At 37.5% G+C, this 101,469-nt stretch overlaps 2 protein-coding genes across 3 annotated transcripts; one reads left to right on the top strand and one right to left on the bottom strand.

Annotated features, from left to right (window-relative positions):
• Positions 1-13,522: 13,522 nt before the first annotated feature.
• On the bottom strand, positions 13,523-39,590 carry LOC146003631 (uncharacterized). 2 transcript variants are annotated; one of them, XM_083141952.1, is made up of 4 exons: positions 39,354-39,590; positions 32,385-33,193; positions 22,665-23,834; positions 13,523-21,306 (listed from the first exon to the last, which is right to left on the bottom strand). In XM_083141952.1, the coding sequence occupies exons 2-4, from the start codon at positions 33,113-33,115 to the stop codon at positions 20,346-20,348; spliced, it is 2,862 nt and encodes a 953-aa protein (XP_082998078.1). In that variant the 5' UTR covers positions 33,116-33,193; positions 39,354-39,590; the 3' UTR covers positions 13,523-20,345. The 2 variants fall into 2 exon arrangements, with proteins under 2 accessions (XP_082998078.1, XP_082998079.1); XM_083141953.1 differs by having other exon boundaries at positions 39,268-39,356.
• Positions 39,591-39,916: 326 nt separating this feature from the next.
• LOC146003629 (zinc finger protein 711-like) lies at positions 39,917-75,907 on the top strand. The gene is made up of 4 exons (XM_083141951.1): positions 39,917-40,222; positions 43,305-43,457; positions 47,377-47,591; positions 73,148-75,907. The coding sequence occupies exons 1-4, from the start codon at positions 40,094-40,096 to the stop codon at positions 74,289-74,291; spliced, it is 1,641 nt and encodes a 546-aa protein (XP_082998077.1). The 5' UTR covers positions 39,917-40,093; the 3' UTR covers positions 74,292-75,907.
• Positions 75,908-101,469: the final 25,562 nt, after the last annotated feature.

Genomic DNA, 101,469 nt, shown 5'->3' with positions numbered 1-101,469 from the left:
AAAAAGTATACATACCCCCCTTTCGAAAATTCTGGGCATGCCACTGATGCATACACATATATATTTGTGTGTGCGTGTATGCAATTCAACAACATTTAATTAATGTACTGCCACACTAAAGTAATTATCTGCACAAATACTACTTTTTTAGTATTGCATAATACATTATTTTCGATGGACTATTGAACAATTTTGAACACAAATGCACATTGTTGTAAGATCATAACAGCACTATATTTTAGAATTTTTGTATTCAGTTCAGTTGATTGTGGGCACACAGGAGCTCTCCCTGTAGGAGTTTTTGTTGTATGTTCAAATACTTCTAATTCTTTCTTGAGAAGGATATGTAAAAAATTTCCCTTCCATCAAGAGCCTAAAAAATGTCTAATAAACAGTTGTTGTCCTACTTTTTTGTTGTTATCAGTTCACATTTGAAAATAAGAATCACACCAAATGTGAAATGTGGGCTCTGATGCAGTTTCTCCAGGCAAAAGTGAATGTTGTCCAGTGGAATATGATTTTCAAACACTTCTTTCCAACTAATTATTTCTTTATTATGATAGGTGAAGTAACAATGCATTGCATGAAAGTATATAAAATAAGAAAAACGCATGAACAGGTGAATTGACATTATTCCTGTTTGCAGTTAAATGTTATAATGGAATGAAATGAAAAAAAAAAGTTGTTGCTGGCCTATGAGTAGACAATGGGGTAGTTTGTACTGCTTGGCAAAAGTATTCAGGGACCGATTGTGTTTTCTTCTTTAATTTTTAATAAGTCTTTCAATATCTTGTAGATATATATTTCGAGGTGTGACACCTTGGCTTGAGTTCACAATGTTGAACACTCCGACAATTAATATTGGAAGCCGTGCAGTCAGAATAAAGATGTTAATAATCAACATTTGTACAAAGTGAACCAAGGCAAGCATACGCAATTGTGCAAATTTGCTTCATTCTTACTATGCAAGGCATCAAACAGAGCGCCAGATTATTCATGCTAGCAAGAACAAAGCAAGCCCTTTATTAATAGGGACCGAACGGATATGCTCAAGAGCTCCGTAAAATTTTAATTGTAATTTTTGTATCCAAATTCCAACCAAAACACTGCCCCTTTTTTATTATGCTTGTACTCGAATCGTAGTTCAATTGCGCAATTCAAAATTTGCTTTGAAAATACCAATCAAAGAATCAAAAATACACACACTTTTATGCACACTAATAAACCTTATTACTAGCATCCAACATGCGCTACTTTTTACTAATTCAAGTTATGTAGTACCAATGCATTTAACAACGAACCTACTATTACAAATCTCAAAAGGACAAGGCCAGTCATTCAATAATCATCATGCATAATTTAATTAACAACGTGACCAATTTATTTGTATGGTTACTTTGAAGTACAATGCATTCAGTTAATTTTAATAAACGTTACATAATCTGCAACAAACGGATACTCAAAAATCCTATAAATATAGGTACCCTTTTGCAATAGTACAGTTTTCATGTTCATGACCGTACATCTCAAGCGAGGTAAAATTATTTGTAACAACCAACAATAAGAAACAAACGTGCTCAGCACGATGCAATTAAATACCCAAAATTTACACTTAATTGCTAATATGCTAAAATGTATGTATTACTATTGGTTTCATACTAATAATTATTTTAATCCTTTATATATGTTCATAACCTTCACCTTTCATTTATTCTTAATATCAAACCTTGATGCTACAAAAAGGAAAATTACGGAAAGCTAATATTCAGGTCAAATTCTGGATGGTTTAATTTGTGGTAATAGTGACAATTATCGCTTTCTAGTATTTCGCTCCATATTCCATATTGCGAGCAAGTTCACTATTAATGGGACTTATAAAAAATCAAGTTCGATCATTTTAGCGAATAGCCAAATGCATGCTTAATATTCACTTTGGTTCCGGTTTCTGTGCATGAGTAATTATCGTAATTCTTTGTTCATGTGACTACTAATTTCAAAAAATGAATCGCAAATTTAATGCACAAGTAAAGTACAATGTCTAGCATGCTCAATTAATGCTGTCGTGTCCTCAGGCATTTACGTCAAGGTCACATGGTATTTTAAGTTTAACGTCAACGAAAAAAAAAAGCACTGTTTTTAAACACTTATTAAATCGTTCTTGTGCCTTCGGTTAGTAACTATGTAACTTGCAACTCAAACTGCATTTGTAAGTAATAAATGTTATTATTACCCCTTTTGTTCCATGATATGGGGTCATTCCATACCATTTCAACGAGATCATGACACCCACCAACTCCGATTTCGATGAAATTTGGTATACACCTTTCCTTTATGGTTGAAAGAAACCTCCTAAATTTTTTTCACTCTATCTCAAACGGTTTTCATTTTACAGCACTTTCAAATGTCATCAAATCAGTGTTGTCTGTCACTCTTCAGACCCTCGACACAAGATACCCTTGCTTATATTTTATTTCTTTTCTGCTTAACCAATCATCAGATCTCTGAAATTTTACACAAGGTTCAATGAAATAATGAGGATTTCAGAAAAAAATACATAAGCACTCAAAAAATTTTACAAATGCCTATAAAAAGACTAATAATAGATTTGTAGCCTAATTTTTGTGGTGGGAAAACTAGGTTACAAAAATCTGAATTTTCATCATGTGGGTATGATGGAACCAAAAACTTTTATGGTGAAAATCATTGCAAAGACATGTTCTTTCTCTACAAAAATTTTTTTTTTTGTTTTTTTTATTCCTTCTAACGAAAAGTTTAAGTTTTTTGGAAATTGCCTAAAATTTCAGGGTCAATCTGTACCAAATGGTCCAGCACTGGTCGCTCGACCATTTTTTAAATTTTTCATTTGTCGTCGTAACCTGTACAAGGGTAGTTCAAAATAGGCATTATTTTTCTAAAACTAGACTTCGTTTTAAAATGGTGGCCATTTTTGTTTCATGACTTGCACCATTTTTGGCCTATGCAGACAGTTGTGACAATTATGATAGCTCTGCTAAGAAAAATTATAGAAATCTGGGGTAAAAAACATTGTTTTCAGTACATTTCAGGCTACATTTTATGTCCATATCTTTTTTCACCACATCTAATGCAAATGTCTGAAATTTAGGGTCAAAACTGACCCTATGGTGAAATACGCCCGATTCACAATGGCGTTCACTCCATGCAGAACAAGGCAAAGTTGCACGTAGCCAGACCTGGACAATACTTCTAATAACCTTGGACAATGCGATGCAGCTGATTGTACCAAACTGTTTTTCCCTGAGCTTCTATGCACGAACTGGTGCTGAGATATATGAGAATAACCTCGATACAAGCAATTATTGAAAGTGCCTCCAGATGCCAGGCGAGCTTGAGCTGTCAGGCGTAAGACACCTGGCAGCGGGAATGATAAATTGAAATATGCTAAAAGCGCAAGTTCATGAATTTTAATGTGAGGTAGCGTAATATTTATATAGCTACGTCATTTCCCACGCTGATTTCCCAGTTACCACACTTTGAAATTTGTTCTTCTATTTTTTTTAAAAAAAAGTTCCCGATTGACTTGAACGACCCTCGTATATGTTACTCTCGATTTGTAATATTATGAGAAAATAAAAAGCAATAGTAATGGTATTTCAAAGGTAATGGAATTTAGTATGAATAAGTTTTAGTATTTTCTTATCATTTACGATCACGTTGTTTTTTAAAATTTAAAAATTTATTTTTTAAAATTTTATATATACCATAATAAACTAACTTCACTTAACATGACTTAACCTTTAAAATAAATAAAATTTTATTTCTGTGACGTAAGTGTCCTAAAACATAGAAAATGATGCAGAGGTCTCGTAGACCGCTCCATAGTAGTTACGTAACTATTCACATCCGTAGTACCTAAGGGTTAATGTTCACGAACAAGTAAATTGAATGTAGGACAATCAAGGGGTCAGCACAATGTAGGTACCATCCTATGTAGTTTTACTTCCAATAAGCTAACCCGAGAGATGCATATGTGTGCACTGAGAAATCTAATGTCTAGTTTCCCCTCCTACTTCCACCCAACAGTGTCAACATTAAATTTAGAACCAATCTTTCTTGACATGATTCCTGGAATGAATTCTGATTGCCATTATTTAACCCCACAACAGCAAATTTGCTTGCATTGAAAATCAGGCAAGGGAAATGTAATCAATTATATGCAATTCCTGAACTGAAGTGTATCAGTTTCAAGAACAAGCAAATTGAGCACACGACAATGGATGAACACAGACTACTCGGACGCAACAAAGTGTGTCGAAATAAAAATTCGTGTGTATATGATAAGAAATATACTTCTAAGGAGCCCTCCTACATCCCTCCAACAGCTTATGCTAAATCACAAACATGTAAATGAAATGTGATTGTGTAATATAATTCAAGTAAACTGCCCCAATACATGCACATACATCCTACGAGAAGCTTACTTTCCATATGCCCTCCCTATATATACACATCATTTCAAGGACAACTGTTATGCAAAAAATAACCCAAGAAGTATCAAAATAGGTAAGCAAGTTACTTTCTACATAGACAAATTGAATGTAATGGGTTTATATCAATGGTTAATTAACAGTTGCCTGAAATACAGTATATCCAACCCTTAACTGATGGGGCCCAGTGGGATTTCGGGCCGACCTATCTTCCTGGTGCCTATCACTCAATTTTTTTAATGCTCACGAACAAGCAAATTGAATGTAGGACAACCGAGGGGTCGGCGAAATGTAGGTACCATCCTATGCAGTTTTACTTTCAATAAACTAACCCAAGAGATGTATATGTGTGCACTGAGAAATCTAATGTCTGGTTTCCCCTCCTACTTCCCACCAAGTGTGTCAACTGGTTGGTTTATACTTTGTACATGAATTCACATCTGAAGATTGAGTAAAATCACACCTACCACATCTCCTTCCATCACAATAACATTTAATAATTAGTTCACAAGGTAGTTATACATTTTTTTAAATTTGAAAATTGAGTTCCAACCAAACGCAAACATTGATTTCCTACATAAATTGCAAACATGTGACAATGAAGGAAGAGACAAAAATCTACTGTCAAATGTAAATTGGGTATTATTGCCAACCAGCAGGACTAGAAACAAATGGATTGCTGATATTACAAACTACTATTGCCATTAAATACATTACCTGATGATGATGCATACTATGAAAATGCATGCATATGTTGAATGTGCAAAAGTTTATACAATTGCCTTTCCACTTTTGCCCCTACCTACACCATGACCTCTTAATTCTAAACCCTTGTCTGCCAATAAAACATAAGCTTTCCTTAGCCCCACCAAATTTGTCACCCAATTGCTACCACCCTGCATGTATTTTTCTCATAGTAAACTGGTTAGCACTGTTGCCTTGAAGTCAAACATTTTGGTTTGATTACTTCCATATATAGCAGAGTTTTTGGGCCCATGTTTCTATTTAGATTGACCTTTAACTTAAGTAAACAAACCCACTCCATGGAAATATTATACATTGTTGTTTTGTTTGATATTAACTACGCACAACAATATTCCTCATTATTGCAGCAATTATGTTTTAAAGACAACTTTATGCACAAGGGGCAGGCTTGGCAAAATTTGTGTCTTTTAGGGGTGTGCGGGATTTCGAAAAGTCCCGATCCCAACTTCGGGAAATGAATTCCCGACTTTTCGGGATCCCAAGTAGTCAAGAAATACTGAATGGTCATTTTAAAAAGTCATTGATTCTCGACGTTTTCTGTATTGTAAATGTCTGGAACTTATCGAAAATTGTTAGTTTTTGTACCAGAAATGCAATAACAATAATTTAACGTGAAAATGACGTGTAGACTTCGATATTTGTAGAGCTTCTGAAAATTGTGCTAATTTTTCCCGTTCCGAATGTTGGGATTTAAAAAATTTCCCGTCCCGATCCCAAAACTTCTGTCCCGCACACCCCTAGTGTTTTTTTTAAAGAAACAAAACAAACAGTTTTTTGTTTTAAACCTGTTTTAAATAAGAACTGAAAAAACATGTTTTAAACAAATAAAACGTTTAAAACATGCCTGGTGTACATTGGTCTAGTAGACGGGAGAGTAGCTGGAGCGAGTAGGTTAAAGTAAGCTACTCTCCCCGTGTAAACAGTTGGGGTGAGCACTGGAGCCAGTACTCGCTCCAGTAGTCAGGAAATTTCTCACAAGAAACAGTAATAGCATTAATACTTCTGACTGGTAAGCACAATCTCTGATACTAAACATTTTCAAGATTATAGAGAATGTCAAAACACATTTCATCAATTTTAATGATTTGCTGTTATTGTTCAATTCTTATTTATATCGTTAGTTCCCAAAAATTGCCCAAATTTAGGTTGTCTCCATTTTGCTCTTCTTTCTTGTGAACTGATAGCTTTTCCAAGTTTTTATTTTTATTTTTTACTGATTCATTTAATAATAATAATAATAATAATCTATGTCTCCGCAGACCTTGATGTGGCAAGGTGTACTTAACGATTGTGGTCAATTTCTCCAATTATGTAAGTATGTAGGATATTCTTATCAAATGTATAGACTGCCAATTCAGGTAACTTGCATGTCACTCTGTATGATCTCCAGAAAGTTTCCAGTAAGGTATCCAGATGTTCCAGAATAATGCACAATGTTTCAGAATCTATATTATTAGAAGCTAAATGGTGTAAAGAATTTCCAATAGCTATGTACAAGGTGATGATAAATTACAAACATGGAAGTTTACAATTTAATTGTTACATTAATTACGAAGTCTTATTTGATATGATATGCTCAAGTTACCTGTTCATTCTTTTGTAATTATTATATAGAATATACCTTATTGTACCAGATTTTTCATTGTATAGTGACACAATGCACAAAGTAAATTTTAGTATTTAGTAAAATGTTTACATGCTTTCAGTCTTATCATCAATTGGTAAAGTGGGTGAAAAGTGACTGGAGCATGATGCTGATAACATCAATTCCAATCGAACCTTCTTCGTGACGTGGCACATCAAACCACAAAGACCTTTGTTATTACATGTAAGATTCTATTCCTTTGTAAACATTTGAAGGTATGTTAGGATTTAATGGTGAATACCAGTTGCATGTTTCATATTTTTTTTCGAGATGTCTGAAGGTTTTTTTTCTCTTTTTTTCTTTTTTTTTTTTTAGAGCTCTAACTGTTGTCTGACATGAATGAACACATAATCGGTAATTTTATGCACTTTTTCTCCTGACTAGATTAAAGAAAACTAGATTATGGAAAACTATCTTAGCAATCGTATGCAAATAGTTGAGATTATCCACAGAAAGGATGATGGTGTACAATCTTGTTTTGTCTCAAAACCCTGCACAATATCAAGTGGAGTTCCACAAGGATCTACTATTGGACCATTACTCTTCTTAATATATATTAATGATTTGCCAATAAATTTAAATTCAGCAAAAAACACTTTATGCAGATGATACAAGTGTAGCCATCACTGGTGGTAAGGAACAAACCCTTAACTCTTAATATCAAACATGTAACAATCAAACTCAGCGAATGGTTTTCTGACAATAATTTAGTATTAAACAGTAGCAAAACTGTGGCTGTCAATTTTCATCATACAAGGAACCCCTTATTTTCTTTAAAAAAATATATTTTTCAGGGGATTTCCCCCCCTTTCCCACTCCATATGTACACCGAATGTGCATAAATTATATATCATCTGAATCTGTAATTCATTCTGCGTACATACAACGGTATATCGTTCATATCTCCAGGGCAAATAGTCTCTGAGCTAAAGCCATTTCAAGGTACCACTGCATTTTGAAGCTTGAATCAGTGGCCATTCCTTTTGGGGGTACAACTCACGTTACATTGGTCATCAGGCCCATAGCTAGAGGGGGGCAGGGGGGGCAACTGCCACCCTGAGAGCCTGCTCTGCCCCCCCTGTGAAAATGAAGAACAAATTCCTACCTGGAATTCTCACTAATCTTTACAATTATATCATGTGTTACTCTAGCAAACAAAGACACTTATTGATTTTGTGATTTATTAGGGTGTATGGGATTCCGTATAATGTCGTATCAGGATTGGAGGGGGGGGGGGAATTCCCTTCCAGATTAGACTTCGGGAAATGATTTCACAATTTTCTGTATCTAGAACAGTTGTGACATTTTGAGTAGTATTGTATTAAAGGTGCCTAATTTTTGTTTCCCAAGTCTGTGTTTTGGTAATAGTGTGGTAGAGAGAGGGATGTATATTTGATTTTTGTTACTTTGCGTTGCTTTTCTGCCACTTCTAGCTAATCGTAACAATGAAGGATGACGTGAAATTGATGAAGAGACACTCATAAACAGTGCCGCAACTACAGGAGGGCAGGAGGCATTGTCCCCACCCCCTGACCTTGGACAGAAGTTCGTTCTAGGGGATGCAAACATTTATGTAAAAAACAAGACTATACGGCGCACGCTTTTAGAAGGAACATGAGTTCGACCAATACCCAGCCAGTGTTACTGCGCTGTTGCCAAACTAACTGCTAGCGCAAGGGAAGGACAGAAGATTCGCAATGTGTCCATTATTTTGATAATGCATGCACACTATATATGAGTACAGTGAAATAATATAGTGAATATTTCTACACAGGATTATAATATCATATCACTGTAGCATATACGACAAACCCGTACCTGAAAGAAGCTGGAAGGTATTTATTGTAGAGCAACTGCCAGGTCATCATCACCGCTCTTGTCGTCTTCCTCGGTCTCCGTGTCACTGATTTCACTCATTTTCGAGTCACTCTCCTGGAAGTTAATGATTAGATTTTGCACCCTTGGTGCCTGTACTACTGGTGCTAGGTTTTGGAGAGTGACATTATTTAAAATAAAAAGAACACACACTATCGCACGAAAGGGCTGTATTTAATCTTCTCACAAACTGTTCTTTGTGGCGCACGAGTGAAAGATAAGCGAATAATTTTACACCGGCCTTGCTATGAAAACGCTGAACTCAAACTGACCCAGACTTTCAATGTTCGAGAACGCCCAGAACAATGAAGGGTCATTGTTTATATCGAGACGAATTTAACACCCACAGTTTTCCCTAGACACAACAACTCAGCTGCGTCAACACGGTGGCAACGAAAAAAACAGGTGGAAGGAAATGAAAGGTGATGTTTCCCTTGTTTCTTCAAGGAACGATAACTCCGGCTGTATGCGACGGAAATTCATGGGACTTGGACAGTCAGGTTCAAAATGTCTTTCCCCATCTTACGATGAACCTTAAAGTGGCGAGTTTTATGAAAACTTCTTGCGCGCAAGAAAAATACAGAACACGGCTTTTAACTTCCACGCCGCAGTCTCCTCACTGTACAACGTTGCTCTCCTGCCATTGGCTGATCGCCACGCACACCCTCTGCGTGGCCCTGCCCGATATTGCTTCTAAAAGCGTGCGTTGTATAGGAGAATCTAAGAATAGCAGGACGATTGGATATTCATGATGGAATTAATTTTCACGTGTTCCTTGCATTTTTCTACCAGACGGCCAAGGGCACTTGCAAGGGGCACAGATGGGCAATTGCCCCCCCCCCCCCTCGATTTCAAATTTTATACAAATCAAAAACATTTCGTAAAATTTTCTTGCTCGCTTCGCTCGCAATGTCTGCTGTTCTTATAGTCGAAGTTCAGAGCCATAGCTATGGGGCAGCAGGAGTCGGCCCTCGGAGCCAGACAATCTATATGGGGGAAAAAAATGTTAAAGAGAATGCCATGGTGCCCCGTAAAATTATTACACCCTATTAAGAGCGGCCCCGGCACCCACCCAGCGTCGAATAACATGGGTACCTGGGGAAACCTGGGGGGTAAAGGCAGTCAGGGGCATGGTGCTGATCACATCACCCCCACTCACGACCGGATCAAGAAAGTGTGGGGCGTTACCCCCACACCCCCTATACACCTTCATGGCGTGGTGCTAAGCACAGGGGAACACTTTTTACTTTTATTAAAACAATTTCTTTCTATGAAACTTAATATGAAATATTAATGATGACACTGTAATCCAAGAAGTCATTGATCAATAAAGGGATTTCTATTTGTTTGTCAGGTGTCAAAACATGTATTTCAACTATAATATAATACAATTCACACAATATTTTGCAAAATGGTTAACGTAACCAGTAGGCAAACATTGTCTGTAGTGATGCAAGAGTCTCCCCTTTCAAGGAAAAAGTCTCTGTGGTTGACCAAGGGACCCATGTTTTAATGTTTCAGCAAGTACAAATAATGTACTATTATTATTTAATTAATTCGATTTTTCTTGCATAACACAACACAATGGTGTTGTTGGATTCTCATTAGATTCCTTTGTGCGTAAAAATCTTACATACTGGAAAGTAGAGGGAATCATTATGAAGCATGATTTATAAAGAGCTCCCTTAATCAGTTCTGCAGAGAGGCCCAAAGCTGTTGGTACATATTAATCGTCTATTAACATTATCAACCTGTAACTATCAAGTAGATACAGTCCCTATTAGCCTATTTATGTTAAAACTTCATATTCTTTGGCAATCTGGGAAGGTCATTATCAAAATATTGCTATTTGATGTTGCTCGAAGTTCTTTTGTTCGTTGCAGTTTCAAGATATCATCCCTTTTCTGTTACTTATATCTTTTGGGGGAGGGGGCAAGTGCCTCTGTGTACCCTGTTATATCTGCCAATGTGACACAATATATTAAAAATTTACCCCCTCTAGGATTGACTTCGGCCCCCCCCCCCTACAAAGAATTTCTGGCTACGGGCCTGTTGGTCATATGATAATAATGCAAATATTTGTGTTCCTTACATGTCAGCGATCATTTCCATGTGCATGTCGACACTGTCATCTATTTTTTTTGGGGGAGGGGGACCCCATTTTTCCCCCCGAAATTTTGGAATTTTGAGAGTTAGCCCCCTCTCCACCGCCACATATATGCCGAATTTGCTTAAATTTCATATAGTCTGAATCTCTGGTTCATTCCGCGTACAACGGTATATCACTCATCTCTCTAGGGCAATTAGCCTCCGATCTACTCATTTAATTGAAACTCTGCATTTTGCTCAAAATCAGCTCGGGACCAAGGGGGTTACATGTGAAAATGGCCTTGGGACTCAAAAGGTTAACTAAGATATTAAGGGCCGAAAACATGAAAATCTGAATTTTGGACCCTTTGTTGCCACATAACAATGGAAAGCAACAATGCCCCATCAAAACAAAAGTTTGGGGTGTTGTTGCTTTCCAAAGATACAGCACTCCAAACTTACTTATGTTTCACTTTTCATGACATATGGAGGGTATGACCTTGAACTTCAACATTTTGTACACAGGGAAAAAATTTTCAGAGCGTCAAAATTATACAATATTCACATCTCATGAGTCATGACTAGACCTTGGATTTTTATGTTCTAAAAAATGTACCAATGTTCCAAAAATAGGTCCTAAAAACCTAAAAAAGGTTCTAAAAATATTAAATTAGACTAAAAAATCCTGAAGTAGGTTCCAATAAACTTTAAATGGTTCAAAGATCCTGAAAAATACTAATTACGTACAATTGTTCAAAACAAAATTTCAAAGGAACCGTGAAAAATTTTAATAGAAATATGTAACCATCAAATATTAATTTTTTAACAAAATTTTAATTTCTATGCATCATTTTCAAAATGATCCACTAATTATTGTAATACTAATACTTGAATTGTTGGCAAAAGTTAGTTATCGATATAATAAATGAATTATGTATAATTTCTGGCACAATACATAATAATGTTCTTTCATCTTCAGATAATTATTGAGGATCATCTTATATGCTGAAAATGATCTTTAAACAGAAGCTTAGTCAATGGTGCAAATTTGAATGCTAGAAAGCACCAAAAGTAAGCAGATCAGAAGTTTGCACTTTGGACTGTGCAGGCAACAGTGGCGCCAGACAATTTGCTTTGATTAGTTTGAAAAAACATTAAGGACTTAGAGGGAGATAAATCGGTGGAGAGTATGTTTCAAACAAGTCAGTCGTCCAATTTTATCGTTACCAAACAGACGAATACCTCTGTGTGATGTCAAAATAATGTAAAACCTTAAAAATATACATAAAAACCTAAAAAAAGGTTTGATTTAGGCACAAAAACCTTAAATAAGTTCTAACAAGCAAAATAGATCATTTTAGGCACTATAAAACAGGTGTTGCATTTTTTGATTAAACGCTGACGTAACTTGTTATTTCTCAATTAGCTGCAAAGGAAGAATTAGTTAAAAACCTAAAATGCGACGTCTACTCATGACCTACTTCAACATATAAAATAAATTAAGCTAAACAAAAAATACAACTATCTCACTTTGTTCGAATTTCAAAATAATAGCTCTTAACTTCCAGTGAGGCAAAGTAGAAAAAGGGAGCAGAAAGACAAAAATACATTTTAGGCAAGATTATGAAAAAAAAAGAAGTATTTATAGACGCTACTGATGCATCTCAACCAGCATAGCCCTACATAGCACAACCCAATTTTTGAAAACCAAAAGAAAATAATGGTAGAAAAAACCTGAACATGCTAATGTTCTACTAACCTGTATAATTTAAAAATAATGTGAGAAACTGTTCTAGAATTTGTAATGATGATGCTTTAATTCTGTTTGTATGTCGAATTGTAACTCACTCTGAGGAAATTTGTAATAAATATTTAAAAATCTAACTTTTTCTAGGGTTGTCATTTATTCATGAGGTACCAGCATTATTCTGCATATCAATGTAATGGTTATATATATGTGTGTGTGTGTGCATAGCATATAAGCACTTACATTTCCTCCCTTGTATCGTGAACTTGTTAAAAAAATCTTACAAAAGATACATGTACCAAAGTTTTCATCCTAAAAGTTCAAATTTTCATCCACCTCCACTTGGTGCATAGAAAATATTTTGCAACTGTACTACATACATACATATGTATATGTGTATGTGTGTGTAGGGGTTGGTGGGTGTTATAACACTCCCTTTGGCCAAGTACTAAAAAAAAAAAAAGTTCAAAAGCAGGAAAGATGGCAAAATGAGGGGAGACTACTAAAAAAAAGTATACATACCCCCTCACTTTCGAAAATCCTGGGCATGCCACTGATGCATATACATATAAATTTGTGTGTGTGTGTATGCAATTCAGCAACATTTAATTGATGAATGTCCACTGGATGACATTCACCTTTTGCCTGGAGCAACTGCATCACAGCCCACACTTCGCATTTGGTGGGATTCTTTATCGTCGCAGCCATTTCCAGCACATGTGAATCGCAACGAGGATTAAGGTTACTGTCAGTGTTTTCAACTCACGCCTTACATGTTTTCCCTAACATAAATATCAATTGTATCTTTACTTTCCTGACATGCCTCTTACCACTAATTGATAAAGCTCAGTTGAACTTTGAGAAACCTGACTTTGCCTTTCACTATACTGAAAATACAGAACTCTAATAAAAACACAGCTTCTAATGTGTGAGATATTCCTTTACTGGTGTTTAAAAAAAAAACTATTGTACAAAATATCTCTGAAATATCACACAGCCACAATCGTTACAATGCTTATTTACATTTGTGCATGAAGATTAGTCAAACAAAGTTTCTGGTGCTGTATGTATTGTGTTTATAAACAAACTAACATGGTAAGTATCTCTAGAAAACACAGTGCACTAAGGTATATATATATATATATAAATCTAAATCACTCACAGCAACATATTGTTAGAATTCCTACTTAAAGTGATAAAATTTTAGGCATTGCAATAATTAACAGATATAAATCTAACTATACACACATAACTAACCATTATTTAGACTAACATTTCTTTGACTAGTTCAATATTGTAACAAATTGAAAAGGCACTTACATTTTTAAAAAAAACTAATAGTTAAAGGGGTGGACAAAATAATAGCTAGTTTTTTTTCCAATTCCTTCTGGAGAATTTATTCAAATGTAAATATACAAGCACAGTCTGCAGATGAATACACACGGGTCTAATCAATTCAGAATTGAAATATTTTTCTCAGGTGAATAGATAGGTGCTAACTACAATTTTGACCGATAAAGGTATATTGGAAAATCTATTCTTGCCTCTGGAGGATTTTGGTTTGATTCCTTAGGGACCGAAGCGACAAGATAGATCTGTTCAGTTTAAAGCAAAACATTCAGCATCCATGCATGAACAACAGACCGAAGAGAGACATTCAGCTTGTCGTGTTGCTTTGGGTCAAAAAATTAGATTTATTTCTGGAAGTTGGTTTCCAAGAGACATTTCGCTTCAGTCTGAATGTCCCTTACTTGAGCATGGGTGTTTCATTGCTTCTTCCTTCATGTAATCATCACTATTAATAGGAAGTGGCAGAAAAGTAACATTATATAATCAAAATACAGTGCTTACACTATTAAATACTTCTTATTGGGCGTGAGCTTTGCAGTTGAAGAATTATGTTAGTTTTCTGGAAATTGAAATGTCTTTTAAACTGAATTAGTTGGGAGGGGTGAGCCGATGTTTTGGTATTGGACAAATATAATAATGATTGGAATTTATTTATTGATACTTCTGGTCTTTCATGGGGTCCACAAAAATGGCACGTGACATGTCTAATCATTGTGAAAACTGCAAAATTCGATGTGTTCGAAAAACCTCGATTTTGTAATTATATAGTTATGTAACATGACTTCTATGTCGACCCAGTCAGAGGCAGGAAACGGTGAAGGATGATGATGTAACATCTATTTTAATATGATGTAATTGTTGAATATTTTGAAGCAAAACTCTTGGTAAATTGAAGCATATAATTTGGGCAGAATATTTTCACAATATTTTGAATAAATTTTGTTACAATTTTCAATCATTGGAACCAGTGGTATCGACTCAATCCCTACTAGTTCTGTATTTTTAAAATTCCAGTTTATGTTAAGGTAGGCTATGGTTTATAGTGGGATCTGAATATCCATGTACCCTCACCGAGATCCTTTTTGTTTCACTTCATCCAAGTGTCTAGTTGTAGTTTCAAAATGTAGGACCTCGTGTGTACTGCACTTGCACGTAAACTGACCCACTTATCGTGATAAATAATTGTCTTGGAAGACTGTTTTTGACAATCTAGTTGTAGGAAATATGGTGCTATAAAAATATGACAACACATCAGAATTACGCATACAATTTTGTCCATCCCCTTGCACATTAAAAAGTAAAACTAGACAATATTTACAAAAAAAATGTAAGGATACTTTTAGCAGTTGCCCCTAAACATCAGTGAGAGGACATACACTAGATGCTCCCATGTATGTTCTTACAATCGTAATGTAATCAATAATACCCATACTACATGGTTTTGTACACTCCTGTTCACGTAAAGTGGCACATTTTATAAGGTTGACAGTTAAATTACTGTATTTCATTGCATAATCGTCCACCCTTTTTTTTTCAGTCAAAAATTGGTTTATAACCTTTCATCATGTTGGCACGTCAGATAACGAACCTAATGCTACTGGTGCAGATTATTCGGACGCAGAAGATTAAATTTTTGTATGTCTGTACTTTGCAACACTAATAAGTTTTCTAAAGTGTAATATTTGGACTATAATGCACAAATCAATAACTAATGTAGTAACTTTTCATACTGGAAAAATGTTCCCTGAACTGCAATGAACAAATGATGTGCATCGATTTGGACTATTCAATTTTACCGTATATTCACAAGTATTCTGTGCATCCTAATCTTGCACCAAAAACAGTGTGCCTAGTAATAAATGTGTTTTTTTTTTTAAGTGCCGGTAATACCAGATTTTTCTTTTTAAAGCTTCACATAATTGTCATCCCATTTTTTTTTTTGCCATAAAATCTGTGATGATTATGTGGTGCAATATGGCATGTGCCACTTTGTATGAACAGGAGTGTACATAGTTGGACTTTTCACCAATTTGCAAACTATTTAGAGCTGTTATAATTTTAAAATATCTAAACATGTTTCATTGCACTATCAGAATTTACTTTCAAATATTCTCAAATCAAATCATTACAATTTATAAAAATATATTCAAAGAGGTGTCACAGTTACTGTAAAAATATACTGATCTTCTATAATGTCAACAGCAGATCCTTTTGCCCTATGATTGCAATTGTTAATTCACAACTAACATAAAAACACATTTAACATTGTTATGTATACATTTATATACATGACACACTGATTTGCAAACAATAGATTAACATTTTCAAAACAATCAAGTCATGAGGTGACGGAATGGAATGACAAAGTGCAGGGGTGGCAACTTTTGAAAAACGTTAGGTGGGCTCAAACACTTGAATTATAAGTTCACAAAAAATACAAATCCTCCCTTCCCCATATCATGCATCATCATTTATTTATTTTTTATATCCGTTATTTACTGATTTCAATAAGCACTCCACAAGGAATCATGGTAACAAATATAAATACTTGCAACTGGTAACCTTTAAGTACTGGCAGCATTCACTTATTGTAATTTTAGATTTTATAACTGAACTTTCTGCAAAGTAAATTATGCACTAAGACTATGTCCTAAAAAATTATGCAACCTGATAAGTTGAGCTGCACTGAACCTTTTTTTATTTAAGAAGTTCATTTTTATTCCACTGTGTTTTCCTGATATCTGTAATATGTCAAAAAATATAAGTGACATGTACAGCACAATATTTCTTTTAGTAAAGAGAGGCACTTGAGGACAGTATTTCCAAATATATTTGACTAACATGTGAAAATAAGTGATAAACACTTGGATAACATTGCATATGAACAAACAAATACAAATTTTACGATTGTATTTCCCTGTGACGTAGCAGCATGTGTTTTAATTTTTTTCTGCATTATATCCTTTATTGAGCTATACTAAAGCTGAACATGATTGTTTTAGCTTCTATCAGTCTTCCACATTGCAAGTTTTCAGTGTACACCACTTTTGTGCCCAAATTCAACAATTAAAATCATCAGGATTTACAAAATTATGGATTTTCATTACGATGAAAAGGCACTGTCATTTATATCCATTGTGTTATATCAAATATTTCAGCTTGAAAGGAGGATACAGCAAAATTAATGTTGGACCTTTCTTTGTTTATTCCCTATTTACATATAAAACAATGATTTAATGTTTGTAAAAAGTTCAGGTACAGCACTGAAAATTTCATGAAATAAAAGTTTTGTAGGCAATTACAAATATTGCAAGTTTTTTCTTTAAGAAAATATTAATTTGTCCTCTTGGTTTTAAGTTTAACTGAACATACAATATTATTATTATTATTATTTATTATCTCAATAGGGTTATAATTAAGCCATACAACATTTCATTTAGAATAATATTAATATAAATAATGACTTGATGCCCTTCCGTGTACAAACCGATCAAAAATTTTTAGAAAATCCTATGAATTATGTAAAAGCAGCGCATATTATTGTAACGTGCTGTACTTTCACACACAGTTTATAATGGATGTCTCAGTATTCTCCAGTGCTAGCGGATCACACATTTAGCACTGTTGCAAGGCAAGAAATTTAGTTTATTTGTGGCGTATTTAAGGTATCTACGTATAAAGGAGCACATTTTATTTAATGAATTATAACCATGCTTTGCACTGGTCATGCACCGGAAACTGTAAGCAGTAATGTTGTATACAAAAGCAAAAATGATTATCTAGTAAAGATTACACAATCTAATATATGGTACACACAACAGTCATTTAATACTACATATACACAATAAAAATACACATCAAGCACTGAAACGCCTTCTTAATGGTATGGAGATAAGACTAGGGCACTTGTTTCTCACTTCAACTCAAATTTGAACTTTCTGACTATGTCACAAGGCACAATTTCAATTGCACAAATCAGATTGCCTTTTAGAAGAGAATAAACAAAATATATTTTTCTGAACACCATTTCAGCTGCAGTCACTGAAATTGTGCAGATTGCAATCATTTGTAATTTCAACCTTAGAATATGATTTTCAAACACTCCTTTTCAACTAATTTATTTCTTTATTATGATAGGTGAAGTAACAATGAAAGTATACAAAATAACAAGCAAAATGCATGAACAGGTGAATTGACATTATTTCTGTTTGCAGTTAAATGTTATAATGGAATGAAATGAAATGAAAAAAAAGTTGTTACTGGCCTATGAGGAGAAAATGGGAGTTGGTACTGCTTGGTAAAAGTATTCAGGGACCGATTGTGTTTTATTTGATTGATAATAAGTATTTCAATATCTTGTAGATATATATTTCTAGGTTGAACTCTTATACTCATGAAGATTTAATGGTGAGAATTAAGAATGGATAGTATTCATTCTAATGAATTCACATTTCACTTTTTCCGCATAGTTTTTATTTGAGACCTGTCTGGTGGCTTTGTCAGGCGCATTGCTATTGGTACCCTGTACTCCAAAAGAACCCAGACAGCACAAGGAAATGCAGACATAAAGCAAAATTCCCCAACCCAATAGGCACAAACTTCTACTGCGCCAAAACGGCAAAAACAAGACTCCTGCCAGTTGAGTCTAAATAACACAATATTACTTTCTTCCCGAAAGAACAGATTATATAAAGCATTATATTCCACACAATATAATGCTTCGTACAGTGGAACCCAGATTTTACGTTCCCCAGTTTTAAATTTTCCTGCATTATGCATTCAATCTTGATGGCCCCAATATAAGATGTTATAAAATTTTCCTCAATTTTACACTTCCCTGCATTTTAAGTTTTGTTTAGTTTGGTCCCTAGGAAAACGTAAAATTGTGGTTCCACTGTATTTCTCAATTTCTTAGTGTTGAACACTTATTGATGGATTTTGGAGGGGAATAAGAAAACAAAACACTGGGCTGTTACAGAATTTTGAGAAGCACATTGCAATTTTATATCAGGCTTTCTCTATTGGAGCCAGCTTGCTGCTACTTCCTCACTTATAGAGTTTGCGCTTTAGTCTTATATTCTGTATAGATGGACCTTATTGGACCTGAATTTACAGGTCTGAAGTACTAAAATATGTAAATGGACCCCAAATCTTCTAGGTTCTAAGGCAACTGTGCAGTTATACTCATCATACTGGCAAAAAACATAGTTTGTTATAGGTGTGTACATAAAGCTCAATGCACTATAATCTTACGAAAACACAAACAGTTTCAAAACAAATATTCTAACTTGGAGCAACAAATTTTGAACCTGGCTCTTATGAAGTTAATTAATTCCAAATACAGTACATAGGAGTAGAGATATTAATGAAAAACTTAAATACACTTTTGAAACTGCCAAACTATTATTTGTTATGCTCACTTTTGAAAAGAAGAAGAAAACAGATTTACCCAGGGAGTGTTACATAGAGATTCCATAAAAATAACCATTCACCCTTTTAATGAAAGAACTTGTATATGATCAATAACCAGGAAAACATTTCGGAGAACTCCATGTGCGAACTAGTAACTAATCCGATATTAAACTTTTTCAACACATGTTGCCGTATATTAGCATAGCATAGTTAGTGTAAGGAAAGAGATATATCTGTGCAAACCACACATACAAAAAATATAACCAAATAATACATGATTTCTTCAATTACATAAACTCAAAACTGCTAGAATATATTACTTCTACACGATGTTGAACTTCTTTTCAACACTAGCCCTTATAAACTATTAACAAAAAGTAGCTCTGTCTATGAAATTCTCTTAATGCCCTAGTATTACTGCTAATAAAACAATCCTAAAAAAATACAGCACACTGCAGAAATAGTTCCAATGTGTATCTTTACATTGTTATTTCTTTTTACATGAACACAATACAATTCTGGTTTCCAGTATGAAGAGTTAGAAAGTCAAAAAGCTGTTGAAACAAATCACAACCTGTTCTTGCAAATAGGTTTTGCAAAATTTTTATTGTAACCTAAATTCATTTTCTCTCAAAGGCATTATTTATTCAGGACTACCTCATTTCCTAATAACATAAGCTTATATAAATATACATATCTAACCATATCATCTTGTAAGGCAATAATGCTATTAAAAGAACTAAAGTTCTCACAATATTGTCACCTGAGGTAAGTATACCTCATTTAGGCACTGTGCAACATATAATATGAAAAAAAAACAATTCTTTCTTTATATTTGTAGTTCATTTAACATACATCTGATAAATAAATAATTCATGCACAAAATTGTCAACAATTTGTATAAAAATAGATAAATTCAGTGTTAGCTAAATACAATATCAATATTTAATGTTAACATACTGAAAAGGAGGCACGTGAGAGATAACTTTGATTTATCTCAAGAGAAATGTCTGTGTTTCGAATGGACTCTCTGATGCAAAAGGTAAATTTGATAATAAAAGAAACTTTTCCTGCATTTTTTGCACTGGTATTTCTTGTTTTGCAAATGTTTCACTTCTAGCTGCCAAGGCTTACACTGTAACAACTTCTTTCTTAAAGCCTTGTACATTTCGATATGTGCCCTGTTAATGCAAGCTTGTATGGACGTATCACAGCTTATCTCGCCATCGTTATTATTCAAGACCTTTCGTTTGATTTGTACATGGGCGTTGCTTTGGCTTCCGTATGAGGAACTCCTATTTATTCTCTGAGAACTCCAACCAAATTGCACGTTTCTTGAACTACATTTCCCAGTAGAAACCCTACATTTGTTGGCTTCGCTGCACGTCTCGACATCTTTGGCATCTGGACAGTCTAAGCTACTGTCAGTCACTGGCAACAGGCTCTCGGAAAACCTTGCTTCAAAACTACACAACTCGCACCTTACTTTTTCGTTACCACCGGCAAAATTTGTACTGTCGTCTGTTACGGGTACTTTACTGCCGCAAACATCGCAGGTCTTAAAACCAGTCACTGCCTCCCCTCTCGCTTCAGCCTTCTGTTTTGAACACGACTCGCACAGTAATTCTGAACCGTCGCCACCAATTGCATCACTGACCTTCACACTACGTTTGCACTTGAAACACTGATCGGTTCTTTTCTTTAAACTCTGATCGACCCCATTTAGCCCTGGGATCTTAATTTTGTGTATGCCAGCAGGATAAAATAACCATTCATTATCTTTGGGTATCACATGGTGAAGTTTTTCTTCCGCAGAGTCCATGTTGACATCTTGAGAATCTTCGCTGTCATCTTCGAAAGCTCCACGATGATTTTCTTCGAGATCACTCCCAGAATTCTCTTTCTTCATCAGAAAATTTGACGGATCTTCAGTGTCCGCAAATAAATCGGAAGGCAGCCTGAAAACACAAGCAAAATAGATGAAGAACATGAAAATAATATTTGATAAGGTAAAGTTCCTCGTGCACACAGCACTGTGCCATGAAGGCACATATAGAGGGTGTTGGGGTAGGGCTCCATACATTTCAATTTTGCTTTATTAAAGGGCGAGGATCAGCCTGTGGCTATTCTCAATACCAGCCATTTTTTAGAGGTGATGTGATCAGCACCATGCTCCAGCTGCCTTAAAAGTATCGACAGCCCTAATAAATATTTACTATCAGTTTCATAAAGTTTGAGCTATTGTTTTACGTCCACTTTATGAACAGAAAGGTTAATTGGGACTGGACCTCCAGTTTAAAGTCTGATGTGAACCACTAAGTGCCTGCACCAGGTATCGAATTTGGGACTCTTTACAAGGTAATGACATTACTATAGTGGAACCACGAGCAAAACAACCTGCGCAGACCCGCGACTCCTGTGCACCGTACTCCTGCGAGGAGGTGAGGGGGGAGATTGGACCATACTTCCTTATGGCCCGAGGTGGAGGGAAGAAGGGAAAGCTGCACGGGGATGAAAAGTCCCAAGGTTTTTCCTTGTGGTCGATCTATACCACCACGCCATCGGGGAGTGTCATAAATTTCATGGAGAGCAACTCATGACCACATCCAGAAAATAAGAAACTAATAATGACAGAGTTAATTGTTCAGTACAGATCAGACTATAAAGTCACATGTGTTTGACTAACAGCAAGAAGATTTTTTTAAAAAAATTATTACTCATGAGAAATGAACCCCACCCCCAGAGAAAACCCTGAAATGAAATATTGGCTGATAATATATTCTTCACTCTATTACAAAGAAGTACAGATTTCTATTTCTTACTTTCCACTAAAAATACTTTTTGAATGATGTAAGGAAAGCATACCTCATACATAGCGAAACATTGGATGATTCAAAAGCTAAGTATCACAGAAACTAATGGTGGGTAGATGCTTCTTCCACCCTCTAGTATGCCATTGGTCATAATAGCAATCAAGTTAGGCCCAACACAGTTCAAAGCTCAAGCAACAATGCAAAAACGAAACTCTGAAACATTACCCAACATAAAGTATGTTCCCTAAGTTGCAAATTCACCTCATGGGACATATGCTGTTCAAGGCCGGGGTTTGAGGGTTAAGGGCATCAGAAGACATGAAATTAACCAACAACAAACATTTACAAAATACAACAACATGAGGGTATGCACAGGGAATAAAAGAGCTGCTAATGTTGTCACCTTGTAATCAAATCTGTGGACTTAAAACTAACAAACAATAAAAGAGCTGCGGCAAACAGAGAAAGTCAAAATAAGTTGGCATATACAAATGAAGACGTACCTCTTGGAATGTGGTGATCTTTCCCTCTGCCTCTTGTTCTTGAACCAGTTTGAGACTTGGATGAACGTGAGACCAGTTATCTCTGCCAAAATGCGTTTCTCTTCAGGAGACGGGTAATTATTGTTCTTGTATGCTTCCTTCAGGATGTTCCTAGACTTCTGCTTCAGAAAATAAACAATCTCCTCCCCGTCCCAGATGGTTTTCGGAAGCGGGTATTTCTTCCGGAGTCTGTATTTCTCGACGGCTCCCAGCGGCTGGCCTCGCAATGCCTCCACCTGCCTGTAGTGAGCCACGTACCACATTTTCTGCAACTCCTTGTGGTACTGAGGTGCAAACGTATGATGTTCTAAAATGGTGTAAAGGTCCCTGTATTCCCCAAAATGAAAAGCTACGGCTGCGCGTGCATGAAGTACGGAGTCGCTGTTCATTTCTTCGCTCGCAGGCAGGGAAAGGAGGAATAATGCTAGCCTGTCCATCTCTCCTGTGCCAAGAAGCACGTTACACATCTGTCCAACTTGTTCAAGATATTCGCGAGATTTAGGAGTGGCATTGCAAGAGTTATATCCTGATTTCTTATTGTTGTCTTCCTTCTTTAGGTTCAAAGGTTCTTCAGTTTGTTTACTAGCACTGGCGTTAATTGTTTCAATACTTTCTTCACCTCTCTGGCTCGTTATTTCTATTTCTTCGCTCACTGTCTGATCACTGCTTGTACTTTCAACCTGTTCTACTGGTACTATGTCAATATCGTCTGTTGCTTCTTTAATATCCTCTCTTAGCACCTTACTCTCCGACTTAACAATAGTTAAGTCAATTGCCATTTCTGATACATCATCATCATTCTTTGTATCATTTCCTTCCGTCTCTTCATTCTTCTCAAAAGCATTATCGAAAATATCTGACTTGGTCTCTTCATCATCAATCTCTAGGTTACTGTTGTCCAACTTAACGGATGATGTATGTGCCGTTCCCATTTCAGTCTTTCCTGTGAACCAGGGATAGTCTTCGTCTTCTTCCATACAATTACTCACGTACGTCTTCCCATTCTGTTTTAAGTATTCTATATCAAAAGCATTTGGACTGTAACTCGATGCCAAAAGAGATCCAAGGGTGATGGTGTTATCCACTGATTCTACTGAAAGCAGATTACTTTTTCCGTCCATCTCGTCCAACCTATAAAATAAAATATGCTCATAGTGTTCAAATGCATAACAATTTACATACTTTGTGGACATTGCTCAAAACTGTATCTTGGATGCTTTAGTTTGGTGCCTATCTGAATCTATTTGTCATCACTTACTGGTGTCCTCACTATTCTTATGCTTAAAACATGATGGAAAATGTACACTTTATACTATTTTTTTAAAAAAAATCAGGTATATCAAAAATTTAGTAAATCCAGATAATTTTATGATGGGTAATAAATACTACTTCATTTTTACATCCAAATAATTCATATTACACAGTATGCAATTTTCATTATTATTAATCCTATCATAAACCAATTTGAGCTGAATCACTACTGGAGCATCAAAGCAATTTAAAGCTACAAACAGTAATAATTATTAGGATGTAGGTAGGTAGGATTCAACTGTTATTAAACCTTATCAATCTAACAGAGATTTACGTTAACATGACCATTGCTGGTGGCACACATGTGCATCATTTGATTTTGAAGTGTGTGCTCTAACACATCCCAAAAAAATTGCTTTGTTTCACCTTTACATTTTCATTTTGCATCATTGACTCAAAATTACATTGTACTTATTTATTTTTGTACAGATGTCTAAATATATTGGTGACTTCAAAAGTTATCTTTCCTGTTTAGAGCATTGATTTATAAATTTGTAAAGTATAATTTGTAATGCACTATTTAGTTAGAATCTGATAATTTGGTTTATATTACTTCGCTTTTCTGCCACTATTGTGATGATGATGAAGAATGGTGATGAAATGAAAACACAATCACAAATATGCATGACAGCACACAAGTCCCCACAGAGGATTATACTACGTGGAATGTCTATCGGTGCAGGTATGAGTCTCGCAACTCAAATATGATGAGAAAGGAGTTTCTCAGGTAAATATTCAGTCACTTCCGGGGTGAACGGAATGCAATTGCGAAATACGAGGACAAAAAGGGCCAGCAGTGATCGGAAAGGGATCATATCGCTTTGAAAGGGAGTAGAGTTGAAGGTCTTGAGAGAGAGAGAGAGAGAGAGGAGTTCAAGACTCTTGCTTGTCCGAACAGAGTAAGTTTCATCTTCTCTTGTGTGTCTGCCATTCTCAATCACAACGTATATGGGTTCATAAACTGTCGTATGTGTGATGCTTATTGCATAAATAGTCTGTATAGTTTATAAGACCTTTGAAATTGTCGATATGTGAGTAAAAACAGATTGTGTTTTGTCTTGTATAAATGGAGTTCGTTATAGTTTGTTGAATGGTAATTTGTGGTCAATTAAATAATGTTGAATTATGCATGCATATAATTTATAATGTATTCTACACCTTGTGTGAGATCTGCATGTGTACCAAATACACAACAGATGTATTAAATGGCGACGAGAAAAATATTTAACGGCATAGTACAGATTTAGATGAGTTTTTTCTATGATTAATTGGATTTTAATCGTTGCTGTAGGCATCATGGCGTACATGCCAGGATTTGACAAATATGATCCAGAGGAAGGATCCATAAACTCTTATTTGGAAAGATATGATAATTACTGCTAAGTGTTCAACATATCTGAGGAAAGCAAAGTTCCTCGTAACATATCTGTAATTGGCCCCAAACTTTATGAAGTTTTACGCGAGTTATTCTCTCCAATATTACCAGAGAAGAAATCGTTCAAGGAAATCTCTGATTGGCTTATTTCTTATTACAACCCATGTAGTAATTAGGATTACAAACTCAATTACGCCATAGAATTAATGGTGAATTGAAAACAATAGAGTACGCATCTACTACTCTTTCAAAACATGAAATGGCTTATCCTCATCATGATAAGGAAGTGCTTTCAATTATATTATATTCGCCGTGAAGAGATTTAAAAAATATATCTATGGAAAGCAGTTTCCAAATTCAAATACTTAGGAGTAATATTAACAAATGAAAATTATATTAAAGAGGAAATAAAAAGTAGGCTTAATTCAGGAAATGCATGTTACTTTTCTCTTCATAAACATTTGTCTTCTCGTTTAATATCTAAGAAACTAAAAGTTAAAATATACAAAACAGGAATTTTGCCTGTAGTATTATATGGATGTGAAACTTGGTCCCTTACATTGAAAGAGGAACATAAATTGAGAGTATTTGAAAACAAGATCCTTAGGAAAATCTTTGAACCTAAAAGGGATGAGGAGACAGGTGAGTGGAGAAGGTTACATAATTTAGAACTACATAATTTGTATTCATGTCCAGATATTATTAGAATAATTAAATCAAGAAGACTTAGGTGGGCAGGCCATGTGGCACGAATGGGAGAGGAAAGAGGAGTTTACAGGATTCTTGTTGGGAAACCTGATGGTAAGAGACCTGTAGGAAGGCCAAGACGAAGATGGAGGGTCAACGTTGAGATGGACCTAAGGGAAATTGGTAGGGATGGAAAAGAGTATATAGATCTTGCTCAAGATAGGGAAAGATGGAAGGCCTGTGTTGCTGCAGCCATGAACCTTCGGGTTTAAGAAGGCTAGAGAGTTAGTTAGTTTTATCTATGGAAAGCACGGACTGATTCACTACCTGCCAAACAACTACTTCAATATGGAAAGGCTCAGGATTCAACGTTGGTGTTTGTTCTTGGCTAATTATGAATATGAAATTGTGTACAAGAAAAATGTTGAAGTAGCAGATTTGTTATCAAGGTTGCCGTTGCAAGGGGAAACAGTTGATATTGACGGGATTCAGTTTGTAAATACAATCAAGCTCGCGGATTGCCTGAAAGATGTCTTCCGAACTTTGCAAGAACAAGATGTGATGTTGAAACAGGTCAAAAGGTACGCTATGGAAGGTTGGCCAGATTCTAAGATTAAGGATCCAAATATAGATGAAAATGAGTTTGATGCGTTGAGAAGAAGAAGAAGAAATGAACTACAATGTGAAGAAGATATATTGCTGTGGAGTGGCAGAGTTATTGTACCTAATTCAATGAGGCAGCAAGTCTTGGAAAAAGCTCATGAAAATCACGATGGCATAGTTAAAATGAAGTTGCTATTGTGTGAAAGATATTGGTGGCCTGGTATAGACAAATGCATTGAGGATCACGTAAAATCATGCGACGTTTGTAATGCTGTGAAACCCAACACCAAAAAGAAAGAATTCAATGATTAGAAGGAAGTAACTAAGCCGTGGGAGAGAGCACACATGCATTTCTTCTATTTTCAAGGAAAAGTGTTGCTTCTCGTTGTTGACACATTTACTAAATGTCCAGAATGTGAAGTTGTATCTTCTACATCATTCAGGGATGTAAACGGATTTATGTCGAGACTAAGTTCAAGATATAATCAGCCATACACCTTAGTTACGGACAATGGTCCTCCCTTCCAATCTGCAGAATTCAAGAAATGTTGTAAAGATCAACGGATTGCTTTGATGCATTCACCGGCTTATCATCCGGCTAGTAATGGACAAGCTCAGAGACGCGTACAAATTATTAAAAGTGCTCCGAGATGTAAATTATACGAAACTAGAAGAGATGACAAGCATTTTGATTTAAATAAGTGCTTTGCTAGATGTGCTACATAGTATCTGAATGGCTCCAAACACCGTTAATTTAAAATCTTCTGCTGAAATGATGTATGCATTTGAGCCGAGACCGATAGATGATGTAGATCGGTTGCAGGGTATTCCTGATAAAAACAAACGCGAGGATACTAGAGGAGGTGTCGAAGTGTGGGTGAAACTTGCCAACCAAGATTCCTGTGGTGCATCCTATGTTCAAGGTGAAGTTGTCCCGAGAGCAGGGACATATACTTGGTATATTCAAGTTGGTAAAAATGTTAAGTTAGTGCATGGAAACCAGATAACATGGAGGAATGTGAGAGAAAATGATAGACGAAATCATCATGATAGTGATGAAACAGGCGATAAGAATAATGACGCATCTTCAGAAGTCTACGAAGGAAGATATTTAGATGAGAATGATATGTTTAAGGATGACGTGAGAGGAGACAATCACGAAGTGGTGGAACAAGCTGCAAGAGGGAACATAGATTTAAATAGACATGAAGAAGCAGAGTCAAGAGTGTTAAGGAGAAGTCAGAGGCAAAGAAAACCACCTGACAGATTGGATTTGTGATTATGGTAAAAAGAAGTTAAAAAAAACAACGTGGGGGAATGTTGTATGTGTGACACTTATTGTGTAAATAGTCTGTATGGTTTATAAGATCTTTGAAATTGTCGATGTGTGAGTAAAAACAGATTGTGTTTTGTCTTGTATAAATGGAGTTTGTTATAGTTTGTTGAATGGTAATTTGTGGTCAATTAAATAATGTTGAATTATGCCTGCAAATCATTTATAATGTATTCAACACCTTGTGCGAGATCTGCATGTGTACCAATTCATTTTCGAATAGAGTAAGTTCCATCTTCTCTTGTGTGTGTGCCATTCTCAATCACAATGTATATGGGTTCATAAACATATTTCATTTCGTGTATTTAATCTGGTCAGGTGTGTACCTCTATGCAGTCCTTTTGGGGGACATGTGCCAAGCGAGTGGCGTACCTGAGGGTTACGTTACGACTGGCCATGGGTCCACATGCCAGAGCCTTCTTAGTCAATGAATGCAATCCAAGATGCACTACGTAGAATAGAGGCTGAAATTTGGGTGAAAACGTCACCCATTACGCACTATATAGTTGGAACATGCAAAGGTAAAAGAAGCAATATTCTGTCAAAAGAGAATCTGCATCAGTAACACTTGTGCACCAAAGTGGCAACTGGTGCACACACGCAAAGCGTGTCATTGCAAAACATGGACAGAATTTTTGTGTATAGAGGAGATCAAGGCAAAGAAAAATTCCTCAGTAATGTTTTCATTAAGGCCCCATTTTCATGCTACAAACCCTCAAGAAACAAAAATTTCTCATGTCTTTACAAAACAATAAACAACTGACAGATAAGAAAAGTTGTTCATCTCACGTACTCTACATGCTGGGAAAGTTTGTTGATGTTTTATGACAACACCTTGCTTCATGCCAGTGACGCACATGTTATTTGATGTAAACATTACAGTTTTATCAAAATGCATTTCCTGCTACTACTAAAAAGAATGAACCAACAGTCATCCAAATCCAAGATGATTCTGTTAATGATGTCAAAATATTGTTCACCCTGCACATATCCCAAACACCATAACAGTATCTTTAAACAAAAATTTCTTGGCCGTTAACTCACTGTATTCCCTCGAGAATTATGTTGAATTCTTTCTTTTTGTATCTACTTATTTAAATGTTTTACGTAATATAAAGTTAGTTACACAAATAACAAGAAAAATTTGATCTCAAAGTATGGTCCACGTAAGCAAATACCTGTCATCTCCAAGTACTTTCACAGCTTTTTATTAGTAAAACTGTTTGTATGAACATTAAAATAGTGAAAGAACACTTCAGAAATTGCTATCAACTCCAAACCTAACAATGTAAAAATTAGCTGTTGTGAAATGTCATGTTGGTTGCTATCTTCACTTGCTTTTGGTTATTTTGCTTCATGGTAAGATATTGGATGAGCTATACTTCACAATAACATATCTCCACGAGCTAAAAATACTGGAAAATATTCATTAACAACCAGGCACGTCGCCTGAGAATGTTCGCATGAGCATGTGAACACTCATGTATATGTTCTAAATTACGTACATATTAAATGCACACACATATATTTCTTCGAAATAATACTTTTTTGATGTTCGAGTATACACACACAATTTAGTCTGATACGACGTCTGATAACGTTTTTAGATAGTTGGTAACACTGACTCCCATTGTGTTCCACGGTTGTGATGAACACAATGGCTGTGTTGTGTGTTGTGAACTGGCAGCTAAGGGGCTGTTGACCACTATACCCCGAAAATGTTCACTGCCCTGTGCGAACATTGTGGTGCGAACCCTGATCCAAGCGGCAATACTTCTTACATTCGGCACCAGGGTGCAGCATATACATACAAGGCACGTCTAGGAAGACTCGAAAAGATCGGCGCTACATAGTTGCAATCTTTAGTGAGAAGTCGCTAAACCTGGCAGATTTTAAATTCCAGTGGGCGCTAAAATTCACGGAATAGTGATGAGCGACTTTTCTTTAGAAACTAGTCTGCAGGAGTTATAAACTTTGAAAGATATTATGTATGATTTGCGCATGTGCGTCTAAGGGCAATTCAGACTGTGCAACTTCCTTTAGTAATCAACGTTTTTCATGCCAAGAAAATAACTCTCACCAACCTAAATTGCAAAGGAAAGTGCTGACTACATTTACATCAATTCAACGTGCATTTTTTTGGTAACTATACTCAGAATAGTTTGGGGTCGTATGTTACCGAAAAAACTTATCAATTGATATTAGTAAATCATTTTTACTATTCTCTACGTTATTAGAAAATGCTTATTGTAAAGAATAAAATATAACTTTCAGAAAACTAGAGCTGTATTTTTGCTACACATATATTTTTCTTTTTTGAAGTTAGAAAGTTGAAATAATATATGCATTTAAATTATCACAATTGAAATTAAATGCATTTTTAATGTGCATATAAACACACATATATTCAATAAACCTGGTGTAAGTTGTTCTGCACAGCATTTTTTTAAATTACATTTTGTATTTTTCACCAGGAAATTTGATTCAGCGATTTTTAATTAGCACATGTTGAAGATTTAGAAACTTCTACGTTTCAATTGTTAGCAACACTGCTGCTGTGGAAGAACTGCAAGGGAGCACGTTTGTTTTGGAAAGATCAAGTACCGTTAGTTTTTCGGGGCAACAAAAAAGCCTATGCTCTTTGGCGGCAACGGGTAAAAGGCGGTTAGTGTCAATGTCGAGAGCAAGATATCTATTGATAAGGTGGATTTATGTGCACTGGCTTTCAGACGTGCGTGTGTGTGTAGTGTAGTGTTGTGTTTTGTACACTATGACTACTGTTAGGAGTTTGAAAGAAAAGTAATTTTCGCGATTGAGCGAAGCAGAACGAACTCAAGTAAAAAGGATGGGCCCTCACCAGCCGACCTCTACATTGTACAAGAGGTAAGTACTCCCAAATGCGTTATTAAAAGAACATTAAAAAATTACTGGTACACGGAGTACAATTGGTTATGTGGGTGCAATGTTGTGAACACGCAATTTTGTTTTCCTTGCTTATTGTTTGCAGGCGGCAATTCATGGACAAACACAGCACACATCCTGGGCGTTTGTTACCATTTGCACATGCGACTCGCTTAAAAAGAGACTGCATCTGGATTGGAACGATTCGTTTCGTGCAATGTATAAGATCAAGGATGGTAAATATGTTTGATTGATTGATTTGGTGTTTTCAGTCCACTTTATGCAAAGTAAGGCTAATCGGGACTGGACCTACAGTTTTAAGTGGGATCCGAACCACTGTGTGCCTCCACCAGGTTTCGAACCGGAACCCATCGATTACAAGGTGACGACGAGTAAATATGTTAATGACAACGATGAACAGATGTTACTATATGCTTTAAATCGGTGGTTCCCAAAGCGTGTGCCGTGGCGCCCTGGGGCACTGTGATTAGCTTACAGGGGCGTTACGAAATGTTCCGATATTTTCACTGAATCGTTAGTCAATGCTATGAATGTTTCAAATATCTGCTTATTTAGTACTTTTTTTTACATACAAAATGTTTCTGAATTTGAAATACGTGTTTAATTTTTAACTTAAGACAAGCAATCTTACAAGTAACTGAGCGTTGCAAGTGATAGAGAGGGCTACATTCTGGGCGCCGCGGTAAAATCTTGACTAAGGGAGCCGTAAAGCAAACAAGTTTGGGAATCCTTTCTTTAAATGGTCGAAAATCAATCTCTCTCTGAACCATGGCTAGGAGGAAAAATACGAAACACTAGGAAAGAAGGAATACAAGCAATGTCACATTGACTGATACTTCAATCACAAGCATCACAACCGAGTTATTGTGGGCGGGGTGAGGGGACATTCTGTACAATACCCAAATATCTTACTATATACATTTTTTATTCTGAACTGGACGCGTCCTCCTCTCTGTCCCGCTAACGATGCACGTGCTTTCAATGCTGAATGAATGTCGTTGGTTAACATATGGTCGGTGTAATAGAAAGTAGATTGCGAAGTATGAAAATCTTGCGTTGTACATACCTGAGATTACATGTTATACTAATTAGTTTGCACTAGCTACTAATTGTAAATAACGTAATTAAAAGGGTGTTAATTGAATAAAAAAGTATTGTATTACTTCAGATATAGTGTGATTTTGGGAGCAAATTGTTGAAAACAAGTTGAACTGTTATTCTTACTTGTTCAATATTGAAGATGAAGTTACAAGGGAGAGTAGTAAATCTCCAATCAGTATAAAAATGTTATTGTGAACACCCGTATGTGAACAGCATGTGACGCCACTGTAAACAACATAATCTTCATAAACCATGCAAAATATTTCATCTTCTCGAGGTGGTACAGTGGGTCAAGGGTCAAACTTTCTTGGTGTAATGTTCGAGTTACAAAAGCTAAAATCAGACCTACCTTCTGCATGGAGGTATTTTATCCCTCTGCCTCGTGTTCTTAAACCAGTTTGAGATTTGAGTCAAACTAAGATTAGTCCTCTCAGCAAGTATCTGTTTCTCCTTCGGTGTTGGATACATATTCATTTTGTACGCCACCTTCAGTATATCCCTTGCCTTTTGTTTCAAACAGTACACAACCTCCTCACCATCCCAAATTGTTTTCGGTAATGGGTATCTTTTGCGTACCCTATATTTCTCAACAGCCCCCAGTGGCTGTTTTTTAATATCTTCCGCTTGTCTATAATGTGCTGTGTACCACATTTTTTGCAGCTCCTGATGATAGACTTGCTCGAAGGGGTGGCTTTCCAAGATTGCATACAGCTGATCGAAATCCCCATTATGGAAAGCTAAAATGGCCCTTGCACGAAAAACTGTATCGCATTGGAGGACTTTGTTTGGTGGCAACGAGCGTAGGAATCTTGACAGAGCTTCAACATCTCCAGTTCTGTACACGGATTCACACAGACGGTCCACTTCTTCCGAGAACGACACCTTCTGTTGCACATCCTCAAATATCGATATTTCGACATTTTCCTCCAATGTCATGTCATCCATAACAGAAACATCAACTTCGACATGGATAGAATCATCATCGTCATCTGTTGCAGCGGTAGTTTGGTCCTTATTTGAGTCATGAATGTGCTGGTTGACTGCTTTCAAAGAATGATCAGGGATAGGCACAATATCCATTGTTAACACCGGACATGAACATTTTCATTTGTTACTATACTGGTCTATGTTTTCAGGTAATGACTTGCAGTTTCGTATCTATAAAAGAAAGAAAAAGTAATAAAATTTATTTGAAATGACACTCAAAGGTTAATTGGCAATGTGATCATCTCCCCCCTCCCCCCACTACACACAGGCTTTCCAGACCACTTGTCACTATTTGAAATTGCTCCACAATCTGTTGGCTTAGTTCCATGCAATGAGAATTTTGTTTGTCACCTGGTTGCTATATACAGCATGAGCACAAAAACACTCCCTGGTTTCAAGATGTCATAAAATTAATAGTTACTTGAATATTTTGATAAAATTGATATCCAAAGCTCAGTTAACTCAAAATATTTTAATATCTTTCTTTTCAGAATCGCTAGTTGTGAATTCGGTAGCTAGAGGGCAGTAACATCGAATATGGCGTTCACTCTGCAGAAAAGAAGCTTGTGCATGTTAGAATCTGCCAAAACAAGCAGTGTTGTGAGAGTGCAGCGTGCATTTAAACGGAAGTTTAATGTTGATCCACCTACACACAAATCCATTCTGCAGTGGCATAAAACATTTGTTGAGAGAGGTTGCATTTGCGATCAAAGAAAATAACATTCTGGCAGACCGTCCATCTCTGAGGAAATTGTGGAGCGTGTGCGAGAAGCCTTTGTACGCAGTCCCAGAAAATCAACACGTCAAGCCAGCAGGCAGTTGCAGGTGCCACAAACTATACGGTAAGCAAGATTTTACGGAAGCGTTTGCGGCTACAATTGGTTCAAAACTTATATCCACAAGACAAGGTAAAGCGACATGAGTTTTGCGAGACTATCCACACTTTAATGGAGGACGATGAAACCTTTCTGACAAAGATCATTTTTAGTGATGAGGTGACCTTCCACTTGAGTGGAAAAGTGAACGGGCATAATGTTAGGATCTGGGGAAGCGAGCATCCACATGCTACTCTTGATGTGGAACGTGACTCACCCAAGGTGAATGTTTTTTGTGCAGTGTCAAAGCGTCGAGTGTACGGTCCGTTCTTCTTTGAGGGGCTACTGGTTAATTCCTCAACTTGCTGCAGAGAGAGGTGACTACATTCTACAACAAGATGGAGCGCCCCTACACTGGCATCAATCTGTACGCAACTTTATGAATGACAACCTCCCACACCGTTGGATAGGACGAGCTGGACCCGATGATCAAAATCTATGCAAGTGGCCCCCATGATCACCGGACATGACAGTTTGTGACTTTTTCCTTTGGGGGTTCGTGAAGGACCAGGTCTATGTACCTCCACTATCCACAACCTTGAATCATCTTCAGGAATGCATCAGTACAGCTGTCAACTTCATCACACCCGATACGCTTGAGAAGGTGTGGTTGGAGCTGGATTATCATCTCGATGTTTCCCGCTTAACAGGTGGCGTGCACATTGAGCATTTGTAATTCCAATGAACACCACGAAAACTTTATGAGTTTTTACAACTACTGTGAACATTTCTGTAGAATACTACTTTGGGTATTAAAGTTATACCCTTTCAAAACCAGGGAGTGTTTTTGTGCTCACGCTGTATTTTAAATTTCGGTGTGATATGTGTCATTCAAATGCTTCTTTTAGCTAAAATGAAAAGAAATCCTCCTGTATTGAAATGGAGAGAACTCAAACACAACATATGTACTGTCATTTGCTACCATCTTTGCCTGAACAGTGCCACTGGTCTCATAGGGGTGATAGTAAATGTAATTTTCAATTTTCTACCTGGCCGAGAATAAAGACATGGCTATCACTTCAAAATAATAAAAACATATACATTATATTTAAGAAGCACTGGAGTTATTTTATGATGATGTATTAGCAAAGAAAAGGTATACAATGCTTGTTAGGCATGATGTACACTGGAAATATGAATCAACATCAAAAAGTGTTATCACTATACAGTAAAACCTTGTTAATTTGGACCCTGATAAGCTGGACTTCGCTTAATCCTGACAGGCAAAAGGAAAAAAAGGCAGAATGTAAGGTTTTAAATGTGGCTAGAAGTCAACAAGAGAACTTCCCAAAGAAAAGGCAGTCAACCACTGATGAAATTCTGTTTCCCGCAGACTTTGTGCTGTACCGTGTAGTGTATTTAGGCCTATGCCCTTTAAATACACCATAATAAACATGTTTTGTTGCTATAAACGGAGTTTTAATGCAATTTCTACTGTTCTTTTAGGTTATTTCAGTTAATCTGGACTTTGATTAAACCAGTCAACTTATCCCCCCATTAGTTCAGATTAAGGAGGTTTTACTGTATTTTAAAAACATATATGCCTGTAAATAACACTCAATATACTAATAACAAAGTTGCCTTGCTTTCTGGGGGGGGGGGGGGGCTTGTGAATGTGTTGATTTTCATAGTTTCAGATCCAAAAAGTGCATGAAAATTTAGACAAAATGATGCAAAAAGGAGTTGTAAATGACTTGTATGTGGAACTTTTGAAAAATCATTACTATCTGGTGATAATTTGACAGGAGCAAGATATGTGTAAAAAGAACTGTATACGGAGCGAATTTACAATACCAGACCCCTCCCAGATATTTGTAATATTTCGCATAGTCACTAATTGAGGCCTCCTAATCACGAATTTGAAGTTAAAATTTTGGGGTCACATGTAGAAATTGCAAAATAAACTAAATTGAGTGGTCCGCGATTGGCACGATTGCTCATTATTTACCGGAAGACTTTGGGTTTCCAATACTTAAAGAGCGAAATATATATTCCTGATATTACTACGACCCCAAATGTGAACTATGTTTGCCTAACCTTACCGTGAATGGTTTGTGGGGCTACCCATACATGGTTTTACAACCCCAAATTTTAACTTTCTTTGCCTAACCTAACCGTACCGACAATGATCAGTGGGACTATCCGTGAATGGTTTTACACTAATTGTGATAACGAACCGATAAAAAAACTTATTTTCGTAACGGCAAACGTTCATTATTGAAGACACCATTTTCATATCCTGCAATTTTACGATCCATGCACTGTTGCCAAATTACTTGTAATCAAATCAGTCCACATTCCACATGCTCCTCTACACCGTGATTGTCACTGTTTTTTACTGTTCTGTTCCGCCATTCTTACATGATCCATGCTCTCCAAGTATGAAATCAACAGTGTGGCAACGCTCTAGACAGCGTAACTAATTGTGAATGTCAATTGTTCATATCAACAAATATGGTTCCCATACTTATATACAGAGAATCATGGTACTACTTTACTATACCGGAGACACCTATCAATGATTAATTTCGTGATTTTTTACATTCCTAACATACTATTCTGCATTGTGGAACATTCCTTTAGGTGAAATAATGAATTTCTAATGAAAAATACCTAAATTTTAAAAAAAATTAAAAACATTTCACGATTTTTTTTTACCAAATAATTTTTTGACAAAGATTAATTATTAAACCATTGACGTTAGTCCCACAAACCATCCACGGGTAGCCCCAAAAACCATTGACGTTAGCCCAAAAATTCACGATAGCCCCACGAACCATCATGGGGACGAGGCATGCCTACTAGGTTAGGTTAGGCCTGTTAGGTTAGGTTCCTTTAGCACTCCTTTCGTTCAATTTAACATATACGGACAACATCGGTTTTTCTCGATGACGTGCAGAAAGCAAATGGCAGCAGCAGCAATAGCACGTCGGAAATAGATTTTCATGGACAACCACATGCATTCACATTAAAATAGATCAAAACTACATTCCCGAACATCAACAACGCTACACAAAATGATTTGCATAAGTACTTTCGGTAAATTTCTCGTATCGGACAAACGGATTTCTTCAAATTTACAGGAGAAATTACTTACCGAATGCAGTTTCTTTAGACTTGTGGAAGTTCGGGGAAGTGCTTTCTTGCATCGTTCATTGAATTTTGCCGGTAAATCATCTACTTTTCGATATAAATGTGTGACCGATGCATGAAAGCTCTTGCATCCATTTACTTCCAGGTGGATGTAGCCTGTGTCTGATGACGTAATCCCGGTCAGTGTTTCCAAACACGCGTTTTTGTAACTGAAGAAAGTACGTTTCCGCAACTGGTTTGTGGGGCTATGTGTCAATGGTTCTTGGGGCTATGTGTCAATGGTTCGTGGGGCTATGCGTCAATGGTTCGTGGGGCTATGCGAGAATGGTGTGTGGGGCTACGCATATTTTTTTTCGAAACCAATTTTTCACTATTGTAACCTATAGTGACCCTACCTAACCTAACCTTACCGGAAATGGTTCGTGGGGCTATGTATGAATGGTTCGTGGGGCTATGCATCAATGGATTGTGGGGCTACGTAGGTATTTTTGGGTGCAGTGGGGTGGAAACACTGCATGCCGAGTACAGTAGTGAAACTGTGACCGCCATTTTGCGTGTTACCGAAGGCAAAAAGAAACGAAGAAAACTTACTCGATATGTCGCAAATAGAGCTTATTTCCATGAAATAAGCGAAATGCCACCTTCAGCAATGTTTCTCGATGCAGGATACGTAAGTACGAATATTCAAATTAAATGAAGTAGCAAATTTCAGCCGTTTGTCCGATACGAGAAATTTACCGTACTTTCTCCTGTAAATTTGAAGAAATCAGTCTCCGGTATAGTAAAGTGTTACCGAGAATCATTGCGATAATTGAAAAGCTTATTTTACAACTTTTAACACGTTAATGAACAATTTCTTCACCTCACTCCAACATGTTAACCTGAGATAAATCATCGCGACTAATTATTTCGTGAGTATAACAAGTAGCATAGGAATTACAGAAGAGTCCCGTATTGTAAATTCGGTAACAGTTTCATGCATCGGAGACACATTTAAATCGGATATTTTGTCTTTCTCGTGGTTTGTACTTACCAATTATGTATTGCAGAACATAGTGGAAGGTGCCAATATGCTTTTTGCACGAAAACAAACACATTTTCTGCTAAAATAAACCATTTTCCTTAATGCTACGGAAAGCACGTCACGGTGCGATATCGCTTGCTTTGCGAATTGTAACGCTTCTTTTGTTTTCGAATATCAATGTTTCCAACTCTATTGTGCATGAAAGTTGTAAAAAACAGGGGATCAAAAACCATGCACGGGTAGCCCCACAAACCATTGACGTTAGCCCCAAAAACCATCCACGTGTAGCCCCACAAACCATTGACGTTAGCCCCAAAAACCATCCACGGGTAGCCCCACAAACCATTGACGTTAGCCCCAAAAACCATCCACGGGTAGCCCCACGAACCATTCTCACGAGGTTAGGTTAGGCCTGTTAGGTTAGGTTCCATTAGCACCCATTTCACCCCTAAATTCATCGAAAACCCATTTTCCTTTCTCGACAAAAAACCGCACGTTTCTCGAAGAAAAAAAAAACGCGTTTCTCGAAAAAAATCGCGCGTTTGGAAACCCTGATTCCACTAGCGAGATCGCGTGACTTCCGACGCTAGAGCCATCTGCAGGTACATCTTGGAAACAACGGCATGATGATGTCGATTTTCACAAAATGCGCAATATTATTACATGAAAAGTGATTATTTATTGTTCTGCTGCATTGTAGGATGAAGTTTTGGGAAGAATATATATCGACGGAGGTTGTAAACCTTGGAGAAACTCATTTCCGTAAGTAGTTTCTTGTGTAAAATTGAAGAAATGTGTCTCCGATGCATGAAACTGTTACCGTAAATTCTTGCCCTGCATACTGCTGACTTCATATTGACATAACAATCAGCAAAATGCTTGATTTATCTCTAGCAGTCATGATACGTATTATTAGAAATATACTGGTAACCCTTAATTGTGAACTTATCACACACGCTCAAAATAACTTGACCAATATGAATTGACTAATCTGAATTTCCCACCATGAAATCTGATATCCTACAATGTTTTGGGTGTGGTCTTTGCGGTATGTGTGTCTAGTAAATATGTGTCGACTGTGTGACGTTGATTGGTAGTAATGGGTTTTGTTTATGGGAAAACACTTCCAATACAGAACTATTACTTATCGGTGTTGTACAATTTATACTTCGTATATTACTCTGTGAAGTTCGGCAACATGATAACACTAGACCGCAGCCAATTAAACAAAGAAATAACATTTGTTTACGTACTGAATTATAACCATTCGCTTGCATTAGACACTACAAATACACAATGAATGATGTTACAGTTTACTTCCAATTGTCTAAGTGCTTACGTTAATCGCTGTGTATATAATGCCAAGACATTCCTGTTGGACTTGGGCAAACAGAATCATTTTTCCAATCATAAAAACTAGGCACTTGAAACTTTTCCAACCACACCATTCAGTCCATTTCCAAAATTGTGATTCGCTAATTATAATTTCGGTAAGTTTCTTTAAAAAATATCACAATAAAACTGCATTATGCCCTACCCGCACACTTGCATAACAAAACATGATTGCAAAACATCATTGCAAATGTAACTGAACTGATATAACAACACTGTGTTCTGCCACTTTTGTGTCTGGTGATATTTTACTGTGGTACTTGCTAACACGGCTTGGTACAGTGAGCTAAAAAAATATTTTGTTTATACTCAAGCTCTATACAATACTTCCCCCCCTCAAGAGATTGTTTTTTTTTTATTTTCTGGAATAAAAAATTCCATTTCCAAGAAGTGCAGTCGGGATATCTCGCAACGTAAACCGCTACTTTTTCTTTCGTTTTCTACAAATTTTTCGTTCAACTTGTGAAAATGAGAAGATACAGCTTCAGTACCTGGCAAGTGTGACTTCAATTTGATGAATGGCGGGACCAGTTGGACGCGTTTTCGTTTCTGGGAGAAAAGCCTTTGTGTGAAATTTTTATGTTTAGTTATTGCAATCAAAAATGATTGAGAAGTGAAACTGTAAAATATTTCTAGGGAATAACATTAGAATTTAAACTGACGCGGCTTTGAGACATTTCAGTGAATATGGAAGAAATACATTTGAACGACGTCTGCCGTTTGTGTATGTGGAAAGATAGCAGAATGATAAATATTTTTGACGGGAACGACCATCTAAAAATTCCGTTTAAGATACGAAAGTGTCTTCCAATTACAGTAAGCTTGATTTCTTTGCTTAGTGTATTTCATTTAGTTTCATGTATTTGGTGCATCTACGTTTTATTTTCCTGGAGAGTAAGTTTGGAATTTCACTTTCACAGTGTGTTAAATTGTGTAGTTGCTTGAAAAATATCATAAACAAGCTGGCGAAATATACGCTAGCATAGTATGAAATGTCTGAATGAAAAATTGTAGTGGTCTTAGTCTCATTATGTATAATGTGTACTTTGTTTACACGAAGTGTAAAAATAAATATTGGTTTGTATCCCCTACATAATTACTTTGAAAGTATAGTGGGATCTTATTCTAAGAAACTGCTACAATCGAATTTTTGGTACTAATCTGATATTCCCGGACAGATTTCTTCATTTTTACAGAAGAAACTACTTACGGTAATAAGTTCCTGTAGCATTGTCTAACATCTGGAAGGTGTTTTGTGTGATATAACGGATTTCTTCAAATTTAAAAGTTTGGGGCTCATTTGGGGGCAGGTGACTCCGGCCAATTTCTAATATGCCTTTAACAGGGACTCTATAGATAAAGCCAGGGAGGCGGGGCCGCGTTAGCGGTTGGGGGCGGTAGGTCAATTATCCCAGGGGCGGAGCCCGGAATCGGTGGGAAATTTGGACTCAAAAATTTCAAACAAAAATAATTTTTTAGTTTAAATTTCCCACCGATTCTGGGACGAAAAACGTGAATACACCTTAAAGAATGTTCCGCGAAACAGATAGGTAAGTACAAATGTCAAAAATTGACAAAACAAAGAAGTTATAGGTAATATAATTAAGCCTTGTTTCCATATTTTTAAACACTAACTTAGTGTTTCTAAAGTTATAGGTGTCCGTGGAATATCAGTAAAAAGTAAAGTGTTCCCCTGTACTTAGCACCATGCCATGAAGGTGTATAGGGGGTGTGATTTTTACCAAATTTTTATATATTTTTTGTCCTATATGCAAATGTCCCTAGGGGAGCCGTTATTCCACTGTACACCCTTGTCAGTTATGTTGAATTTTCTTTTAATCGACATATTTTGATGTTTTACTCAATATATTTTTTTTCAGCGCACGGAAACTTAAATAATAGAGATATTTGAACCCAAAATATGGTGTGGGTAAGTAAAAACCTGCCATCTCAGAGTACTTTCGCAGCTTTTTATTAGCAAAAACAGTTTGTATGCACAGTGCACACTAAAATTGTGATAAAGAATTTGCTATCAACTCCTAACCTGCTTACTTGGAAAGAAATAAAGGTAACAGTATGGTATAGGTAAAACACATTTCACTCGTTCATTTAGTCATTTTTTACATTCATACTTACCTATTATGCATTGCGAAGCATTGTTTAAGGTGGGATTTTGCTTTATTCACGAAAATAGCTTCAAATTTCCACATATTGATTATTGTTGGTTTCTCTCACACACAATATGGCAGAGAAATTTTGACTAGTGTTGTCGATGATCAGTGGGTTTGCATTGTTGCAACCTTCATCACCGAAAAATACCTATTTTCGTATTACTCATTTTGTATTTTTTTCCAGGTTCGAAAACCCCACGAACCATGCACGGATAGTCCCACAAACCATTCATAAATAATCCCACGAACCATGCACGCAAGGTTAGGTTCTGTGAGGTTAGGCAAACATAGTTAAAATTGTCATGTTCTGGCAAAACAATGGCGAGTTTGGAAACACTGACATCATTGAATGCATGGAACATTTGGTTCACGTAGTCAAACGTAATGTAGGCAAGAGCTTTTGTGCATCGGAGAAACATTAATGTCGTAAAATACATGATTTACCAGCCAAATAAGTTGAACGAAGGGAGAAAACACTTCCACGAGCTTTCAAAAGTCTACAGAAACTCAGTTCTGTTAGTAGTTTCTCCTGTAAATTTGAAGAAATGTGTTTTCCCTATACCATACTGTTACCAAAATAAAACATAAACTGTGCCATTGTGAAATTGTTTCCTCCTTATGACAGGTTTGTATCTATAATTGAAAGAAAAAGTACATGGTAAAAATTTACTATTCCACAAACAGATATCTTCATTTTTACAGAAGAAACTACTTACGGTAATAAGTTCCTGTAGCATTGTCTAACATCTGGAAGGTGTTTTCTGTCATGTGGCGCTAGCCCCATGAACCATTGGCACGTTGTTAGGTTAGGAAACATAGTTAAATTTTAGGGTCGTAGTAATATCAGGAATATATATATATTTCGTTCTTTAAGTATTCGAAATGGAAAATCTTGCGATAAATAATGAGCAATTGTGCATTGTCGGTTGCGATGGCTGACCCTCTTATTTTGCAAGTTTGACACGTGAGCGCCAAATTTTAACTTCAGATTCGTGATTAGGAGCCCTAATTTAGTGAGTGTGCCGAATTTCAAACAAAATGGAGAAATTCCCGGTATTATAAAATCGCTTCAGAAGTACTTGTAATGTGAAAAATTGAAATTACTTTAATCAAAAAAATGTTAATACGCCTAAAAGAATGTTAAAAATGACAAAACAAAGAAGTTACATGTGTTTGTGGAATAGTAAATTTTTACCAAGTACATAAAATGTATTTGAAATGAAGCAAATGACACTCAAAGGTTAATTGGCAATGTGGTCATCCCCCCCCCCCCCCACACACTAGTGGGATCCTATTCTCAGAAACTGATACAATCGAATTTTTATATATTTTTTGCCCTATATGCAAATGTCCCTAGGGGAGCCATTATCCCACTGTACCCCCTCGACAATTATGTTGAATTTTCTTTTAATCGACATATTTTGATGTTTTACTTAATATAATTTTTTCCAGTGTGTGGAAACTCAAATAATAGAGATATTTGAACCCAAAATATGGTGTGCGTAAGTAAAATCCTGCCATCTCGGAGTACTTTCACAGGTTTTTTATTAGCAAAACCAGTTTGTATGCACAGTGCACACTAAAATTGCGATAAAGAATTTGCTATAAACTCCTAACCTGCTACTTGGAAAGGAATAAAACATAAACTGTGCCAACATTTTTTTTATTTGTGAAATTGTTTCCACCCTATGACATATTTGCAACATATTAACTTGTCTTTGTTTCAGGTGTCAAGAAATGATTTTCTTCCAAAAATCATCTGTGCTCGTTGCATGTATAAGCTGGATATGCTGAGTGAATTTTGGGAAACCTGTTTGAAAACCCAGAAGATCCTCTTGAGTTATGTGTCAGAAATCCAGTTAGTTTGTCCACCAGCACAGGTTGGTATAGATAAATTTAATGCTAGTTAAAATCTATTAGGGGGGGGGGGGCAGAGTGAGAAAAGAAAAGGAAATGATTTATTGTTAAAAAAAGGAAGGTGAGGGGGTACAAATAAAAATGGGAGGAGAAGGGTAAAAAAAAATATTCCATGTCCCACCAGAACAAGTTATAGCAAGGCTAATGGTCACACCCCAGATCAAAATGCACAGGTAGAAATTGTGTCACACTATTAACAACTTACTATATCACGTATGTCCAATGCTCTACTAGCAAATTTGTGGGTACCGGAGGTCAAATGCTCCGCTGTCAATTTTGTACCACACCTAGTTACAATTTTCACAAAAAAAATTATTATTGCAAAACAGTAAATATGTTGAAGAAAAAAAAGGTGAGTTGCAAAGAAAAAAATCAGTTTACTCAAAAGTTAGGGGGGGGAAAAAATTTTGGGAGGTTGTATGATAACAATAGTAATGTTGCTACAACGGATCGAATGAAACGATGCTCTGATACCAAATTTTGTAATGGTATAGTGGGGTTAAGCCACGATCGCACGAGATGTTTATGAGGAAGCGGCTATACGGCGATCGCAACTTCAAGTTAGAGTGAAAACCCACACTATATATTACAAATACTATTTTTGTGTCGCCCTTCTCGCACGAGAATGCAGGAGTCTACAAGCAAAGTCGACGAGAAGCGCGAGACAAAGCCCTGTAATAAATGTACACCCTATATATATATGTATATAATGCGTACACAAAATTAAAGGGTCCGTCAACGAATAGCACTCTGTGCCTTCTCCGTTGAGTTCATTCACACTCTCAATTACTATATCATCCACTCTTATTGTTTGGTCTCGCACTCACGTAAATACAATATTACTCAGTAGTACCTTTGATATCAGTCTATGGTTACCACGTGACATGTATCTCATGCGCGTTTTTATTAGCTGGCGCGCGATAGATTTCAAGTAAGGTAAAATTACAATTTACTATGTTCAATCATCAACAGCGTATTGCATTGCACAAATATCATGTATTTCATAAACAACAATCAACACGTAAAAATAGCCCAATATCAACAGGGTCGACATAAGTCCAATACCAATTTCACAAGAGACGTGCGTCCACGTCTAAATTCCAACAAACACGTCCTGCGTGTGTAAATTTAACTGACTTCAACCATTCATTCCATTAACAATACGTATCCAGTACGTGTATTGATCTTCCCTCGACCCATTCAAACATAAAGTTTTAACAATTGACGATACACTACAGCTCATGCGTTTACTACAAGCAAGTTTTCTTTTGCATCACGCTGATTTACTTTTACATTAACAAGTTTCTCATTTAAACAATATTACCCCAATTCTCCTGATTCTTAATGCTACCGTGGAAAAAGGTGGAAAGGTGCAAATGGAACAAACGTCCCGAATCAATTAATAAAGGGGAAATGAAGGTTCGTAAATTTTGCTTTTGCGACGAGGACTCCAACTCGGCGCCCTTTTTTGACTACCAGCTCAAATCATCAAATGCCGGCCTAAGGAACGCATCACAAGACTGGCAAAAACTGCAATACTCGTTCGCTGCACAAAAGGTTCACTTGTTAGGAATCACTTACGAAAACCAGAATCTTTAGCGACAAAAAAAATAGTTTTTTTTTTTTTTATCCAAATATCAAGTAAGAATTGATTTGTTCTGTTCCCACTAGTTTTGACGTATAATTATCTTTCGTTAGTTCACTTAAAGCGTTCAAGGCGTCCAAAAGGTGGCACGCAACAAGGAGAAAAAAGGGGGGAGGAAACCAGAGTGCAACAAAAGTTTTACGCGCAATGCTTATGCGTGATTAAAGGGAATACGACGTGGAACTTCGGCACAAAGATGTTAAGTTCATTATCACAGCAGAGAGAATTTACGTACCTACGCCAAACAAACTTCGGCCTCAAAGTCCTTGTAATGTCGCTGCCCTATTTATGTCCTTGTCCTCTTTTATATTGGCATTGGCCCATTCCACAAATGGCAAACGAGGAAACTTCCGTCCGTCAAGGCAGCACACTGGGCACGTCTCTCGCTGGCTATGTTGTGCGAAAGGAGTTGACCTTCTCGTTCCCGTTGGTTCAAAAGTCGTTGAAGCACTGCGGAGGTGTTTTACGCCCTGCGCGCTTGTACCAAGTCTGCCGCAAGAGGCAGCACTGGTCATTGAGCTATCGAGGACAACGGCCTCTGATGGCAGAAAATTAAACTAATATTTTACGTGAAATTTTCCAATTATGTAGCGTTTGTGATATGTTGATATAAAAACGTTACAGCACAGTAAGTGCTAATGTTATTTCACGCTGTGAGCTACTTAATAGCATGCCAGTTTCAGTGGATGTAACTTGTTTTTTTTTTTTTTATATTGATTTGAGATGAATTCCCGTTTATTAGTTTCAATATTCACATTTATATCTGGGGGCGAGTTGTCAGTTAGCTAGTCTCGGTAACTATTCCGATTGTTTTATGATTTTTTTCAAATTCTCCTAGCAGGAATACTAATGTCCAGATATTATTAGAATAATTAAATCAAGAAGACTTAGGTGGGCAGGCCATGTGGCACGAATGGGAGAGGAAAGATGAGTTTACAGGATTCTTGTTGGGAAACCTGATGGTAAGAGACCTGTAGGAAGGCCAAGACGAAGATGGAGGGACAATGTTGAGATGGCCCTAAGGGAAATTGGTAGGGATGGAAAAGAGTATATAGATCTTGCTCAAGATAGGGAAAGATGGAAGGCCTGTGTTGCTGCAGCCATGAACCTTCGGGTTTAAGAAGGCTAGAGAGTTAGTTAGTTAGTTAGGAAAACTAATCATCGTAGAATTTTGGAAATCATTGTCACACGAAAATTGAACCTGTTTGAATTTCGAAAAAGTTGTTTATGTTGAAAGAAACAATTTAAAAATTACCTTACACAAGCATGCACGCTTCCAATGGACAACATATTTTCCGTTCACGAGCGACTGTAAGTATCCTAGAATAGTGGGAATTAATGTAGAAGTAAATCGGAACCTTAGTAGAATGCATTTAGGGAGTTTGTTTTAATGATAACAGAACCAAACCTGGCCTGCCTAACTTAGCTACGAAAGCAAGTATTGAACAAAATCTTAAGTAATCGCTAAAACTCTGCAGTATGTGTTAACAGAAGTAAATCGAAATCGAACCGTGTTAAAATTGCATTCGTAGCATGATGAAATCGCAATAAAGCAAAAGGAACTTGGAGCCTAATCTCTCATTGTCTGCAGTGGTGTGGTTAGCATAATATGCTACAAATCCAGAGGTCTGTTTGATATTGTTTCAAGTTCACTTTAAACAATTTAAATGGGCCTACAGTTTGAAGTGAGATCTGAATAATTATATTCCTTCTTTGGGTACTGAACCCTTGAATGCAAGGCATTGTCAGTTTTGGTGAACATGTGGACCTTTGCTATGGTTAAAACATAAGCTACGACTTGTGTAAAATGATTTATTTAAATATAATATAACACTTGTGTAGTTTAACTGGGTCATTGTGAAATGATTTTTGGTGAATTTTAAAAACACCTAAAATATTTTTTCTGTCAGTATAAACAATATTTAATGGCATACATAAGCAAATCCAAGTGATAGATATTAACATGCTTACTAGTTTATTGTGTTGTATTTACTTTTATATATATATATATATATATATATATATACATACAGTAGATGCGTAATCAAATAGATTGACGATTGTCCGAAATTTCTTTCATCTGAAATGAGTATTGTTCTATTGAGTTCGAAGAAATGAGTTTGTTATTAGTGTAGTTATAGTTATTAATATAAAATTTTATAAATATTTTTTAATTCTACTTTTTTTTCACTTGTGATCAATTCAATGTGTGCATGTGTATGTACATTTTTTTTCAGATTGAAGTAAAATGTGAACCAGAAGTAGAGGTTGAGCAGAACACTGTGGACCTACAGCAAGCCCAAGGCAACAATATATTGGTACCTGACTCTCCAGTTGGTGCAGGCCCACCAAGTGAGGATGTCTTAACAATAAACTCTTCAGAGAATGCAGACACCTCCAGTTTTGCGAGCAGTGCTGCAAGGCCAACTTCTGAGTGGAGGCGAAGGGACAGGTAAGGAAGCTATTCATTTTGCTGTTTGTATGTACGCAGGACCAGATTTAGGTCTAGGTCCTGTAGCCGCAGGCACAGCGGCAGCAAAACTGCCCAGTTTTGATGCTGCCTGGGTGCTTTCTATTATTTCTCCTGAGAGTGTCTACCAAAATAACAAATCCAAAATTCTTGACTTTTCTTTCCTTTTTCTTAACATTTAATCGTTCCGCTACTTAGGTATACATGGTTCGCTATTAAGAAAATATATATTTTTATTCAATGTGAATTCCCTACCAGAAGGCCAGGTAAGATGAAAACTGAAGCTGTACTTTTACGAGAGAATTAGACTTGCGTTATCTATTAGTGCATGTAAAAGTAAATGCTTCAGGCTTCATCCTAGAGTCGTTTTCACGTTCAGAAGACACAACGGCGCTTATGGAGAAACCGCACAGTGTTGCCAATACAGTGCTAGCTCATGTCGCCGGGAAATGATGTCCTTCCTTCAATATGAAGGTGTTACATATTTTGTATATATAATGATAATTATATGTAATTATTAATATTAATATTATACTGTGAACGTTACAGTTACCCTTTTTGCTATGATCCATTGCCATTACTACACACGCAAGTGTAATGCACAAATATGACACTTCAGAAATCACTTTAAAAAGTAAAAATCACAGAGCTCACACAACTGAAAACACTTTTTCGGGAGAGGGAAAAAGTCTAAACAGACCAAAGTAGATCTCTCACTCAAGTAAGGGGAACCTGGCACATGGGTTAAATTCAAGTTGCAACCCAAACAAACAAATGAGTTATGGCCCACGTGAACTGATAAGACGTGAATGACTCAAGCAAGGCATGTCATATTTCTATCTTGAAGCCCCATATTTTGTCACGTGTTGGAAAGCCTTTCAAAGGTTAATATGGTGTCTATGAATTTATGTGTACGTTGGAAACTGAAAGGTGATCTTCATTCAGTATTAATGTCGACAGTAATGTAAACGAAAACAAGGTGTATTTGCGACAGCACTAATGTTGCTCACAACAGCAGCATTGGAAATAATTGTCAATTATTAAATTTAAGTAATTTCAATTCTATTATAACAAACTGCATGAAGTTCATATTTTTACTGAATGGAAATAAAATAACAACTCGAAAACTTGGTGGTGATAGGCGGAATGCTGCGGTGAGTCGGCTCAAGATGGCCAGACAACGTCTTCTTACTTCGCGCGCGGTTCGGGTTAAAAAGAAACTCCAAATGCATGGAAGTAATATTTCTGGGGACCTTTGAGTGGTTACAAAAAATAATTTCATTATTTTCTCTACAACTTTGTCGCTGGAAGTTTTTACTTGGAATTACAGAACAAAAAATGGCCAGCGACGACATTTTCTACTGCACGAATATAAAAAATCTCCATATACTTTATTTGAATATTTTTTAATGCGAATATGCTTTAAAGTGTTGATAAATTCTGAGTACCACCATCACCTATGACAATTAAGAAACAGTGTCAATTTTTTTAATAATGAATGCTTCAATTTTACGGCATGTTTCAACGTTAGGAATGAAAACAATGTAAAAATTGTGTTTTCACGGAAAATTTGCGTTTTTAATTTATCTAAAATTATGTAAGCAAGTTACCAGTTTTTTGTGTTCACCATCGTATTCTCTACAAAATTTCCTGCAAAACTGCAGGTACCGATTTTACTTAAGCTAAATTTGTAAATCCAGAAATTTCACAACAGCGCGCTCGTATTTCCCATAAGAAAAGCATTGCCCATAAGAGCCCATTGTGTCTTCTGAACGTGAAAACGACTCTAGATGGGGATTGGCCACTACTTTATTTAATATTTTTACAACACTTCACGCATACAAGAATGCAATTTTTGAGAAACAAAGTGAAAAAATCTTAACAACAACTCAATACAATTTTAGATTTCCAAATATTCAATTTTATAAAATCCCAGTACAGGTTTATAACAATGTAAATTCACTATACTGTAAAAAATTGCATAAGTTTTTGACTTTCTTGACTGGTAGACACCCGTGTTTCTTTATCTTTACATTAAATTGTCGAGAATATGTGCGTTGTGCTCATCCTCGAGCAGGAAATTCTTGCTCTTAACTCAAGACACCAACACAAACACTATACAGCACTTAACTAATCAAAGGGCCCCAGGTTCGATACCTTGTGGAGGCATGTTGCATGGTGGTTTGGATTCCACTTTAAACGGTAGGTTCAGTCCTGACTATCCTATTTGTGTATGATGTGGAATTCAAACAAAATGAAGTAGAAAGCTGCAAGCAGCTTCTCCAGCCTTTTATTTTTTTGCTGTAAGGTGATTTGTGTTTGTGTCACGGCTTCAGTATAGGTATAGGTTTTATTTTTCCCTAAATTTCGGTTCGCGGTTTAAAGCAAGATTCGGTGTTATTAATTGAAAATCGGTGTTATTTTAAATGCATTTTTACTGTTTCTTCTATGCATAAGATTTTCACATTGCTTTAGTTATGGAAAATTAAGGCAAATTTTAGTTTTAATGACAAAAATAAATAAATCGAAGGCTTACCTTTGAGCAAAATTACCAAATTTCTTGCATTTGGAAAACTATTTCATCTCATCTGTCACTAAATATGAAATGTTTATTGAACGATATTACCGAAATCTGTGAGCACAATCATATTTCTAAAACTTTCACTCACACAAAATAAAATTTTCAAAAAATGTTTTCTTAAATTCACTTTTCAGTTTACATGAACATTAATGATTTTCCACGCATACACAGATGGTGCGTAGTAATTGTTCACAGTATTCACTCACCACAGTTCCTATAAAAAAGCATTTCTAAATAGAAAGATAGCATATTTTTTTCCCATTCACTCCAATGGAATGATTGCTTAACAAAGGCTTCACACAGTTAGAAGTGTGATGTACACTTTGTCTTCTTTCCTTCTTTTAAGCATCTCGAAGCCTTTGGCGACAGAAAGTTGCTGGTTTGTTTTGCTCACTTTACTTTTCTTCTCTGGCCTACCTGATGGCGTAGTGGTAGTATCGCCGCCTTGTAATCAAGTGGTTCCGGGACCGATACCCAGTGGAGTCACCACAGAGGCTCCAGTCCCGATTAGCCTTTATGTGCATATAGTGGTCATGAAACAGCCTCTCACTTCCATTGCGCTTAATCAAGGAATCCTTCCGCTCCCATGTTAGTTTGCAATTCAGTGATTACAAAATACTGTAGCCCCACACTTTCTTGATCCGGTCGTGAGTGGGGGTGATCAACATCACTCCCCTGACCGCCTTTACCCCCCAGGGTTTTCCCCAGGTACCCATGTCATTCGATGCTGGGTGGGCGACGGGGCCGCTTCCAACATTAGAAAAGTTTCCGGATTTGAACCGGCCAGGGATTGAACCCGGGACCTTTAGCATGGTAGTCAGACACATTACCGACTGAGCCACCGCGTCCATTTCAGTCATTTCTGCGCCAGACTGAAATACATGGAGCATGACAAACTCTTTTGAATCGAACATTCACTAGCTAGACTATAAATGGACAAATCTCACAGCACTTCTGGTAGTTCTTTTTGAACGGAAGAAGTGTTATGCCCTGTTTATAGTGCATATTTCTCCACGTTAAAGTGCAAAATTCGGTGTTATTCTGAAAAATGGCTTAATTTGCGTTATTTTGCGATTCCGAAACACCAAAAACCTGCCTCCTTAACCTACCCAAATACATTTTAAACACTATTTTGCTTTCCTCAACTTTTTGGTGTTATCGTTAAAACGATAACTACATGTCCCTAAGTATAGGTAATACTATATTTTCCAATAGAGCCGCAGTCGGTAGGACATCTGACTGTCAGGCAAGAGACTGGTGTTGGGTTCCCAGGAGGGTGATCTAAAGTCTGAATTTTTCCATCCTTGGCACTGTGTAAATAGGCTGGGGATAAAACTTCCTTGAGCTCACCTAGCCTCAAATCAATGGGTACCTGGGGGGTAAAAGTGGCTGGAGCATTGTGCTGATCACATCACCTCCAAAATGGCTGAGATCGAAAATCGATGGGGCCTACCCTCACATCCCCCATTGCACGGGGCACTTTGCCTTTTATGTTTTTCAATGTGTTTCTGTAGGAAAGTTTGAGTATGGAGAATTTTTTTGGTGTAGTGTAGAAGGTGTCTTATGAAATATTTTTGACTTGGGTGAACATCCAGCACCTAGTACATTATGTCACTGTGCCATCATCAAAAATGGTAACCACTTGATCACAAGACTGTGCATTTTGGTCTTGAATTTGTCATTTTTTTCTGCATATGGTGAGGTCAAGGTACACTTCTGTGCAGATAGTGTTCAGCCTTATAAAGTGTGCCACTTTATGTGAACATGAGCATACTTTGGTGGAATATCCTTTTCTTACTTGGGCAGAAAATTGATACTTGTTGTGTACTTCCTGCAGTTGTTCATCATCTTTGTAGAGGAGGATGGACTTCTGCATATTGTTTGTAGTCAATTTTGGGAAGCAGGCACGAGACCAGAACACTATAGAGCAACCACAAACCATCATTTCAAATCGCACCACAAGGAAGCCTCCTCAAGTCTATCCCTTACCTCCATACGCAAGGATGGTGTATAGGACACATGGTTCTGCAGAAGTTCTTTTGCTTGTGGCCCCACTGTAGTTTATATTGAATTCATAATACAAAAGGGTTTAGCATGGCAAGTGCTTCTTCTTGGTAAAAGTACTGGCCCTTAAATTGGAAGGCAGAGGGGTCCAGACAGACTTTTATGATTAATTCAATCTCATGTGGATTTGTGGTGTTAGTTAATAACCACTTGGCAAAGGCTCTTGGTATGGATGGGCATATTTTCTGGACTTCTATGCTGGCTAGTTTGATTTTGTCATCCCCCCACATATCCTGTGACCATTTCATTTACTTCTTGACTGTTCCAGACATATTTTAGTCGTTGCTTGCACTCACGTATCCTATGTTGTTGCAGCCACTTTGCGGGTCAGTTCCCTGGTTGTTTGAAGCCAGCAAGAATTGTATGTGGGGGGAGGTCATAGGTTTGTGCATTTTTTGGATTCCATAGACAGCAGCAGGGATGTCTGAGTTTTGAATCTTTCATTTTTGCCTTCTGTGAATGGGGCAGAGGAGTTTGGCTGCATGAATTTGTTGCGGATTTTTGACAGGGAGAAGGTGTAAGGTAACCTATATCATTTGGAGTTGAGCTCATCCTTCATTTTCACCAACTAGGTTTCCTTTGTAATTGTAACATGTTGGTTTCCTTTGTCAGCTCGCAAGCACCAGAGATTGGAGGAGAGCCATTTTTTAAAGTTTGTTCTTAAGAGGGAGGTGGAGTTTGGCGAAGGTCGCCGTGGAAAGCGCTTAAATTTAACATGGGCTTTTTTTTGCATTTTGTTGAATATAACGTTTTAGGACAAAAATTTGCCGGAAAACACGCAGTGGATGTGAACTTACTTTATGAAACTTTAAGTACATGACACATTTATGCAATTTCAGTTCGATAAATGTGCACAAATACCATTATTTTTTTTCAATTTCCCATAAGGAAATACGTAAATAAGCACAGAATGGTTATAGGATTTGTGGGTAGCACCAACGAAAATGGCCATTATGATGCATACTAACGTAATGCTCAATCCTTTTATGACTAAGCCAGGGAGGGCTTTTCTTTCAAAAGTCACTTGCACGGCCCAAAATGATTGTTTAAAAATGTCATGTATTATCGACGGCGAAAGATACGGCCGCTTCAGCCGAATTTCATTCATCATAGTTCGCCACTTGGCCACTAGATGTCTCTGTTCGAAAATTGCCCCAGGCTGAAGGGAGGGCTTTTTCGCGCGGGTGTTTGAATCCTCTGCACAGCTGGGTTCCGTCCCCTCATCAGAAGGTCCCGTAGCTGTCACAGCTTGATTTATTGCCTCTTTCCCAGGCAAGAAACCAAGAAAGCAGGAAGGCCATGAGTTTGTGTATGTTTGAGTGTAGAGAAGCAGAGCATATTTACAGTGAATTGGAACCAGTGACACAGTAACTTTATCTCGATCCCTACCGCGAAGAACGTATTCAGGGGGGTCCAGGAGTCCCAACCTCCCCCCGAAAGACTTACCAAGTACAAAAATTAAATAATGAGATCATAAAATAACTTCAATTAAGTAATGAAAATAAGGTTGTTGTTTAGTCGCAATTTGTTTATTTCCGCAAAAATATTGGAAAGCAATACGACTTTGAATGACAGTACCAAAGAAGATTTATGCAAGAATTATTACTACTTATAATAACATGCAAAATATTACCAGGCATTTTACTTTCGTCAACTGGATCTAACATCATTTTTTCATACTCAATAAATATTATATTCTTTATCTATTTGGCATTAATTTCCTTGCCAGGGCAGTTTCTATTTATTTACAAATTTTGCCGACCTTAACTACACGTAAGCTAGATAATGAATACGTGATGTTATACTGTATCACTGTTGTTATATCGCCTTCTTATCTATTAATGTAATAAAAATAGATTAATTATTTTAATATAATTATACTTATTTTAATTTACCATTATTAATATTATTATTTTGAGACATTACGTTAGGACGCCCCTCCGAAATATATATCTCGATACGTGCCTGGTGTTCGATTTGAATAAAATGTAGAAAAGGCGGGGAGGGTGGTAGCGCTTCCTCTTTTTACATTTCGATAGTTTTACCTCACATGTAGTACTTTGTGAGTCAACGGTGCAGGTAGGAAATACGTGTACACACACACACACACATAATTGATGATTCGCAAAGGAACTTCGTTAAATTCCCATGCTTGTTCCGCTCACAAATCACATCCTATCCAAATTACAATAGCCTACTATCGTTGTTGCTTACATATGTGTGTGTGTGTGTGTGGTTCCTAGAACTTCACTATTTCCAAACATAAACTTGATGTGACTTACAAAACATTTGTTTTTGGAGTGGAAGGATCATGAAAAGGTCTACTGTTTCTTTGCAAATCTTCAATTAATCTAAAATTTAGTATAAAAACATAATTTTGGCTGACTTGCTAACTTGAGATTTAAAGACAAATTATTAATTTGAATTCTTCATTAACAATAACAAAAGTGACATAAAATGTAGAAGGACAAGACTCCTGGCTTGATTGAGAATTACATTAGAGATGTACAGGTTAGGAAAGGGGAGGGAGAATTCCGTCTTCTTCCTCTTCAGCGCGAACCCTGCCTCCTACATTCTACATGTCCATTCAAAATGTCTTCTTAGTTTCAGATATTTTTGCCTCCCCTATAGCGTAATGGTAAAGATGACCCTCGTAATGTCAAAAGGTCCCGAGTTTGGTACCTGGTGGACGCCCAATAGTTCAATCCCACTATAAATGTAGGTCCAGTCCCTATTAGCCTATCTATACATAAAGAAGACTTACAGAAACTCAAACTCAAGATACTCAAACGACCGGCATAGGGTTGACGGCGCTTGGTGCAGTGAGAGAGCTCCCCTTTGCCAAATTAAAATTAGGAAACAAAAACTCATCTTCAGATAGTGTTGCCCACGGGACAAGACGGGACAGGCTTTTAAAAATTCGAGACGAGACGAGATGGACCATGTGTCATAAGACAAACGAATATTTTCGAGACGAGACAGCATTTCCACGAGACTCCACGAGACGAGACAGGCCAAAGTCTCGTCTCGTGGGCAACACTATCTTCAGAGGTTCCCTCACTTTTTTGCCCTTAGATGGCAGCTGCTGATAAGGGATGAGCATCCCCCCCCCCAAAAAAAATTCTGCCTACGGGCCTGCTGTCCTGCATCGTGACCGTCCGGTCTAAGGCGTTATGCTTTGGGCTCTCCAGCTACGGGACGCGCGCAGGTTCGAGTCTCCTGGAAGAAGCGTAACAACTTTTCTCCTGATATTTCGGCCAGTCAAACTCGCGGCCCGCGAGCCGCATGTAGGCCCCAGCATCTGTTAATGTGTCCCGCCTTGGCCCCACTTAACACTTCATGCTTGAAATTATCTATACATTTGTAGTTATCCCGTTTTCTCTTTTCTCGTGATACAAGACCAGACTCATCCAAACTTGAACACATTGACCAATTTTCCCTACACAGGTATACACTCCATTATAGAGTAGGTGTTGTGTCAACTAAGCAAGCTGATGGACATGTTACTTCTGAAGTACGAAAATATCTTGCCAGCTGGGGGAGGGCAGCGTGCATACTTTCTGTCGCCTATGAGTTTGTTTCTTGATTTTCAAGGATTTACCTGGAAGAAAAGTCAGTTTCTGTAAAAGTTTCAGGGAACCATATGGCTGCCCAAACTTCGTGGGAGTAAGAAAAGGACTATAGAAGAGGGATGTAGATTTTTCAAGTGAAATGCTTACTTTTGTTGTGAAGTGAATAGTGAAAAGCGTAGAAAATTTGTACCCTGATAAAGTTTATTCATTCAGAAGTATTTCTATATCACGAAATAAATTTGCCAACCTCTGTGGCGGAGTGGTTAGCACAGCCCGTTGCGACACCAGAGGTTGCGGGTTCGAATCCTGGCCTGAGCATGGGTGTTCTTTGTATGTGTCTCTTCATCAATTTCATCATACAATTACTCATCCTCATCGTCGCCATTAGCCAAACGTGGCAGAAAAGCAACGCTAATAAAAAAAATATTAAAAAATCAGAAATACAGTTGAGGAGAGGATTGATAACTTAGTCAACGAACAATTGAAAGCAGAAATTGTTCGTGTTGTTGCCTTTTCGCTCACAATATGTGAAATTACGAACGTCTGCGAGCTAGCTGGGTTAGCTCCCTTCATTCGTGGATGCGATTCTCATCTCGATATGACAGTAAAACTACTTGAATGAATCCTCCCCGTGACACAAGGGCTGATATTTTGAAGGAAGTGGAGGTCATTTTGCAAAGTTACAGTCTTCCGTTATATTAAAACTTTTTTAATAAAGTTATAATTTGTCCTTCTCAACTTCTCAGGAATACCATGAATGGCAGGAATATTTGTCCACAGTAAAAATACTACGTGATGAATTTGGAAACAGGTTTCAAGACTTCAGAGGGTGCGAAGGGCAATATTCTTGTTCTGCTCTGCTCCCTTTTCTTTTGATGATACGTGTGCAAGTCCTGCCTTCGAATGGAACTTATTGAATTGCAGTGCAACTCGTATTGAAAAATAAATGTCGCGAGGTGGGCTATCCTTGATTTTTCTCATATCTCCCATAGGAGTATCCTCGAATAAGCTATTTTGCTGTAGAAATTTTATTAATTTTGGTTTTACTTGCCTTGGTGAAAAGTTGTTTTCCATAATGGAAGATTAATGAAACAGCCGAGCCGAATGATCAAGAATGACTGACAAAACTCAAATCAGTAAAGAAGATTTATGTCGAGTTAACAGCTATTGAAAAATACTGTAAAATATATTCACTCATGATAGTTCATTTGTAAATATGTATCTACATTTCTTTCCTTAGCACGAACTATTATAAGTGTTATTCTCACTACGAAAACAGTATTAGTGATGCCTCTGCAATGATTGCTCCATCTACACTGCAGAATATGCCTAGAGCATTGCAGCATTCAAAACAGAATGGTAAAGTTTTGTTCTACTGTTTCATCACCTATTACGAAACTTCTGCAATAAACTCCGTGATATCACTATCACAAGTGACAAACAGAGAAACACGACAGTGATGAGGAAGAAGTTGGGCGAGAACATACTGCGATTTAGAACAGCAGTTGTCAAGGCTGTTCAGTATCGAAGAAGTGAAAATGTATCAACAGCTAACAAAACAGAAAATGTTAGAAAAGACATTTTGAACATAACCAATCATGTATTTGGAAATCATAACAGCTGCGCAGAATATTTCTGCAAGAGAAAAGATTTGCGTGAAAAGTGCTTTATCAAGGAACTGGAAGAATGTGGTTTGCTCAAGAAAATAAACAGTGTAGTGAGGCAACTTAGTTTGCACAGTAGAAGTCTCATGCAAGACGTGGACAGTAATCGCGTGGAACATTATAATTCTGCTGTGGCAAAGTTCGTTGGAGGAAAGAGGATTAATTATTCTGCTGGTCGTTCATATGGAGGAAGATGTGCTGGTGCAGTTGTTCGTCATAACACTGGTTTGGCATTTTACAAACTGCACAAGAAGATGTACAATTGCAGTCCTAGTGAAATAGCCAAGAAAACTGAATGGAGCAGAAAAAGGAAGGCAGAACAAAAGTCGCATTCAACGAGCAAGAAATGTCGCAGATCAATTTTCCCGCGACTGAATGGCAAACAGGACGAGAATTACGGACCTCATGCACAGAGACCCGACATGCCAGAAGTAGATTTTGAGAGAGAGAGCAAGGAATTTCTCGCCAGCATCCGGAAGTCGGAATCAGAACGTGCCAAAATAGAGCGAATGACTGTAGCTCAATCCAGGAGTGGTCAATGGATGGAGCAACGCCGGAAACTTCTGACTGCCTCGTATTTTGGACGAGTCTGCAAGATGTTGCCCACCACTAGCTGCCAGTCAATTGTCAGAGAAATTCTGTATTCAAAATTTGATTGTGTTTCAATGGCATATGGACGTGAAAACGAAGAAAGAGCGAAAAGAGACGTGGAGAAAGAACTCAAAGAAGCAGTGGTGGATTGTGGACTCTTCATTGATGCCGAAATACCATTCCTTGGAGCATCCCCTGATGGCCTAATTGGAGACAAGGGTATAGTGGAAGTGAAGTGTCCTTCGTCTGCATCTACGCTAACACCTGATGAAGCAATCCGCTCCAAGAAATCTACTGCGTGGAATTTGTCAAAACAATGCACAATTGAAGGAATAAAGACAACTCATAACCACTATTACCAGGTCCAGGGACAATTGCACGTAACAAAGAGAGAATATTGCATATATGCAATGTGGACTCCGCTCGGCGTAAAAGTAGCAAGAATTGACCGAGACGATAAGTTCTGGGAAGAGAAAATGCTTCCAAAACTCGAGCAATTCTACATGAATTGCCTTTTACCAGAGCTGGTGGATCCACGCCAGAGTAGATCAATGTCAATCCGAGATCCCTCTTATATACTGGAAGCAAGGATGAAAAAAGGCTTAGCCTCATAAAATGTTAAATTTGAGAAGGGGTTTGTTTACAAGTATTTGTGATGCATTTTATTTAACTATTTTCTTTTTATATTATTGCATAAAATATAGTGTTTATTTGGTTTAACTATCTACAGTTTCAATTATTGTACGAAATATAGTGCTAGAAAATGTGATTTTTAATAACATTAATATGTGAATCTTTTTTTAATAATGTATATGTTCTATTGACTGTGGATTTGTACTCTTTGATCTGTTGCAATGTTTTGAAAGTTCATGTAATTTTCCCATATGTACATTGTACTATTTAACCATTTTCCACAATAACTACAATTAGACATTTGTTAACAAGTTGTCAACTAGAATATCGTTGTTTCATCATACCTGTAATATATAGAATTTTAATTAATTTATTTATTGTAATATTGATGTAAACGTTGTAGGACAAGCCATATGTTTAGGTTTAATTGTAAATAATTCATTCTCTCTTTCTAGTTACCTTTCTTTGTATTTTGCACAATTCTTGTTAATTGATGAATTTTGTTAATTATGAATGTGTACATATTAATCTTCGTCATACGTTTGCTGCATTTTGCACAACCACCACAAATGCTTTGTTTCATTATTTAAATTTTTAATATTTTAAGAGCTCTATACATAAAATTTTACCGAATTCCATTTGAATTTAGTAAATCCAAATAATAAATAATAGGGCGTTAAAGTTGAAAATAATGAGACACGAAATTTAGTAAGTTCAAATAATGAGGCTGTGAGCAATTGGAATTACATATAACGTGGGGGTAGGGATTAGTTATTTAAAGTAATAGTGAGGTAGGGGGATTACCAATTGAAAGTAATAGGTGGGATAAACAATTGAAAGTAATGGAGATGTGCGTATTATCAATTGAAAGTAATGGAGACGTGCGTATTATCAATTGAAAGTAATGGTAGGGTGGGGATTATCAATTGAAAGTAATGGGGAGGTGGGTATTATCAATTGAAATTAATGGGGAGGTGGGTATTATCAATTTAAATAATGGGGAGGTGGGTATTATCAATTGAAATAATGGGGAGGTGGGTATTATCAATTGAAAGTAATGGGGAGGTGGGTATTATAAATTGAAATAATGGGGAGGTGGGTATTATCAATTTAAATAATGGGGAGGTGGGTATTATCAATTGAAATAATGGGGAGGTGGGTATTATCAATTGAAAGTAATGGGGAGGTGGGTATTATAAATTGAAATAATGGGGAGGTGGGTATTATCAATTTAAATAATGGGGAGGTGGGTATTATCAATTGAAATAATGGGGAGGTGGGTATTATCAATTGAAATTAATGGGGAGGTGGATATTATCAATTGAAAGTAATGGGGAGGTGGGTATTATCAATTGAAAGTAATGGGGAGGTGGGTATTATCAATTGAAATAATGGGGAGGTGGTTATTATCAATTGAAATTAATGGGGAGGTGGGTATTATCAATTGAAAGTAATGGGGAGGTGGGTATTATCAATTGAAAGTAATGGTAGGGTGGGGATATCAATTGAAATTAATGGGGAGGTGGGTATTATCAATTGAAATAATGGGGAGGTGGGTATTATCAATTGAAAGTAATGGGGAGGTGGGTATTATCAATTGAAAGTAATGGGGAGGTGGGTATTATCAATTGAAAGTAATGGGGAGGTGGGTATTATCAATTGAAAGTAATGGTAGGGTGGGGAATATCAATTGAAAGTAATGGGGAGGTGGGTATTATCAATTGAAAGTAATGGTAGGGTGGGGATATCAATTGAAATTAATGGGGAGGTGGGTATTATCAATTGAAATAATGGGGAGGTGGGTATTATCAATTGAAAGTAATGGGGAGGTGGGTATTATCAATTGAAAGTAATGGTAGGGTGGGGATATCAATTGAAATTAATGGGGAGGTGGGTATTATCAATTGAAATAATGGGGAGGTGGGTATTATCAATTGAAAGTAATGGGGAGGTGGGTATTATCAATTGAAAGTAATGGTAGGGTGGGGATATCAATTGAAATTAATGGGGAGGTGGGTATTATCAATTGAAATAATGGGGAGGTGGGTATTATCAATTGAAATAATGGGGAGGTGGGTATTATCAATTGAAAGTAATGGGGAGGTGGGTATTATCAATTGAAAGTAATGGGGAGGTGGGTATTATCAATTGAAAGTAATGGTAGGGTGGGGATATCAATTGAAATTAATGGGGAGGTGGGTATTATCAATTGAAATAATGGGGAGGTGGGTATTATCAATTGAAATAATGGGGAGGTGGGTATTATCAATTGAAAGTAATGGAGAGGTGCGTATTATCAATTGAAAGTAATGGGGAGGTGGGTATTATCAATTGAAAGTAATGGTAGGGTGGGGATTATCAATTGAAAGTAATGGGGAGGTGGGTATTATCAATTGAAATAATGGGGAGGTGGGTATTATCAATTGAAAGTAATGGGGAGGTGGGTATTATCAATTGAAAGTAATGGTGAGGTGCGTATTATCAATTGAAATTAATGGTAGGGTGGGGATTATAAGTTGCCAGGGCACGGATGTTCTTTGCGAGTATCCCTTCATCAATTCCATGTAATCACCATTTTATGTCGTGATTAGCCAAAAGTGACAGAAAGCGACGAAAAATAATCAATCAACGTATCTACACTCTCGGTGGTGTTACATTTCAATTGTTCGGTTTCCAGTAAACATTCCATCTTGACGTCATCCGTAAAACTGCCATTGTGACTGTAATACTTGTAGTTATTTCGGAGCAAGATGACCAGATATGATACGTGACTTATCCTGAGGGGTGCGAAAGCCAAAGCTAAAAACTAAACACAGTCCATAATTACCATAGCATCAGGTCTTACAAGATATATACATACAGGTGAGTCACTATTCTGTGACATCATCAGTAATAGGTCTTAATATTAAATAACACAAAAATCACGCAGCAAATTAAAGGTATTACGAATAACATTAAAAATATTTCAAGAACTTGAATGAGCAATAAACATTTGTGCAAGGAGAAAGGAATTTAACAACAATACATATTAGTTCGAGGGGAAACACCTATCATAATGATACAAAATGATAACATGTAGAAAGTTTCAAATACGTTTGAGCTGTTTAAAAGATGGGTAATACATAAAGTGTAAGTTCATTGTTTACCTATTCGTTACCTTACATCATTGCTACTACTGTAGTTGTACATTTTGTTCCATTGGTTTGTCTTTCGCCTCTTCTGATTATCCCTAGGTCATTCCACATATCCGAGACTTTTTCCTTTAAATTCGAAATAGTCTCGCTCCCGTCCATCTCGAATTATTATCAGCACTGTTCGTAGTAGTTAAAATAATAACTGTTACTATTGTTTGTGCTTATTACTATTAGATACAAATTTTGTATCAACACGAAACCCCCTACAAAAAAAAGAAAGTAAATGGCGACTTGTATGCCTCTGCCTTGTTATCACTGCCACTGGTATGCTATACATTTACACAGCGTACTTTCAATTAGTTATTCTTACTTGATTCGTCGTTACTTTCAACTGATAATCTCTACCTCCTTCTTTACTCTCAATTTATAATCTCAACCGCACAAAGAGAAATTCTACATAATTATAGCAGCCACTGTAATCAACAAAATTTATTCAGTCCAAATCTCATTTGTGAAGGTCCTGACTGTCTGCTGTGGCCAGCCAGAGCCAGCAGTGAATATTTTGCCAGTGGAGAAATCTTGAAAGAAGCCGAAACCAGAATGAAATGAAACAGGCGGTGCCCTTTCGCAGCGGTCACGAAGGGGAGGGGGTGGTGAAGACAGGGGGGAAACATGGTGGCAAGTCTTTCCACCATGGGGGGGAGGTCCTCTGCCCTCCGGCCTGTGCTCTTCCTCTAGTTTAGGACACAACAGAGAAAAATTGCGAGTTCACTGATATGTCGCTAGGTGTCTCTGTATCGTGCCAGGGCAGGAAAACTCTTTTCATGCCAACCTCCAGGCCACTCTTAAGATTGGAGTGCAACTCAGGGGTAGACAAAACTAAAAATAATTTAGGAGCCAGCATTTTTTCTTATGTGGACCAACTCATGAATCCAAGTAAGATAAAGTTACACACTTTGAAATGTGGTTTTAAAATGTTTAATTTATTAATGTACGATTGCATTTAATGAAACTAATTCTTGTGTTGGGGTGGCCTTTCCAAAGAAGGCTTTACTGGTAACAGCATGTATGACCATGCAATGCATTCTGGGCTGACTCTACCATATTGCTGCACCTTTTAAAATTTGGCTAGTAACAGTGAAAAAATGTATAATGACATTTTTATTATTTTGATTTAATGATAAATGTGATACAGAAAACCCAAATATTAAAAAGCATATACTGTACTTGTTATTTTTTTGAAACATTGGAATCTTCCAAAGTGAACTTGATTTTTTTTAATTCCCTTTTTTTTAGAACTGAATTTCAAAATTCAGGTGCCAGGTGAAAATTTTCAGGCACCATGTCGACTGGCCATCCTGTATTTGCCCACTCCTGGATTATTGGGGGCATGCAAAGGAAGGCCATGCATATTTTTCTTACATTTTGTCTTTCTTCTGGAAATAGTAATATAATTAAGCCTTGTTTCCATATTCCATTTCCATATAAAATTCAAAAAAGAGCATTGTGTATTTTGGCAAATGCATACAAAACTGATACATGTAAGCCTCTTTTTAAAAAAAATCGTATATTAACACTTGCAAGTTTGTATATACTTGAAACAATTACTTTCATACACGAAACAAAATCGAACTATCCAAAGAACATAGACACTCACAGTTACAATACCAGCCAAAAAAATAACTTCCACATTCCCAAAGTGTGGCTAACTGCATACCAAACAGGACCTTTTTACACAGGCATCCAGTTATACAATATGTTACCAAAAAGTTACAAAAATTTTGAAAGAACCACAATCTTTAAAAATAAAGTGAAAAAATTGTTATTGGAATATACTTTATATTCAGTTAAAGAATGTCAGGAATTGAATAACTTTATAAAATAAATTTAGATTGTATACACTATATAATATTGTACTTTTACAGCACTAGTTCACTTAAAGTAATAATTTTATTTGTCATTGTATGATTTTACTATTATATTATGTTATACTATTATAAAAAAATACTGCCCAATCGATGTATGTATGTATATGTATATATATATATATATATATATATATATACCAAATTCTGTGCCTCTTCGCTTAGTAACGCCGATCTTTCTTCTTCAACTTGACAATGCGACATAGATCGCGAAATATAGAATAATTTCTCTTCGTGTGGTAAGTGTTTACTGTCTCCTTCTTCATTAGTGTGTGTGTGTGTATATATATATATATATATATATTATGTGCGATGTCAACATGTTGTATTTTGTAATGTACATGCACCATTATCCCTCAGGGGTACTTCCGGTGTTAAAATTTCACAATAAACTCAATTAAAAACACTAAGTTGCTGACCAAGGCAGATTTATTAAGAAATAAACACTTAACAAGTAACATTAGTTTAGTTCTTCGTCTGAGGAAGACCCTGATACAGGGTTGAAATGTTACTTGTTAAGTGTGTTTATTTCTTAATAAATCTGCCTTGGTCAGCAACTTAGTGTTTTTTTCTTCTGGAGTTTCGGCTAGGAAGGCAGCTTTTTCCACTGAAAGGTGTTGGGGATTAAACCCAAGACCCCCTGATTACAAGGCAAGACCATTAGCACTATGCTATGAGGGACGGCATTCACCATTGTGGTCAGAGTGCCATTACTGCATGTCCATTTTAATTTTAAACTATTTAAAGAATATTCACGATTGTCTGCCAGCCATGTCAAACTCGCGGCCCCCACCATCCCTTAATGCAGCTTGCCTTGCCCCTGCATATTCATTATTCATTTGTAATTATCTCGCATTTTCTTATGTCGAAAAACAAGCCCCAACTCAACCGAACTTCCTAAGATTTTTCTATTTTTTCTGGGCAGATACATTCATGCATTCCACTAAGGTGTAGTTGTGGTATCAACTAAGCAACTTGATTGACAGTTTAGTTCTGAAGTGCAAGACTATCTTGCTGGTTGTGGGAGGGAAGCATACATATTTTCGGTTGCCGAGTCAGTTCCTCCGTCGTGAAGAGTTTGCTTTGAAGAAATGTCAATTTTTTTAATTGACTGGTTTTGACATCTGAATCCTCGCAACTGAATTGTGAACTTTGGTACCCAAATTTGATGCATTGTTTACCAAAGGCACTTCAATATCTAGTGTAGTTGCAAACCCTGGTATGCTGCTTTGTAATTTGTAAGCTTTTACAAAAATCTGAACTTGATTGAGTTGAGTTGGTGTTTTTTAAGTCCACTTTATGCACAGTAAGGCTAATAGGTACTGGATATCACAAGCCTCCAAACACGAAATGAGTTCTGGACTCGTCCTCAGAGATCTGAAAATCTCCAAAGAAACTCCCAGAGCTATGGTCGATATTGCTGTAGCGATGGCGCTCGAACTGCAGAGATATTCAATCACAATTGTCAATTTATCTCGATTAGCCAAACCTTTCACAAGACCCACACTCCCACAAATATACAATCTTGACCTTATTCACCCAACATCTGAACCAATCCCACCTCTCCAAAGGCTTTGTACTAAATTCTGAAATAAACTCCTACCCTTCTAAATGTTGTCTAATCGTACTAATCCGGTACACTTTCAAGCATGGACTAAACTCTCAGTGACCAATCGAGATGAACATTGTATTTGTCTGAAAAGAACCTTGCCAATAACATGCAAATATACAACCACCACACTGCATACGGTCTTAAGGTTGCAAATCGTAAAATCCTAGATGAATAATATAAGATTTATTTTACACAAGAGGTTACGTCAGTGCAAATACAAATTTGAACAGACGTGTAATATCCTTCATATAAACCGTGAACTGACCACAAATGCCTGCAACAATCTCAGGAGCAATATTTTAAACTACCCTGATTCTGTATGATGCACATGGTAAATTTAGTACTATATACACCCTTATTAATTATTCAATAGTCTTGTTTTTAAATTTAAGTACGTACAAACATGTGTTTCATATTAACCATGCTTAACAAAAACCCAGAATTCGATTCTGCTAGAACACCTTAAAGTCATGTCTTTGGCAATCATAATATTAGCTCAAAATAACGTCAGGATGATAACCCATCAACCCTCCAAATTTACTCAGGCATGCCTACCTATGACAAAACCACCAGATCCCTTCTCATACTGGTTCATCTTGCATAGAAATATTAGTGATAGACTACCTTCAGTATTATGGCAAGAAACAAAGTACATATATTGTTTCAAACCTGCTCAAAAATCTTTGTCAACCTTTGACCAATATGGCTGCACGGCGTGCAGATTTCCTGCCAAGTTTAACGTACGAAGTTCAGACGCATCATGGCCATGAATCGGACACACGAATGCTAGCAATTTACGATATACCTCTATTGTTGAATTATAGGAATTCCTTTGCACTCACTTTGTTACTGTACTGGTGTAGAACGGAGATATGTCCGTACTTTTCACACGTGATCTGGCCAGAATACGACATCGCCCAAACAACTCACAATATCCATTTTCACGTTCAGTCCTGCTTTGATATTTGTTGGATTTCATAAACTGTGACTAACTAACTCCCTAGCCTTCTTAAACCCAAAGGTTCATGGCTGCAGCAATACAGGCCTTCCATCTTTCCCTATATTGAGCAAGTTCTATATACTCTTTTCCATCCCTACCGATTTCCCTTAGGTCCATCTCAACGTTGTCCCTCCATCTTCGTCTTGGCCTTCCTACATGTCTCTTACCATCAGGTTTCCCAACAAGAACCCTGTGAACTCCTAAATATGCTGACCAAGGCAGTAATTTATTTTATTAAAAACATAAACTAAACGTAACGTTTTAACCTTCTAGCAAGGTCTTCTTCAGACTCTGTATCAAGTACAAAAGTAACAAGATACAAAAAACTGGTATTATATTTACACAAACATTACTCCCTCCAGACTATTTAGAAAGTTGTTTGGAACTTTCTAGCAGGTGACTTTCACTTGCCAACTTTACTTTCACCTAAAAGGCTAAACACAATTACTTCCATATAGAATGTGGTTGGACTTTTAATCTCACGCTCTTTTCCCTTCATTTTTCTTCCTTCTCCTCTCCTCTTTCTCTCTTGTCCTTTCCACTCTTTCTAACATCTTCCATTCTTTGTTTAACTTCAGTCCCCCATTCCAGTTCATTGTATCTTCTTCACCTTTCTTCTCTATTTCCTTGGCTTCCTTCCATTTTCTCACTAGCATTTTCTTCTCCCTTCCTATCTGCTTAGCCTCATCCCACTCTATGTCATGTCCTGTTTCTCTCATGTGTTTAAATATTGCATTTCTCTCTCTTTTAAGTCGTACATCATCCCTATGTTGTTTCAACCTGTCTTTCAGCCTTTTTTTCGTTTCTCCTATGTACACATTCTGACATTCTTTACATTTCACTTCGTAGATAATCCCTTCCTCTTCTCTGTTTTCCTTTTTCTTGTTTGCATTCCTCGCTATTCCTAAGATGCTTCTCCCTCCCTTCCTGTAAGTTTTAATTCCCGCTTTCCTAAGCACTTTGTATATCTTTTCTGTGGTCTTCCCCATACTCCTTATTTCAAACCTTCTCTCTTTTTCTTTCTCTTCCAATTCTTCCCTGCCCGTTTTCTTCCTTCTTCTGTTTATGTCCAGTCTATCCTGCTTCTCACAAATAATAATAATTTTAATAAAATAAATTACTGCCTTGGTCAGCATATTTAGTTTTTCATAATCATGGAAACAAGGTTTAATGGTGTTATAACTGTGAACTCCTCTTTCCTCTCCCATTCGTGCCACATGGCCTGCCCACCTAAGTCTTCTTGATTTAATTATTCTAATAATATCTGGCCATGAATACAAATTATGTAGTTCTAAATTATGTAACCTTCTCCACTCACCTGTCTCCTCATCCCTTTTAGGTCCAAATATTTTCCTAAGCATCTTATTTTCAAATACTCTCAATTTATGTTCCTCTTTCAATGTAAGGGACCAAGTTTCACATCCATATAATACTACAGGCAAAATTACTGTTTTGTATATTTTAACTTTTAGTTTCTTAGATATTAAACGAGAAGACAAAAGTTTATGAAGAGAGAAGTAACATGCATTTCCTGAATTAAGCCTACTTTTTATTTCCTCTTTAATATAATTTTCATTTGTTAATATTACTCCTAAGTATTTGAATTTGGAAACTGATTCAAACTAGTTATTATCAATAATTAGATTTTGATTATTACCTAACCCTTGGTTTCGGCCTGTAAGCATATACAGTGCGTCCATTTCGATCTTCAGCCGAGAGATCGGGAGAAGCGTGGCGCGCAGCGCTGACGGAGATGCCGACATTTGCGGCCTGTAATGCCCGCTTATTTTTATAGACATATGCAGACATTTATATAAATATTGCAAAACGAGCACTAACTTGTGTTATAATTTATCATCTGTAATTCATCCAAGTTCTGCCCTTATATACACAAAAAAATACGCTTTAGAAACGATGTTAAGAGCCACAGATAATAGAACATTTTAATCATAATTTTGACCAGTAACGTCCTGCTTAAGTTTATATCCTTGAAAGAGTTTTGTGTCGATGGGGATCGTTTGGAGGTTTCGAATGTGCAACACTGTATCAAGATTATGCTGCACACGAAACCGTTAAAAGTGAATGGTTTTCGTAAGCTTCCTTGCAATCCGATATCTCCGAGCTCGAGTTTTTTTGTTCCTTCGCGACTAGAAGAAGCCAGAGCTGTGAATATAGTGGCGAGCAATGTAAACCAAGAGCGTGTTAATTTCGTACTGTGCGCAAGAGTGTTATTCTTGGTTACTTGCAGTTACTTGTTTGTGTTATTGCAGTGTGTATGTGTGTTGTGTCAGTTAGACGATTGGAATGCCAGCCGCAAGGTTCATGTTAGAACAAAGATTTATTATGTATGACACGTACGTGAAAACAGACTCGTGTCGAGACGTGTGTAGGCAATTTGTACAGAAATTCCCAGGCGTTTCAACTCCACATAGAGATACGGTTAGACATCTTGTCCTTAAATTACGAGAAACTGGATCGTTAAATTTTAAAACACCTAAGCAAAAACGACTGATTCTAACCGAAGCAAAACTCGATGATATTGGTGCAGCGTTAGAACATTCTCCAAAGAAACCTCTACGCCGTGTTTCACAAGAGGTGGGCGTGTCAAAATCATCGGGACATACAGCCACTAAGCTACTAAAATTATAACCGTAATCTTATAACACAGGTTAGTGCTCGTTTTGCAATATGTATATAAATGTCTGCATACGTCCATAAAAATAAGCGGGCATTACAGGCTGCAAATGTCGGCTTCTCCGTCTGCGCCGCGCGCCACGCTTCTCCCTTATCTCTCGGCTGAAGATCGAAATGGATGCACGGTATTTAGTTTTCTCTTTGTTAACTTCCAAACCTATCTCTTTAGCAGTTTTGAAAAATATTTTAGCATTATTCTTAATTGTATTCACATCATCCCCTAGTAAGTCTACATCATCTGCATATGCTAACAACTTAGTCACACCATTTAATTTTAGTCCTTGTTTTGTTTCTTTTACCTTCCTAACAGCATATTCTAAGGCAAAATTAAAGAGCAATGGAGATAATGCATCTCCTTGGTTTAACCCATCATGAATTGTAAATTTGTCACACGAATTATACTTTCTGTTTCACTGGTGCATATTTTTATCATACTAACAAGCTTCTTAGGTATTCCAAACTCTACTAATATATTAAATAATTTATCTCTTTTGACCGAATCATATGCTTTTTTGAAATCAATGAATAGCTGATGGACATTTTCATTATATTCCCACTTTTTTTCCCAAGTGTCTGTCTGATGTGAAAAATTTGATCTGTAGTTGATCTGTTACGTTTAAATCCACATTGATAATCACCTATAACTTCATTAGCATATGGGGTTAGTCTTGTTAAAATAATGTTAGATAATATTTTATATGTTGTTGAGAGTAGAGAAATTCCACTGTAATTATTGCAGTTCATTTTATCACCTTTTTTAAACACAGGAACAATTATGGATTCTTTCCACTGTTGAGGGATTTCTTCTTTATTCCATATTAAACAAATTAATTTATGAATTTCCACCATACTTAATTAACTCAGCTGGTATTAAATCAATGCCAGGTGCTTTGTTATTCTTTAGCCTTTTAATAGCATCTTTAACTTCAGTCCACTTTTAGATTTTGTTGCTTATGATTTATCACTGAGAGTCTTTCTCTTAATTTAGCAATTACTAAATAATGGTCACTGGCACAGTCAGCACCCCTATGTGTACGAACGTCAATTATACTAGTATGCCTTCTCTTATCAATGAGAATATGATCTATCTGATTATGAGTTTTACCATCTGGAGAAGACCAGGTATATTTATGGATATCTTTATGTATAAAAGTGGTACTTTTCACAATTAAATTCTTTAAGGTTGCAAAAGTAATCAATCTTATACCATTATCATTACTTAATTCATGAAGACTTTCTTTACCAATCGTGGGTTTAAATGTCTCTTCTTTGCCAATCTGTGCATTACAGTCACCTAACAGAATTTTCATATCATACTGAGAAAATTTATCAAAGACCTGTTCTAACTCTGTATAAAAATCATCTTTAGTATTACCATCTTTATCTTCCGTTGGTGCATGTATGTTTATTAAAATAATTTTACACCACCTACCCTGTAAAACTGCATATGATATCCTATCATTAATAAATTCTACTGTTTTAAGAGCCGAGATAATTCTATTATTTATGAAAAAGCCTGTTCCAAAATTATGATTTTCAGTACCACCATAGAAAAAAGTATAATTTTTAGTTTTACAATTCCCTTCTCCTGGCCACCTAACTTCCTGGACAGCTACTACATCTAATTTATACTTCACTATCTCATTAACTGTACACTGAAATGCTCCAGGCCCGTAAAGGCTCAGAACATTCCAGGTGCCTAATTTAATATCCTTATTCCTAATGTAGATCTTATCCTTAGTCCAGGGACCTCCCAAAGTAGTCCCCACCCGGAGATCCGAACGGGGGACTATTTTACCTCCTGAACATCCATGGCCTTATATTGCTGTTTCTTGACATTTTTTTTACAGTGCAGAGTTGTCAGCTCTACGCCTAACCCTCAATATGAATGGAGGAACTACTACACAAGACAAACACAAACACATTAGACAGCACAATTACTACACAAGACGAACATAAACACATTAGACAGCACAACTACTACACAAGACACACACAAACACATTATTTTTTTATACTTAATATCCCTCTATTTTTTACTACTTCTTCTTGAACTAGGAATGTAAAAACACAATAGAATAGCATAGCTATGCATTCTAGTGCACTAACCGGATAAAGTGTAGAAAGATATCGGAAGAACAGTTATGCTGGATATTCACTCAAAAGTCTCCCCAAGGAATTAAATTAATAACATTTTTAATAATAATAATAAAAATTTGAAATAAAATTGTCTCTTATTATTTTTAATAGTTATTACTGTAAAACATTATAACCATAACTAACTAACTCTCTAGCCTTCTTGAACCCGAAGGTCCATGGCTGCAGCAACACAGGCCTCCCATTTGTCCCTATCCTGAACAATATCTATATACTCTGTTCCATCCATACCGATCATAAACTGTGAACATTGTCAAATATGTCGTGCCAATTCATATCACCTAACAGTCCCGCATACACCCGATCCTCTTTCTGACAATATCCAGCAACCACCATACTTCTCTCTCGCTCCTGGACCGAGTCCCTGAACCGACATTCTTGAAACAGATTCCCTCTATGTTAGCTCCCTGGTTCCGTGATCCGCTCTCATACTGAGTCCACTTGTACATTTGCATCCTTCCGGTTACAGCGAATCTTTCAAGCTTGCAAAGTTCATTACCCATTATGATAATGTTTCCACCATACAATATCACACGTGGAAACACTGTTAATTTTAGTATTAACATTACGATCCAATATTTTTATCCCCTGATACAGGTATGTAGTTCAATTTACAGTTATGGTATATGAGTATATCAATTGCGATTTTTTTGCATTAATAAACAGTCCGATCGGCTGTTCAGCATACAGCTGCCAATGATGACCAACTAAAAAGCTCGATTGGCCCCTGTTCTACATTTTCAATCCAAACCAAATATATTTTGACTCGTTAGAGCTGCCTATGACCATTATCGTCATATGGACCTACAGTTTAAAGTGGGATCTGAAGCACTATGTGCCACCACCAGGTATCAAACCTGGGACCCCTTGATTACAAGGCAACGATGCTACCACCATGCTATTGGGGAGGCCCAAAAACTGAACTTGTATGTGAATGTTAATGTGCAGTTGTCATTTAAGTTATCATTGAGGATTGGCCTACATCAATCGTGATAATTGCACCTGTACTTACAAATCATGTAAAGCATACCTAACACCCCTCTCCCACAATGCACTACTAATGATTCATTACTTATCTTTAGAGGCACATATTTTTGGTAAATAAAAAACAAAATTTCGGTACAAAAACGGAGTCGGTTTCGGGTTCAAAAGCGGTAAATAAAATAAAATTTCGGTGTTATAGCAGTGAATAATCACATCAAAAGTGCTATAAAAAATGACATTTTGGTTTTAAAATTGTGAATATAATTCTAACTTTGATTTAAAAACTGCACTTATTACACAAAATAAACTTACCCCTTCTAATAGCACATTTATGTAGTTACCAGAGTATTAAGTTTATTCCTGGGTAAAACAGTCCATTTTTGCTTGTCAAATATTTACAGCAGAATTAATGAATTTTCCGTGAATTGCATAACTCACAGGATACTTCAGACTTCGGAAAGTGTCGTGTCGTTATATAAACGGTAAATTTCGTGTTTAAGAGTATATTTCGCGTTTTGCAGTTCATTTCGCATTATTTCGTGACAAAACAGGGTAGAAAAATGCACCTCACACCTTTCAGAAACATGAAAAATGAACATTACAGCATGTTATTTCATATTTCGTGTTTTCGTCAAAAACGAAATTTGCATGCCTCTAGTTATCTTTACTCCACAGTATACATACTAATCAATACAATGTATTATTTTGTCATTGTATAATCTTTATATCATATTTGTTGTATTATCATGATCATTATGTGTTGTTTATTTCTCTTTGTTTTTATTCATTTATTGTATCTCTGACAAGAGTTGGGTATAAGAACGGCCCACGAGGCTAAAACACGCCTGCTTAAATAAAGACCATTCTATTCTATTCTACGTTTCTTGTATGAACGAGTGTTAATTTAATTATTTATTTATTTTTCAGTTATAATCTCCGTGAAAATGTTAATTTACGAAAGGAAGATAATGCAACTGAGGGTGGTCCAGGAACTATTACAGAGCTTGACAGACATTGCACTTCAAACAGTCGAGTTAGAAAGGAAACCAGCTATAACCATGATATATCTTATGTTGGTAATAAGCTAGATGATTCAATTGGTAATTACCACACATGTAATGTGTGCAATAGGGAGTTTTCAACGTTTAGAAAATTGAAATCCCACAGTAGAATTCATGTTGCAAAATCTGCATATGTATGTGGGTGTGATAGGAAGTTCACAACTGCACAAGGTCTAGCCTTACACAAGAAGTACTGTAATAAGGGAGAGAGATTCAGTAAAAAGCTATGCAATCAGTGTGGAGAAACTTTTCCGAACAAAACCAAGTTGCATTTCCACATGATAAAACATCATGTTGGTAAGTATAAAGGTACCTGCCATGTTTGCAGCAGGAAGTTTGTCTATCTTGCAAGGCTGAAGGAACACTTGAAATGTCACAAAAAGCCTCACGAATGTAAAATTTGCAAGAAGACTTACCAAGCGAAATCCTGGCTAGTCTATCACGTTCGGCAGTGTCATAGAGAGGAGGGTTTCAAAGTGATGCACGCCGGAACCAACGGTGAAGAGTTGCTGCAGGACAATTTGGAACCTGGCGACGATAACGTGAACGTGCCGGTGAGAGAGAACTTGAATTCGCCAAGGCAGGGGTTGCAATGCACTACGTGCGGTAAGAAGCTCCCGTCGCTGCGGACTCTTCTTATACACGAAAAGGGACACTTGACCCAGAAGCCGTACAAATGCCTCGACTGTGGAGAGGGATTCAAGTGGCTCTCTTCCCTCGAGGCTCACAGGCAGAAGCACCAGCAGGTTGTAGAATGTGATTTGTGCGAGAGAACCTTTCTCTCCGTGAGAGCACTGCGTTGTCATCTAAGGTTTCACGACGATTCCAGGAAGGAGAAGGAATTCAAATGTGAACTGTGTGACGAAATATTCTTGTCCAACTTGGCCCTCAAGCTACACGTCTCATCTCACACTGACAAACTGGAATACAAGTGCCAAATCTGCAACAACAGTTTTAAGAAGAACCGTTTGTCGCTTCATGCAAAATTTTGTCATCCGTTAAACCCCTAATTGTGAAGTTTTTCTTACTTTATGTAAGAAATTGAAATTAACACTAGAGTTGATGTATGTGTGCCAAATGGGAAAGGAATTACCTAATTTCTTGATGGATGCAGTTTTAATTTTACCTAATTTCTATTTTTAATTGAAATAATTGCTCTTATTGATTTTTTTTATTTCTAAGAAAATGGCATTTCTAAGTACTGCCTATTGAGCTTTGAGACCAATAATAAACTACTGGCTGCTTACATTTTTTCCCTTGAATATTACTTATTTAATTTCGGATTTACACTTCTGTTAAAATTTTATGACATGTATTCCGTATTTTCCGGCGCATAAGATGCACCCCATTTTTCACACACATTTTAGAGTATAAACTTTATCACAGAATTTATAAATAATTCACAGTATTTCAAATATAGAGTAATATATAGGTCTACTTTCAACAAATAACGTCCCTTATCTAACTAGGTAAGAATACATTTTAATCTTCTTCGTCACACACCACAAGAAAGAAATTGTCTAATTCAAACCAGAGAAAGTTTCCAGAAATGAAAGTAATGAAAAACTGACTAATGACATGTAAGATGTACCCTGTTTTTCAAACCTATTTTTTTTTAAGTGCATCGTATACACCAGCAAATATGGTATATCTCAGAAACGTCTTTCTTGTAAGATTAATAACATCCTTGCTTTGTTTCCGTATTTCAAAACATGACTGTAGTTTACACATCTTTTTTAAATTCACATCTTATTGCTAAGATGTAATCTATCATGTTAAATGTGATAATATTGTGTGCTGTGGTCCTTATGATGTTGATTAGCAAATAAAATTGATATTTCATTTTCATGTATTGTAATTGTACATAGTTGTATGCACATCTTTGTGACTTTTGTTCCTTTATTTAGCATCAATATTTATATGGATGTAAATGTATTTTATTCTATTTTATGTAGATCTGCAATGCATATTAACTATTACAATATTTATTTGAATTAGGTATGTGCTGATCATTCTTCACCATAGTGTTCCTTACAATTTTTTGTAAAGATCTTGCGGATGTTCATAAGGTAATAATGTTGGGGCTCCTTGCTGTCTCAAATTGATTTTTTGTGTTTCTTGCACTTAATGAATGATGCTATTACATGTTTTCAATACTGTTTTCAAAACCTTTTTCACTGATATTCAAGCACTACATAAAGATTTATGTAGTGGAACCCCAGTTCCTGCACTATATATTCAATTTACATTGTCCCCACATGTTATAATTTTTTCTGGATTTTGCACATATTAATTTTTCTTCACTTGGTCCCCTGAAAAATGTAAAGTCGAGTAAATGCATTAAATGAGCCATGAACATTTAAGTTGGATTGCCAAATCCATTTCACTGTTTCAACTTGTCCAATAAGGATCTGGACAGTGTCCCACTATTTTGTATTCAATTTGAGTGAGCCAAATTTTGTTTTAATTTTCTCTGTATACTGTGTTTGAAAATAGTCCAGAGAATTTGGTTTGTGAAATTTATCTTCTGACCTAATTTTCTTTTTATTCCTGCTTTGTTAATAAAAATACATTATGTTTGATTAGGAGTTAATTTGATATATATATTGCTTTGTATGTGTGTGTGTGAGAGGTAAATCATTACTCAGCTAGATATAAATTTAATAAATGTAAAATGAACCTATTTGTTTTTTTCAAATATCCCACGGTGCAAGAGTTTCAAAGTGAATATATTTTCAATTTAAATCACTGTGGATCTTACTTGCATTTTTGTATGTCATGTCCAGATCTTTGCTGATTTTTTTTTCTAAATAGTTTTTATAACAACATTTTTATGACTTGTTTTTCATCATGTTAAAAGAATGTGAGGACATTTGTCACCACATTTCATATGTGTATATTCTAGGCTAGCTATTCTATCTCTGAAGCCCAGATTAAATACAGAAAATAATCGACTAGCAAATGTGACTGATGCTTCACGCTCAAATAACGACTGCAGGGGAAAACGATAGTTTATTGGCGATTTTACTTTAGACTATCATCAGGCTTCAACCTGAAGACAAAAAGACTTTATAAAAATTTTAATGTTAAAAACTGTACTTAAGTATGCGAGTATGTTGTTCCTATTTTCCGTTCTTTAGAACTACGTTTCGGAGACTAACTAACCCCTCCTTCAGGTTCATTTGAAAAAACTAGGTACTTAACATAGTATAACACCATTAAACCTTGTTTCCATGATTATGAAAAACTAAATATGCTGACCAAGGCAGTAATTTATTTTATTAAGAACATAAACTAAACGTAACGTTTCAACCTTCTAGCAAGGTCTTCATCAGACTCTGTCAAGTACAAAAGTAACAAGATACACAAAAACTTACAGGAAGGGAGGGAGAAGCATCTTAAGAATAGCGAAGAATGCAAGCAAGAAAAAGGAGAAGAGGAAGAGGAAGGGATTATCTACGAAGTGAAATGTAAAGAATGTCAGAGTGTGTACATAGGAGAAACGAAAAAAGGCTGAAAGACAGGTTGAAACAACATAGGGATGATGTACGACTTAAAAGAGAGAGAAATGCAATATTTAAACACACGAGAGAAACAGGACATGACATAAAGTGGGATGAGGCTAAGCAGATAGGAAGGGGGAAGAGAATGCTAGTGAGAAAATGGAAGGAAGCCAAGGAAATAGAGAAGAAAGGTGAAGAAGACATAATGAACTGGAATGGGGGACTGAAGTTAAACAGAATGGAAGAAGGTGTTAGAAAGAGTGGAAAGGACAAGAGAGAAAGAGGAGAGGAGAAGGGAGAAAAATGAAGGAAAAAGAGCGTGAGATATTCTATATGAATATCTCTTCACATTCTATATGAAAGTAATTATGTTTAGCCTTTTAGGTGAGAGTACAGTTGGAAAGTGAAAGCCACCTGCTAGAAAGTTCCTAACAACTTTCTAATAGTCTGGAGGGAGTAATGTCTGTGTGTATATATAATGCCCTTTTTGTGTATCTTGTTACTTTTGTACTTGATACAGAGTCTGATGAAGACCTTGCTAGAAGGTTGAAACGTTACGTTTCAGTTTATGTTTTTAATAAAATAAATTACTGCCTTGGTCAGCATATTTAGTTTTTCATTAACATAGTACTACGTTGAAATGTAATAAAAGGATTGTGGACAAGGGTTGGTGTGGATACATTTAAGATATTATATCCCCGCCCCAGACATATATAAAAAGCTCATCTTTCACTAAAAACACACACAATTAACCTATTCTCATATTAAAAAATGTTAAAAAACTAAAAAAAACCTGTCTGTATCACTATATACAACTTGCAGGTACGGCCTTTCCTGCTTTGCTTTCATACAAACCTGAAGAAAGGGATAGTTAGTCTCCGAAACGTAGTTCTAAAGAAAGGAACAACATACTCACATACGTAAGTACAGTTTGTAACATAATTTTGTATTCTGGAATTGTGAGTAATACGCACCAACCTACAAAATGCTATTCATCCTGAAGATTCTTTCTTCCAACCACCACCTGAGGCGGCAGGGATTACGTTCGCTGGAGTCTCCTCTCTTCGTTCTTCCTAGCGGTAGAGCCAATTGTACAAAACCCGCTAACCAGCTTGGGATCTCTTCCAGAAAAGGGAAATTTTGAAACAAAACTATTACTATTACAGGGATGGGAAAAGAGTGGCATTTGAGAGGGAATTTGTCCTCTGGGCCAAAACAACACTGTCCCATTGAACACATGCAGAAGCGAGAGACCACTGACCTTCAACCAACCATGCTTTACAATGGTGACGATGTTTTGAACCTCTGCTGCTTTATGACGGGTAACCTGACTGGCCAGGGATGACAAAAGGCAGATAATTTCACAAGTGAAAATTGCATTGAAGGAAGTTTAAGAATGTGAGGTTCTTATTGCATGGATTTTATTTAGTTTATTGAGTGAGTGAATTATGTATATATGTTTTGAATGATCTGTGCTTTATCATGTAATGAACGAAAATGACTGGCATGATTAACAAACTATTGCCGAAACAATTTACTCTGCTTTTGCATGAGGATAAGCTTCAAATTGTGAATATATGCAGGACTCTAGCATCCCAAAGAGAAGAATGGATTTGATTTGTTATTTTGCGTTGCTTTTCTGCCACTTTAGTTAATTGCGACGACGAGGATGAATGATGATACGATGAAATTGATGAAGGAACATTCACAAAGAGTACCTATATCCATACCTGGATTTGAACCCAGGACCCCTGGCATCGTAGCATGCTGTGCTAATAACCATTTTACTACAGAGGTTGGCAAGAGAAGAACGGAGTTCCTGTTCAAATTAAATATTCAGGGTAAGAAGTTTATTATGTATTTTATTCTCGCACATAGGCCTACATAAATATTTCACAATATGGGCCCCTATATTTTATAAGTAACCATGAAATATTTGAATCCTTTCCTTGCTGTTTCTATATTATTAAAACACATTTTTATAATTATTTGTAAATTGTAATGTATGTATTTTTAAACACAATGTCCCATCACTTCAATATCCAAGAAATCGAACGAAAGAGAGCCTCCCATTTGAACATAATGATATGAAGAGATAGCCCCGGTTTTGAACCCAGCATACGCCACTGATATGTATTTATCGTTGAACGTAAATGCTGTTTTCAGTTTTGTTTAATTAAACTCCTCTGAAGAGCTCTTTTTGGAGTCAGATCAACGTATCTCCACTTGTAATCCGTAGCAGTAAGGTTGTCACGTATTTTGACCGCACTTACAAGACAGACACATTCCTAAGAATACATTATTTCTTCTCTTCTGTAAATTTGATAAATTGGAGTGAAGTCCCTCTGGTCCTATCAAAAGGAAAAATGGCTACATAGCAAATGAGAAGAAGAAAATATGAGACACTGCAAAAGTTTAAATTTTCACTGCCACGGGCTGCATGTTCAGATATAGGTAGAAGACTGTGGAAATAGAAGTAAGTGTTGGGGCTGCAATGTTGCCAGGTTTATACCAAAGATACAGTTGGCATAGGGAAATATAGTTCTCTTGCAGGCCTGGTGAAAATGTGTGGGGTTTAGGGCCCTGAATGTTTCCCCTCACTTCCGGTGACTTCGTCCCCTTGTAATCGAGGGGGGTCTGGTTTGATACCCAGTGGAGGCACAGTGGTTCAGATCTCACATTAAAACTGTAGGTCCAGTTCCAATCAGCCTATCTGCGCATAAAGTGGACTTAAAACAAAAACTCAAGCAAAGCTAAGGGGAAACATCCATACCCCTCAATGTCAGGATCAACAATCACTGCTCCTCCACATAAAACTGGGACTTCACTGTCGCCTTCTATACCAACAGTCGCAACATGCTTTTCACAGACTGTGTCCAGGCAGTGATCGTCAACCTTTTATCCCAATCCACCACCACCTCAAGATGGAAAAGATGGAAGAAGACCTATGTATCAGGCATTAGAGCAACCACATTCACTGTCCAAAATATGACCACACAGTAATTTGTCGAATCAGGTCATCTTCAACAGGCATCCCCATTTCCAGCCATCTTCCTACCCCCCTCTCCCCCTGGCCCATGCACACCACATCCTACCACAGAAAGTTTTACAGAACAAAAGAGAAAACAAAATGAAAATAATTTGTAACTGGTCATGTAAATATGTAGACCTTTTGCGTGTGTTTTTTGAGTACGAGCTGCAGTGGTCTAGCCGGTAAGGCATCTGATTGCTACATGGGAAACTGGTGTGGGAGATCTAAGGTCGAAATTTTTCCAGCCTTGTCCCTGCATAAAGTGGCTCTGGGGCTCTCACAGCCTCAGATCAATGGGTACCTGGGGTTAAAGGTGGAAGTAACATCGAGCTGATCACATTACATCCAAGCTGGCCGAGATTGAGAATGTGTAGGACCCTACCTCCACATCCCCTAAATGTGCCTTCATGGCACTGTGTTATACCTTCTGTCAAAAAAGTACCGGCAATTTGTAATTTAAAAGGCCTGCCCAAATGATTCTTTAAAAATGTTTTTTTCCGTAAGTTGGCAGCTCTGTACTTAATTACTATGCCCAACATGAGCGCGATCTGTCAACCAGTTTGTTTACAGCAGCAGGTTGAATCAGTCCACTTCAGTAGTGCATCACGATTTTTACAATGAACGAAATTATTGAACAAAGAGTTAGCCTTAAATTTTGTGTTGCGAACAGAATTTCTTGTGCTGACTCGCTAAAAATGTTAGAAATGACTTATGGTGAATCAGTTTTATCAAAAAGCGTTCAAGGAGGGCCGAGAGATCGTCGAAGACATGCCTCTTTCTCGATGACCTTCGACCTCTTCAACCGATGAAAACATCGAGAAAGTGAAGGAAATTGTGCTCGATAATCGCCATTCCAGCTTAAGAGAGATAGCTACTGACCTTAACATCTCTCACGAGTCGGTTCGTTCGATTTTGGTGGATATTTTGGGCATGAGACGTGTCCCTGCACGGCTTGTTCCAAAAGAGCTGGATTTTCTTCAAAAACAGTACCGTGAGCAGGTCTCATAACTGGTGATGAGACATGGGTCTACGAGTTTGACATGCAAACAAGTCCACAGTCATCAGAATGGAAGACAAAAGACGAGCCGAAACCGAAAAAAACACGTCCAAGTCGCTCAAAAGTCAAGGTGATGCTCATTCTTTTCTTCGATATTCGTGGTTTGGTGCATCATGAATTCGTTCCAGAGGAACAGACGGTCAATAAAGAATACTATTTGGCCGTATTGAAGCGTTTGCGTGAGAAAATCCATCAAAAACGGCCAGATTTATGGAAGATCAATTCGTGGATTTTACACGACGATAATGCGCCATCGCATAGCGACAGTTGTGACCGAATTTAAGACCAAAAACACAATAAATAACATCGGACAACACCGTATTCACCAGATCTGGCTTCGTGTGACTTCTTTATGTTTCCAAAACTAAAATTGCCGCTCCGGGGTACCCGTTTTGACTCGATTGAAGCCATGAAGCAAAATTCGTGGAAGGAGCTGAAGGCCATACCAGAAAGCTCCTATAAAAAGTGTTTCCAAGACTGGAAAAAATGCTGGCATGTGTGTGTTGCATCAAATGGGGCCTACTTTGAAAGATACAAAATAAATAGTGATGAATAAATGAAAATTGTGTGTTTTATTTAACAATACCCGGTACTTTTTTGACAGAATATATACACGGCGAAATTTACCTTTATCTTTTGAGTACAAGCTTTATACCTGCTTTGCTCATGTTTCGTAGTCAAGAGATTGTAACATTTTCATTGAGAATTTATTCTTTGTAGGCAATATTTACACAGTATATCTATCTGATGGTAATTAGAGGCACATGTTTTTGGTAAATAAAAAAGCAAAATTTCGGTATAAAAACTGAGTCAATTTCGGGTTCAAAAAGTGGTAAATAAAATAAAATATCGGTGTTAGAGCGGTGAAAAATTGGATCAAAAGTGGTATATAAAAAGACATTTTGGTTTTAAAATGGTGAATATAATCCTAAATTTCATTTAAAAACTACACTTATTCCACAGAATTAACATTTCACTTCTAATAGCCCATTGATGTAGTTATCCAAGTATTAAGTTTATTTCTGTGTAAAGGAGTCAATTTTTGTTTCTCCAATATTAACAGCAGAATTAATCAATTTTTCGGGAATTGCATAACTCTCAGGATAATTCAAACCTCAGAAAGTGCCGCGTCCGTGAATAAACCCTAAATTTCGTGTTTGAGTTAATTTCGCTTTTTGCAGTTCATTTCGCATTATTTCGTGACAAAATATGGTCACAAAATGCATCTCACACCTTTCAAAAACATGAAAAATTAACACTACAATGTGTTTCTTCAAATTTAGTTTTTTCGTCAAAAACGAAATATGCATAAAAAATAATTTTTGAAACACAATTTAGGATTGTGAAAAAAAAAAAGAAAACAATCAGTGACGGGGAAAGCAGATGAACTTGAGCTCATGACATAGAACGGAACGTGGACTTCAAACTACTGTCTATAGCCACTACACTAGCTTGTCACTTGGAGGGCTTGCTCATTCAGATGTCTCCAGTGTCAGTTCACAGAGCAAAGTCTGGTGATCATGACCCTTTTGTTTTTACCTATTACTGTGTAAATCAGTTGAAATCTGCCAAGCATAAGAAGTTTATTTTTACATCAATGTAACATTTCATTGACATATTTCTAATTTAATCTGACAGAAGTTGTTGATTGATTGATTAATTGAATTAGGATATTTTATTTTGCTTCTCTGGCACATTTGGTAATCGCAACGATGAGGAAGAGTCAGGGGCGCCGACTTGTCAAAATTATTGGGGGGGGGGGGGCTCTGATCACTGAAATAAATTAATGAATGACTCACTCTCTCCCTTTTTTAAGTCTTGGCCTCAGTGTTCGGAATCTCATAAAAGCCCATGAATTCCTCAAAAATATCAAAATTTTTATTCACCGCTCGAATGCAGAATATTAATTGTCCATGGATGAGTATGTCACAAGTTTCGTCAACCATATTAGCAAAATATTCCCGACTTTTAATATCTGCTACCTCGGAGCGCAAAACAGATATCCGTAATATACCAATGATCTCATTCTGAATGTCATGTGAGTGCCATTTGTAGCCCGAACGTCCCATCCACTACCCTAGTTCATGCACATCGTCTTTTGAAACTCTTTTTAGCAAAAATTTTAACAATACTCACATGTAATTACACACTTAGTATATAGTAATAAGTCATGTGTTTTGCTGTCTCTGGTCATAGCCCCCCCCCCCCCCCAAGTTGATGGTTTAGCGGTCTCAGCCCCCCAAATTTGATGGTCTACAACATTTCAAATGTGTATTTAAAGTTAAATTCAGAATAATTTCACAATTCAGAGTAAACTTTACAAGAGAAGCAAAATAATACATTAGCAAAATTATTATTTGACGGGGCTCTGCCCCACATCGTTAACATTGGGGGGGCTCGAGCCCCCCCCAAGCCCCATGGAGTCGGTGCCTATGGGAAGAGTGATATGATGAGATTGATGAACAGAACCAGGATATGAACCTGACACCTCAGATGACGTAGTACAGTGTCCTAACTGAGAAGTTGTTTGGTGGAGATTGAGCTGCCTTGTTCATTCACAGGTGACCAACAGATAAAGCACAGATGAAGTGAACTGCCACTGAAACTTTCAGTTTAGGAGCTAACTGTACATTGAACATGCATATTTGTAAGAGTTTAGTGGTGACGTTTGGGAGTAAGCCGGTTTTCTTTAACAGAATTCCATTGAGCATGGCATTAAGTCTACACAGAGATATTTTCCCTATTCAATATTTTAAAACATCCAAGTTTTAAGGATTTGGAATATCTGCTTGGTGCTTGAAAATTAGGCATAGTTTATAAAATCTCCATTATTATAGCAGTTCTTCAGTGGCGGCGATTAGGGGGGGACAGTTGCCCCCCCCCCAATTGTCGCCACTTTTGTCCCCACACTATGCTAAATCTTATCTACAAAGGAAAATATACTGTCTTTGCCCCCTAGTTTTGGGACCCAATCGCCGCCACTTCAGTTCTTTGTAATAACTAAGTCAGTCGTGTCAGTGACGTCCAAGTTAATTGTAATAACTGTTGATTTGTTGCATCAGCAACATCACGTTTTGTTACTATCATGAAATATAAGTGGTAATTCATAATTACAAACATGATAATTTATTTAATCCAGTTAAAGTGGGTCATATACACACGAAAAGAGAACAGCACGAAAGCGAAGTATACTACAATCACAAATTTTGCATTCTTGATTCATATTAACAGAGCATAAGCAACAAATATTTTCACTTAAGTATAAGGTCAGTATTCCAAATCATCGTATTTGTTCCAATTTATCTTGACAAATTTATTTCTTCAGGCACCATGACTTTTCTTCAATTCATCGAGCTGGTTGATGAACATGAGCAGATGGAATATTCGTCGTCCTCTTTTACGGGAAGTACAGGGGTTCGGCATTTGGCAGGTGCACATGGAGGCAGTCTGTATGAACCGTTGCATCCCTTGCCTGTCTTCTGCACCAACTTCTTTGTTTCCAGTGCATTCTTCACGGCCTTCTTCACCTGATTATGAAGACGGGTGCTGCTCTTGTTCTTGTAGTAGACGTCGGTGATGAACCGTTCTACTGCTTTGAAGGATACTACTCTCCTGTCCTTCTGTAGATCTCTGACCGTAGTCAAAACCATCTCAGACATAGTTGGTTTCTTCTTCTGGTTGGTCTTCCTTTTACTTGCAGAACTCGTCACTCTCTTCTTCAGTACGTTGTTGGCTGAGGCCTTCTTACGTAAGATAATTCTGATGCCTTCCTTTTGCTTGCGATCTTTGGTTGCCTTCTGTTCTGCTTGGGTCACTGAATTGTGCTCTTTTTCAGCTTTCATATTTTCCATCTCAGTTTGCCAGATGGGATCGTGTGTCTTGCTGGCCATATAGAATTTGTCTGCTTCAACTTGAAATTTAGTACGTATTTTCTATTGCTGTAACATGAAACAGTATGTTTCTATGTTGACCAAAGCTATTGTTTGAACAATATAGAAATATACATTGTTCAAAAACTGTGATTAGATGACATCACATGTAGAGAAAGGTTCTAGACTTTATGAAAATAATAGTGTATTATAATTTTAACATTTTTATGCAGTGAGTTTTACACCTATGCATTAACTTATGTCAAGTTATTATTTCAAAGTCACAGCGAAGACATCTCATCAAGTGCTCTCCCTCTCCATCGAAAATCACACTCAGAAGCCAATGTAGAAACAAAGCCAGGAACATGCAAAAACTTTTCCTTTACACTGGGCATTGGTGTTCTTTGTGAGTGTCCCTTCATTGATTTAATTTGTTTCCCTTTAACAAATTATACTGTTAATCAATAGTGGTGGTTCTACAATCAGAATTGCAGAGCTACAGAAAAGTCAAATTATTTCAAATATTTTGCGCAAATTTACTAATCACATTTCATAAGAAACAAAAACACACGAGTAATTGAAAAGTTTTTCACTGATTCATTTATTTTACTTGGATTTTCTGCCACTTTAAGCTAATCGCGAAGATGAGGATGAGTGATATGATGAAATCAATGAAGGGACACTCACAAAGAACACCAATGCCCAGGCTGGTATTCGAACTCAAGAGCACTCATTTTGCCATATTTTCCTGCCTTTGATGTTCTTGAGCTCACCACTGATCTTCATCGTCGTGATTATCAATTAGTGTCAGGAAAATGACAACTCTTCTGGCTCATTCATATACAATGAAGGTAAAGGTAAAACAGGCTCTTGGACGAAAAATCGCGGTGGTCTAGTCAGTAGGGTGCTTGACTGCCATACGGGAGACTCGGGTTCGAAAATTTTATGAAATGTATTTTTACTTGCTTAAAATTTGAAATCGAGGGAGGCAATTGCCCCTCTGTGCCCCCCTTGCTGGTGCTTTGACCGATTGGAAGAAAAATGCAAGAAATACATGAAATCTAGTTTCATCTTGAGTATCCTTTTGTCCTGTTACTCTTATAGATTCTGCTAGCCTTGTGTTACTTTTACTTCATTGTTTGCCCCCTAGACTGGACTTTCGTCCAAGGTAGGTGGAATAATGCTCCCTTCCTCCTGTAGTTGTGCCACTGATCTAAAGGCGAAAAAGTGGGGAAGCTCTGAAGATGAATTTCTCAGTATATTACAACTTGTTTTATAATATGTTTAATTAAGTAAGTAATTTAGTAAACTTAATTAGCACTATACACTATTTAAGTTAGATATTTGTAGGATTTCTGGGGGGATCTTCAGCCCCGAGCCTTCTCCCTGGCTGCGTGTCTTGGGATGTGGACATATGATCAAGGGTCTCTCTTATCGCACAACACTTGAGCAACCTTGTGTGTCAAGGGAGAAAGCTTTTTACTTTTAGGCTAGATGTCTACGTTGTCAGGTTAGGCTAGCTAGGTTTAGTTATCTTAGCCTAAATAATAATTTTTCATTGTATTTATGCTAATGCAGTGGCGGCTGCTTAATACGTGCTACCGTGCTATAGCACGTTGCTAAATTTGTTAAAATGAAAAGAAGAAAAAGCAAATCTCACAGATGCAAGAAGTTTAATGAAGCCCCAAAGTGAAATGAAACTTCTCATGTTAAGAGTCTCAACATTTACCAGCGGCGCCACGTATTTCCTTCACGCTGTTGGGGCTATAAGGAATAGCGTACCGTGCTAAAATCTCAACAGCACGTTTTCGCCCCTTTTTCATCACTCCGCGCACGAATACTGTACACCCCCACTCCTCGATTTGTACGGGGGATAGGGACTCGGCTCGAAGACAAATCTTCTGCTAGCGTGCTACAGGAAGACTCAGCACGGTAAGTGTGCCATCTCAGGATAAGAAGAAAGTCTACGACAACCTATTGCCTCTGTCAGAACAAACTTTTTTTAATGTCATTTTCAAACGTTCTGTACGTTATCAGTGTAGACTTATGTAATGTTTGTAACATGTCGTATACATTAGCAGCACCTGCAAAAAGTTGGAACGCGAATTGACACTACCCCTTAGCCTTTTATCTATTTCGGTGGTAAGTTGTAAAGATTGCAACTCTGAAACTATAGTCCGTTCCTTTTTTGCTTCCGAAAGTGGATTCTGCTATGTAATTTATGTTTAGGAAATTTTAATTTTATATTTTATCGAAATTACCTGTTTTTAAATGCTAGAAATATATTTCCTTGTGTTTATGTAGCACTTCAATGGTCGAGCAACAAACTTAAAGAGTACCGTCATTTTTCCCCGCCTTCCAGATCCGAAAATTTTCCGCGCGGTTCATTGTGTTAAAATCGCGTGGCGCGTGATGTGGTGGTCATTGTTGTGAAGGATTAGCTTTTAGTTGTTGTTAGAAATGAAAGTGAGTGTGTGTTTTCGGTGGATTCTTTGTTGCAGCGACCTTTCTTTTCAAGAACACTTGAAGGAAAGTTGGAAATAAAAGCGCTAGGACGGCCGTTGCCAGATTTGGATCTATCGCAAAATGCAAAGGGAGGTAAGAACGCTATGTATAAAAGGTGATTTAATAGAAAACTATACGATAGTGAACCATGGCTTTGTGGGTGTCAAATACGAAATGCATTATTCTGTTTTCCTTGCTTACTTTTTGGAAGTAATGATTCGTGGTCTAAAGGAGGGGTAAAAGATCTAGGACATTTAAGTGAATATATGAGAAAGCATAGTGAAAGCAAAAAGCACATGAATAATGAGTTAAATTTTGTCTCTCTCGGAACTGTCAACATAGCAACGCAGTTAAGCCACGCTTATCTAGAATCGCATAATGAGCAAGTTGAAAAAGAAAAATCGCCACGTCTTGTCAAAAATCATAGACTGCATCAAGTTCTGTGGAGCTTTTGCGTTGGCCCTGCGTGGCCGGCCACGATGAAACAGATTCCTCCGCAAACCCTGGGGTATTTTTAAAGCTCCTTGATTTTGTCAGCAGTTTAGACCAGAGGTGTTCATTTTGAGTCAACCTCCCCTCACCCTCACCCTCCGAGATCGCATTCGCCCTCGCCCTCCACCGCCCTCACCCTCCGAGATCGCAGTCGCCCTCGCCCTCCACCGCCCTCACCCTCCGAGATCGCAGTCGCCCTCGCCCTCCACCGCCCTCACCCTCCGAGATCGCAGTCGCCCTCGCCCTCCAACGCCCTCACCCTCCGAGATCGCTCTCGCCCTCCGCCCTCCACCGCCCTCACCCTCCGAGATCGCTCTCGCCCTCGCCCTCCACCGCCCTCACCCTCCGAGATCGCTCTCGCCCTCGCCCTCCACCACCCTCACCCTCCGAGATCGCTCTCGCCCTCCAACGCCCTCACCCTCCGAGATCGCAGTCGCCCTCGCCCTCCACCGCCCTCTCCCTCAGAGATCGCTCTCGCCCTCGCCCTCCAACGCCCTCACCCTCCGAGATCGCAGTCGCCCTCGCCCTCCACCGCCCTCACCCTCCGAGATCACAGTCGCCCTCGCCCTCCACCGCCCTCACCCTCCGAGATCGCTCTCGCCCTCCGCCCTCCACCGCCCTCACCCTCCGAGATCGCAGTCGCCCTCGCCCTCCACCGCCCTCACCATCCATGATCACAATCGCCCTCCACCGCCCTCACCCTCCGACATCGGAGTCGCCCTCGCCCTCCACCGCCCTCACCCTCCACGACCCTCCATCCGCCCTCACCCTCCACCACCCTCCAGTCTCACGTCATTACTAGTGGGTTGATTTTTGCATATTTGCATTTTTACCTTGAGGAAAATTCATATGCTTTCAACGGTTTCATTCATTAATATATATATATATATATATATATATATATATATATATATATATATATATATATATATATATATATATTTGGGATACTCTGGCAACTTTTTAGAGTTGTATTACAGGTGTGTGTGTGTGTGTGTGTGTGTGTGTGTGTGTGTGTGTGTGTCTGTGTCTAATCTGTGCTATATGGCCCGTGGGCTCTAGTTGGATGGGTCAAGAACATCCAGTTATTGGAAACTACTGTTTATGCTAAGATCAAGAAAATCTCCTCCCACATCACATCAACCAGGGACATCTAAAAGAATGGGTCACACACATTTCTAGGTGCCAGAAACAGTAGCAGGGATGCATTATTTGTTCATTATTTGGTGATACGTTATCTTTGTAAATCTGTGCGTGTGTCCGTGCCTGAGTGATACCTGTTTGGGGGAAGGTTAAAAGGGGAATTTCTCTTTCAGCTTGCAAATGTTCATTCTTTGGGGATGACCCCTTCCTCCCACACACACATACATACGTAAATATACATGCCAAGGTGGGGGCTGTCGCCACCCGTTTGAAAACCTGAACAAATTGAATAAATATTTACACTTTATGGAAATGTGAATAGTTCATTAAATAAGTAGATATGCAGCAGACCCGGAATACAACGGAACTCTGTTCCGGCAAATCAGTTTGGTGGCGGAATTTAATTCCTTCTATGGTATGGCCGTAGACATGGGTTGGGTTCAACAAAATTTTTTGGGAGGGATCAGACCATTGATCAAATTTCAATAATATAAATAATAACAATAATAAGAAATATTATTATACAATGTTAATCAAAATACCATAAAACTTATATAATTTAATTCCATTATTATTATCATAATTTTCATTATTATTATTATTATTATTGCTGGTATTATATCCGTAAGGAGACTTTCGTTCTCGATCCACCAGATGAACAGCATAGGGTTTTACATTGTATATTTTACATTTAATACAGTTAGAGTACACGACATGTGTAGTTATTCTTTTTTGTTAATATCTTTTATATTCGTTGTTCAATAAAAGCTTTCAAAGTGAGACAGCTGAACATTTTATTTAAAAAAAAAATTGGAATTTTCGAAACTGTGGAACCATTTATTATTTCGATTAAATGGTAGATTATGATATAAGTATAAAATGGTTTCTTTAATGTACACTATTTTTTTCGATCTAATGAAACTTTTATTTTTGTTATTCTGTTCGAATACTAACTGAAATTTATTTCTCTTATTAATAATAAAACTGTTTTGTTATTTCTCTTATTAATAGTAAAAATGTTTTGTATCTTGAAATAAACTATGCAAATTCCAGGGGGTCCATGGATCGGTTCGGTTCGATCCTCTCCTCCCGATGCTCATAATTGTTCTTGTACTTACCAAACAGTCGACAAACGACAGTCGCTATGCACTAAGTACGTGTTTTATAGGACTGCATGTATACACTACATAGGCCGCTGGGTGGAGGGTGGTGAACGTAACGCGCTACGAAGCTGGAGGTCCTAGGTTTGAACTCCTGTCAAGGAGGATGAAAACCTTATCAAATGGGGGAACTTAAAGGTCGGAAAGGCAATTTTGGGACACCCCAAACCCATTTTTCAGTCACAACCAAAAAAATACACTGGAAAGACAACAGCAGAAGTGAAAATGGAGCAATGGAGGGGGGCTGTGATTCCGAGAAAAAAACTGTTTGCACAAGTTTCGGGAATTGCAAATGTTTGAAAATTCTAGCTCGATCATTTGATTGGTTTGGCCTAGTTTACTTCGCTTTCTGTTACTTTTAGCTGATTGCAAATATGAGGATGAAAGATGATATGATGAAATTGATAAAGGTACATCGATCGTCTCAGCATTGTCTACCCTTGTATTTTGAAAACTTCGAATAAATTTTTGAATATGAGATACTGATTTTGGTTCCTGGACGTCCATTAATGCAACATGTCAGAAGTTTCGGGGGATGGGGGGTGAACCTTTGGATATCCAAAGTCCCTCTCTAAATACGGCCATGTGCTGTGACACTGGACAAAGATTTTATGTACATAATACGCCATACAAAAGTCCATCCTTTGTCACATTAATTCTTATAAACAATAGATGAAGAGGAAAAGTGAAAGTTCTTGTACTAAATTTGTCCCCGGAAATTTAGGAAAAATAAATTCGATTTAAGATGAAAATGAAATCGTACCGGCGTCATTTTATAAATGGCAGTTAAATAAAAACTCCATTACGTTGGGGATGGGAGCTCAAACACGCATCCAATAGATAACATTAATCACTCACATACAGCTCCTACTTTATGCGGCAGCGGTAACAAATCATATAAATTACTTGAATGTCTTATCACTCGAATACTTTTATTCTCGTTCTTTGTCTTTCAGATGTGCGTAATTTAAGACCGTTATTGCTTTTATTTTCTGTTACCTACGGAAATCTTTCTAGCACACATGTAGACACTCCAGGAAAGGAAATATGTATGTCCCTCCAAGAACTTCAAGTGGCAATGGCATGAAATTATACGATTTGGTCTTAATTGATTTCATATTTTAATTTTCGCTCTCAACGCCATCATCAACCAAGTATTTACTTTTTGAACACATAGTACGTGTACGAGTTCTGCATACCATATTTTGAGAAACCATGCTCTAGTGGTAGGTTTTACCCCCATTGACCAAGAAAATACACTTGGAAGTTTTGGTATTTAGTTCCTTCCTTTAATTATACATCTCTCCAGATTTACAGTTCCTATACGGATATAAACATGAGCCTTATTGGAGATGAAAGAGAGTTACAATCCTTTCCCTGTACTCATTGGGTAGAACGAGGCACTAAAAAGTTTACATATTGCCCTATGATAATATAAGTCATGTCATCCCATGTCAGTTCAACCAAAAAAAAAAAAGAGGTCTTGGAACCTATGCTCTCAGATTTTGATGAAACTTGGCACATTTAATCCTTTCATGCTGGCGAGAAACTACATGTTTTTTCTCTAACTTGTCTGGTTTCATTTCTATAGTTTCTCAAACTTTCAGTGATTCATCCTTTCTTCTATTACCAAAGCCTCCAAGTGAGCTGCACTATCTTGGAAAAATAATTCTATCTCCCTTACAAATATTCAATCTTTTTGAAATTTCACAACAATGATAACTAAATAATAAGGATTCCAGAAAAAAATATTTCAACATGTCACACTTATATTTTAGTAGACAATTAAATTAATAAAATAGTATTATTATCTAATTTTTTGGGACCGAAAACTTGGTTTACTAAAATTTCAATTATTATCGAGAGGGAAAGGTGCAACACCAACACAAGTATTTTTGTAATGAACTTATAAGATCTAACTTACCCAGAGATTATGTTTGTATATTTGGTTAAATTGCAGCATATTTTAATGTTGCTTATTACGTGAATTATGCATATTGTTAATGTAATTCGTTCAATTGCACCGATTTTTAACCCATGCTAGTTGATAGATGAGGGGGAAGAACTAGCTCCCCATCCACAACCCCCACCCTCATACACACGGAGATATAGAGAGGGGGTTAACAACATTGTAAGGGCACCCTTACATACAATTTCAGTAGCAGCATTTTAAAAATGATGTTTCAGATAGTCAATATGTTTCGAGCACATTACAAATATTTTCATTTTGTGGCATTCTTCAACCCAATTTCTCCTCTATTGAATGGCTTTGTTGGTTCCAGTGGCGGCGATTGGGTTCCAAAACTAGGGATGGCAAGGTGCCAATACTGAGGTAGCAAGGACAGTTTACTATCTCTTGGTAGAGAAAGTTTAGCATATTGCGGGGGCAAAAGTGTCAAAAATGGGGGGTTAACTGCCCCCCTCGCCCCCTAATCGCCGACACTGTCTGGTTCTGTGCAGTGAAAGTACTATGAGGTAGGTTTTATTTTAACTTACACGGTCCATACTTTGGGATCCAATATCTCCTGTTATTTGTGATTTCTGCACTCGGAAACACATTTTATACGCATTACATCATAGTCTAAATCTATTGAGTGCCTTCCCGATGGCGCAGTGGTAGTGTCATCGCCTTGTAATCAAGGGGTCTCGAGTTCTAAACCCTGTGGAGGCACATATAGTGGTTCGGATCCCACTTTAAACTGTACGTCCAGTTCCGATTAGCTACTGTGCATGAAGTGGACTTAAAAACCAAATAAATAAATCAAATCAATCAATCTAAATCTATTGATTAAAAATTTGACATAATTCATTCTCGAGGGGTATTGTCGGTTAAGGGTCCTGGACATAACGACTCCTAAACCACCCACTCTAATATAAGTAATTCTAAGAGTACGCTTTCAGTCAAATAATCAATAATCATGGGCATACGCAGATTTTATTTTTTCGTGGAAGGGTTGTAAACGAGGAATATTCCCCCATAATAGTGCCGCACCCTGAAAGAAACACTCCGTCGATATGAAGCATTGATTGGAAGCAACTAGTTACAGGTAATAGTTACTTTACGACACTTAAATTGCAAACTTGAATATTTGGCAACATTTGGCAACTTCTAAAGATTTTCGTGGAATCACCCAAGCCAAATTTTCAAGGCTGACAAAGCACAGACGCCAACTATCTCATCGTTTCCTTGTTAAAAGAGCAGGGGAGGGGGAGAGCGCATTTAATCCTTCCCAGGACCAGAATCTGTGGCCAGGTCTCTTGTCTTGACAAAGATTTCCAGATATAAACGTTCCTCGTATTGAGAATGGAATCTGCTTCAGAAAGTCGCCTAAGGGGTAACAAACAGGTCCACTCGGTTCATAGCTGCAGAACAACGAGCCCCTTTATTTGATCTGTGATAGTGATAGAGAATGCAATTACTTCGTTGCTGATTTTCTGCAGTGGTAAATGGCTAATGCTCGCAAACCAAAATCCGCGAATGAACACAGCAACACCTACAGGCATGTTGTGAACATGGATCTTAAATAGTTCTTTATTATTTCGTTTTCCTTTTTGAAGTTATATTGTTCGTCTACACGCAGTGTATGCTTGCTTATAGACTGAAGGGGCCTGTGTCGCTTGTCGCTTCGATAGCGAAGAGACAGGCAAGAAGCGACACGGAAGTTGCAAGCCGAAACGACAAACAAAGAGAAACTGGGGCAAGACGGTATTCAGTCCAAGCATCACACGTCAATGCGAAAGGTTTCATGTATTATTAAGGGTTCGTTTCCAGTGACACGCATTGCTTGTCGTCTGTGAAGGGACAAACGATAAGAAAGAATTCATCGCCTATTCCAATAGACCGAGCGACACGTAAGCGATAAACGACACCTGTAGCTTCTCGTGTCGCCTCAGTTCGAAAGATTTCTGAAGATTGCTTTCCAAAAGATACATGTTACATGTCGCTTCGGTCTGAAAGTTCAATAAATGAGTGTTTTTTTTTTCATTATTGCTATTGAATTCTTATAAGAACTTCTATGTACTGTGGAAATGGATTGTTTTCTTTAAATTCTAATCTTGCCGCTGTGAAGAAAAATAAATTAAATGTGTGTAGTGCGAACACAAAACCTATCCAGAACTGCAATACATAGTACAATACAGAAAAGAAAGGATTTCCTAAAAGCTTCATAAAATATTGCTCGTGCATTAGAAACGAGAACTTTTAAAACAATAAGCAAATAATATTTTTTTAAAGAAGAAAAGCCCTCAATTTTCTTTATACAGTTTACAATATTTTCTTCAACTGCCCATTCCCTATCACAATTATTTTCACAAAAACTGAATCTGTATTGTATGATTTGCATTTGTATTTGGAGTTTTAACACAACATACAATTAATAACCTTGAATAAATTGAAAAATGGGAAATAACGATGGGTTACTTCCAATTATTAAAGAGTATTAAAAAAAAGTTTAGATATTCGTTCATTACTCTTTGTACGTTATCCTTTTTTAGACGTAATAAACGCTGGTCTGGGTTTCCAAGGAAACTACGTTTTTCCAAGTAAATAAATGTTTGCAATTGTTTAATGTTTTTTGTTTGTAATTCTTCTAGACGGGACGAGACTTTTCACGAGCCGTCTTGTATTGTCTCGTGTCTCATCGCAACAGTGAGACGTGACAGGCATTCAGTTTCATTTCGAATTTCAAAAAGCTTGTCCCGTATCGTGTCTCATTTCGTTGTTGTTGTTGTTGTTGAGTTGGTGTTTTCAGTCCACTTTATGCACAGTATGGCTAATCGGGACTGGACCTACAGTTTAAAGTGGGATCCGAACCACTTGTTCCTCCACCGGGTATCGAACCCGGGACCCCTAGATTACAGGGCAACGACGCTACCACTGCGCGTGTCTCATTTCGTGAGCAACACTTTAGATCATGTATATATTTTATTTATCGGAATTGCAAAGTTAATCCGTTAGTGGCAGCCATGGCCTTGTGAAGCTCAGTTTTATAAATTCAGGATAAAATTATTCTTTTCCGAGGATTAGTTGTGTCGAAATGTACAAAAATGTTGTTAAATTTGTTTATCTCGTCCTCTATACGCTGTGAAAGTTTGTGCATCGACATGCTGCGTATGTTTCTTATGGTACAGACTTGAGACGAGACCGAAATTTGCCCCTCGAGATCGAGATTGGTGCTTACAACTAGAGCCGAGACCGAGACTATGCTAAGTCTTGTCTTATCTCGATACCAGCTTATAAGATTCCTAATTCCAATAAAAAAATTTACAATGAGTTTGTAGTATATTGAAGAAAATTATTATGACATGTTATTTATTGTTGTTATGGGGAATTCGAAAAGGAAACTCAAACCCCCCTCTCCACTACAAATAATTGATAATTTGTCTCCTCCCTACAGGAATACTTTCCGCCTCTAATGAATAATATAAATATATGAAGACTTATACAATTAAGACTTATTAAAACTTTCGAACCAGCCAGAAGCATAAATAAAATGCATGTAAGTCTTCACATATTAGTTTATTCCAATTAATGATTTTTAAAACAAGTAACTCGGTTACTTTTTAACTGTAACTGTTTTAAAAAAGTCACTTTCCGAACCCAGCATATGTCCCTGCGATATCCATTTAAAAATAAACGCAAACGACTGTGTCAAATAAAATTATATATCCTGTGCCCCGCCTTCTGGGAATTATTTAAAATTTTATACTCTAAAAAATTGCTTCAATGATATTTTGAAGCTAAAATCTTAGATTTTAAGTTAATTTGAATAATATATACTCGGGTAGCCATTTTTAAAAAAAAATCAGAAATAAGTTGTCAAAATTTCAGAAGGAATGAAAAAGTTATCAATTTTATTTCTGGGTAAGTTAGATCATATAAGTTCATTATAAAAATACTTGTGTTGATGTTGCACCTTTCCCTCTCAATGATAATTGAAATTTTAGTAAACCATGTTTTCGGTCCAAAGAAAAATAGAAAATACTATTTTATTAATTCATTAGTGTACTAAAATATAAATGTGAACTGTTGAAATATATTTTTCTGGAATCCTTATTTATTTGGTTAACATTGTCGTAACGTTTAAAAAAGATTGAATAATTTTTAAGAGGGATAGGATTATTTCTCCAAGACAGCGCAGTTCATACTTGGAGGCTATGTGAACGGAAGAAAGGATGAATCACTGAAAGTTAGAGGGGTTATAAATATGAAACCAGGCAAGTAAGACACAAAAGAAAAGGTCCTTTCTCACCACCATGAAAGGATTAAATTTGTCAAATTTCATCAAACTTTGAGATCATGGGTAGCATGGTCTGGTTGAATTGACATGGAATGACCCATAAACCTTTCAAATCCAGAAGAGACACACATTCCTAAGCACTAAATCACATTTAAAACACGGATTTTAAAAGATGAAACAAATTTCAAAAAAATTATAATAAAACGAAGGCATGTGTTTTTCAACATTGATTACACTGGGGAACAGAAAAGATTTTATTTTGTGGCATAAAGTTTAATAAGAGTTTCAGCACCCAAAACAGCTGTGATTGCCAATTGTATGATTGGTTCAGTTGAATTGACTCCAGTTATAAAAATAAACACACCATGGAAAATGTAGGAGGTAAAATTACTCTACGCTTTTCTCGGTAATATCAAAATTTGATAATGGGCTGAAATTCCCATTAAGAAACTTATTTATTTATTTGTAAAATGTTGCTAGGCAACTTATGAAGCATTGCTAGGCAATATATCGGACACTCAACAAAGCTTAAGGAAGAATACCAAAACATAAAAATGGTTTTAGAAAAAAATTGAATATGCTGAACATAAGTGGCTCGTGTGTGTGGATTTGAAGATGGTGAATTTTTTACTAGGACAGCAAAGTGGGTACACAAAATATCCCTGTTTCCTATGTTTGTGGGATAGTCGTGCTAAAGAAAAGCATTGGACGATAAAAGTTTGGCCCCCAAGGGAAAATATTAGTGGGAAAAGCTAATATCATTCATGAACCGCTGATAGATAGGGACAATATCATCCTTCCGCCACTGCATATTAAACTTGGGTTGATAAGACAGTTTGTAAAGGCCTTAGATACAAGTGTTGATTGTTTCAAATATATATGCCACACTTTTCCAGGACTAAGTATTGAAAAATTGAAGGCAGGAATCTTTGACGGACCACCACAAATTCGTACACTTATAAATGATGCCAATTTTACAACTTACATGTCTTACATCGAATCTGAGGCCTGGCTGAGCTTTGTGTCCGTCGTCAAAAACTTTTTGGGGAATCGCAGACCAGAAAACTACCGCGATATATATTTGGAAATATGTTGAAAAATTTTGAGAAATTGGGAGCTAATATGAGTGTGAAGATACATTTTCTACATAGCCACATTGACAGATTCCCTGAGAACCTTGGTGATTTTAGTGAAGAACGGGGAGAAAGGTTCCATCAGGATATAAGGATAATGGAAGAAAGGTACCAGGGACGGTGGGATCGCCACATGATGGCCGACTATTGTTGGAGCTTACAGAGGGATTGTCCTAAAAAGCAATACAGCAGGAAATCGTATAGAAAACGTTTCACATAGTTTGTTACTTCATTGTGTACATATTTTCTTAATTATTATGATCATAGGCCTATATAAATTTATTTTTATAATAATGATTGTAATCACAAAAAGAAATATTAAATTGTTGTTGGAAGTTCATTTATATGTATGTCTTATGTTTCCGCCATTTCGGTTTAGTTGCATTTATTTCATAAATTAGAGCCAATTCAGGAAATATATTATCATATCATTATTCAGCAGCATGAAATTGCCCTAAATTAGCTCTCAAACACTGTGCCGCAATTTCACTGTTCTCCAGTGTTATTTTTGTTTCAAAAATCATGGCTAGAAGTTAGTTGGTACCTGTGTGTGGTTTTACTTTACATATGGATTCAAATATCTCCGAATATTACTACCCTTATAAGGTATTTATACATTAAGGGCTTTAAACGTATTGGATTGTTTTTCTGTGTCTAAGTAAAGCTCTTCTAGTCAAGTGAAAATATCAAAATATCTGCCGTTAAATAAAGTACCAGCAGTCTTCCCTTCCCGCGGACGCTTTCTATGAATCATCCAGCGCATTCTTCATGGTTCCATAGGCACGCACACTGTCTACCAGCAGGGTGGAATGTGCAGGTGCAGGTAATTCTTAGAATTAGGCGTCAATTTCATTAATGCCTTAATGCATCAATTCCATTCGATGTCGGGTCAAATAGTATTCGATGTAAATTACAACGGGAACAAAATGTTATCGAAAAATTGATACATTATATTGGGTGAAGTAAAGTAAAAAAAAGGTAAAGTGCTCCCCTGTGCTTAGCACCACGCCATGAAGGCGTATAGGGGATGCGGGGGTTACGCTCCACACTTCCTTGATCCGGTCGTGAGTGGGGGTGATGTGATCAGCATCACGCCCCTGACCGCCTTTACCCCCCAGGGTTTCCCCCAGGTAGCCATGTTATTCGATGCTGGGTGGGCGCCGGGGCCCCTTACAACGTTAGAAAAGTTCCCGGATTTGAACCGGCCTTGGATCGAACCCGGGACCTTTGGCATGGTAGTCAGACGCGTTACCGAATGAGTCGCTTATTGGGTGAAGGAAATTTATAATTATTCTTGAAACAAAAATAAATTAAATTTAATCCTATCTCCTCGTGTCTCGATCTGGCCCCGCCATAACCCTCACCCTCCATCGCCCTCCACTACCCTCCACTTGCCCTAACCCTCCACTTTCCCTCACTCCGCACGCCCTCACCCTCTGACACTGCAGTCGCCCTCCACCGCCCTCACCCTCCGAGATCGCAGTCGCCCTCGCCCTCCACCGCCCTCACCCTCCGAGATCGCAGTCGCCCTCGCCCTCCAACGCCCTCACCCTCCGAGATCGCTCTCGCCCTCCAACGCCCTCACCCTCCAAGATCGCTCTCGCCCTCGCCCTCGCCCTCCACCGCCCTCACCCTCCGAGATCGCAGTCGCCCTCGCCCTCCAACGCCCTCACCCTCTGATATCGCTCTCGCCCTCACCCTCCAAGATCGCTCTCGCCCTCGCCCTCCACCGCCCTCACCCTCCGAGATCGCAGTCGCCCTCGCCCTCCACCGCCCTCACCCTCCGAGATCGCTCTCGCCCTCCAACGCCCTCACCCTCCAAGATCGCTCTCGCCCTCGCCCTCCACCGCCCTCACCCTCCGAGATCGCAGTCGCCCTCGCCCTCCACCGCCCTCACCCTCCGAGATCGCAGTCGCCCTCGCCCTCCACAGCCCTCACCCTCCGAGATCGCAGTCGCCTTCGCCCTCCACCGCCCTCACCCTCCGAGATCGCAGTCGCCCTCGCCCTCCACCGCCCTCACCCTCAGAGATCGCTCTCGCCCTCGCCCTCCACCGCCCTCACCCTCCGAGATCGCTCTCGCCCTCGCCCTCCAACGCCCTCACCCTCCGAGATCGCAGTCGCCCTCGCCCTCCACCGCCCTCACCCTCCGAGATCGCTCTCGCCCTCGCCCTCCACCGCCCTCACCCTCCGAGATCGCAGTCGACCTCGCCCTCCACCGCCCTCACCCTCCGAGATCGCAGTCGCCCTCCACCGCCCTCACCCTCCGAGATCGCTCTCGCCCTCGCCCTCCAACGCCCTCACCCTCCGAGATCGGAGTTGCCCTCACCCTCCACCGCCCTCACCCTCACAAGTCTTCCGGAGGGTGAGGGTGAGGGTGAGGTCTGCCCTCACGAGGGTCGCCCTCCGGAGGGTGAACACCTCTGGTTTAGACAATGCTGTTAAAGAACATCTTGACAACAGCACTGTATTTAAAAGCACTCGATCTCGCCATCCAAGTTCCGGGTTGGAGTCTCGGCCCTTGTATGGGTATTCTTTGTAATAATGAAATTAATGAAGGGGGATGCACAAATAATACCCATAACCCCCATAACCGAGCCGAGACTCCAACCTGGAACTTCGATGGCGAGATCGAGTGCTTTTAAATACAGTGCTGTTGTCAAGATGTTCTTTAACAGCATTGTCTAAACTGCTCACAAAATCAAGGAGCTTTAAAAATACCACTTAACGTTCTTGGCCACAGAGCCGGCACGTATGTATGTGTGTGTGTGTGTGTGGGGGGGGGGGGTAGGGGTCATTATAAGTACATGAAAAACAGCATCAGTTGCAGCACGCATCTTTGAAAAGTCACGAGCCGCCGCTGAAACCAGAAGATAGTGGACTCAGCAGTGTGTATAGTGGTGTTGTCTTGCTGAAAACGACACTGATCGCCACCAATGTCGTTGGTAAATGGCAATAAATTGTCCGTTAGGACGTTTTGGTATCAGAGCGCATTCATACGGCCTGTGGGAAAGGCGAGATTCGTTTTCCCATGATAACCAAACCCACCCCACACCATTACAGACTGTCCTCCTTGTTGTCTCTCGGAGAAGATCTTTTCCTCTTTGCGGAGATCATGCCAATAGTATCTCCAGCCATCGGGACCATACAAATTAAATTTCTTTTCATCACTGAAAATTACCCGCCGCCATTCCTCCTTCTACGCCCAGGACACGCGACGCTCCTTGTGTTGTGCTGAGAGTTGTGGCTGTCGTTTGGCCTTGCGATATCGGAGAAGATTGCTGTGTTTCACAGCCCGTGATAGCGTTGATTGATGCCCATGAATATGAGGATCACGAGCCAACTGTCTGAGGCAGTAGCGTACGCAGGATTTCATCAAGGGGGGTGTTATTTCGAAAACTTTCTACAAATTCACATTACCATTGTTTTATTATACTTTAATTAATTAATTAATAATAATAATTATAATTAATTAATAATTCTTATAATTAATTAGTTTAATTACTACTAATAATTACTACTAATGCAGCTGCTATTTATGAAAGAAATAGAACAAAATTACATTTCTTTTGTTTCTTTGTTACAAAATAATTGTCTAGTCAACGGTATATGATAAGTGAGACATTTTAAGTGTGAAGAAAATCCATAAAAACAAGCAAATATATTAAATTTATTGAAATAATCGAAATATGAAACTCATTCAAGGAGCCGCGCTGGTCTAGTCTGACAACTTCGTGGGATATCCGGGTTCGATTCCCGGAATTGGTTGGAATTTATCCAGCCTTGTCTCCGCACCCAGCTTCATAGCAATGGGTACCTGAGAGCAACCGTGGGGGATGAAGGCTGCCGGAGCATGGTGCTGATCACATCACCTGCAAAAATAGTTCGAGATCGAGAATCTTTGGGGCCCACCACAGCACTACGTGTGCCTTCATGGCACGGTGCTATATGCACGGGGAAATTTACATTTATGGAACTCCCCCAGGATGATGATGAAGCGCGAGAATACGTGTTGCTAAATTCCACTGAGTCTATGTTTTCGTTGAAAAGTAAGTTTAA

Source organism: Lepisma saccharinum, chromosome 20 (assembly GCF_977018435.1).
Source record: "Lepisma saccharinum chromosome 20, izLepSacc3.1, whole genome shotgun sequence".
NCBI lineage: Eukaryota > Metazoa > Arthropoda > Insecta > Zygentoma > Lepismatidae > Lepisma > Lepisma saccharinum.
This window is presented reverse-complemented; position numbering and strand designations above follow the sequence as displayed.

Bases quoted from the DNA above. Each gene is read 5' to 3' on its own strand.
- LOC146003629 (XM_083141951.1), top strand. From the start codon at position 40,094: ATGGAAGAAATACATTTGAACGACGTCTGCCGTTTGTGTATGTGGAAA. The intron at 40,223-43,304 runs GTAAGCTTGATT...TCTTTGTTTCAG, and splicing joins GAAAGTGTCTTCCAATTACA to GTGTCAAGAAATGATTTTCT. The intron at 47,592-73,147 runs GTAAGGAAGCTA...TTTATTTTTCAG, and splicing joins GAGTGGAGGCGAAGGGACAG to TTATAATCTCCGTGAAAATG.
- LOC146003631 (XM_083141952.1), bottom strand. From the start codon at position 33,115: ATGGATATTGTGCCTATCCCTGATCATTCTTTGAAAGCAGTCAACCAG. The intron at 23,835-32,384 runs GTAGGTCTGATT...TTTATTTTATAG, and splicing joins AAAATACCTCCATGCAGAAG to GTTGGACGAGATGGACGGAA. The intron at 21,307-22,664 runs GTACGTCTTCAT...TTGTGTTTTCAG, and splicing joins AGATCACCACATTCCAAGAG to GCTGCCTTCCGATTTATTTG.